Source organism: Phoenix dactylifera, unplaced genomic scaffold, assembly GCF_009389715.1.
Source record: "Phoenix dactylifera cultivar Barhee BC4 unplaced genomic scaffold, palm_55x_up_171113_PBpolish2nd_filt_p 000101F, whole genome shotgun sequence".
In the NCBI taxonomy this organism is placed as follows: Eukaryota; Viridiplantae; Streptophyta; class Magnoliopsida; order Arecales; family Arecaceae; genus Phoenix; species Phoenix dactylifera.
In genome coordinates, this window is record NW_024067683.1 from 685,423 (window position 1) to 797,990 (window position 112,568).

Sequence of the window (112,568 nt, forward strand, 5' to 3'; positions counted from 1 at the left end):
ATTACTTCTAATTTGCTAAAGAACAAAAGTTGTTCGTAAGCAATAGAGCTGTATTCTTAGAGAAGGAATTTTTTGGAGAAGGAAGTCGAAGCTCTAATGTTGAGCTTAGGAAAGTTCAATATGTAGAAGATCCGACATCATCTACTGAACCAGTTGAGTCGGATTTGATTAGATCAGATCCAGAACCCATCTTAGATGCACCATTAAGGCGATCAGGTAGAGTACCACGTCAGCCGGACAGATACTATGGTTTCTTGGTCCGGGATGGGGATCCGGTCGAGCTTGATGAAAACGACGAGCATCCGATCACATATATGGATGCAATGCAGAGGTATGACTCTGATAAATGGCTAGGAACCATGCAATCCAAAATGGAATCGATGAAGTTCAATGATGTATGGACATTAGTTGACCCACCTGAAGGGATTAAACCCATAGGGTGTAAGTAGATTTTCAAAAAGAAACGGAGAGCAGACGGTCAGGTTGAGACCTATAAAGCCCGTCTGGTTGCCAAAGGATATCATCAACGTTATGGTATTGACTATGACAAGACGTTTTCTTCCATGGCAATACTCAAGTCCATTCGGATTGTGCTTGTGATAGCAATACATTTAGATTATGAAATCTGGCAAATTGATGTAAAGACCACTTTCTAAATGGAGATTTAGAAGAGGAGGTGTATATGATGCAACCTGAAAGTTTTATATCTGCAGATGAGTCTAAGATGTGCAAGCTTCAAAAATCCATTTATGGATTAAAGCAAGCTTCATGGAGTTGGAACATACGATTTGATAAGGTGATCAAATCGTATGGCTTCATTAAGAATGAAGAGGAACCTTGCATTTATAAATGGGCAAATGGTTCAATTATTATATTTCTTGTTTTGTATGTAGATGACATTCTTCTAATTGGAAATGATATTCCTGCATTACAAGGAATAAAGGTTTAGCTATCATCTCAATTTGCCATAAAGAATTTGGGAGAAGCATCTGACATCCTAGGGATGAAGATCTATAGAGATAGATCTAGAAGATTGCTTGTATTATCCCAATCCACATACATTGATACTATACTGAAGAGGTTTAGTATGATTAATTTCAAGAAAGGCTATCTCACGATGGGTCATGAAATTAACCTCTCTAAGAGAGATTGTCCGACAACCCCTCAAGAAAGAGAGAGTATGGATAGAATTCCATATGTTTCGGCAGTGGGACCTATAATGTATGCCATGACATGTACTAGACCAGACGTGGCATACTTACTAGGAGTAGTGAGTAGATACCAGTCTGATCCAGGTAGCAACCACTGGAAGGTTGTAAAAACCATCCTTAAGTATTTGAGAAATACTAAGAACCAGTGGCTTGTCTATGATGATTCTAACCTGAAACTTAAGGATTATACTGATTCCAGTTTCCAGTCAGATCAAGATGATAGCAAGAGCGTGTCGGGTTATATCTTTACTCTTAAGGATGGTGCTATCTGCTGGAAGAGTTTCAAGCAGCACACAGTGGCAGATTCTACAGAAAATTGATACAAAAGAAAATCTGGCTAACTCATTTACCAAAGTCATCGGCATCAAACAGTTCAACGAATACAAGTCGAAGATGGGTATTAGATACTGTGCCGATTGGCATTAGGCTAAGTGGGAGTTGTTGGGATTTGTATCCTAAGTGTCAAGCGTCAGCATATTGATGATTCAATTTTATAAATGAATTGACAAATTAATAAAGTGTTATTTGGCATTATTCATCATTTCATTGTACATCTTCAAATGAACTCTTATATGATGAAGTTCTTAGGACTTATTTAATGATAAAGGAGGATTTATCTTCGAGTCCTTAAACTAGTTTGCGACCAAATGATATATTGTTACTAGGACGACAGCATTATCGAGATTAGGTCGTTGTGTGACATATACGTTGGTTGTCCTCTTAACCAAAGAGTGTGGAGATACTGGTATGCCACACAGATGAAGTGTAGTAGTACATTTCACTGAACGTGACCACGTCTGGAATGTTCTACTGTCAAGAGATGTTTCGAGTGGATATGGATATAAGTTTGGCCCTCTGACCTAAGACCGCAACCTGTGACCACCTGAATTTCTAATTCAGTGATAGAAGGTCACTGCATGCAGTCAAGTATTTGCGTAGTCAGTTATGAGTCGAGATGGAATTGACCCCTCTTGGAAATAGGAGATAATGTCTTGTGATTAATTTAGCAAAATCTTGGCCGGAGTAATCCCAGTGAGGAGTCACGGGATATCTAAAGTTAATCACATAATGGATGTACTAATTATAGGGTTGACAGTGAGCTCTAAGTCATCCTGGCATTATGAGTCAAAGGGATGAATTATACGGTAACCATAGTCCAAGGGTTCTTGAATATTGCTTTGCAATCATACGGCCTATCCGGACGTCGGGTACCATTGCTAGATGGTCATTTCGATTAGTACAAGAAGTTGTTCTTATGCTACCGGCTTAGATTCGAACCTATGGGCTTACATACATAGAAGTTTCTAGGTTGATCAAATGGCTGATTGATGATTAAGAATCATTCAGGGATAATTTGGTCAATTCGATTGACAAATTATCCTAAGCAAAAATTGCATTAAAATAATTATTGAATTATTGAAGAATTAATTAGAAATTAGATTGCTAATGAACTCAATTTGATTGAGTAATTGGGCTTAGGTTGAGCCAAATTAAATAGGATTCAATTTGAGCCGCATCAGGGTTTGACCTAATTGGATTGGGTTCAACCCAAGTAGATTGAGCTTGACCCAATTAATGGAACTTTACCCAATTGGATTGGGCTTGATCCAAATCAATTAGAAGACCTTATTTGATGAGGATTATGAGTCGAAATAATTAGAATTGGATAAGGAGAAGGATCCCTAAATTTTAGGAACACATCCTTATCTTCTTGGAGAAGAATGACACCTTAATTTGTCCCCAATATTTTCCATGCCTATCCTCTTTATTTTTGGCCAAAAATTGGCATGGTAAGAGAGGAGGTGTGGGGATATATTTTCTATAAAAATGGTGCCTCAAATCTTCCTAAAAAGATTTAGATGAATTTCCTAATTTGTAGGGATTGCATCATGGCGCATGAAATAGGATGGTCTGCGGCTGAACTTTGGATGCATCAATTCCTATCTTTTAGGGATCCAAAATGCACAAAATTTGGATATGTTTATCTCCTCTTAGCTGCCAAATCAACAGAATTTTTTGAAATTTTATCAGCCAAATTAATTAGCTAAATTTGGTGTGAGGCGTGGGAGGTTCTTTTGTCTATAAAAGACCCCCATGCCTAGGGTTCACCATATACAATATTTAGAGGTTTCAAAAAATTCTGAAAAAATTCTCTAAGGACCTCCGTTTCTTCTTCTCCTTCTTCTTCACGTCCATCCTCCATCTCCTTGAAGAACAATCAAAGGTTGAGTGTTTAGAAAAAGAAAGCTTCAGCCATTGCAACGTTCCTACGCGAGCTAGCACTCCCGCGGAAGACGATCTACCTAGGACTTCGCATGTACTTCTCATAGAAGCCATTCGTGTGCGTGGATGCAAAGTCAAAGATCAGATCCACAAGTTTCTTCCATCATAAAAGGTATTAATTCTATATTAATCTTTTATTTTGGAGTCAGGGTCTAGGTCTGATTCACCGAGGTTTTACCCTTCTTTGGGGCTCCTCATAGAGTTATCTCCAGAATCCATTCGATGGATATTCGGAGATTAATCGAAATAGAGTGTTTACCTTTCAGATTTGATAGTTAACCATGCATAAAGTTTTAGCATAATTGTTTAAACGATTCCAGTATAATCCTATGTGTTCTTACAATGCAGATTTCTAAATTTGATCTTGTAAGCATGCACGAATTAAATTGTTTGATTCGATTTTTCTGCTGCATTTTTGAAACTTAAAAAGAACTACGTATGGCTTGATCCTCCTTGTGAAGGGGTACGTAGGCAACCCGATCAGGTTCGGCCATGGTTTTTAAAAAAAATAAAAAAAAAAATCAACATGCTTAACACCGAAGAACCTAGGATTAACTTTCAGAAGCTCTAATATAGAACTTATGGAAGTTCAACATATAGAAGATCCAACACCATCCACTGAACCTATTGAGTCAAATTTGATTAGAGCAGATCCTGAACCCATCTTAGATGCATTATTAAGACGATCAGGTAGAGTACCACGTCAGTCTGACAGATACTACGGTTTCTTGGTCCGAGACAGGGATCCTATCGAATTGATGAAAACGATGAGGATCCGATCACCTATATGGATGCTATGCAGGGGCATGACTCTGATGCATGGCTTGGAGCCATGCAATTCGAAATGGAATCCATGAAGGTCAATGATGTATGGACATTAGTTAACCCACCCGAAGGGATTAAACCCATAGGGTGTAAGTGGATTTTTAAAAGAAAACGAGGCGCAGACAGAAAGATAGAGACCTATAAAGCCCGTCTGGTTGCCAAAGGATATCGTCAACGTTATGGTATTTACTATGACGAGACATTTTCTCCTGTGGCAATGCTCAAGTCTATTCGAATCATGTTTGCGATAACAGCACATTTAGATTATGAGATCTGGCAGATGGATGTTGAAACCACCTTTCTAAATAGAAATTTAGAAGAGGAAGTGTATATGATACAACCTGAAGGTTTTACATTTGCAGATGAGTCTAAAGTGTGCAAGTTTCAAAAATCCATTTATAGATTAAAGCAAGCTTCACGGAGTTGGAATATACATTTTGATAAGGTAATCAGAACATATTGCTTCATTAAGAATGAAGAAGATCGCTGCATTTATATATGGGTCAATGGTTCAGTAATTATATTTCTAGTTTTGTATGTGGATGACATTGTATTAATTGGGAATGATGTCCCTGCATTAAAAGAAATAAAGATCTGGTTACCATCTCAATTTGCCATGAAAGATTTGGGTGAAGCTTCTTACATCCTTGGGATGAAGATCTATAGAGATAGATCTAAAAGATTGCTTGGATAATCCCAATCTACGTACATTGATACTATACTGAAGAAGTTCAGCATGATTAATTCTAAAAAAAGCTATCCTCCGATGGACCATGGAATTAATCTCTCTAAGAAGGATTGTCCGACAACTCTTCAAGAAAAAGAGAGTATGGATAGAATTCCATATACTTCGGCAGTGGGATCTATAATGTACGCCATGACATGTACTAGACCAGACGTGGCATTCTCATTAGGAGTAGTGAGTAGATACCAGTCTGATCCAGGTAGCAACCACTGGAAGGTTGTAAAAACCATATTTAAGTATTTGAGAAATACTAAGGACCAGTGGCTTGTCTATGGTGATTCTAACTTGAAACTTGAAGGATATACTGATTTTAGTTTTCAGTCAGATCAAGATGATAGCAAGAGCATGTCGGGTTATACCTTTAATCTTAAGGGTGGTGCTATCTAATGGAAGAGTTCCCAGCAGCACACAGTGGCGGATTCTACATGCGAAACAGAATACATCGCAACACCTGATGCAGTCAAGAAAGCCGTATGGTTGCGCAAGTTCATCACCGAGCTTGGAGTGGCACCCTCCATTGAAGGTCCAGTTTCTATATTTTGTGTTAACACTGGAGCCATAGCTCAGGCAAAGGAACCTAAAGCACATCAGCAGACCAAGCATATTCTGCGACGCTATCACCTAATTCGAGAGATTAAAGAACGAGGTGACATTGATCTACAGAAAATTAATACAGAAGAAAATCTGGCTGACCCATTTACCAAAGTCCTCGGCATCAAAAAGTTCAACGAATACAAGTCGAAGATGGGTATTAGATACTGTACCGATTAGCTTTAGACTAAGTAGGAGTTGTTGGAAATTGTATCCTAAATGTCAAGCGTCAGCATGTTGATGATTGAATTTTGTAAATAAATGGACAAATTAATAAAGTATTATTTGGTATTATTCATCATTTTATTGTACATCTTCAAATGAACTCTTATATGATGAAATCTTTAGAACTTATTTTATGATAAAAGAGGATTTATCTTCAAGTCCTTAAATCTATTCGCGACCAAATGATATGTTGTTAATAGGACAACAGCATTGTCGAGATTAGGTCGTTGTGAGACATATACATTGGTTGTCCTCTTAACCAAGGAGTGTGGAGATACTGATATGTCACACAGGTGAAGTATAGGAGTACATTTCACTAAACGTGACCAATTTTGGAACCTCTACTGTCAAGAGATGTTCCGAGTGGATGTGGGTATAAGTATCCCTCAGACCTGAGATCATTACAGTGATTAGTAAGCAACTCACTGTACTTCGGTACCGAACTAGCAGAATTTTTACTTTTAGAACGGAAGGTTACTGGGTGCACTCAAGTACTTGCGAAATCGGTACGTGAGTCAAGATGAAATTGACCACTTCTGGAAACAGGAGATAATACTTTGTGTTCAATTTAGCAAAATCTTGGCCAGGATAATCTTTGTGATGAGTCACAGAATTTCTAAAATTGATCACATAGTGGATGTACTGATTAGAGAGTTGACAGAACTCTGATGTCATCTTAGCATTAGGAGTCAAAGGGATGAATTATACAGTAACCATAGTCCAGAGTTTTAGAATATTTGCTTCGTATATATTCGGCCTATCCGGACGTCGGGTACCATTGCTAGATGGTCACATCGATTAGTGCAGGAAGTCGTTCCTGTACTACCAGCGTAGGTTCGAACCTATGAGGTCACACGCATAGAAGTTTCCTGATTGATCAAGATAGCTGATGGATAATTGAGAATCATTCAGGGATAATTTAGTCAATTCGATTGGCAAATTATCCTATAAAATAATTAAAGTAATTTTTGGAGAATTAATTAGTAATTAGATTACTATTAAACTCAATTTGATTGAGTAAATGGACTAAGGATGAGCCAAATTGAATTGGATTCAATTTTGGGTTAAATCAGGATTTTGACCTGATTGGGGTCGACTCAAACTAAAGAGGGGGTCGACTCGAGATGGGGTCAACTCAAGCTTAGGCTGGGGTCGACTCTCTCAGAGAATCTAGAGGACGACCTCTTCTGTTTTTCCAGGTGGGGTCGACTCGAGTTTTTTTGGGGTCGACTCGCTGGGCTTATCAAGGGAAAAAGTTCTCTATTGTCTCAGCCAGGGTCGACCTGTAAAGCTATGGGGTCGACTCGGGTTGATTTTGGAGTCGACTCGAAGGGAAAGGAGTCGACTCGGGTCGACTTGGAGTCGACTCGAGCTCGGGAAGGTCGACTCCTTCTGAAAAACCGGGAAGTTGCGGACGAGCTGAATTCAAGGGATTCGATCCGGACTTGTTTTTTCAATGAAAACTGAAGGGATTTGGATCGTGGAACATGTGGGAGAATGGCTAGATGATTATCAATGGGATTTCGAATTAAATTTGAATGAAATCAAATCAACACCATCCATTTCAAATAATCTCACCCGCATGAACCATCTAGAATTTGAATTTTGAATTCAAACAAGATAGGATCTATCCTGTTACAACCATCCCCTTCATGCACCAACAAGATACCAGATTTTCATTTGAATTTCGAATTCAAATGATTAGATGGCGTGCCTTTAAAAAGGGATAAATTCCTTGTGTTGAAAACATGAAAAATTCAGATTTTCATTTGGCTGACTTCCATCTCCTCTAAGTCCATCTCGCCATAGCTATTAGGGATCCCTGATAAGAGCCTTTAGATCATATCTAAGTCCTCTTCAATCCCTACAAACCATTCTTCCAAGTTCTTCCAAGAAGGTGAATCAAAAGTTGATTGCCTCGGGAAGATCCAAGTTCAGCAAAGGACGATCCTGCGCAAACTAGCACTTCCGTGGGATTGGATAACTCCAGGAGCTTCGCGTGGATTATTCGTAGAGGCCAGACAAGTGTGTGGCTACGAATCTCGAGCATCGGATCCATTACTTTTAGATTTCATAAAGGTATGAATCTAGATCCAAAGTTGTATCACTTATAGGTTCCAATCCCCGAGGGTTAAACCTCTCTTAGGGCTCTTCACAGAGTAATCTTCATAGCCAATTCGATGGGCATTCGAAGAAGACTAGTTGGGTGTTAGATTAATTGAGTTTAGAACTTAATTAATAATCTCATTTCAGATCTGAAGTTAATTGTGCAATGATTTTAGCATAATCGTTTAAACAATCCCTTTATATTGATCATAAATACTTGTAGTAGTACTTTGAAATTTGATTTCTTATACATGGTAGAATTAAAATGTTTGATTCGATTTTTCCACTGCGAATTTAAAAATTAAAAGAACTACGTGTGGCTTGATCCTCCTTGTGAAGGGGTACGTAGGCAACCCGAACAGGTACAGCCATTAATTTTGAAAAAGTTTAAATTTCAACATCCTATCACTACTAGCATCATAGGATCACTCTTTCACCACTAACCTTGTTGGGGCCCTGACTCGCCTTAGATTGTACCCTCTCCCTCTCCAACTTTAAAGTCTTGTTCCCCACACTATTCTTTGTTGCATGCTCGAACAAGAAGCCACATTTTAAAAGTCTCCGGGTCTAAAGCTTATAAAGCCAATGTGCTAGAGTTGGTTTCGGAACCATCTCCACCGCGCACCCATCCTTTTTGAATGAAGATTCCCCTTGCCCCCCGTCAAATTATGAAATGAGATAGGGTTATCTTTCAATATCCGTTGGCACCAAGTTCCCGACGAGTTCAGTTGATGCGTGTTCTCGGTTAGGAGTGGAGACCGGACGCCATGCATACCTTTGACACAGATCAATAAGCGGACGCCTGGTCTTATTTTGATGAACATTTACCCTACCTCTGTGTCTGTCATATTTTGAATGAGAATGTATGTGGAAAACACTCTGAATGGCACATATTTAAGGAGATTTGATGACTTATTCCAGTATATCAAAATTAAATAAAAGTCAAAAAATGTATAACCATGACAAGTTAGATAGCAAAATTACACTACAAATAACATCTAAAGCCCCAGCACACTAGTTGATCATGATCTACCAAACAATTTTGCAGCATCTTGTAATTCTTATGCTATCAATGTCAGTATAAATGAATCACACATGCCTTTAAAATCTCTTCTTATAGATAATCAAATATGACTATGATAACAGTGAAAACTCCCACTTCAACAAAACCAACTAACCTCCAATTATGACTGCCATGGAAAGAATATAGATTGTTGAAATACAACCTAGGGTAGTGACTTTCTTTCAAGAGGAAAAGCGAACTTATAAAACTAAAAAGACATTTTTGACGCAACAAAATTATATGACTGCCTCTCAGATGCCTCTCATTTGCCGTCATACTAGTTCCTGATAGAATACATTTTGTACCGGTAACCCTCAGTTTGAAACAAAGACACTTGCATGAAAACTCTCTGACAGATCGGCTGATGACGGGAAATTCATCCCCAAGAAATAAAGCTTGAATACTTTAAAAGGGGAAAAGAACAGAAAGATGGAAAAGAACTAGCACTGTTAGGCATGACAACCTCAACCAGAGAAGCTGTCACAACCAACAACAGAATTGCCATGGGCACTACCATAAACAGATCATTCCCCACCTTGAATCTGGAATGTCGGTTTCTCCTATCATGGGAGAGGCAAAAATTGCAGGGACATGGAACAACCCTGACAATCAGACTGTGGGAAGACAAAGGCTCTGTAGGTTCTCCACAACAGAGCGAACCAATACACCGGACTCCGCAACCTACCTCAGTTTTAACCCTACTGAGGGATCGATTGACAACCAGAATGCCAAGAGAAATCCAAGCAGCATTATAGATTATTATCATTGAGTAGTTGTGCTCTCCAGCTTCTCTTTCTCGATCTCTACTCTTCTCTGTCCAGCATGTTGAGCTATGCCACTGGCAAGTGCCTGATAGTGGAAGTCCAAGGTCTGCATCAGGTTCTGAAATCTAGTTGGATTGGACCCTTGCATAGCTGAACATAATTGTTACATGTCAGATGTTTTTGTTCTGTAACATGTACAAAAGAAGTAAACTGATAGACACCAAAATAAGAACTGATTTGGAGTTGTAAAGGCAATGCTTACCATGGACAGTTTCCAGAAAGAAAATAAAGGGATCCACCTCATCAATAGGTGACTGCAGCTCTTCATCATCAGTAAAATCATCATCCAGATCATCATCATCATTCGACTGGAAAGCTCTTGCCTGATTTTGTCATGAATACAATACACAAAATTTAATGATGAAGAAAAAACTTGCATTGGAAAATATATCACCAAGAACATGTATCACATTCAAATGATAAGATCAGTTCAAAACTTACATAATACTCAAATGATGACTTAAGTTAACTGGCATGAAAATAAACCATAAGCATGTCTTTGTGGATTACTCATAAACGAGATTAACTTATATCAAAGCCATGTTCTCCGAAATGGAGTGATCTAGGAGGATCACCAGCTATTATAGAAAGTATTGAGCAAGATCTAGGAGCGAACCAAAACTTGCCCATAGAATGCCTAAGGTGCTTTTTCTTTTTTTCTTTTTTTTTTTTGAAATCAAATAGCTTTTCGAGCTCTATAATATGGCGCCACCCTCTAAAAAGTGTGGCGGTGCACCGAGCGATCAAGGCCAAATTCTATCATTTAGACTTTGCAACGAGCCAATCAAAGAAAAAATTTCGTTTTAGGGAAAAATTTTAACTGGACATCTCCAAATTTGAGAAGAATTAGTAAGAGAGAATGAAGTCGAGATCTACCTTCTTTTTTTTTTGGTAACCAAATCTACTTTCTTTAGGATTTTAACTTTTTTCATGATTATTTTTACTAGTCATGTCTATTTCAGGAAAGTTGTGTCCTATTTTAACTAGAAGAGGAATCCAATCTATATTGTGCAAGGGTGGACATCACTAGTATAAACAAAGATTATGCAACTCATAAAAGAAATGGAGACCCAAACCCTACTTTCATCAATTTTTCTACTTATCCTAAATTTTTCTAAAGAAATTTGAGTTGAGTGGATTCACGGAATAAGAAATTTGAGTTGGGCATCATCAATTATCTTTCCAAGCTATCTTCGGAACTCAAAGCAATGACAGAAAATCATATGCTGGTTTCGAACAAATGGAGCACATTGAAATCAGAGGTCCCAAAGTTCTGTTGGACTACGCCAAGACCACAGTCTATTTGATAAAAATATGTGCACATACAATAGGCATCCAAAATACTTCTAATCTTAACATAATTTTGACAGTAAATAACATAGTAAATTAGTAACCGTTGTTGTCTTTAGACAACTTCAGTGGTTATGCCATGGGAAGATCAAATTGTGTGGCAATCAACAGGTTACTATTAGAAGTATCTGCCAACGAAATTCCAATGGAAGTTTTAGCCACTAGATCTTTAAACCACATGGTAAAGAACAAAAATTGAATGCAATACACTAAACTGCCAGTCCCACCATGCCTATCTTAACACCATGGCCAAATAGGAGCCATCGCAACCTCCAACAGTAATTCATAAACATTACTCTTCATGTGCAAATGTCACACACACAAGATCCTTTTCCCATGGTGCTGGAAATGGACCTCACTGGCCTGAGGCCTTTTGAGCTGTTCTAACTTATAACCCAACTTCATTTGCAATATCTAATGCTTAATAACGTTCAGAAAAATTGTTTATAACATTTGAGCTTTAGGATAGCGAATCTACGACCAAAAGATTACTTTTCCTCAAATCTCTTTAGAATCTGATAGGGAAACTCTTCACGCATGGTCCGCCGAACCAATACCGGAACCCATATCGCTTTGCTACCGTACCGACATATGGTACGCTTAGGCATGCCGGTTCGGAACTAACGTGCCTTTTTTTGAGTTTTTCAAGATTAATTAATTAGTAAATCAATCTTTCTCAAATTTTTTAATGATTTTAAGTTTTATTTTATGTTTTTTTATTTTTTTTAATGTTTATGTGATTCTGGTTTAACCTAAACAATATATCTTGTTATTTTAAAGTGATACAAAATATAAAATGGTTGGTGAAATGTTGCATGCTATAAGAAGCAACAAAATATTTTAAAATCAACTAGTGAGGTAATAAAATATAAAATAAAACAATCAATTACATATATTTAAAGTAGAATATGCATACTGATATCTAAAATCTCGTTGAGTGGCATTGCCTCTCGTAGATATCCGAATTATTAGTATAATCAGAAGGCACATCAGCCCATCCTAACCAAACGGCGTCGTAGTCTTGTACATTCATCCATAAAGAATGTGCTATGAGTTATAAGCACTCTCGGATCTCTCGCTGAAGCATTGGCTCTGAGAGATGTCCTCTGGTTGATAAAATATCTGTGAAGGGATCCATCCAAATAAGCCAGCAGCAAAATTCGATCCATAAGATACTTCGAGCTGCGTAGGATAGTAGCCATCGAAAGATACCTTAGACGACCATATCTATATCTGTATCCACATAGGTCATAGGCTGCTTGTGGCTGCAAGTAATAGGATCCACCATACAACTCGGAACATGACGCGTCTATACACCCTACTCCATGTGCAAGATCATTGCACTGTGTCCTGAATGACCTCGAAGAGCCTATCTCCTATATGCAATCGTATTCTCACGAGCTCTACTAAATTATGCACCGTGATCCTTATCCTGTGTAGCATTCATAAACAACGACTCACCGATGAATCAAAAACCATCCTGCAGCTATCTCATAAACTAGTCTCATATCCTCTACTCCCTGTTTGGCCAGCATATCCGTGACTACCAGAACTGCCAGCTTTGTCTCTGAATCTGAGTGAACTGGCTCTTCCACACTCTCCAGAACTGCAGGTGTCTTTTATTTTTTTTGGTTTGTTGAGCAGTTACCTACTTACCCTTCGTGCCCCTCGTTGCATGTTTATCCTTCGTGCCTCTCTCTACCTACTTACTCTTCGTGCCTCTCTGCCTGGCTATGTTGAGAGGATGGATGTCGTCCTCCTATCTGAGTCTATCAAGTAACATAGTGGCCTCATCTAAATATCTTTTGATCATATCTCCGAGAAAATATCTCGGACAAGGAGTCATGTGATGACCGGCTCTCCAGTGACCCCGTGGTTGTAGCTGATTCGTTGGAAAGATGCATCATGTGATGACCGGCTCTCCAGTGACCCCATGGTTGTAGCTGATTCGTTGGAAAGATGCATGAATATTGCGATCTGCTCATTGCCCTGCATCAACCCTAACCTCGCATGCCACAAAAGTGGCCGATCGTGGAGGCAATCCTCGCTCATCAAGCTCCGGCTCCTACTGTTGGCCCACAAGCCATCCAATCATAGAATCATCCTCATCAATAAAAGTATTATAAATCGGATCTGTGTACTTTAGCTCCACTTCCTCCTGAATGCACTTCAGCCTCAACCTCAGATTATAGTGAACATATATACAAGATCGTTGAGGCACTTATATGTCAAACGATTCTTCTACTTGTTGTGGATGAAGGCGAAGGTAGATCAGTTGCGCTTAGTCACTCGACGAGACCATCTGGAAGAGGATCTGGATATCTAGCCGCTTAAGATTTTTTGCGGACAGACCAAAATGAATCCACCATTCAAATGCAAAAATATTAAAAAAAGTACATATAAGATAGTATAAATTAGTAACCATCTAACGCCAAGTAAATATCCTCCTGATGTGTAATATACTTAGATTAATACTTTTCTTATGATAGCAGCCGAGACTCCAAAGCTGTCAGTGCTCTCTCTAAATATTTAATTTGTAAAAAAAACTGTATTGTAATATGTTAATAATTAAAGATACTAGTTAACTTACACATATTACTTAAGTTAACTTGCCTCTTCTAAACATAGAACCGCGACTTCTATATCAGGCTCCATCTTATAAATCACATCACGTAGAGCGGCCAGAAGTTCATCTATATCCAACTACGGTGTACTGAAACCTTGGGTTTAGGTAGTATGCTGCAAATAAAGTTCGTTATTGTCTTAGTAAAATTGTATAAGTATAAGAGCAGTCTAATTTTCAATATTCTTGCTTACCTGCTAGTTGTAAGTTCCTACCTATCTGATAGTCCCACCACTGCTCAATGATGTCGATGTACTTGTGGACATACATCGGATCTGCCTTCTTGATCTGAATTTTTGCCCTCTTCATCATATGATACAAGAAGCCCATCTAGGGGCACCTCTCGTTGTCTAAGGCCCAAAGCACTTCATGCAATGGTCTGATACCATCACTATCTTCTCGACCCGCTGCCAGAATGTTTGTCTCGTCACCAAGTCCTCGATAGTGCTCCCTTCAGTGTCGGCGCTTGAAAATCTACCTTTTTACCACTTGGAACTGATAAACATCTGACGTAAGATTGCTTTTCTCTCAAGAAGACTACCAAGTGCAACATAGTTGGTAGCAAACCATAACTCCTGGTATCAAGATCTCTCCCCCTACATACCTCCTCATCAATAAAAAAACATATATGATTATAAATATATATGGTGATGGTTTGGGCTGCCTCCACTGTCTGCTGCACCCTATGAATCTTCATAATGTCCATTAATATGAGATCGATACAATATGCAGCATATTGGATCCAGAAAATGTGGCCACCGCTCCATCAAAATCTCCGACGGACTTATATTGTAGCCCATTATCAGGGGTGACCTGCCTGATATTCTTCTCTCTTATCTAATCAATCACCTCCATCAATCTAAGGATGTACATAGCATCATGCACCTGATCGAAAGCATCAACCGACTTTATTGAAGAAAGTCTTTGTATCACAATATGTCAAAAAGTTGATAATGCTCTATCTAGTAGAACCAATCCAACCATCACACATCACCGTCAGTTTATATATGAGTCACTTGCTCTTATATGAGGCAATCTACTTCTCTAGCTCCTCATTATTGTCAAGAAGCTCATCGTAGATGTTCTTCGGTCTTAGAGGATCTACGGCAGAACCGACATCCTGTATGAAGAAAATGGCAAATCTATAGTATGTATTGCTACCACATTCGCTGGGATGTGGCTGAAGTGGAATCCAAATCCAATAGCTCGCCACGTATCCTTCTTATCCTTCTTCAGCATTGTGTCAACCCTATAATGCTTTGAATCCCATGTGGATCTAAATCACAGATGGTAGGCTCCTGGCGGAATCTCTCTGGATGATTTTGCTACCAAAATCTCCAGCATATATGCAATATGGTCATCGCCTCTACTGATGGCCTCCTTAACATCAAACTCCTTGACTGATATTTTTCTAAACTCTAGATCTACCCTGCTGCTCAAAGAATCGAAGCCCAACATATAATATAAGGGCCCAAATCGAGCCCTATGCTTGGTCACCTCATCCCACTGCAACTGATCATCCAGGCTTGTCTGCATGGTAGCCTGAATCTATGCCTCCTCGTCATATCTTCTTACTTTCTGGAGTGATAGAAAGATGGCTCTACCTTCATCATTGTCAAACCTCCTATCAGCATTTCCAGCACATAAATACGCCAGGATAACCGTCAGCTAAGTGCTGCTTCAACCTAATTATTCCTGTTCTTTTGAACTGTGTTACACTAGTTGCACTTCCAATGGTGGCGGCCCGATAATATTTATCCATAATTCCAATCAATGTCACTCTCTGGCTCCTTTTTCTTTGATGGTTCCATTCCTACAGATTTATCTAGTACGTCAATTTATCAATTATTTAACAATAGCAAAATTTTGTTACGATGAAAAAAAATTTACCTCAAAAAATACATCTAATTTATCTAATACATAATACCAATTTTTTGTTTTTGATTTATTTATGTATTTTTAATAATTTTTAAATTAAATATATGTTGAAATATCATAAATTCAGAAAAATATGTTTCTTACTTCAAAAAATACTTCTAAAATTGTACTACGCACTACTAATTTTTTATAATTTTTGGTATTAATTATATATTTTTAATTATTTTTAAATTAAAAAATAATTTTTAAGCACAAATTTTTTTAAAAAATAATTTCATCTCAGATCCATGTAGAACCCAACAATAGATGTTAAATATATTTTTTTAGGCCCGTGAGCATACATCAAAGACTACTTATTTTTTAATTTTTTCAAATTTAGGCCTAAGCCACTATGTGCATTTTGTTGGAAAGTAGCTTGAATGCTCCTAAATACGCTTCTAATTTTACATTTTTTTATATATTTTTATTTTTTATCCAAAAATATATTTTAATTTTTAAAAAGTACATATAATCCAAAAATTAAAAATTTTTTATGCCATCGGGTAGATCATCCATAGATCTACAATATATCATAAAATCAAGACAAAATCAACAAATTTTGAACAATTTTTTGGGGCCCAAAAAAATTGAGGGAATGAGATAGAGGAGTGGCTTGGATCTTCCTTCAATCGTGCTGAATCAGTGTGATTTTCGCCGTGGAGGGAAGGGAGAGATGTTTAGAGAAGAAAATAAACATTGGGGGAAGATCTGACATCTTATAACAAAAAAATGAAAAGGGGAGGGGACCGATTCCGAACCAGCCAGAACCTGCCTGGTTTCAGTCCGGTTCCAGCCCTTTTTGGCTGGTTCAAGACCGGTTCCAGCCAGTTCAAGACCAACTCCGGCCGGCTCGAGACCAGTCCCAATTTTAATAGCTGAACCAACCGAGTCCCCCACTGGGTCGACTCGGTATGGTCTGAACCAGCCGGTTAGGTTCGACCAACCGACCATGTCTTCATGTCTTCTTAAATTTGCAATCTTAGTCTAATCTATAGAGAATGCTTCTTGACATTCAAAGAAATGAAGAAATGGGAAAGAAGCATAAACATCCCATATATCCACTAAATCTGACTTTGCAAGTAATCAAAACTTTGAAACAACCACTAAATTTAGATTAGTTTAACCAAAGTTGGAAATTAGCTTATAGTGGGTACAGGAGTAAGTTCGAGTGCTAGTGCAAGGAAGCAGATAATTTAGAAATACTTATAATGAATAAGCGCTAAAGAAGCGGTTGCACGTTCGAGATTTAATGAAGATTTCAAAGCAGTTGCATTAACTAGGTAGAAGATTCTTGCTACTAAGTTTCAGAGTTCCAAAAGAAAGTCCAAATGGTGGCATTAATACTGCTAGAAGTTGAGCTTCATTTTTCATACATCATCAAATCAAGCCAACGGTTTCATGTACCTAATTAAGAAATGTTAACAGCGAAGAAGAAAAAGATATAACATCAAAATCATGAAACTTTATGTCCAAGCTGACAAAGAGATACTAATACAGAAATTTCAGTTTGAAAATCATTTTAACTAAGATACGTCGTACCAACCTATATCGAGCGATACGGAGCATGCCGTACCTTACCAATCGGTACCGATACCCAGTATAGATGGCGTACCAACACTCGGTACGCCAAAAAAACTCCGTACAGTATCGTAGCAATACTATGCTAGTATGGCACCGGTACGGGGTCCAGTACCGAGAACCTTGATTTTAACTAAATATCATATTGCATTGATTTGAATTTCTTGCAGTACCTAGCCAGCGAGCCAGGCATTAAACATGACATACTTGATTCTGGTTCCTTCATTGTTGGACTGTACATGCTCAGTGCTTGTATGTATTTACTTCTTTACATTACTAAAAATATAGTGCCTTTCGTTCAAATATGTTATTTCCAAGTAGTAAATAAATCAAGGAAAGTGTCCACTTACACATGATTTACACATTCATCTGAGTAAACCATATATGAGACTGATTTATACCAAGTGTAAGGCACCGACCGTTAATCCTCAATTTAATGGACTTAGATTGCATAAGCAATAAGTCCCCAAGCCTATTAATATATTAATCATTTTGTGTTAATGTTTGGTAAATAGCCATCAATGAAACACTCTCAAGCTTACGTAAATCATACTTTGATCCATGAGAACAACCTAATATGGATGGGGTTAAAAAATATCGGTTAATTGGTTCACAGAGTGCTCTGCAAGCATCAGGTTTCTAAATAAATATTAGAATATAAGTTGGACAAAAGATGTTAAGAACCAAAAATTACAAGGTGAAGTTGCAAGTATGTGTCTATGTATATATATATGAATAGATATAATTAAGAGATTCAGCAACAAGAAATCCACTTAATTCTCATAATCCATTGAAAAAATATATGAGAAACAAAAAAAGTTTATTTTCAAGATGTTAAGAACTAAGATAAAATATCTGAGAGGAATCAAAACTTGAATATGATAAAAGCAATTTAACCTGGAATTTTTTGCTAATAAACCAGAAGTTTAAAACTAAAATTGAGACTAAAAAGTTAATGCTTGGTTTAAAGAGATTCTTCTTAGATAACATCAAAACAAAGCTCTGAAACTAACAAAAACCTCAATATTCTTTCTAGTGCGGGAAGACACCTGATGGTAGACTGACAGTATGACCATTCAGGAGGGCTCTTGAAAGAACTTGATGCTTATACTACTAACCTCTGCAGCTAGCTTTTGGAGCTTGAGGCTGTCTGCTTCATCTCCATCCTCAGCATCGACTCCCATTTCCTTGTCAGATTCATCTTCTTCCTCATCTTCCTCATCAGCTTCAAGGCCATCCATATCATCATTATCAACATTACTTTGCTTGTTACTCTCTTCCCATGGAAACCCAATAAAAGGAGTAATCAGAGATCATTTAGTTTCACAATGGCCAGAAGGAGCAAAAGAAGGGTAAGCAAAGCAAGATAAATGATGAAAATGGGAATACAAGCATAACATGGAGAGTTTAATATACAACACAATAACATGATAGACGAGTTCAAAGAATGATGCTAAATAGAAGCAATCAGTTAAATAGTTATTTAGAAATGAATCAACAGAGCAGGGCCTATATGCAACAAATGACCCAAATAAGGAAAAAAGTTTTGAGACATCACAGGTGGAGCTGGTACGATTAAAGAGTGTGGCCAAGTGAATACAGGACTATGCATAACAAGATGCTTCTCAGAAAACTAAAAGATCACAGCATTTTGAAACAATCAAAAGCAGAAACCATCTCAGCAACCAACCTGAGGGATTAAACAATTAAGAAAAAAGGCATTACAGAAACAATACAAAGCAATAGCACAAAAGGGAAATAAGATGTCACACCTGCAACTTGATTCTTGTAAGAGGCAAGCAGTTCAAGTGTTGCTTTGAATACACGTTCCAAAGCTTCCCCTGGTAATTGGTCCGCAGGGAGGCCAAGAAGCGAAGTCAATCCCAGGCAGCAAACTTTTTTATCATATTCTCTGCATTACAAGAGGACATTGATGCCACCAGGAAGGCAAAACTTTGCAAAAGTAATATAAGAAAAGAACATAGGAAAAGAAACACAACAATTTTACCTCTTAAAATTTGCAAGTAAACCGCTTTTTTTAACTTGTTGTAGCATCTGGAACCAGAGACTGAAGACTTCTGTTGCAACCCCAAGCTTATGTAAAGTCCCAAGTGTCAAGGAAGCATTGTAATAAAGAGCATCTGCAATCTGAAGAATGAACAAGTTTTTACAATAAAGCACACACAGAAAACTCAAAATAACCAACAACATCTAAATTGGGAATCCAAACTTAATGAATGTAAAGTAGTTGAACTTTCGAGTAGATCAAGGAGAGGAGCCCACAGAGTAGATTTTTACTATAGAGCTCCAATTTGCTGCAGAGTGATCAAAACTCTCCCTCACTCTCTCTCTCTAATGTTTTGGACTGGATCTCTCTCTCTCTCTCTCTCTCTCTCTCTCTCTCTGATGTTTTGGACTCCAGGTCAGCCCATGTCAGGTTGGGTGGGCCACCATACACCCAATCAAAAAGGGGCCCCTAGGCATGGCCTGGTCACCAAGTGGGTGTCCAAAAGGTTGGACATTTGCCCCCATGTCAGGACATCCGAGAAGGCCACACCTAGATGCCTACCTGAGCACCCATGACAACTATGTGTGTCGTCAAATTAGCTACTAAGCTCGTAAACATCAATAGAATTGGTTTCTTAGTTTACCCATAGCTACCAAAAATTGAGAGAGGAAAAGCTTGCATCTATGATTGGCTAGATTTAAGACACACAAAAGCTAAAATTTTATGTGCCCCATAAAACAAATATATATAAGGAACATATAAAAAGCATCCAAAAAGTTAGATGACTATATGCTATCAGCATGTCTGTAAGACTATAGAAACAAGTAGGTACTGAAAAACACCAGTTGTATCTCAGCTCTTACCACTTGTATTAACAGACACTTCAAGCGTGGCTTTTCTGTTCGATGCAATCGATCAATTGTAACCCTGAGATATGGCTCCACCCATTGATCCACTTGGCCTTTGCAATTTTGGAATACTACTTCAATAAGCTTCGGTGCAGGCTCAATGTCAGTGTCTTCCATGTTTCTGTCAGACATAATCTGCATAATGTATAACATATAGGTTTCTTAACTGACTTGCATAAAAAAACAGAATATTTGCTTCACCAATATTTGTCCTGATCAAGTATAAACAGCAATTAGGATCAATGTTGCTAGAATGTTAGTATCCATGTACTGGGTCCTCAGATCCAAATAAAAATGACCATAGACTATCTGGATATCGTCTTCAACTCAGTATCAATTAGGATCAAAAGATCCAGATATGCATTGTGGATCCACAATATGTTGGATCATAACGTCCAACTTGAGCATGTCATTTAAATACTACATACTGTGGAAGTCCATATTATATAGTGGACTATGTGGCTTCTAGCATCAATTATTTATCTCTAATAAGCCTAACCACATCAAGTCAGCAAGCTTTAAACAGCTTTTGACTCATATTCTTTAACAAAGAAAAAGAAGTTTTGGAGTTTATGAAGTTAAAATCAAATGTCAAAATTTTCATATATTTACAGCCATCTGCTAAAATACGATTTCCATTCTCCCCAAAATATCCTACCTGAAATATATTTGAATTGATAAGTTGTATATAAATATCTTCAATAACTAGACAAGATGATTGGATCATTAGACATGTTGAATATGGTTTACGATGGTGGAAATTAATACCCATACATGTGGCTTTTTATTCTTCATTCATCTACATAATCATTGACTCATGTTTCCGGTTTTCATATTTTATTATATTTTTAAAATTTGGAAGAAATTAGAAAATAAATCTCATTGGTCTGTGATTCAATCTACAAGGGATCCAATCTATCCATGATTTATAACTTGGTCCTGATCTCAACAACAGTCAGAATTCATTATTTCATATTGAACAACAAAATTCATAGGATTGGACTTCTAATATTTATGATTATGTGGGGAAGAACAGTAGAAATTCCAGGAAAACTGTAGTTTAAAAAAAAACAGAAAGAAACATGACTCACAGATGAAAGTATATTCCATAAGCTTTGCTGGTAGTCAGGATCTTTGCAGGCAAGAAAATGTGCAGTACCCCTGGATATGAAGTTGTCCAGCGGAACAAGAATATCTACATGAAAATAACGCTGTAAGATCTTCAGGTAAAATTAAAAATGGAAGAAAGAGATGCTGGAAAACTAACGTAAAAAATATTGCTATCTGATATTTTGAATACAACTCAAATTAACAAAGAATATAACAAATAAAGAAAGAAAACAGATAACTGCAGGTAAACTTTATACATATCTGGTTTTTATTAGATGGAACTGCATGAATCAAAAAAAAAAATTAAAGGCAAGCAGGTTCTCAAATTTTAGTAAGAAAAATTACAAAGAATAACCAAATAGTATTCATTAGAAATAGAAATAAACACAACAATCAAAATCACTAATGCATCATCTGGATATGCAGATATCTGTAAAAACAACTTAATGATGGAATGTACAGTCCATACAGCCTGATAACTAGTCAGCGACAAAAGATCATTTCCAACCTCCTGTTCCTTATCCTTCTATCTTTCCTTCTTCTCATCCTCCTGTGTCTCCTCCTCTAACAGTAAAGAAGCAGCCACTCTGAAGATTTGCCTTCTATGAGGATCCAAAGAGCATAAGGACTTCTAATTATTTATAAAATCAGACAAACAGTTATTCAGACCTCTGGTTCTGCCTGCAACTTATTTTTAAGCCTAACAGCAGGAATTTTCTATTTAGGGTGCCATACCGGCTTCCACATTGTGGAGTGATTGATTAAAACCCTATTAGATTTTGATGAGCTCAAAGCATTTGAGTATATTTCTTGTTTACTAATGAATTCAATTAAGTATTTTCAGTGAAAATCTTCTCTAAGTGTCTCTAGACTTGGTTCATAGTATTTTGGATAAGTTAAGAAGTCAGCTTGAACCAAAGTCTGAGACTCGAGGCGACTCCAGAGTATCACGAGTCGACTCCAAGCGTATCAAGTTCACTGGCACGGGCTCGAGTCGACTCCGGATCGGTACGAGTCGACTCCGACTGAGAACAGACAGACGAACAGAAAGCTTCAATTCAAAACCTGTCAGCGAGTCGACTTCCGAAGTGCGCGAGTCGACTCCAATGTTTACCGAGTCGACTCCGGAGAAGTATGAGTCGACTCCAAGGAGTCACAGGCAGAAAAGTCAGAGAGCAGTTTTCGGGTCTGAGATTCGAGTCGACTCCAGTGGAACGCGAGTCGACTCCGATGGTTGGCAAGTCGACTCCAAAGAAAGTGAGAGTCGACTCTCAGAGGAACACAAGGAAAAAGACAGAAAGCATTTTTCGGACTCTGAGATTCGAGTCGACTCCCGCAATACGCGAGTCGACTCCGAGACTCCGCGACCACAAAGAAGACAGAAGACCAAGTTACTGCCTCTGAGATTCGAGTCGACTCCCAGACAGCTAGAGTCGACTCCAAGGCAGCTTCACATCAAAAAGGCAGAAGACCAAGTTTCGGAAACTGAGAGCCGAGTCGACTCCGAGGAAGTTCGAGTCGACTCCAAGACTGGACGAGCCAAAAAGACAGAAGATAGGGAGTTCGGGCTCTGAGCGCCGAGTCGACTCCCAGGATTGACGAGTCGACTCGAGTGGACCAAATTCAAAAATAAATCCACGGACTCCATGGGATGAGCCGACTCCGAGAAAGCCAAGTCAGCTCCAGAAGTTGGCGAGTCGACTCTGGGTCAAGACGAGTCGACTCCCAGTCGCGAAGGCAACTTTAATTCAAATCTGGAACAGTTGCCGAGTCGACTCCGGAAAAGTATGAGTCGACTCCCGCTACAGACGAGTCGACTCCTAATCGCGCGAGTCGACTCCAACCCACCAACGGACACATTGTCAGGCTGTGCAGAGTGTGCAGAACGGGCAGAAAAAGGTGTCTAACGGCTAGTTTCCGTGGGGGTTGGTTTAAATAGCCACAGAAGACTGTAGCAAAGTAGAGAACAACCATTCCACTCCAAGTATTCAAGCATTCAATCTCTGCAACCTGTTCTTCAACGAAAAAAGAGGGAAGAGCTGCATTAACTGCATCCACCTACATCTTCCCAGCAATTAAAGAATCCTCCTCCTGCATTCAAGTCGACTACACATTCAAGAGGAGACCCGAAGTTTAAGAAGCCATTCCTCTTCTCCAACTTAAAAGCGTTTGAGGGCTTCTAAACTCTTTTCAGATTATATTGTTTTCCATCTGCTTTTGAGAAGCTTAGTTTTCTGTTTGTCTATTTTATTTACAACTTGTATCTGCTTGGTTCAATCGGGGGATTGAATCAAGGGTATTGAGGTTGGTTGGTGAGCCGAGTGTAAAACCAACGTGTGTAAGGGTTCGATTGTGATCCCGGAAAAACAATCGGGGTGGTTCTAGTCGGTGAGCCTGGGAAAACCGACCGAGTTCGTTGTGAGCTCGTAAAACAACAAGTTTGGTTGTGAGCTTGGAAAACAACCGGCTGTAATCCAAGGGGGTTATAGTAAATTCCCAAGTGAGACTTGGGGAGTGGACGTAGGAGCAAGGGTTAGCTCCGAACCACTATAAAACTTGGTGTTTGTGATTGATTGTCTCTCTTCTTCTTCCTCTCATATCACTCACAGCACATAGCAATTAATTAAACAACTTGCAATAGTTTTAATTAGTCATTCACAACGTTTTAAATAGCTAAATTATTTTAAAACCCAATTCACCCCCCCTCTTGGGTTGTCTATCTGGGCAACAAGTGGTATCAGAGCCTAAACTCTTCCACCCAAGAGTAAAAGATCGAAATGACAACTCCATTTGGATCTTCTCACATTGAGGGTCAGTCCACCCAAAGACCCCCATTCTTTAATGGATCCGACTACTCATATTGGAAGGCTAGGATGAGAATATTCATCCAAGCCCAAGACTATGAGATGTGGACCATTATAGTAAATGGCCCATACATCCCATCCATATATGTAGAAGGTGTCACGGTACCCAAACTAGAAAAGGATTGGGATGAACATGACATGAGAAAGGCACAACTAAATTCTAAAGCTATGAATGTGCTTTATTGTGCCTTAGACAGAAATGAATTCAATAGGGTCTCAACTTGCAATTCTGCAAAAGAGATTTGGGACAGACTTGAAGTGACCCATGAGGGCACGAATCAAGTCAAAGAATCCAAAATAAATATTTTGGTTCATAAATATGAACTATTTAAAATGGATTCTAATGAAACAATCACATGCATGTTCACTAGGTTTACTGATATTGTCAATGGCCTAAAAAGCCTTGGCAAGAACTATACTAACAGTGAGCTTGTCAGGAAAATCCTTCGGTGTCTACCAAGGTCATGGGAAGCTAAAGTGACGGCAATCCAAGAAGCCAAGGACTTGAACAAGTTACCACTTGAGGAGCTTCTTGGATCCCTAATGACGCACGAGCTAACCATGAAACAACACAACGAAGAAGAGTCCTCCCATAAGAAAAAGGTAATAGCTCTAAAATCTACTTCATCTAACAAGGACTTATCTTGCAGTAGCAGCAGTGAAGAAGAAGAACATGAGGAAGATGATGGTGAGGCACTTCTTGTGCGCAAATTCAGAAAATTCATCAACCACAAGAAGTCCTATCATCAAAGGAGAGGCCCCTCAAATTCCTACCGCAAGGACAAAGGTAAGGAAAGGGAAAATGAGGGGATTGGGTGTTACGAATGCAAGAAGTCGGGTCACATAAGAGCTGAGTGCCCTTTACTGAAGAAGAGGAGCAAGTACAAGAAGAAGAAGGCTCTTGTCACGACACTATCCGACTCGGACTCATCATCCTCTTCATCGGATGAGGAACAAGAGGAAAAGGCCAATTTCTGCTTCATGGCCAATGGAAATGAGGTAACGCTCGAATCGCCTTTAGATTTTACTTTTGATGAGCTTTATGATGCTTTTAATGAACTAATGATTGAATATAAGGCTATAAATGTTAAAAACAGAGAATTAAAAGTAACTAACCAAACTTATATCCGTAAGTATGATTCATTAGTTAAGGATAAGGATTTAATCACCAAAGAAAATATAGACCTTAAGACAAGCAACCAACTTTTAACTCAAAAGACTAATACCTTAACTAAGGATAATGAAAAACTAACTAAGGAACTTTCAGAACTTAAAAACCATAAACAAATCTTAAACAAGGATCTCACAAAAGAACTAAATGATCTAAAGGCAGAAAATCAAACACTAACCAAAGAACTTAACAAATACAAACCTTTGGTTGAAAAATTTACATGTAGTTCTGAAAAGTTAAATATGATACTCAATAGTCAACGAGCAGTATTTAATAAAGCGAGTTTAGGGTATAAACCAAGAAATAAACAAAAACTTCTTAGTAACTTTTTTATTAAAGCTGGGGAAAGTAAAACTAAGAAAATAACCTGCTTTTGTTGTGGAACTATAGGTCATAAAGCAAATATGTGTAATTTTAGGAAAGGTAAAACAAAAAGAAAAATTAAAAGGGTATGGGTTCCAAAAGGAACCAACATGACTAACCATGAAGGACCCAAGAAAACTTGGGTACCTAAAATTATATAATCTGCTTGTGTAGGAGTGTCTTGCAGCCAAGGTCAACAAAAACTGCTGGTATTTGGATAGTGGCTGCTCAAGGCACATGACGGGTGACAAGAATCAATTTTTCACCCTTGAAGCTAAGAAGGGAGGTGCTGTGACTTTTGGAGACAACAACCAAGGTCACATCATTGGTATTGGTAAAGTTCAAATCACCCCTTCTACTTTTATTGATAATGTTAGATATGTTGATGGTCTAAAGCATAACTTATTAAGCATTAGTCAACTATGTGATAAAGGGTATGATGTTATGTTTAAACCATCACTATGCATTATAACAAACCCTAATGACAATAGTTTAGTTTTTAAAGGAATTAGACGTGGAAATGTATATGTTGTAGACCTTGAAGATCTTGCAAAACATAACCAATGTTTAGTTGTTAATGAAACTAAAGATAATGATGCTAGTTGGTTATGGCACCGCAAGTTAGGTCATGCAAGCATGGACACAATAACTAAACTAGTTAAAAGAGATTCCGTGATAGGTTTGCCAAAATTAAAATTTGAAAAGAACAAAATATGTGAAGCATGTCAATTTGGCAAACAATCTAGGAACTCATTTAAATCCATAAAATGTGTCTCTACCTCTAGGCCTCTAGAATTATTACACATGGACCTATTCGGACCAACTAGAACAACAAGCCTAGGTGGAAATAAATATGGTCTAGTTATTGTAGATGATTATTCTAGGTACACATGGGTCATGTTCCTAGCACATAAGGATCAAGCATTTTCTGTTTTTAAGAAATTCCATAAAGAAGTAACCAATGCTAGAGATACCTCTGTAATAGCTATTAGAAGTGACCATGGTACCGAATTCGAAAATCTGTCATTTGATGAGTTTTGTAGTAAAAAGGGGATAACCCATAATTTTTCTACACCTAGGACACCACAACAAAATGGAGTTGTGGAGAGGAAAAATAGAACTCTAGAGGAAATGGCTAGAACTATGTTATGTGAAAGTAACCTCCCTAAGTACTTTTGGGGAGAAGCCATTAATACCTCTTGTCATATATTAAATAGAGTTCTATTGAGACCCATCATAAAGAAAACACCTTATGAACTTTGGAAAAACAGAAAACCAAAAGTCAATTACTTTCATGTTTTTGGATGTAGGTGTTTTGTTCATAATAATGGGAAAGATAATCTAGGTAAATTTGACTCTAAATCTGATGAGGGAATATTCTTAGGTTACTCTACAACTAGTAAAGCCTATAGAGTCTTTAATAAAAGAACGTTAGTTATAGAAGAATCTATACATGTTGTATTTGATGACTCTAGTGATTTTTCCTCTAGTAAGAAAGTTAATTTTGATGATGATGGTGAAATTCTTGAAGAAAAGATAGATGAAATGGCATTACAAGATGATAATCAAAAGTTGAGTGAAGGAGCATCATCAAGCCAAGAGGCTATTGTGGATCATGGGCTAACTAAAGCTTGGAGGTATGCTCACGGGCATCCTAAGGAACTAATTCTAGATGATCCATCTCAACCGGTTAGGACTAGAGCATCCCTTAGAAATTTAAATAACCATCTAGCTTTTGTCTCACACTTTGAGCCCAAACATAGAGAAGAAGCCGAAAATGATGTAAATTGGATAAATGCAATGCAAGAAGAATAAACCAATTTACTAGAAATAAGGTATGGAATCTAGTAGAGAGACTTTCTGAATATCCAATTATAGGTACTAAATGGATTTATAAAAATAAACTTGATGAAAATGGAATTGTTATAAGGAATAAGGCTAGACTAGTAGCAAAGGGTTATAATCAAGAAGAAGGTATAGATTTTGATGAAACCTTTGCTCCAGTAGCTAGACTTGAGGCCATTAGATTATTATTAGCGTATGCATGCTCTAAGGACTTCAAACTATTTCAAATGAATGTAAAAAGTGCATTTTTAAATGGGTATATTAATGAGGAGGTATATGTAGAACAACCTCCTGGTTTTGAAAATCATCAATACCCTAATCGTGTATATAAACTAAACAAAGCACTTTATGGTTTAAAACAAGCACCTAGAGCATGGTATGAGAGGCTTAGCAAATTCCTATTAGAACATAAATTCTCTTGGAGAAATGTAGATACAACACTGTTTCTGAAAAAGCAAAACAAAGATATGTTATTAGTACAGATTTATGTTGATGATATCATTTTCGGTGCTACTAACAATCGCCTCTGCGAAGAATTTGCTGATTTAATGCAGAGTGAATTTGAGATGAGCATGATGGAAGAGCTGAACTACTTCCTCGGGCTTCAAATCAAACAGTCTGAAGGAGGCATCTTCATCAATCAAGCCAAATATATCAAGGAGATGCTCAAGAAGTTTGATATGGAGGGAAACAAGTCAATCAGCACCCCCATGAGCTCATCATGCAAATTAGACCAAGATGAATCAGGTAAATCTGTAGATCAGAAACTGTATAGAGGTATGATAGGATCCTTATTGTATCTTACTGCAAGTAGACCTGATATTATGTTTAGCGTTTGCATTTGCTAGATATCAGGCTAATCCTAAAGAATCACATCTAGTTGCAGTTAAGAGAATTTTTAAATACTTAATAGGAACTAAGAATATAGGATTATGGTACTCTAAAGAATCTAGCCTAAACTTAATAGGATACACAGATTCAGACTTCGCTGGATGTAAGCTTGATAGAAAAAGTACCAGCGGGTCTTGTCAATTTCTAGGAGAAAACCTTATCTCATGGTTTAGCAAGAAACAAAACTCGGTTGCATTGTCTACTGCTGAAGCTGAATATGTTGCAGCCGGGAGTTGTTGTGCTCAAATCTTGTGGATTAAACAACAACTAGAAGATTATGGCATTAAACAAGATAAAATTCCAAGTGCCATTAATCTAACTAAAAATCCAATTCAGCATTCAAGAACTAAACACATTGAGATAAGACATCACTTCATAAGAGATCATGTATTGAATGGTGATGTGACACTCCAATTTGTTTGTACTGATGATCAATTAGCAGATATTTTTACAAAAACCCTAAGTGAAGAGAGGTTTAGTGTGCTTAGGAGGGGATTAGGAGTGATTGATCCATCCTAGTGGTAGTTTCCACTAGATTCATTTATTTTGATGATTAGATTGTGGTTAAAATAGAGTTTCTTTTCACTGATCATCAAATCAGATCATACTTTAGTGTTTTTCCCTCATTTGGCACGAATGTAGCATGATTTTTAGGTGCGTGCCAAAGTTAGAGACGACTCGAGTAAGTTTCAGAGTCGACTCACATATAGTCGGGAGTCGACTCGAGGTCTACAGACGCATAAGGAGAGTCGACTCGCGCATATTCTGGAGTCGACTCGAGGTCGAGTCGCGAGGAGTCGACTGGCAGTCGGGATCCGACTTTTTAACCCTAACTTTGTCGTTTCGAAAACACTTCTTTCTCAAGCCGCCACTGTTCACAAGCCCTAGAGCCGACTCCTAGGTCGTCCCCAAGGCTTTCTCCGTCGACCCTTCACCGTCCCCTAGGGTTTTCCTCCCTTTCTAGGTCGTCCCCGGTCGTCCCCAAGACTTTCCCGTCGGTTCTTCACCGTTCATTAGGTTTTCCTCCCATTTTAGGTCATTATGCCGCGTAAGACCGTAGTCCGGAAGAGGTCCCGACCCGAGGCCGGTCCCGAGCGGCGCTCCAAGGCTCGGCACGATCCCGCGAGGCCACAACCTCCGGCTCGTTCCCCGCCTAGGGCGGTTCCCGCGAGGCCATTAGCCGGGAAGGCCGTCACCACCGGGAGATATGTCGACTTCGACTATCTCTTCCGGGAAGGGTTCACTATAGGTGATAGACTCAGGGCCCAGGGCTTAGAGTACTTCCTCACCTTAGATCTCCCCACATATCCAGGGCTCATTAGAGAGTTCTACGGTACCGTCCATCGGGGAGATGGGGGTATCGAGGGCACAGTAGCCGGTGTCCATCTGTTCGTTACGGAGGATCTTATTGCCCACATCCTCCACCTTCCACTAGTAGGGGTGGCTCCCACACACCCTGAGGACAGGGTTGAGGCCCTTACGGCCATTCTAGGGCATCCACCCCAGTCACCCATAGACGAGGTATCCGCTAGCTCACTACCGATTGAGATGCGGATTCTCTTGAGTATATTGTCTAGGTCCATCTTCCCTAAGACCGGAAGATTTGACTTTGTATCTGAGAGAGACCTAGCTCTCATGTTCTATATGCTTCATGACACCCCAATCAACTTCCCCAAACTCATATATCGATACATGTGTGAGCCACTAGACAGACCTAGGCTCACTCTACCCTACGGCATGGTCTTCACATTATTATTTAGGGAGTACGAGATTCCTATCCCTGAGGGGGAACCCTTTCGCGTATTGCGATGGACTGATCGCACGCGTGCAGGGACCCTACACAGGATGGGGTTTCGGAAGAGAGAGGGGATTTGGGTTAGGAAGTCATCCATCACCACACAGACCACCAGACCTTCTCCCAGTCCTGAGCCCGATTCTGACTTTCCTGACGTACCAGACTTTCCACCCACTTCTGCTCCTACTACTTCCGCCGGACCCTCCTCCTCGGCTCCACCACCCATGGAGGTCCGCATTGATCCTGAGCAGCTCCGAGAGCTGCGGCAGGAGATAGTCCGAGATCTGAGGGATGAGTTGCTTCGGGAGCTCCGAGGTTCGATGCCTACTCCCTCTACTGCGCCCACATCTTCCGCGTTTGTTCCTTCCCTGACAGCCGTGACTGACATGACGGCTGAGGTGCGGCAAGAGATATACAACATGAGGACCTTGATGCAGGCCCAGTTCCATAGCATGGGTGAGGTCACGAGCACCACTCGACAGATGCGGGATGACATCGGCCGTGACATGTCCACCACTACCGCGGGGGCCGAGCGCTTGTCGAATGTGCTCATCGACAAGCTGGACGGACTGCAGAAGTCGGTGCTCGAGCTGGATACGACACAGAGCAGGGCCATCCAGGCCATCATTCGCCAGCTCGAGAACGTCACCAATGCGGTCCAATCACTCGTGGAGCGCATGCCTCGAGGAGACACATCCTCGAGAGGAGGAGCCACATCCTCGAGAGGAGGAGATACATCCTCGAGAGGAGGAGCTACATCCTCGAGGAGACCATAGCTACTTTTTGTGTTTTGTTTTGACATGTATTGTTTTGCTTTACTTATTGTATTCTGAAATGTACTTACATACAAATTAATACAATGAGTAGCCGCATTTTTCTTCAATACTGTGCCTTTTGATCTATGTTTGATTGTGTGTTCTGATTACCTCCTTTTTGATATGATGACAAAAAGGGGGAGAAATATGTATAAAATATGTAAAAGGGGAAGAAATATGCATAAAATATGTAAAAGGAATCAATGGAAATCAATAAAAAGATAAACTCTTAAAACACACAAATTTGTTCTAAGTGGATTCGGTACCTCGAGGCTCATTATCTCTCTTTTGGGGCTCCTAATGGAGTAATCTCCAGAATCTATTCAAGGGATATTCGGAGATTAGCTGAATCCTACTCAAGAACAAATTGACAGATTTTCCCTCTAAAAACCAAAATTTCAGTTCAAAAACTTCAAAGCATTAAAAGGAAATTCAAAGAATCAAAACAAAGTAGAATGCATATGTTGAGGGGGAGAATCTGAAATTTTAACAAAGCTAAATCATTAAAGATATATAAGCCAAACAATTGATTGCATAATATAAAGGCTTATATAATTCCAAATGAAAGGGGGAGCTTTAACTCCGAAATTTACTGTTTCACTCCTTTCAAGCTTGGATAAATTGAATTACCAGACATTTGAATTCATTTATGGATTTTATTTCATTGTTTATTGTGTAATTCACTTTACATATACTCAATGTTTTGTCATCATCAAAAAGGGGGAGATTGTGGAGTGATTGATTAAAACCCTATTTGATTTTGATGAGCTCAAAGCATTTGAGTATATTTCTTGTTTACTAATGAATTCAATTAAGTGTTTTCAGTGAAAATCTTCTCTAAGTGTCTCTAGACTTGGTTCATAGTATTTTGGATAAGTTAAGAAGTCAGCTTGAACCAAAGTCTGAGACTCGAGTCGACTCCAGAGTATTACGAGTCGACTCCAAGCGTATCAAGTTCACTGGCACGGGCTCGAGTCGACTCCGGATCGGTACGAGTCGACTCCGACTGAGAACAGACAGACGAACAGAAAGCTTCAATTCAAAACCTGTCAGCGAGTCGACTCCCGAAGTGCGCGAGTCGACTCCAATGTTTACCGAGTCGACTCCGGAGAAGTATGAGTCGACTCCAAGGAGTCACAGGCAGAAAAGTCAGAGAGCAGTTTTCGGGTCTGAGATTCGAGTCGACTCCAGTAGAACGCGAGTCGACTCCGATGGTTGGCAAGTCGACTCCAAAGAAAGTGAGAGTCGACTCTCAGAGGAACACAAGGAAAAAGACAGAAAGCATTTTTCGGACTCTGAGATTCGAGTCGACTCCCGCAATACGCGAGTCGACTCCGAGACTCCGCGACCACAAAGAAGACAGAAGACCAAGTTACTGCCTCTGAGATTCGAGTCGACTTCCAGACAGCTAGAGTCGACTCCAAGGCAGCTTCACATCAAAAAGGCAGAAGACCAAGTTTCGGAAACTGAGAGCCGAGTCGACTCCGAGGAAGTTCGAGTCGACTCCAAGACTGGACGAGCCAAAAAGACAGAAGATAGGGAGTTCGGGCTCTGAGCGCTGAGTCGACTCCCAGGATTGACGAGTCGACTCGAGTGGACCAAATTCAAAAATAAATCCACGGACTCCATGGGATGAGCCGACTCCGAGAAAGCCAAGTCAGCTCCAGAAGTTGGCGAGTCGACTCTGGGTCAAGACGAGTCGACTCCCAGTCGCGAAGGCAACTTTAATTCAAATCTGGAACAGTTGCCGAGTCGACTCCGGAAAAGTATGAGTCGACTCCCGCTACAGACGAGTCGACTCCTGATCGCGCGAGTCGACTCCAACCCACCAACGGACACATTGTCAGGCTGTGCAGAGTGTGCAGAACGGGCAGAAAAAGGTGTCTAACGGCTAGTTTCCGTGGGGGTTGGTTTAAATAGCCACAGAAGATTGTAGCAAAGTAGAGAACAACCATTCCACTCCAAGTATTCAAGCATTCAATCTCTGCAACCTGTTCTTCAACGAAAAAAGAGGGAAGAGCTGCATTAACTGCATCCACCTACATCTTTCCAGCAATTAAAGAATCCTCCTCCTGCATTCAAGTCGACTACACATTCAAGAGGAGACCCGAAGTTTAAGAAGCCATTCCTCTTCTCCAACTTAAAAGCGTTTGAGGGCTTCTAAACTCTTTTCAGATTATATTGTTTTCCATCTGCTTTTGAGAAGCTTAGTTTTCTGTTTGTCTATTTTATTTACAACTTGTATCTGCTTGGTTCAATCGGGGGATTGAATCAAGGGTATTGAGGTTGGTTGGTGAGCCGAGTGTAAAACCAACGTGTGTAAGGGTTCGATTGTGATCCCGGAAAAACAATCGGGGTGGTTCTAGTCGGTGAGCCTGGAAAAACCGACCGAGTTCGTTGTGAGCTCGTAAAACAACAAGTTTGGTTGTGAGCTTGGAAAACAACCGGCTGTAATCCAAGGGGGTTATAGTGAATTCCCAAGTGAGACTTGGGGAGTGGACGTAGGAGCAAGGGTTAGCTCCGAACCACTATAAAACTTGGTGTTTGTGATTGATTGTCTCTCTTCTTCTTCCTCTCATATCACTCACAGCACATAGCAATTAATTAAACAACTTGCAATAGTTTTAATTAGTCATTCACAACGTTTTAAATAGCTAAATTATTTTAAAACCCAATTCACCCCCCCTCTTGGGTTGTCTATCTGGGCAACACACATCTCCTTGGAAACTCATCCCTGCAGCCTTTCTTCTTATATTTTTAAGAGATCTGATTCCCGATACCTGCACCAGACCTGCTTCCAGTAACTACTTAGTTTTGAGTCTTCTGTTAAAAATCCTAGCCATTAATATTCCTTGTTCTAAGCCCAAAATCTCAAACCTAGATACTTCCTTCCCACTCCTAAGCCCTCAAAACCTCAAATATGTTTATTCCTTGCTTAATTCGCCGCATAATACCCAAGACAAATCCAACTTACTTATCTGGGCAGATAGCCTCATTTATCTAAAAAGTCCACAAGTTTCACTTCCCTATAATCACATCAGAGACTGGTTTCACTGAGGCTTTGTTGATACAAGTTGACATATCCTCCAGACACAACACTTGAAAAACAAGCTGCACCCAGGCATCCATTGCAGGAAACAGATACAACCTCCTCAATGGGAGAACAGAACCTACTATTTTTAGGTTGCGAAAAGTCTTAATTCTTTTTCACCATAAATAGAATAATCTTCCTTATTGTGCACAATATGCATTGCAGATTTTGGTCATTACATACATTACCTGTAATCTGTTGATCTATATCCAGGACCAAGTTCTAAGTTGATACATGTTCAATTTTTTTATAAATTCCGATTTGATAAACTTGTACTTTTTTAGCTGAAGACAAGCATACTGTATTCTAGGATTGGGGAATATGGCTGAACTTTTGTTAGTTTTTCAGTCTGCAAAAGCACAGTTCCATCAAGCTGAGAAAGACAACATATAACCCAACTCAAGATTCAGAAATAGTGAAGGGCATGTGTACCTATTGCAAGAAACTTCAGAGAAGCAACCTGGCAAAAGCACATCTTGCATTCATATCAATGCAATCACCTCATGTTTGAGAAGAGACAGGTCAAGTGCACCAGGTTTCAGCTAAAAGTTTGAAACAGTGACAGACCTACATGTGCTTCATAATGAACTAACTTCAATTACATCAGATTCTATATCGTGCACAGAAAAAAAATAAACATGCATTCTAATGGCATTCTAATAATTTTTTAATATCACATACATGAACCAAAATTATTTTTTATTAAAATTCACTAGTTATACATCCTAATAGATAGCATGCATCTTTTACTCAACTCATCCCAACCAGAATGAAAATATTCCAGTAGATCAAAAAAATCAATTAGAAAACATCATGAAATTTCTACTTAAGAAGTTATATTTTTCTATGCATTTGTAAACTACAAACCAAAAAATTGAAAGAAAAAAAAGCTTAAGAAAAATTCGGCATAACCAGCATAAAAGAAAATAATTAAGTATATTTTCATTGCAAAAAAGTTAACATGTTGTATGTTCAAAAATATGCAGAGCATATATGGAACATAAAATAAGATGCCAACAACAGCACACAGAAATTGTAATACAAAGCCTGACATACTAATCAAAGCCCTTTACTCCATTGAAGAGACAAACAACTTTGTCAAAATTGAGTATAGAATCTTGAGAAATATAATCAACGGACATAAGCACATAAGAATACAGACTTACTTTCAAAGTAATCAATAGCCCAATCATTAAGAGCTTCCATTATCAAAGGCCAAAGACTCCACATCTCCAATGAAATTGTTGGGGAGACAAATGTCATATAGGAGACAATTTCCAAAACTTCTTCAAAAACATCTGCCAATCGTAAAGAGAGTAACAAGAGAAACATAAGTTCAATTCAGAAAAATGCCGCGGACTTTCAGGAAGAGTTGTAACAAGATAACAAGAGACAATAGGTTCCTAAGGAAGACACAAGCTTTCCAAAAGAGCACCTATTGGAAAATCTTAAGTGAATCTTATATATCAGATAAAGTGACATTAACATATACAAAAAAACAAAAATATCAGAGATCATTACCAAATAATATCCTCAGACTTGATAAGATTGACAAAAAATTCACTACTTGCAACTAAACTAGATAATCAACCATTAAGAAAACAACAAAGGCTACTATTTACTATTTAACAAATATTACTAAAAAATATATGCACAACAAACAGGTAACATTTAAAATAAAAAGCTAAAAGAAGGGAGATTTATTACTCAAGCACATATAGACATATCTTCTATTATATAAATCAACACACGACTCCAAGCTCAAAGACCAATAATGCTGGTCATGAGCAATTATAGAAAAGGTGGAGGATTGGCGTCAAGTTAGCAGCCTATCATCAAAAGAATGAACAATCTAATCGAAATCAGTATGATTTAAAAGCCATAACACACACAAAATATATAGCTTAAGGCTGGTTAGCTATTCTTGTTAAAACTTAACCAGATTGCAGAAGCTGACTTCGGCAAGAAGTGCTGACACTTGGTGTGAGTCCCACCAACTAAATAAAGGATTACTAGACGCAATCACCAGAACCAGATTAAATTCGAATTACTCATCCGAGCTAGGTCCCAATGGCTTTGACTCGATTAACAGAAGCTCTACTTTCGGTCTCTCTCTTCCGGAATAGATGTACTAGAGTATGAGGCTCCTCAACCTTTTGTCACGAACTATAAATGCAGTCTCACTATGTGTTCAACAAAAAAGTTTCCATAGTTATTTATTAACTCAAGTACCTTAAACACATCTTATGTAATCTTCGATGTATCTATGGAATAACTTAAACAACTTACAAACTTATGGCTTCTCTATTACTTTGTTTCTTTAATAGCATATATCTCTCATCTTTCTCTTTTCAATTTTTCATTTTTGGATAAGCATCAAAACAAGGACTGCATACTTAAATATGCATATATATTATATGCATGTATATATGCATATTCATATCATGTTCCCATGCCTAGGAATTTGGAAACTACCATTTTTGACACATGAGAACACTCAGACACTTGGCACCCGTGTCACGTGAACAAGTAACAATGATGATGAAACAAATTGTTAGCAGCACCAGACAGGTTTGTCAATTTATGGTTCAGATTGTGATGAAAATTTTAAGCTGACTAATATACGTAGATTAGGTTTCACATTGTGACCCATATATGTAAAGTTAAATCCATTGCCAAGAAGACGGAAGAAGATTAATGAAAAAACAAATTTCCTTTTTGGTTCTAATCAAGGTTCGTGGTACCGACGTACCGGTGGGCACCGGTATCGGTACCGAACCGGCCAACAGCGAATCCGTGGACTTGAAAAAAAAAAACAACGCTCATGCGCGGATGCATTAAATGCCACTCTGGGGCATTAAATGCCCCACGCGAGCTACCCCGTATGGGTGCACTGCCCTGCGGTGCGAACCGCGCGCAGGTGCACTGCCCCTCGTGGGTGCGATTCCCTGTTGGGGAATCGGCCGCGGGCACGGTTCCCTACGCAGGGAATAGCGCGCAATTCCCCGCTCACACGAGGGCGCGCTGCCCGATGTGGGCAAAGTTCCCAATGCAGGGAACCGCGCATGGAACCCCGTGCGGGCGTGGTTCCTAGCTCGAAAGACCCCGCGCGGGCGCGGTTCCCAGCTCGGGGAACCGCTCTCGGAGAACTACGCGCAAGCACGATTCCCAGCTCGTGCCCGTGCGGGCGTGCGAGGACCCCTATTTAGGACCCGAGCCCGCCGCACCATCATCCCATTACATTCGGGCATGAGGAGGCCAATGGAGGACGCCTAGCATGGAGGAAAGCCCTCCATGACCTAGGAGGCTATGAAGAGAAGCGGCCCCAACGATGCCCGTACTTAGCCTCGGCACACCCACGCACACCCGCATCACCTTGGCCGAGCCTTGGCCAAGGCAAGAGCAACCAAGAGGAGCATCAAAGGCAAGACCATGGCCCCGCATACTTGACATGGGTGGAAGTTGCCATGGCAAGGTTGGCCTAGAGAGGGCACATCATCAGCAAGACCGTGGCCCCACATGTTTGACATCCATGCCAGGCACCCACGGCGAACGCACACCAAGACAGCACGCACCCACGGCCACTGCAGAGCCTGGCTTGGCCAGGCCAACCTCGCAAGCTACAGTGCTTTGGACGAGGTTCTGCGAGAAGAACCTCGCCAGCTACAGTGCCAGGCGCGCCCAGAAGAAGAGACAGGCCTGACGAGGTTCAGGCCAAAGAACTTCGCCAGCTACAGTGCGCCAGGCGAGGTTCGGCCTGCCCAACCTCGCCTGCTACAGTGCCGCACGCCAACCAGCCCGCCAGTATGCTCGCGCGCCCGCCCGCGCGCAGCGACCAGCCCGTGCACGCCCGCCGCGTGCGACCCAGCACACTCGAGCGAGGTTCGGCCCAACGAACCTCACCAAAGTCCTGCGTGCGTCCGACACGCGCCCGCCTGCGCACACAGCGCCCGCCCGCGCCCGTACGGCTTGCGTGGCGCCCGCCCGCGCCCGTACGGTGCCCGACTGCGCGCACGTCGCCCTGACTATGCGCGGCCCCGAAGCCGCACGCCCTATCCGCACACGGGGCCCAAGCCGCGTGCCCTATCCACCCGAGACACGCGCCCAGGCCGCACGCCCCGTCCGCCCGAGACACGCGCCCCGGCCGCCCGGGGCGCACGTCCTGCACTAGGTTGGCTGCAGCCGGCCTCTACATGGATTTGATGACTAAGGCAGCCATCCCTCTTCATGCTAAGGGTGGCCACGCTTTGGCCCTTTGGAGGCACACATGGGAAGCTATAAATAGGACCCAAAGGGGCATCTTTTGCATCCTATCTTATCCTATCTTGTATGTTGTATTTTCGGCCTTGAAGGCTTGGGAGGGACTTAGTCTCTATTGTATTCGATCTTGAGGTTGTCCAAGACTTGGGCTAGGAGAAACCCATCATAGTTTCCTCTAGATATTTTGCTTGTAGCTTCATTTTGGGAATAGAATCAATCCTTAAGCTTTCCTCTACATGTCTTCTTGTGAGTGATTGTTTCTCTTCAAGCCAAGGGTCGGGCCAAGCTGTAACCAGTAGACCCGCCCCTTGTCTTGATTCCCACGGCCATCCAAAGGAGTGCGTCCATCACTTCCAACAAGCTAAGAGTCAGGCCAAGCTGCAGCAGTAGGCTCGCCCCCTTGACTTGTATCTGTGACCATCCTAAGGAGTGCATAGCACCCGGCATTACCCGTCCGGCCCATCTCCCTACAATTCTAAGGCATCCGCAAGGAGCAAAGGAGCTAAGCTTGGTGTGGCGACTTGGGGCTGAGAGCCGCCCTCCAACAAAGCTGCGCTTGAGCTGGTGCGAACCAGCCCGGTTCGCACCAGTAAACAGCGAAAATTGGCCAATTTCAGCCCCTATAAAGCCAAAACCATTTTTCACAGCTGAACCGTGGTTAGGGCCAGTACCGGTACGATATGAACCGACCGGTTCGGACCTTGGTTCTAATCCATTTTTACAAAAGACTAACTAGATTAGATGATAGTTTTGCGACCATGAAAATAGATGTCTGCTTTTGATAGGTTCCAAGAACATCAGAAGAAAGCAGCATAATACCATTGCTGGATAAAAATTTAGACAAACATATGACAGAAAAATGTCTTAAGAGGTGAGGCCAAACTTCATGTCATTTTGGACAAAGGTATATGTCACAATGCAAGAATTTTCTGTTCAGATTGATAATAATGATACCACGCATATAAACAACTTATATTCATTGCATATATTTGATCAGTTTCATCTGTTATATGGATCCTAAAAGTAGAAGTTGTACCTTGACCATCTGTAGTCAACATTCTCCGCATTATAGGTAATAATATAGGCTCAATTTGGACAAAAAGATGGGGAAGCCTGCTCACAGACTCAAGAATTGTGCTTATGGCACGCAAACAACCAACAGCTGCCAGAGCACCTGAATCATCAGCCTCATCATCTGCTTCAGAGGTATCCATGCACCTCCAGAATGCAGCAGCCTAGGCAAAAATTTTCATCATATATATGATAAGGAACTGCATTGCAGCGCATGAATATATAGAGCGTTGTTAGACATGCAAGTAAATTACCAGATTCTGGCATAAGCCAATAGCATACGGAGCCATCTCTTCACCAAATTTGTCCACAACAGTCTCAAGAGTGAAGACAAGGTCCTCATTTTCAACTTCATTCATGAGTTTGAAAAACTCTGCAAGTGAAATTAAGAATCCATTAAATAATGTTCCTTCAGATGGAGATATTTATAGAATTATAAAAAAATACATACCATCGAGCAATTGAGGAAGAATTGGACGGATCTCATTTAGATCTGTATCAGAAACAGCACTCTCATAGAATTCAAGAGAATAAAAATAAAAAGGAAGTACAAAGAGTTGAATGAGGCCAAGAAAACATGCCTTTGCATGCTTCAACGAAAGAGCGCAATGCAAAGACTGAATCAACACGCACAGGAAGCTCTGGATCATGCAATCCTGAGACAACAGAGTGTAAAGCTCTGCGAAAATTGTTTTGGTCTTGAAAGTTGATATGAGCATACTGCCCTGCAACCCATGCTGCCTGATAGTCCATCATACAGATGAAGCAATTAATAAAAACAAGTAAATTTGTAAAGAAAAAAAATAATAATTCAGCCTTTAACATATAGACCTAAAAGTGGATTTAAAATGAAAAAGATAAAAACAATCAACAAAATTGACTCTCATAAATCCAGTTCTAGACATGGGATAAAAAAAAAGGTAATGATATCATCCAAGAATAAATGCAAACAAGATTTTGCTTCCAAAAGTCAACAAACACTTTGATTCATCCAATTTATTTAAATATTGGATGTTGAGAAACTTACAACGGTAACAACTTAACATATCTCAAGGCATGCACACACATTTATATAAGGAAAAGCAAATGAACCCCACAATTATCACACATACTTTAGTTTTTATTGATGAGAGCTAGAAATGCAGATGGGCAGGAATATGCACTTAGCAGGTAATGACAACTCACATGCATTTATTTTGTCAGTTCCTACTTAATGCATTCTAGTAACATAATTTACTAGACATCACTATGATCAATCTCTTACAGATTATTATTTCTACCCAGCCTATCAATACATGAACTGCATGGCTGATAGAGATCATCTCCAATTGGATTTAAAGGCAGTGGTGAATAGGCTTCATGATTCAGAAAAGAGGCATATATTGCTCTTAGAGGGGTAATACTGTGTTCTAGGAAGCCTGACTATCAGTATAATTAAGTCCAAGTCTCAAACATCATCCTAACATGAATGGATTTGAACAAATGGAGAAATATTTAGCCAGTAATACATAGCTTTGGAGAAGCCAATGCATTTGTTGGGAAAGATGAGCTTGAGCGCAGTGTGATTCACTGCAAAATACATATTTACTGAACTCAATTCATGCACTACTACTTACTGGCAGAATGCCTTCAAATGGGCTTACATGAATACTTTTGGCTTGCAGATGATTGGGAGATATTGTATGCTAGAAATGTACCAAAACTAAATGACTGCATTTGACATCTGCTCGCAAACCATTTCATTCAATGGGTGTGAGAGAAACTAAAGCACATTGCTACTTATCCATTCAAAAGTGAGAAATCACCTCACACATTGCCGGTGTGAAAAGTTACATGCACTATGTCATGCATTTAATGCTAGGTGCACTAGCCAGCACAAAAGCAGAGATGTGTGTTGATCCTCTCAGCACAGAGACCATACATGATAAGAAGAACCTATGATCAGCTAACTTGAGGATTAACAAAACCAAAAGGACAGAGAGCTACACAAGCCCAATGTTCCTCCTGCACCTTACCACTTTACCACAGGGCAGGTCAGGGTTCAAGATGTCTATCTGAGAGGAACATAGGAATCCTAATGGCTGACTCAGGCCAAGGGCAAGGAGACGAGTGGGAAGATGTAATCAAGATGATGACTGGTCCGTTAAGGATTCAAATGAACAGCAGGGGCACATTACGGGGCTCTGCAGATCATGTTATCAATCATGATAGGGTGCAAGGGCCAATCATGGGACCAAGGCCAACCATGGTATCAAAAATATGATGGCAGGGTGAACAAAGGAACTACTAAGAACATCAGAACCAGCAAGTACTGCTACTCAAATTAATAAGGCTGAGCAAAAAAGGTATCGAAGTAGTAGTACTAAAGAGAAAACAATTAATGCTTTGGATGCTTTGGCTTGTGGCTTGCCCAAATTATCTAGACACGACAACAATTAAAACACAATAGCTAAGGTTGTAGGAGTACTGGTGGTGACGGCGGTGTAAGCACAAGACATAGGCAGAATCGTAGGGGTCAGTAAGCCCATTTACCTATAAGGTCCAAGGTTCACCATACCGGTCGGTACCGTACTAGACGTACTGTACCAAACCGGTATCAAACCAGTACACAGTCTCGTACCATACTGACACTCGGTATACCTTGTTGTCTCCTACCATATCGCATACCGACATTATAATAATATAGTATCAGTACACGATCTGGTACCGAGAAGGTGAACTTTGATAAGATCAATTTGGTCACCATACCAAGGATTCCAATCTCAGAGTCAAAGGTAGATAGGAAATCACCCAACTCCTGTAAGGCCATACCAAAGGAGGGGTAGGGGCAAGGGAAAGGGGAAGCTATAGATAGCCACAAGGAGTACCAAAGCTCTGGATGGGGACATTGACAAGACATGGATGCTATCACAGAGGAAGTTGGCTCAATAAGATGGTCTAGTGCTGATGATCAATATTCATAGCAAGGTGGATCATCCGCATCCCTTATGTCATAGCAATAACTTTTCCATGACACCTTGACTTCTAGTCATCATAAGAGGGATCTCCTCCATCATCTCCAATGATCAGTCACAAGCAAGGCCTACACATACAGTCAAACAATTCCAGAGCATCTTGATGCAGTTGGTGTTTCAATATTAATGCCCATACAGATTGCTCAAGTTGCATATTATCATGCACAATATGTGGAGTACATAAGCACCATTAGCGGTACCACAAACAGATACACAACAAGAACATGGTAACTAATGAGGATGCGTACAAGCATGCAAGACAGTCAATGCAGTAGTTAGGTGAGGACAATGCAATAAAGAGTGTACCACTAGCATGATGACCTGCCAGGGCCAAGATGACTCATGCTCTGTGATGGCATGGCGCATGTTGGGGCATACCCTGCTGTCCGGTGATCGAGACAGGTATCAAAACCAACTTTAAAGCCTTACTTATATGAACAACAAACTTATTTTTTATATGACATTATTAATATCTAAACATAAAAGTTTTGCTCATTCAGTTTGTTTGATGAACAGACCCACCTGAAACAACCTCTTTCTATTGAGACCAGTTTCACAAAAAACTGTGAAAAATATCCCAAAATTATTTTACATCAGTTAGTACCTGAGCAAAAGTTGTTTTCCAAAAATTGAATGTGAATAGAATATATACCAAAATAACAATGAAAGATCTGCTCAACCTCATTGGTGGTTGAAGATGTCTCTAGTACTGCATGAGCACAAATATAAGTGTATACTTCAAACCAAGGTTCGTCGTATCAGTACCGGATCCCATACTGGTGCCACACTAGTATAGTGTGGTACAGTACGATACTGAGTGTCGGTACGCCACCGGTACCAGTACCAGTACTGAACCGGTACGGTATGCCGGTATCGTCCGGTACGGTACGGTACAGCATACCATGCTTCAAACCCATACCCAAGTGTTTCATTATCAAGATGAGAGAACGAATAAATAGGCATACAGATTAATTAACAAATTTATATAAATCTTTTAGGATATTATAGAATAGAAAAGATAATAATTGAGAGAAATTATCTTGCTTCTTACTCAATCAATAGAAAAGGCTTTTTCCTGGGTCCTTCCTATGCTTGTAAGTGGAGTCATAAGACAATTTATCTCACTCCACCTCTATAAATACAATTCGTTTAATAAATGCACCGTTCACTATGTAATCAATAACTAAGAACCTGCTGCAGTTGGAGCTTCAGTAGGGATAGGATAGAAAAGAGATTGGTAGAAAGGAATAGTTCGCCGGTAACGGCTAGTTGGCTCTATGGTGATTGCTTTGAAATCTAGTGATCAGCGAAAGCAAAGAGGAGCAAGGCAAGCAAGGCGGTGGGCGAAGCTGCCACTAGTGAGAGCCGGGGACCGCCAGCGCGGAAGGAGGAGATAGGTGATCGAGCAAAGTCTGGGGGCTGAGCGACACACCCGATCTCGAAGGTGGAGGTGGAGGAGCCGATCGAGGCGTCTTAGGAGTGGGAGGATCGGGCGGTGGTGATCCGCAGCCTTGGCCGCTGGGTGCCGGCGGAGTGGCTGGCCGAAGACGTTACTCTCCAAGGAAAAATGGAGTTTGAGGTAGAAGTGATGCCGCACGCCGACGACCACCTCGCTCTCCGGTTCAAAACGACCGCTGATCGGGACCTCGCCCTTGTCGGCGGCCCGTAGGTGGTGGTGGGCCATTTCATGCCTGATCTGGACGCCATGAAGATGGCAGTGGTTTGGATCCAGCTACCTAGGTTCCCGGTGGAATATTGGTCGAGCGAGGCGATCCTAGGATTGCAACGGTGGCGAGCCGGCCACTGACCGTCGACAGGATACGGAGCAACAGAAGGTGATGAGCTTCACCAGAGTCGAGGTGGCCATCAACGCCACCGCGCCGGCGTTCAGATCAAGGGGAAGGCGAAGGTGTTGTGACATCTCTTCGTCTACAAGAAGGTGTCTGACTTCTGTTATGGCTGCAGGCAGATCCAGCATACCGAGGCGGCTTGCAGATTTTCGATGCCAGTGATGGAGGGGGTGCCGGAGTGAACGTTGTCCCCAGCCCCCATGGTGGTGGAAATCGCCGGAGACCATGGGGAGCCGGACTCAAGCTATGGCGAGGAGATCCGACGGCCAATCTTCGGCCCATGGCTAGCGGCCACGAGGACTCAGCCGCCGTGAGAAGTGAAGGGGCCGCCGCAGCCAAGGAAGATGACCGAGTCAACACCCGAGTAGTCCTCCACTAAGCCGCAATCCCCGCCCAACCATCCGAGCTCCGCTAGCTCACCGCTAGACTTGGACAGTTGGCAAAAAAACAGCAAAAGTGGTACGGCGGCGCTCCCCCCGAAGGATTGGCTAGCTAGCGAGGAAGGCGACTCGGGATTGGGAGTGACTGAAGTCAGTCGTCGAGTCGGGTCAAGTTTCAACCCGTTGACTGACCTAGTTGACTTGGCGGATAATGCAGGTGGCATTGGGCCGGCCGGGGTGCAGGCCGACCCGGAAGTGCTGATGGTGGATGTGGGCCTGGGTCTGTCCAATAAAAGGCCCAGGAGGCCAGCGACCGGGTTGGCCAGGGCGAGGCCTGGGCGAGGCTGAGGTGGGTCGGCCCGGAAGTGCAGGTCGAGCCGCCCGTGCGGACGAGCTAGGCGCGCCCGTGGCGCCCGAACGAAAGGTTGGGCCCAACTGAGGCCCAGGAGTGTGGGAGCAGGGGACCGCCCCCAGTCCGCCTCTACCCCGGCATCCTCCCGCTCTGGCGACCCCTAGCTCCTCTCCGAGGATGGCTTCGGCTCTAGCGAGGCCTCCTAGGGCTGCTCCTGGCGTGCGACCCCGGGAGAGCATCCTGGATGAGTTGGACGCAAGGCTCTCGAGCTCCAGGCCGGGTGAGGAGGTGGTCGGGAAGGAGGCCGACGGCGGCAGGCCGGCAACTGGCCGGCCGCACTCTGGTGTTGCCGTCGTCTCCCTCAACCACCAATTGGCGGTGAGGAAGATCAGAACGGCGGTGTTGGGGGGAGATTCGGAAAGTGGTGATGAAGATAGGGTTGGTGATGGGCCAGCCCAGGTAGGAGTGTTAGGTGTTGGGGCCTCGTGCGGCAAGGAGTATGGATCAGGTTTACAGCATGATGCAAAATAAAGATCCTAGTCTGGAATTGCAGGGGAACGACTTCTCTGGAATTTCCTCTAGGGCTCTTATGGCGGTGGTCACGGGGTACATCTGTTGGCATGGAAGACAGTTTACCAGCCAACTCGTGAAGGAGAGCTAGGTGTCCAGTCTCTTTTTATGAGAGAGGCATCGATTGCTCGGCATGGGGCGAGACTTATACTTGAGCCACGGTACTTTTAGAGTCGGGTGATGACTGCCCGCTATGGACCAATGACGGTGGATAGGGTAGCTCAGAATGGTTCGAGGTGCTCCTTCCTTTGGCAGAAGATTTGCAGGTATGTGCCCATTGCCCTGGCTAACATGAGATGACCGACCATGGTCAACATTGAGGCTGCAGACGGACTTCGAATTTGCGATCTCAGTCTGGAGCGGGCGGGCTGGAATACCAGCCGAATCGGCTATCTGTTTGGAGAGCACCTCGCAAAGAGAGTCTGATCGATGCCACTTCCGAAGAGTGCTAGTCCGAATATGAGGGTTTGATGTATATCCTGCATCCCCAGAGTCAAAGTGAGAGACATCTATGGCCTCTTTCAAAGTGAGCAACACCTGAGGCAGGACTGCACCTGGATCTGAAGGCTAGGTCTTCACTCGAGGATTGCCCTGTCTCTGAAAGATGGTTTTCGGTCGGTTTCCGACGAGATCGGTGCTGAGCTGGCGGGGACTGAGCATCCAACCTCAATGCCCTAAATTTCAGATAAATGCAAGGTTCGTTGTATCAGTACCGGATCCTATACCGGTGCCATACTAGTATAGTGTCGGTACGGTACGATATGCGGTTTATTTGGCATACTGAGTATTGGTACGCCATCGATACCGATACTGAGCTGGTACAGTATGCTCGGTACCGTCCGGTTCGGTACGATACAGCATACCACGGATGGATGAGACCATGAACCACGCTCTATTTCAGTGCAGATGTGCTAGGAAGGTTTGGAGGCTTGTTAATATCCCATCGGATGCTCGGTGTCAGTCAGGCTCCTTCATTCAAGTGCTCAGACAGTGGGCCACCACCCCTCAAACCTGGTATATGGCCACTGTGACGACTTACACTGCTTACCATATCTAGCTACCTAAAAATGCCTAGATCTTTGGAGATAGCAGCTCTATACACCTAGGTTCGTTGTGGAGCAAGCTCGAGTACAGACAGCAGAGATCACCCATGCAGGTTCATCAGATGGGCCCTTGACAACTCGAGACATCTGGAGCTCTACATCTGCTCTCGTAGCACCACGGTGATCAGCTGGATCTTGGGGGCACTGGTGGCGCCGGTGAGTGCCACCCCTTGCTCTAGAATATTTGGGCTATGGTAGGTGGAGACATCGCTTTACAGGTCAAGCATGCGTATAAAGAGGCCAATGAAGCTGCGGATAGGGTGGCCTCATATGTGGCTGACCACTCTAGAGGGGCCCTATGAATCGATGAGAGAGAGTTACCTAGAGCACTCTGAGACTCATTATCTATTAACTTATTTTGGATGTATTCACACTAGAAGTGTATGAATCATCTATTATAGCAAAAAAAATAACTAAGAAAAACAAAATTCAAAAACAAAAATAGGGAGTACATTTATCAAGTCACAATTGTTCATCAAATGCTTCTCTTTTATAAGTCAAACACAAATCTACTCTAAAGAATCATAATTGATGGAATCACAAACCATCCATCATATGCTCCTTCCTCTTAAATAAGCCATGCACATCATTTCCATTGACATAAGTATCATATTAAGATGGTTCAACTTTTATATAGAATTTTAAAAGCTTTTCTTTCTTTCTTTTTCGAGGAAAGCTTTTCTTTCTTGTTAACTACTAACTTGTGATGAATTAGTTCATTATGTCACCCTTGAGTATCATTAATTTTAATTAGTGTAACCTGTTTGATGTGTATGCTATAGCGTGTAACACTAGTTATATTGGCAATGTTCTTGCAAATCTTAAATAGAGCTCGCGAGAATAAATTATGATATAGGATTGTTCATTTCCTGAGTTATAAATGATGAAGAAGGACACCATAAATGTAAAAGCTTCAAAAAACTAAAAGGATGGTGTTATATGCCTAACAAATTGTATTGCTATTAAAATAAGTACTCCTTGTCTGAACACCAAAACTAACTCAAGAAATCAAAACATAATATTTCACAAAAAAGTTAACATCTCAGTCCTCAGCCTTTGTAAAACCATCACATGATGGAATCAAACTCATTGTTGGGAAGAGTTTAACTCTTGATAGAACCTACCAAAAAGAGTTTGGTGAATATATAAAGTACTTGAAAATGTCCCTCTTTCAAGTTAAATGACATGTTTGCATCAAATTAGAGTATAATAACAAATAGATAAGCAGAACCAGATATTGATACTCCAAAAAGTAGCTAGATATGGTTACAAAAGACAATATGGAAGACTATTGCAAGTCTAATGCAAAATAAAACGTATTCATAATGTTCTAGAAGTTCTGATCCCCAAGGCTTCAATTGCTGACTTTTAAGAGATACCCAACAATAAGTAGCTAGCATGGTTCCAAACTGTGCCAAATCAGCCAGTTTGGGATGTGCCAAACTGGTTGGTTTAGAGCATACCGAACTGGACTGGTTGGTTACCAGCACAATTTGCACTATAAATTCGAGATAGGTATTAGTTTAGGGTTCTGAGCTTCAAGCATTCTTCCTTTCCTCTCGTGTTCACTCACGTCCTTAGCCACTCTCGCCCGTCTCAGCCTCGCCATCCTCACGACTATCAACCATCCCAGGTATGCTAACCACCTATGTTCCCTCTCTCTCTAACCCCTGCTCCTCTCCTTTTCTTTGCTCTGTTGCTGATCATTGTAACCCACCACCACCATCCTTGACAAAACCCTAGTCAAGCCGAAATCTCTCTTTCTCTCATTCTCCCTCCCTTCCTTGTCCCTCTTTCCTCCCCTCTCCTTAGGGTAAGGACAGGAGAGGAGCAACGGTTTGAGAGAGGGAGGGAGAGGGAAGGAGGGGAAGAGAGAGGGAGACAAATTGAGCATCAACTGCTCCCTTGCCAACACCCCATGCAACCAATTGTGGCTTTCGAAACCCCTCTCACATCTCCATGTCCACAGCCTCTGCTTGAGAAGACCACATGCATGGATGCAATGCCGAGCCCCATGCTCGCCACTAGTGCCTCCATGCATCAACACTAGCACCACCTCCTCCATTGGATACAACCTAAGTGAGTCTCCATGTTCTCTCTCCCTCTCCCTCCCTCTTCTTCTTCCTCTCTGGCCCTCTCCCTTTCTCTCCCCGTGGTTTCGATACACCATGGTTTGGTACAGTACTGTACGATACCGAGCGTAAGTCGGTACCAGTTCTTCCAACCTTGGTAGCTGAATTAAATTTCTTTTCACTTGCCTTAATAAAGTATGGAGGACCATTTATTGAGCTTTTAGTAGATCTCCATGAAGCTCCAACTAAATTCCCACAACGGCAATAAGATCAATAGGGCTTGCAACAAATTCCCTATGTGTCTTAGTCCCTTCACACAAAACTGAGCATTGAGCTTCCATTATCAAGATTTACAAGTCAAATAGTGAATATCATGCCAGCAAGAAATTGAATGTTTATCCGCCACAATCAATCAAATGGTGAAAATCAAAACTGGAACTTGAGTGGTCCTTGGTTCATATTACATGTGGATGAAAACAAAGTAATGTGATCACATTCTATAATATTAGCATAATTATACGGGTAAGGATTTAATTGTTTATGTTATTGCAAAAGCTCAGTAAAATCCGATTTCATATAACAGTCAGCTTCCTTTAGGCATTACTTGATGATAAGCATAATCCACTTCTAGAAGAACTACTTGTTCCAAAATGGAACACTGAAGTTTTGGCATTGTAATACATACATATATATACATACATACATACATACATACATATATATACATACATACATATGTATGTATGTATACATACATACATATGTATGTATATATACATAGATACATACATATATCTACATATGTACATACATATGTATGTATATATATATATACATACATATGTATGTACATATGTAGATATATGTATGTATATATGTATGTACATACATATGTATGTATGTATATATGTATGTACATACATATGTATGTATGTATATATGTATGTACATACATATGTATGTATGTATATATGTATGTATATATGTATGTACATACATATGTATGTATGTATATATGTATGTACATACATATAAAATATATATATATAATATTTATATATATATAACCTGGTCCACGTTTTCTCTAAAGATTAGGTCAGTTTGGGAATGAAACTAACCTGGAGTATGAGCCATATCTGGAAAGAAATCAATGAGTTTTAGAGTTGAGTATGAAGTTTATGAGTCAATTTTTCAGTTTGCCACTAAAACTAGATGTACAGGCAGTCAACCTATAAAATAAATGATTATTTTAAAAAATAAGAAATTTGAATATAGTTATTAAGCATTTCTATATTTTCCTTTTTATTGTCTGATCACTAATTCTTTTTTGCATTGAGCATGTGCTCCCTAAATGCATTTTATCCCAAAAACAGATATGCAGTAACTTCTTCTCCCACAAGTTCAACATTTTATAGGTTTCCTCCCATCTTCAGATCCTTAGCCAGATTGAAACCCCATCACCATCTCCAGCCTTCATTATAGATAAGACATAAACAAGAAACATAATTGACTATAACCAAATTTAAGATCTACTGCTGCTACTCAAGTGCCGCCTCTTTTGTGCTCATTTCTGACTCTGAGCTTCACTATTACCACTACCATATCTTGACAAATGATATTAATTAATTCTCATCATTCTCAGGGAGTATCAAATGTTCAATGCTCCATGAATGCATGTTCACTAAGCAGTTTATTTCTACTCAGAAAAATATTATCCAACAGCTAACATCAGATAGATTCAAATCTCTGGGCAAAGAGCCAGAGATTAAGAATTAAACTGTAATAGGAAAATTTAAATAGAAATTTCTTCACCTATTTAATTAAAGAAATAGAACCAATACAGGTGAAATTACTATGCATAGTTTACGAATATGCACTCTATTATTCTAAAGCTGATGGAAAAAAGCATATATGACTTCCAGAGGTGCTGTAATTTTCAGATTTTCCAAATAAGTATCCATATAAATGAGGCAGCAAAGCATCCACTTCATATTTGCAAATTCACAGAATTATGAAACCTGAGGCCCATAGGTGCACTACACCCAAGCAGGACAATCTGAAGTGCACATTGCATATTAAATTGCGGAATCATCCAAGCAAACAATGTTCACATAGTGGTTAATATTTACTTGTATAAAAAGGAAATGAAAGCAACATGCAGAAATGTCTGTTGTAACAAATGATTAAAATAAATATGATATTTAAAAATAATAATAAGTTTCAATTTTCAATGTAAAAAGTAATAAAGGATTTAAATACAGACAACCAAAAGGACAGCATGGAACAGGCCACAACATCAAGCATAAAGTTGCAAGTAAAAGGAAATAAATGAAACCTTTGCTCGAAGATGACCAACACGGCTTGTGAATTCAGGGAATACGTGTTGCACTAGCATGCGCTCTAGCTCAGACTTGTAAGGTTCTGTTTGCTTTAGTTTATCACATAATGCTCCAATAGCCAGAAGAGCACCATCTTTTTGGCGATATGGTTTAAACTCAACAGATGCCTCATCATACCTGTTTATAGGTAAATATCTTGAAAAGTAAATATCTTCCTCATGCGACAAAATCATAAAATTGCAACATCTAAGACCAAGGTTCACCATCTCGATACCAAACCCCGTACCAGTACCATCTTATTACATGGTACGATACGAAATAGCGAGGCCTAGCGAATGTCTGTATGGTATGAGACTGCATACCGGTTCAATACCAGTATGGTACAGTACGAACAGTATGGTACAGTACCAAGCGGTACGGCAAACCTCGTCCAAGACAATATCAACTTATTGAGGATATCATGTACCTCCTAAAAATCTCCACAATGAACTGAATGAACTTATGGAGGTTTCCTTTACCACGTTTTCTCACTAATTCACTAACAAAGTCCATGGCTGCAGTCCGAGGGCTGTATAGATCCTCAATAATATCTGTACAGAAACATGGAAAGCTTACTGAATACATATATTAACAAAATAAAGAAAAGGTCATAGAATATTGTCTTTATTATGATTTTATATTTCAGAATATGATTACACAAGTCTGAAGACTCACCATAGCCCTTCCTAACATATTCATGAGGATCTTCATTCCATAATTTTTGGTCATTGTCATTGAAACACATTAATGGAAAAATTATCTCAAAAAGAACAATGTCTAGTTGTGGCTGCAGTAATTGATACATGCTGTTTTTCGGAATACTGCAAGAAAGGGCAACAAAAAAATGTTCGCAATTAAACATAAATGGTTGTAAGTGTTGTCACAATTAAACTCTCAGAAAATATAGTTGTTTTGCTCCGGAGAATGGAGAGGATACCTCAAGATATAGCAAAGAGCATCAGAACAAAGCAACATAAAGACCTTATCACTATTTGATTTGCAGATAAGTACATAAGCATCAAAAAGAATGACTTGGAAACCAGGAAGCCATATCAAGTATTTTTACTTTCTAAGTAACATGGAAATTTAATATTAGCATAGCATCGACAAAACTTATTGATTCAGCAAGAGATAAACTTGTTCATTGTGCTGCTGAGATATCAAACCAGTCTGCCTCATAAAACATGTAAGGTGATGCAAGAGCCAACCAGACCATTCAGACACTAACGTCCATATGATAACTAAAGAAGACCAGACTAAATCACCAATAAAGTGATGTGACTTTACAGGTATCGTTATTCAACCTAGAGAAAAAGCAATGTACGAAAATAATTGTTTACAAACCACAACAAGCACATGATAATCAGGTTACATGTTTAACTCCAAAGACTCAACAATGAACATTTATGTGTAGCAGTTACCCTCTTTTTATTTAATTGATAAGAGCATAAAATTAACCACGTATATAATTGATGAAAACACTAGCCCTGTAGCAAGATTAAGATATCACACACCGGTGGCATGCCAGATTGGTATTAGCATGGTACATACCATGTCACTTGGCATGCTTGGCATGCACTAGCATGTAAGAATGCCAATTATTAACACACAGCTCTTATCATACCAACACCATGTGCTGATAAGGCACTAGCAGGGTACACATCATGCATGACAAGCCATGCCAACATGCACTTAAATCACTGTTAAAATCCTTGCCTTGAAGCATGTACCTTTAAAGATAGAATTGTATAGATTATTGAAAATTTCTTAAAATCTCAGCAATTACTGTTCTGTCTATTCGATTAAGGAATAGCCGCATCCTAATGAAAGAACACTTCCCCCTCCAATTTTTTGTTGAGAATTACTTTATTTTTTCACATTTTCAGATATTTCATATTTTTACAAAATTGCTGAAATTTTTTCCTTCTACCTAGATATCCCTCGTGGGCCACTCTGTCCCTGCTCGGGTATTTGTGTTTCTTATCACAACTAGGTCCTTATCCATGGCATCATACATCCAGTTAAGATTCGGTCCTTCAAAAATGTCATGTAGTAATTACAGTGTACAACCAACATCCTTCATAAATCTGCTATAGAGCTCACTCAGATTTTAATTGAATTTGAAAGATCTGGAAATATATGAGGGAGATAGAGAGAGAGAGAGAGAGGACCAATAAATAACTAGGATGGCACAGAAATAGTTTAGGATCAAGATGTATACCCATAGAAAGGAACATATGGTGAATAAAAATTATAAAGCCAAACCAAATAAAATCAAGCAGGTGTTCAGTGGTTACTGCTTCTTGCTAAGTTATACTAAGGAAAAAGTAAAATAACCACTAGAATCAGATGGCTGAATATATGTTTCTCTTGCTAAGTTTGTTATGGAGAAAGCAAAATACTAATGCAACTAGGGAGATCAAAGCATGACTAACCTGCTGCTGAGATATTGAAGGATAAGGTTGATAACCCTATCAGGCAAATATCCACCTGTGCGGATGGCATTGAGCAATTGCAGATGGCATTCCAAAATTTTTCCAGAATAATTTTTCTGGAACATTTGAGCAAAAGCTTTACTCTCTGGCTTCTGAAGCTTCAGATCCCCAAACCTGTAAGTAATGATGCACATGCCAATTTAGCACCCAATTGCAGAAAGCATAAATCCCATTTTTCATCACCAAAGAACTCACCGAGTGTATAAACGGTTTAAGATGTGAATTGTCCACTTCTTGACCTTCCACCATCCCCAAGATTTCTGAAGCTCGGGATCAGATGGTTGACCTTCCAAAGGAACGGGCCTTTCCAATATATTCAAGAATAAAATCATCCACGCATTGAACACACTGGGATCAAATAGTTGCTTTGGAATCTCCAGCTGAAAAAGACAGTTCAAAGTTCAAACCAACATAAAAGATAAGCTTACACATGTAAAGAAACTTTAAGGAAAAAAATGAGACTTTACATATCACAGGCACATACATATATTGACGACCAAAATATTTTGCATATAAGCTTGATCAAATCAGCTACTTCGATTGAAGGGTTAGCAATCTGAACAAGATTGTTGTATATACTCAGTAAGTAAGGAAATGTCTGCTCAACAATGAGATAAAGTGGTATTCGCTCTTCATCGGACTTGAACCTTAGAAACAAATAGAGGGCATAGAAAAAAAATTAGTGTAAAAGAAACATAAGCATGTCCAGAGGAAAGATGTTACAAAAAGAACATCAATAATGTGAATTTATGATGCAGCACCTTATGGAATTGTAAACAGAAAGGGGGGATTAAACAGAAAGTCTTTCTTTTTTTAAATAAATCACTACTGCAAACTGGAAATGTTAGATATGAGCAACAAATACACCGATCAAAACTGATCAAAATAAACAGCAATTATCCCAAATGTTTTGCTTGAATGTCAACTTTATTGTGCATTTAAAACATATTTTTGTATAGCACCTCAAAAGCACAATCATGTCAAAAGAAGTTAAAGAGTTTTTTTAAAAAAGAAATGCTATAGTTGACAGTTGCAATTGATTAATGAACCTCATAAATTCAATTATTTCCTTGACAAAAAAGAAAATCAAGTATCTAGCTGAAGCATCTGAGACAGATTAAAGGTCATGCACGATACGATGAATTACAGATGGACCAATAAAGAAGGGTTTTGGACACACGAGGGACCGTGAGTGAAGATAGAGGAAGCAACATGGGCATTGCACTTATAGATTTACCCAAAAAGCCATACTTACTCATATTTCCTGGAGAGAACCCTCAATACATATAAAGCTCCAACTACTTGTTGATCTTGCAACTGTAAGTTGCACGTAATCCAGTGAAGAAGACTAGGCCACTGTTCTGGGTAATCAGCATGGATTATTGTTTTAAGGCATTCACCAAGTTGAGCTCTGTATGATGTAGAGTAAGTATCAGAACAGGTATTGGAAACAAAAAATCATGAAAACACCTTTTACAATACTAACTGAACATGAGAATGGAGAAGGAATATGAGATTGAAAAAAAAAACAAAAAATTGTTTTAACTGTGAATTTAAATTTAGAAGATCATAAAGCTTTCAATGTTGAAATTTTGAAGCTTATGAGTAGTCTTAACAGTTAAAAGCAAGGAATGTCGTACCGGCCCGTACCGGCCGGTACGGGCCGGTACGTACCGGTCCGGTCCCTGACCGGTACCGGACACAGATGAAAACCGGTATTTCCGATTTTCTTCTGTGAACCGGCCGGTACGGAGACCGTACCGGTCGGTACCGGCCGGTACCGCTTGGTACCGGCCTCGTACCGGTGCGAACCGGCCGGTTCGCACCGGTACGGTGTTTTTTTTTGGGGGGGGGGGGGGAACCACAGCGCCTCGCTGTGGTTTTTTTTTTTTTTTGATGGGAAAGAAAGTGGTCCGGACCGGTACCGTACCGGTCCGGACCGGTACCGTACCGGTCCGGCCGGCCACCGGTACGCCGATTCGGACCGGTACGGCGGACCTTGGTTAAAAGACTCCTTGATGATTAAGTTAAAGCTGCACTTGCACTTTGTCACGCGTTATTCAACTTTATGTAACAAGAGAACTTTGACAACATGTTTCATGTTACTGGAGATGTTAATCAGATGAAAAATTTAATGAAGCAAAACACATCTCAGAAATAGGCATAAAACATACAATCTCCTCAAGTGTGCTTTAACAAATATTATAAAATAAAATAAAAAAGAAGAGCATCCAAGATGTGACGGATATTTGACAATCAGGTTGTAGTGAGCTGAGGATGATGATAATGCCAAATAAAGCAACCTATAATTAACTGGAAAGTTATGGCTGGTTATCAATAAAAATGATTGAGATAGAAACAAGGATACAAAAATATATAGAAAGACAATAATAGAAGGAAGAAAAAAATCAATATGTTTGCCATGAGTTAGATGAAAATGCCCACAAGAATAGTATTATATCACTCGTTCAGTACAATATACCAAAATCAGATATGCAAATGATGTACCTCAACAGTGGTGGAACTTGAACAATAAATCCAAGGATATTTTCACGGACCATGCACTTATCACTTTCAGATATCTTTTGGGGCTCGCCTACAAATGACAAACAGATTAACTTTTGCAAGTCGCCAAAACAATCAAGTAATCAAAGATTTAACGTTGTACTTTATGCACACCAAGTTCATGATGTGACCAGTTTTTAGCCACAAAGTTCTTGAAATGAATGCTGGCAACTTGGCGCACAGACATATCACAGGTACCATCTACTATGATCTGCAACAACCTCACCAAATGCTGTGGCCTATACTGAAACTGCAAAACAGAACACTTCCATGAGTCATGTATACAAAAAGACGAACATGTGAATGCAAGAAACAACAAAGACATTCATCCATGTTCAATCTTTTCTTGCGTGATGCACTTTCTGTCGATATTTTTAATTAAAAAAATGAAACAAAAGACATTAAAGATAAGATGCCAGTAGATACATGTATTATGCACATAAGTGGCAAAACAATAATTAAAAAAAATGAAGGAAGAATAGAAATCTAAAAGCAAGGCACAAATATAGGAGTAAGGAATCTGTCAAATACTGACTACCCTAGTTCTTAAATGTATCTCCTTACTAATTTAAATGTATTTTGAGAAGTTCAGAAGGAGATATGAACTGACTACAGCAGGAGTTTATAATTCCTATATGTGGTATAAAATTTTTATGATCTCAAGTTGAGATGGAGCACGTGCAAAATGATACATGATAAGCGACAACAAAACGGGAACCAAAATGATTGCTAAAAAGGCAAATAGTGAACATTGAGGTGTCCTATGATCAACAAGCAGCAAATCAATAACAATGTGTAAATGATTTATGAGAGTCTCCAAAAACTGCAAGGTGATAATGTCAAAATAAGCACTGTAGGTTTATTATTTTAATGGATTTCTTCACATAGCTCCATGTGCAGATGGACCTTGTAGGGCTATATATTTTCAAAGAAGAATCACATTTTTTTAAAAATTCCAATAGGAAATCCATGTCTAAAGCATGCATCTTAATTACTCTCACTGTAGAAATGAGAGATAGCGCAAAGTAGACTCACAATATTAACGTGCTGAGATACAAAGCAACATAAATAGTTGAAAGCAAAGTATGCCATATTGTACCGAATCAGGCAATGTAGGTGTACTATACCATACCGGTTCAGTACCCGAATGCGAGACAGAGGGCGTAACGACACCCAGTACGCCGAACGGGCCATACACCGGGCGTACTGACGCAATAACAGAGTGGCACTAATATAGGACCCGATACCGAGATGGCATACCTTGGTTGAAAGGAATGTTGTGATGGCCAAAGTTTCTTCAAATGTAAGATAGCATAATCACTAAAAGATCCTAGGGAAAAGCATATACATCATAACTTAGATTTAAGATAGCACAATCCCTAAAGATCCTTGGGAAGAGCATATACAGCATAACTTTGCTTTCTTCTCCTTTTTGCAAGTGACATGCACTTTGTGTCAATATAGTTGATCCAAGAAAAATAAAAGTAGAAATTTAAATAGAAAAGATACTCATGTATATGCATGCATGCATAGGGCAAGGGGATAAAAATCACAAAGAAGACAAAATTCAGCAAACATGTAATTTGATTTCTGATTTCCCACATTTTCATAAGGTCGTTGTGGCTATATATCATTATTAAATTATATGGCCATATATCATTATTAAATTATGTAAATAAGGAAAAAAATAAAAGCTAGTATATGCTTCCAAGTTTGAGGCACAAGTTTAATGGACCTTGTCCAAAAAATTTGCGATATGGTGAAGCAAAACCATGAGATGGGAGGAAGAAACTTTTGAGATCAAAAATTAACTGTGCAGATTCCTTGGGATCTTTAAGTTTGAAATCATATCTTAATTACTCTTACTGCAGAAACGAGGGATAATGCAAAGTACACTCGCAATATTAACATGCTGAGATACAAAGCAACATGAATAGTTGAAAGCAAGATATGCCACCGTACCGAATCGGACAGTACGAAATGTACTATACTGTACCAGTTTAGTATCTATATACGGTACGAAGGGCATACCGATACTCGGTACGCCGAACTGGCCACGTACCGAGTATACTGACATAATAACAAGATGGCACCGGAATGAGGCCCAGTATCAAGACGGCGTACCTTGGTTGCAAGGAATGTTGCGATGGCCAAAGTTTCTTCGGATGTAAGATAGCATAATCACTAAAGATCCTAGGGAAGAGCATATATAGCACAACTCATATTTATGATAGCACAATCCCTAAAGATCCTTAGGAAGAGCATATACAGCATAACTTTGCTTTTTTCTCCTTTTACAAGCGGCATACACTGTGTGTCTGTGAGGACCCATGCAGACGTGTTTAGTCCCACATCGGTTATTTGCTGTGTATATCTTGGGTACTTATACAGGATCAAGAAACCCAAATAATACCTTTCGGCTAGCCATTTTGAGTAAGGTCCTGGGTTATTATACATGATATCAGAGCGGATCCAGCCCATAACCTATGTGGACTAGGAAACACTGCAGCACAGATCCATTGGGATTGCCCACGGGCCAACCATGATATTTATTATTAGATTTGAATAGATTTGAACCCTTAGCCTGACAAGGATGTCAGGGCTTGAACAGAGAAAGTATGTGAGGACCTATGCAGGCGTATGTTTAGTCCCACATCAGTTATTCGCTGAGTAAATCTTGGGTACTTATACAGGATCAAGAAACCCAAATAATACCTTCTGGCTAGCCATTTTGGATGAGGTCATGGGCTGTTACGGTGTCAAGACAGTTGATCCAAGAAAAATAAAAGTAGAGGTTGAAATAGAAAAGATACCCATGCATAGTACGCATACATAAGGCAAAGGGATAAAAATCACGGACAAGACAAAATTCAGCAAACAGATAATTTGATTTCTGATTTCCCAGGTTTTTATAAGGTCTCTATGGCCATATGTCATTATTAAATTATATAAATAAGGAAAAATAAATAAAAGCTAGTATATGCTTTCAAGTCTGATGCAAAGGTTTAATGGACCATATCACATAAAATTTGTGACATGGTAAAGCAAAACCATGTGATGGGAGGAAGAAACTTTTGAGGTCAAACATTAACTGTGCAAATTCCATGGAATCTATAAGTTTGAAATCATGAACGCTAACTTAAAAGCTCATTAAAGCTTCAAAAAATGTGAGGGGGCATGCCACTATATGCTTCAAATTACAAGTTTAATAATCTGGCAGTGAACTGGACTACTCACAGCATTTACCACAATTGCAATGAAGAATAGCATAGTGAGAAAAGTGAATGTAATGTGATATAGCACGATCCCAAAATCACATAGTAAAGCACATACATCAGTGTTTTACGTATTCCTTGTTTGCAAAAGGAATACTGTCAACAATACAAATAAAATCAAGTGAAAATACTAATAATTGGATTACAAAAAAAAATTCAGTAGATACATATATAGATGAACGAAGGGGAGAAGGAAGAAGAGATCTCAAGCAAGGCGAAAAATTGAATAACACACAAAATCAGTCACTTAATTTCCACTTTCTCCTGTTTTCAGGCTTTTGACATAGGTCCACATGTATGCATCTCCTTGGAAGATTATAGTACACCAACAGTATGCTGTCCATAACTGTATCACCACTTTGAGCACACTCTATCACAGAAAACTGAACATGGATTGAAGTAAATCACATTTTTACCATTCTAAGAAAAGCAGAAACATGGATTTGAAGAGTCAATGGTAGTTAGGAAGTCAGAATTTCCAACACTATCTAAGATCTACATATTCGAAATCGAAGAAACAGGATTTGAATGCTTATCACATAATCCAAGCAGTTTAATGGGAAAAATTGCAAGCTTATCTCTCTAGTAGGCAATGAACTAGATTCAGATAAAAGCAAACATTATTATACTTATTCAGAATAATCAGTGTCAAATTAAGAAACCAATGAAATCGAAGGACATATCAAACATATCAAACATGGGGCCAAAACCCCCAGCATCTACCACCGATGAACCGTATCAAGGATTCAAATACTAAAATAAGGAGTCCATTAGATAGAACTCGTGATCGAAGAATTCACCTGATTGAGGCTCTCCTCGGCCGCCTTCCTCTCGTCCGGGTTGGGGCTGAGCGCAGCCCGGAGAACAACGGCAAGGCTTGGCAGATCCATGACCACGGGAACCCGAGGGGCAGCGGATTCCCCGACGATCGGACGGACGAGGAGAAGGAAACGGTAGATCCGAGCTAGGGTTTGGCTGGGTCAGTAGGGTTTCTTGGGGGGAGTAGGAGTAGCAGGGACGGGAGAGGAGACCAGAGTCCTGGGCTCTCTCTTTGCTTCTTAGAAGAGGAAGAGAGAGGGCAAACGGTATTTAACCCTAGGGTTAGGTCAGGCGTTGATGCCCCATACCTCCGGTCCGCTCCGTCCTGTTAGAATTGGGCCGGCCGAGATATGCTACATGGCGCAGCTAAAGAAGGAAAGAGATGTTCGAGGCGATGTGGCAGTCTTTGACAGGTTAAAACTCGTTAAATCTACATTTGTTTACAAATCAGATGCTGACACGTATTCGGTCAAAGGAATTGGGCTTCGAAGTTTTCTGGGCCTGGCCGGGGCAAAGCCGAGCGGGTGGAGTAATTTGGAGGCCGCTGGCCGCCGCACGTGCGCGTTCGGCGGGATCCTTGTGTCTGGATTCCGACTGGCCTGCGGCTTTTGATGCGGCAGGCACGGGTTTGAGTGCAGCCGACGTGGACAAATCTTGACCGTTTGATTGGTCGATCAACAGGATCAGGTGCGTTCTCATCAGAAAGAAAACAGGATCAGGTGTGTCTCCTTATGATTTATTGCATTCATGAATGTGGAATAAAGGAAGTGCGAAAGTTAGAGTACATGATCCATGCAGGAATCTTGGACGCCACCAGGCAACGTCACGGACTCTCATGCCAGATTTCTGGGTTTGCATGCATCTCCAACTTAGTACAGCTATGTCTCATTTAAGGATTCTCCGGCCAGAAGGTTTAAAAACTATATATTATGATGTAACTAAAGTTTAATTAGTTTAATGGCATGATAGTCCAATCAAAGGCACGGGATGTCTTATTATTCATTTAGAATAGCTCTTCGGGAATATTTTTTTTATATTTGCTTGGTTAAAATTCATATATCCTTACTGTGTACATCATATAAAAGTCTTACCTTCTTTTTTAAAAAAAATTTCCAATAACCAAAAATATATTTATATCGACTTTATTCTCAAAATACATTTATATTATTTTACTTTATTTTATTTGTTCAAAACATAACTCTAGATTTCATCCACACCTTGCGACTTCCCACACCTTGCGACTTCCCTATATCTTGCTAGATTTCCAATACTAACTTCTAAGAATCTCTTGGGTCCATGCTACGCATGGTTGCACAACAACCATCTTTATCATCAAAGCAAATGCCCAATTTTACAGAAATTACTTTATTTCTTTGAGATAAAACACTAACAAATTTAATAGACATACAATTACTTGATCCAGCACTATAGCTTTTCAACTAAGCGTGATGACCAAATATGTGAATTAATGGTTCCTCTCGTACTAGGTTGAATTGCTATCGCGGCACGGCCATCAGTAGAATAAAACTAGTATGTCTCACGACGGTCTAAACCCAGCTCAGCCATGTCTGTTACCGGCAGTTATCCACTCTTCATACCACCGCGCTGGGGCGCGGGGCCCAATGTCTACTTTCGGCTCCCCAGGAGCCCAACGTGGTCCCAGGGGAGGGGAGCGGAGCGTCGCTTGGCATGATGCCCAGGCAGAGGTGGATTTCAACCATCATACGCTCTATGGCATAATATCTAATATTGTAATTCTCATTAAATTTGGTAAATGATAGCTATTGTCAACTGGTGATCAACTTGATGTAATAACTATTGTTTCTAACCATTATGTATGGATAAAAGTAATAACCAAAAAAATATGTTGCACTATAAAGGCATAATACACCACATGTCCCTTAGCCTAATTTTATTTTATTTATATTATATGTATAAATTGATTTCCACATGTATGATTATCCTTAATAGAGTTTTCTAGAAACATGGAATTAAATTAGATATTTAGGGACTTAAAAAAACAATGACGATGAAGGCTCTAACTTTAACTAACAACTCTTTGTGAAAGTAGACTTTGAGTACTTTAAAAGAGTACAAATTTAACATATTTTAGACTTACAAAAGACAGAGATATGATTGTTGAAGTTAGATATATTTTCCAATCCTACTATAATAAGATTGTTGGAATTATATTAAAATTTCATAATTTTTGGGTCCAAGATGAATATGATTGGAGAGAAGCTATAAATTTCTAATAACTCATCAAAAGTTTATAGTAAAAGAGAGAGAAAGGTGAGCGATCATTTAAAAGAGAGAGAGAGAGAAAAGAAGCAGCATTTTGAAGATTTTGTAGGAAAACAACCGGTGGATAGAATTTTCATGAGAGAATTTGAGATTTTTGTAGGAAAATATTTTGAGTAAATTACAAAACCAATCTAAGATTAGGAGTATATTACACTTACACCCAATAATATGAAAAACTTATACTTATCCTCCTAAAATTTATTTTTATCCAATACTTTAATCCATAACTTAACAGAATGTTAGTCAAGCTGTTAACTTTTAATGAGACCCATATGCTACGTCAGAAAAAAATTTTAAAAATGACCAAAATAATCTTACAAAAACCTCCTTGAGGTTTATGTTTATTACGCTTACATCCAATATTTTGTAAAAACCTATACTTACACCCATTTAAATTGGCAACATTAGTAAAACCATTTATCTGTTGTAAAAAGTCAAAATTACCTCTATAAGAAAATAAGGCTCCTCTTTCACTTTTTCGACTTTTGAAAGTTTTCGAAGTATTACATCTTCAAGAATCTTCTTCTCTTTGAGATTAAGCGGGATTCTATCATACTTCACCATCCCACCACGAGCGTCCCTTTTTGACGAGCGTCCTTTTCCGATGAGTGTCCCTTTCTGATGAGTGACCAACAGCAAGCTTTTTTCCAATTGACATCCGACAACGAGCATTCTTTCCGACCAACCTCCATCCTTCTTGATCAGGTTTTGTTTTCGCTTCTCCACCCACCACATCATATAGATTGGAGATGCTAGTATATTATTTGCTGATTTTAAGTTCTACTTGTCCAATACTGTAGATATAATTCCTTAAATTGTCGCTATGAATAAGAATTCGTATATCTATATATAGAGCTATAATAGCTCTAGCAGTTTATCATCAAAAGGATCCAAATTAGTACGTGCATGAGAACTCTTCTTTTTGGAGGATGTATTAGTTGCTGTTCTATAGCCTAGCGTGGACCACGGATAGGCCGGCTCAAGCGCCAAAACTATTGATGTTAGTTTCCTATAGCGGAAAATTTTAAAGGCATTCACTTGTTTAAGAGATCTAGATTGCTTTTTCTTTGGCACATGGCTCGTTTCCGATAATTCATCAAGATCAAGCTCAGACCTATGGCGTCTCATGGCTATTTTCCTATTTGGATGGATGTTATATCACTTAAGGTTACTTTGGTCATTTTTTAAATTTTTTCTGATATGGCCTTTAGTCCTGTTTAAGTTAATAGTTTTACTAACATTCTGTTAAGTTATGAGTTAAAGTATTGGATAAAAATAAATCTTAGGGGGATAAGCATAGATTTTTTAAACTATTGGATGTAAGTATAATTTATCCCTAATCTTAGGAGCTTTTTGTAATTTACTAACCATGTAGAAAAGATTTTGAATTTTCATGTGAGGTAAACAGATTCACTAACGCTGATAATTTAATCGAAGATAAGTGTAAGTTTTATAAACTAGGAGGTATAAGTGTAATAAACGTAAATCTCAAAGAGATTTTTGTAATTTACTCAAAGAATTTTTAACGAGGTTTGGCTTTTAAGGAGGATATATCATTTTTTAGATTTATTGATGTTAATATTATGGATGTTCAAGGAAACAAGTTATAAGGCTTTTATCTAGAATTTGATATTGTTTGAATTCTTGCAATTCATATATCTTATGATTTGGAACATATATTTGATTGCGTGTGTGCAGAGGGCTAAGCATGAATTTCAAAAATTTTATACGGAAAGAACAGGTTAAACATTTTAATCCAAAACATGCTTGATATTTTAGATATTTTGACTCTGGTACCAATCGAAGACAGTCTTCAACTGCACATTATATGTGGCGCAGGCTAGTCCCAATACATAGGGTGACACCCGCGTGTGCCTATCAAAGCACTCATCATATGAGCCCCCGGGTGGAGAGTCACGCTTCGTCACACGATCACGCGTGAGAGTTTTCGAAAATCGGATAGTCTCCACTAAAGCTTTGCTTTGACACCAAATATCACAAAGCCCTCAGATCCCGAGGATTGTGTGATTCAAATAAATATGCATAAATCACAACTTCTTGTGATTTAAAGATTGAGATCATATCTCAACCATAAAAGAGATCAGATCTCTTACCTTTAGAAGGAGGTTCCTTTAAGAATGCTTCGCAGCCGCACAAGCGTCCGGCCTCGATGACTCGTCCACGCGAAGCTCCGGAATGATCAGCTTTCCGGAGAGTGCTAGCTCGCAGGGAGGCAGAAGGTTGGCTGAAAGAAGGAAGAAGATGGATCTTCATAGCTCAAGAACTCCTTCTTGGGCTTTCACCTTCAGAGCTTCTCTCTCCTCTCACTCTCTTTCTGTGGTGCTCTTGATGTAGAGAAAAAGGAAGAGGAGTGGCCTATTTATAGGCCACGAATAGGGTGAGGTGTCCCTATGAGGTGTCCTGCTAGGACACATGTCACACATGCAAGCAAAAAAGGTATCCTGCTCCGCCACGTGTCACACATGCAAAGGGGTGAGGTGGCCTAGAGGGTGATATCATGGATGACCTCATGAGGCAGATGAGGTCATGGATGACATCAAGAGGAGTGTGAGGTGTCCAGGCCCGCCACATGTCACACATACAAGCAAAAGAGGTATCATGTTCCGCCACGTGTCATGCATGCAAAGGGGTGAGGTGGCCTGGAGGGTGATGTCATGGATGACCTCATGAGGCAGATGAGGTCATGGATGACATCAGGAGGAGTGTGAGGTGTCCAGGCCCGCCACATGTCACACATGCAAGCAAAAAAGGTGTCCTGCTCCGCCACGTGTTATGCATGCAAAGGGATGAGGTGGCCTGGAGGGCGATCGGGATGTGGGTCCCACATACAGTATGTGGGTCCCACCTAGGCAGGACGTGGGTCCCACATATAGTATGTGGGTCCCACATAAGTAGGACGTGGGTCCCACATACAGTATGTGGGTCCCACATAGGCAGGACGTGGGTCCCACATAGAGAAGGAAGTCCTAGTAATACTAGGATCATAATTGATTTTAATCCAATTTGACTCAAGCCAAATCTGATTTGGTTGGGGGTAAATTAGACATTTTTACCAAATCAATTTTGGTGTCAATTACGGTTTTACCAATTTCAAATCATATTTGAAATTGGTCAAGCCCAATCTCTATTACTCAATCAAATTGAGTCTAATCAGAGATCCAATCACCAATTAATCACTACAAAAGAAAGAATATCTCCCGACGCTTTGTTTGGTCTTTACCGACACTTTTAAGCGTCGGTATATTTCCTCCCCACGCCCCCCAAAGCGTGGGTAAGACGTCGGGTAGGTGGGCGTGGGCTCGGTTTAGGCCGACGCGTCAAGAAAGCGTCGCCGATCTATGCCGATGCTTTTAAGCGTCGTTCATCATCCAGGTAACCGATGCTTAAAAGTGTCGGCGAACTTGGACCGACGTTGATTACTGTCGGACTAGGCCGACGCTATAAAGCATCGTGAAAGGGCGTGCCAGTTTTCGTGCCACTTGCTTTTTTCGATGCTTAAAAGCATCGGCAAAAGAATTTTTTTTAATTTTTTTAGTAAAAGTAATTTTAATACTCTGTATACATTAAATTCTAATAAAACAAAGACACTAAATCACATATATAACAAAATACACGTCACAAACAAGAACTTTGATTACATTCATATTGTCATATTTGATTACATTGTACTTCAAAAACATTCTAAAAACCTACATGTCAAATTTCTAAGTACACAATCTACGATATGTATCAAGGGTCGACGACATCATCATCTCTACGAGTAGATGAGGTATCATCAACCTACAAGAAAAAAAATATTTTAGAAACTAAAAATACGAAAGTCATCACGCTCATACAAGGATATATTATAATTACATAAAATATTCAAATAGATTTAGTTATGTACCGGAGGAGCAAATCGTTGCAAAAAGGATGAAATATGGTCAAGCTGATCTTACAAAGATTATATCTTCAACTCTTGGCTTTGCTTCAACTCCGCCATATCAGTCATATGACTCTGCCTCATCTCCTCTATCCTTATCTCATATGACTGCTTTATTTATGCCATCTCTGTCTTCAAACTACAAACCTTTGCAGTGCTAGTACCTTGTCTGGCATCTTGGGTATATCGGCTCACTGCAGATAGCTAAGTGGGGGTAACTCCGACACCGTAACCCCTCACGCGACCATAATGTTTTAGGCCCATCAATTCGGCATAGACCTGAGCCTCGACGCGACTAGCCGCATCGGATGATGATGACTCCCCGACGCACTCTGAAATAAGATTTGTAGCTCTTTCCTATATCTCTGTCAAAAAAAAATAGTCACATTAATATTTTAAAAGTAAAATTAATAAAAAAATTGTGATCAAATAAAAAATGAATACATACAAATATATCTCTCGACTCGTCTCGGACAAAGCTGCCATCTCGGTGAGTGTGGGTCATCTTATAAAACTCTACCTCACTAGGCTTCCTTCCATGCTCTACTATCTACACATACGAAAAGTATATTGGCAAACTATATATCATGATACGTGCTATATGTTAGTAGAGTTTTAAATAGTTTCAAAAGAATTTACGAATTCATTTCTACGTCTCGCATAACTCTTCGAGCCTGAAGTATGAGGAACTGCTTGAGATGCTCGTGCAGCTCTACCAATATTAGAATATGCCTGCCAAAATAAAGGCATACAGTATAATATAATTCAATGTATATATTTGCAATCTATATTAATAATAAAGATAATATAAGATATTAAAACAATATACGTGACTTGTCCTTTTTCAGAAAACCAGTAGTGAACAAGCTCCCTCCACTGTTGAGGGTATACATCAGGAGGAGTCACACGAGCAACCTCCTCCTCTATCATACCCTCGCGCTTGAAGTCCATCTTCAATTTTGCTTTATATTCTTTTCATTTGCGGTTGAGGGACTTTAACACCCAATCATGACTCTCTGGAGGGAGTGCAAACTTACCCTATAATAAGATACAGAATGTTATAATAATATTAAACATCAAAAGTAAAATTATGGTAGTAAGCAAATTAACATACAGAAGGCGTCAAATTAAAAAAAACAAATTCAATTCATTACCTGTATGAGTCTAAGAAGCTCAACCTTATACGAAGGAAGCATGTCATTCCACTTCGTATAATTGAGCGGACACAGCTGACCCTTGCGTGCAACTGATCCTAAAAAGCTTGATAGAAGACTTCCAGCTCTATTGATGGGCTGCCCCAATTCGTTGCATCGGATGATGGTCTTCTCACCCGGAGGAAGCTTCCACACATCCTTTGCTTGAGTGGGTCCCCGTCTCATCCTCACTGTCCCTTGTCCATCTATTCAAATTAAATAAAATGTCTTAAAAAGTTGAAGACAAATATGAACATAAAAATGTGATATTTAAATCGAATTACCCTGGATCCGGAGCTCATCCTCCGGACAATCAGTAGGAGGCTCGCGCTGAGATCCTGATTCATGCTGCTGGTGCTCACATGGATGCTGGGACTGTAGGGACTGCTCAGAAGTAGATCCTACCTGAGAATGCTGGAACTCCACATCTCTAAATCGTCTCCCTCGGGGCATATTGTTACCTAGTATGCACAAAAAAGAATCAATATTTGGTTAAATGATTAATTTATACTAAATAAAGGGCTAATAAAAGAGAATATAATAACTCATTCAACGTATGCTTCATAAATTTTACTTACCATTATGAAACACATTCTCATTCAACATCCATCATAATCAAACTCGTTGGCGCATTTACTTCATCAGTTGGCACAACATTATAAGGCATACACTGAGTATAAGTATCATCGTCCTCCTCTTCCAACTTTTTTCCCATATCATACAAGTCCCTAGGTTTCGTCTTAATAACAAGAAACCAATTTTTATCTTCTGAGTCTTGCACAAAAAATACTTGTCGAGCTTAAGATGAAAAAACAAATGGATCATCTTTCAATAACACACCAGTATGTATCAACCTTGAAAAATTTACAAGTGTAAATCTATTTATGTCTTGCCTCAAACCTCTAGGTGAGTTTATATCCACCCAATCACATCGAAATAATACCACCTTAAAATTTCCATAATAATCCAGCTCATAAATATCTGTTAGAGCACCATAATAATTTTTTCCGCCTCAACCATAACTCCACTATTTTGGATTTTTCTAAATTTCTCACGCTCTTTAGTATGAAATTTAAAACCATTTATAATAAACCCATCATATCTGTTGACAATATTATTCGTACCTCGAGCAATGACTATTAACTCCTCAGAACAATTCCTCTCCATCATCACCGGTACCTAAACAAAATTATGGAAGTAATGATTAATTTCTCTCTAGAAAAATTTAAAAAAAAGCTTAATATATTAGACATCGAACCTGTTTGAAAAGCCATTCTGGAAATAACTCAACCAACCATCGTTGCTCAATCTTTGGTGTAGGACGAATGTTATGGTTGAGACTTCGCTGAGCTATTAAAAATTTTCTGCACGATCAGAAAATCTTTAATTAAGCACCAATATTACATTCTTCTGACATGATATTAAATTTAGATTTTAATTAACCGTACTAACCTGCGAGACTCGGATATTATATCACTATGAAGTAAGACATAGCGATGTGCCTGTGCCAACAATTTCTGGTCAAGAACAACACTTTCAACTTTTTCCAAAACTCTTCCACCAGATGAGAACTTGTAAACATCTGCATTCTCTATGATATCACAATTCCTTTGAGATCGATTGAAAACCGTTTCAACACCTTCAAGATATCTCGAACAAAATGTCAAACACTCCTCAGCAATATATCCTTCAGCAATCGAGCCCTCGGGATAGGCTCGATTGCGTAAATAATCTTTTAAGCGCCCAAGAAACCTTCAACAATAAATTTTTAAAATAAATATCAAAATCAAACTGATTATAAAATATGGACATTAGAGTTTAGAAAAATCACCTTTCAATAGGATACATCCATCGGTAGTGAACCGGTCCACCAAGTTTAGCTTCCGCCGCTAAGTGAATGAGTAGATGAACCATAATAGTAAAAAATCCAGGAGGAAAAATCTTTTCCATATGGCATAGTGTAAGTGCAACATTAGACTCCAATTGATCAAGCTCCTTAGGATCAAGAACTTTGGAACATAATGCCTTAAAGAATGATGATAATTGAGAAACAATTGCGAAAATTTGTTTCAGTGTTGACGATCTTAAAGCCAATGGAAAGATATCTTGCATCAAAATGTGACAATCGTGACTTTTAAGATTTGAAAGTTTTCGCTTTTTGAGATTTACGCATCATGAAATATTCGATGAGCACCCATCAGGAACCTTCATATTTTTTAGAACTGTTAGAAAAAGATCTTTCTCTTGAGTAAACATTGTATAACATGCAGGAGGTGTATAAAATTTATCATTGGCAAGCTCTATCGGATGAAGCTCTTGTCTTATGCCCATATCTTTTAAATCAAGACGCGCTTTCAAGTTATCTTTGGTCTTTCCATCAAGATTTAACAATGTTCCAATCAGGTTATCACAAACGTTCTTCTCTATATGCATCACATCAAGGTTATGTCGAAGAAGATTATACTCCCAATAAGGTAAATCAAAGAAAATGCTCTTTTTTTTCATAGTTGTTTCTGTGTAGATGCTGCCATTGAGTCATCATCATTTTCCGGACCATATACGTTGTCTTCATTCTCAAAAAATTTATCAACATCCTCAGCAACCTCTGCTATTAATCCTTCATTCATTGTGCTGCCAACATGCTCCCTTCCCCTCTTCTTTGAACATTTGGAGACCTTATCCGGTATATAATTGGTGCCATGCATTTGTCTAAAGACTTCAGTTTCAGTTGGTGGAATAGGGGCAGATCGCAACTCTATGGTACCATCAAACAAGTCTTTCTGAAATCGAAATGGATGGTTTGCTTCTAACCACCGACGATGGCCCATATAACAGAACTTTCCTCCATGTGTTAATCAATATGAATGGGTTGAATCTCCACAAGAAGGACATGCAATACGCCCCTTAGTGCTCCAACCAGATAAATTAACATATGCAGAAAAATCATTGATAGTCCAAATAAGAGCTGCACGCAATTTGAAATTTTGGCCAGCAAAAGCATCAAATGCATCAATACCCTCCCATATTTGTTTCAATTCCTCTATTAGAGGCTGTAGAAAAATATCAATATCATTACCTAGGCCCTTGTCACCTGGAATAACCATTGACAGAATTACTAAAGACTGTTTCATACACATCCATGGCGGCAAATTATATGGAATCAAAACAACCGACCAAGTGCTGTATGTTGAGCTCATCATTCGGAATGGATTAAACCCATCAGTAGCTAAACCAAGCCTAACACTTCGAACATCAGAAGCAAATTCGGGATGCCTATCATCAAATGCTTTCCATGCGGGACTATCCGCTGGGTGTCGTAACATTCCATCCTTTGTACGGCCTTCGTCATGCCATCTCATCGAGGAAGCCGTCTTCAGTGATGCAAACATCTTTTTCAATCTTGGTATAAGAGGAAAATACCTTAAAATTTTAGCCGGTTTTTTCTTAATCGGTGAAGCATCCACTTCAGTCACCGAATCATTTTCGTCTTCTTTATGTTTTTCCCATCGTGAAGTTCTACATATTCGGCACGACTCTTGGTTGATATTTTCACCGCGATATAAAATGCAGTCATTCGGACAACTGTATATCTTCTCGTATCCAAGGTCCAACTCTTTTATTAGTTTTTTGGCTTCATATGAAGATGTTGGCAAAGTAACACCTTCCGCAAATGCATCCTTTAATAATTGAAGAAGCATAGTAAAAGACTTGCTGGACCACCCATTCAAATATTTCAAATGTAATAAATGCAGAATAAAAGAAATCTTCGTAAAATTCTTACAACCTGGATACAGTTCTTGTCACAATCTTTCACCAAGTTATCATAACGAGCTGTGTCATCAGAATGTATAGATTCATCAACATGCATGGATTGATCATTAACTGTACGCTCATCTTCTCCTACAGTTCTAATACTATGTCCAAGAGCATCTCTAAATAAGCCCCTTATATCATCTTCTTCTACAGAATTTTGTTCCGTGTCACTGGTTCCAAAATTGAAGGTGTGTTCTAGATAGGAGGGTTGGTTATATGAAGGTATGAACTCTCCATGAAGAATCCATTCAGTATAACCCTTTAGAAAACCATTCCACACCAAATGTTCTTCAATAATTTTTGGATTAAGAGCAGAACCGTTTGCAAATTTTTGACATGGACAATAAATCTTCCCGTTCATATTAGATTTCTCAAAAGCAAACTTAATGAAATTCTGAACTCCATCCAAATATTCGGCACTGGATCTCAACTTATTTATCCAACTTTTGTCCATTCTATTAGAATACCGATTGAACTGCAGTTTATAAAAAAAAATTAAACAAAATTAGGACATCTCAACAAAGAAGCTAAAGTCCAGAATAGTGAATGATACCAATCCATCAGTCAAGTGGCTGATACCAATCATCTACACAAACAGATTAAAGAATCAACCCATACTTTACCACATCTTCTAGGTGTACTCTGTCAGCAAGTTTCAACAGAATACAAGAATTCATTCCTTTATACAATGGAAAAGTGAACATATTCATGTCTCTCAAATAGTAAAACAGACAGGAAAGAAACAGGGGTTACTTTATTTTATATATATATATAATAAATACATATTCGGCACTGTATAAGTTATATATACAGCATGTCTTAAGCAAATATAATCATGTTAGACATCTATTGATAATCTTGTATATGTTTTCTGTTAGTGAGATCATTTGTCAGTACAATGCACGTGCTATACCAAGGTCTTATCAGTATGGGCATAACAGGCTAAATTTTCAATAGTTAACTAATCATTAACAACCAAAGGGACAATTTTCAGTAACCTACAGTCACGATAACTTCAAAATTATCTCAAACTTTATAGTGAGAGATTGATATCCATATGCAATTTCCTATATTCCTATAAAAAACAACATCAGTCACTATTGCATGCTTTCTTCTCCATCATGTTAAAACTTCCATCCCAAATTTGTCAGTGGTCCCTTGCTCTTTCCAGACCTTCAACGCATAGGTAAGTGGTTCTTTTTTAACTCGAAATCCGTAAATGGAACTGATTAAAGAGAGGGACACAATCTTTGCATAATAGGATATCTCAAAGTGCAAGAACTGGTTCATAAATTTCAATTATGCACTTATATATTAATTTTAACATGATTAAAGAATGGCACATCTTTCAAAGAATTATGGATGGTACATCTTTTAACTAAGTTGTGTGTATATCAACATATTTGAGAGGGCGAAATCTTTCTGTAGCTTCTTTACTAATTCTAGATAAACAGAACACCCTTAGTCTACTCTATGTATGTACCTAGGACCAGAATATAACCAAAAGTTCTATTATTAACATAAACTGAGAAGAAGTGGGGAAGGGAGCAACAATTAGCTTTACGCCCTTCAGGTTTGACAAGGCACAAGGGACAGAAGGGAGGCTAAAAGCATGGCTCAAAAAAGAACCTTGTCAATTGAGTGTTTATTCTTCTTAGTCTAGCAACTATAATTTGTGTACCCTCTGGTGAATATAATCATCTAGAAGGGGGAATTTCTGATAGGGATTGTATCACAAAGTTGCAATATTTGTAGCTGTGCCGGACATTGATATGTAGGTTTTCATTTTTTTTCCAAAACAGAAAGTTTGGAAACTTTTCAACTGATTAAGATTTCACCCATAAATTTCTTTTTACCTTGTTGTAATTCATGATTTTTTTTTCTGAATTTACATGTTAGAACATAGAATATTGGATAGCATCCTTTTTTTAATCATAAAAGAAACAACGACAAGAAAATTTAAATAAAAAATGCCTCGAAGCTTTGAAAATACAGATAATTAAGTATCATAGTTGTGCTATTGGCTGTAAGCTTCGCTGCTGTCATAAAGCTACATCCTTATCTGGTTAGCACAAGATCGAGCATAGCAAACTATGATACTACGTATGGAAGTGCTGTATGTTAATGATCAATCTGATGCTACGTATTTCCTATGTTTCAAAGAAAGCTCTATCACCCCGAAACACACACAAATAACAGCAGACTTACTTACCCCAAACCACGACTTCCATGCGTCAATGTCTCAAACAAGAAACACGGTTATCCTTTTTACACATAAATACATCACAAAGCATAATACCACGAAAATCCAATCAAAATTCCATATCAAAATCAATTCGCCAATTCATAAATAAGAAAACACCCAAGATGAGTGAAAACAGCCGAACCTAAAGAGTAAAACTTTCTTCATAAGAATAAAGATGCCATCAAGATTAAACAATCTTTGCACAATCTTCATAAGAGTAAAGCACCCTGGTGTATCTCTCGTTAATGTAATTAATCAAGAAATAATGTCCCTTCCCTAGTTCTATCTTTAATCAAGAACAGTATCTCGTTGCTTCAGGCCGGTCGGTCGACGCCGGTCTCCGAACAGGAGGGATACCGCTCGATCGAGGCTTGAGGGCTGCTCGGACGGCGCTGGAGAGGAGGGAGGAGGAGGAGATCCTCGGGCGGAGGCCAAGCAAGAGAATCAGTAAAATTTGGAAGAAACACCAACGAACACACGAACAAGAGGAGGCGGAGAAGGAGAGAACAAGCGAGAAGGAGGGAGCGGAGGGAGGAGGAGAAAAATACCTCGGGCGGAGGGGTTGGGGTCGGTCGGTCGGCGCCGGAGAGGAAGGAGGAGGAAAAAAAGTTGGAGTCGGACGGCCGGCACCGGAGAGGAGCAAGATGGGGGCTAAGGCAGCACCGAAGACGAAGAAGATGGGGGCTAAGGCAGCGCCGGAGACGAGGAAGATGGGGGCTAAGGCAGCGCCGGAGAGATGGGGTGCTCGGGAGTAGCTAGGGCAAGTATGCGGGCTTGGGATCGGCCGCTGGATTTTAAGCGGGCTTTGGCGACGCTTATAAGCATCGTATTAGCATTTCAATTAACCACGCTTATACGCGTCGTCTTAGGACAAAAGAACAACGCGTTAAAGCATCGTTTGGTCTTAGGTCCACGACGACGCTTTTAAGCATCGTTCATTGCTTCAAATTACCGACGCTTCTAGAAAGCGTCGGAAAAATTGGGCGTGGGAGCAAAATTTGTCGACGCTTTTTGCTAGCGTCGGCAGCTAAGCATCGGCTTTTTCCTCTTTTACTGTAGTGAACTTTTCCAACCAACAATTGCTTAGGACAATCAGTCAATCACATTGACTATTTTACATCTAGACGATTCTCAATCGTCAATCAGCTATTTGATCAATCCAAAAACTTTTAAGCGTGTGACCTCATAGGTTCGAACCTAAGCCGGTAGTACAAGAACACTTTCTGCACTAATCGAAGTAACCATCTAGCAATGGAACTCGACGATCGGATAGGCCGAATAGATGCAAAGCAACATTCTAGAACCTATGGACTATGGTTACCGCATAATTCATCCTCTTGACCAAAAAATGCCGAGGGTGGGTTCAGAGTCTGTCTACCCTGAAACGATCCATCCGAAAATATGTTTCAATTCAATAAGTCAAGTGATAGTGATTTGACTTTCCCTAGCCAGGGTACTACTTAATTGAAAACACAAGGCATTCACCCTTATTTCTAAGGAAGGTCAATTCCATCTTGATCTGCAACTGACTACCACAAGTACTTGACGGGACCCAGAAACCTTCCGTCGCTGGATTAGAAATCCAGGTAGTCCGGCACCAAAGTACAGTGAGTTGCTTGCAAGCCACCGGTTGCAATCTCAGGTCTAAAGGATACATATACCCATATCCACTCGGAACAACTCTTGACAAGAGAGAGTCCGTCAATTGGTTAGGTTCAGTGAACGTACACTACCATTCACCTGTATACCATACTAGTATCTCTATACTCTTTGATTTGGAAGACAACCAACAAATATGATACACAATGACCTATGCCCGATAATACTATCGTCCTGTTAATAGTATATCATACGGTCATGAACATTTAAGGACCTGTGTGACAAAATCATATTTTATTACACAAAGCAGTCCTAAGGACTTCATCACATTGGAGTTTGTGAAGATGTTCTGGTGATGAATAAATACCATGCTATTTATAATTGATTCAAATACATTTACAATCAACAATTGATTGGATTTAGGACATAATTTCCAACAACTTCTACTTGACCTAAAGCCAATCAGTACGGTATCATATACCCATCTTTAAGTAATGATGGTCAAACTCCTTTACACTAAGAGCCTTAGTGAAGGGGTCGGCTAAGTTATCCTTCCCGTCAATCTTTTGAAGATCAACGTCACCTCGTTCTACTATCTCATGAACAAGATGATACCAGCGCAGAATGTGCTTGGTGCGCTGGTGTGCCTTTAGTTCCTTAGCTTGAGCGATGGCCCCAGTGCTATCATAGTATAGTAGGACTGGTCCATCAGCGGAGGGTGCAACTCCTAGCTCAACAATGAACTTCCGTAGCCACACAGCTTCCTTCGCCTCGCACACTGAGTCCGCTATAGTAGTCTGCTTGGAACTCTTCCAACAGCCAGCCCCACCATACAGGGTAAAAACAAATCCAGACACACTCTTACTATCATCACGATCTGATTGGAAACTGGAATCAGTATATCCCACAAGTTTCAAGTCAGAATCTCCATAGACCAGCCACTTATCCTTAGTATTTCTCAAATACTTAAGGATAGATTTTACAATGGTCTAGTGGCTCTCTCCTGGGTCAGACTGGTACCTACTCACTACTCCTAGCGAGTGTGCCATGTTCGGTCGTGTACATATCATGGTGTACATGATGGACCCCACAGCCGGAGCATAGGGAATCCGATGCATACGGTCTCTCTCTAGCGGAGTTGTCGGACAATCTCTTTTAGAGAGGGAAATTCCAGAAGCTATCAGAAGATAACCCTTCTTGGAATTCGTCATGCTGAACCTTTTCATCACGGTTCCAATGTACATGGATTGGGATAGACCGAGCAACCTCCTAGATCTATCTCTATAGATCTTCATCCCAAGAATGTTGGATGTTTCTCCCAAATCCTTCATGGAGAATTATGATGAAAGCCATATTTTTACTCCCTATAGTGCAGCGATGTCATTCCCTATTAGGAGAATATCATCCACATACAGTACAAGAAATAAAACTACCGTACCATTAGCCCATTTGTATATGCAAGGTTCCTCTTCGTTCTTAATGAAGCCATAAGTTTTGATAACCCTGTCAAAACGAATGTTCCAACTCCGAGATGCCTGCTTTAGTCCATATATGGACTTTTGCAGCCTACATACCTTAGACTCATTTGCAGAAATAAAACCTTCAGGCTGTATCATATACACATGTTCCTCTAAATCTCCATTTAGAAAAGCGGTTTTAACATCCATCTGTCATATCTCAAAGTCCAGATGGGCCGCAATTGCAAGCATGATCCGAATGGATTTTAACATTGCCACAGGCGAAAACGTTTCATCAAAGTCAATACCATAATGCTGACGAAATCCATGGGCAACCAAACGGGCTTTATAGGTTTCCACCTTTCCGTCTGCGCCTCTTTTCCATTTGAAAATCCACTTACACCCTATAGGTTTAAATCCTTTGGGTGGGTCAACCAATGTCAATACATCATTGTCCTTCATGGACTCCATTTCAAATTCCATGGCTCCAAGCCATTTATCAGAGTTAGAGCTTTGCATAGCATCCATATAGGTGATGGGATCCTCATCGTTCTCATCGAGACCAATGGGATCATCATCCCGGACAAAAAAATCGTAGTATCTATCCGGTCGATGCGGTACTCTACCAGATCGTCTAACGGGTGCAACTTTAATGGGTTCTGAGTTTGATCCAATCATATCAGACTCTAACGGTTCAGTTCTAGTTGTCTAATCCTCTACCTGTTGAACTTCATCAAGCTCAACCTTAGAGCTGATCGTTCCTTCACCAAGGAATTTCTTCTCTAAGAAAACAGCTCTATTGCTGACGAACAACCTTTGTTCATTAGCCTGGTAGAAATAATACCCTTTGGTTTCTTTTGGATAGTCGACAAAAAGACATTCGTCCGACCTAGCTTCCACTTTGTCTGCTTTCAAACGACGGACGTAGGCTGGAGACCCCCAAACTTTAAGATGAGAGAGTACAAGCTTTTGACCGGTCCATATCTTGTTGCCCAGATAGACAACCCAAGAGGGGGGGTGAATTGGGTTTTAAAATAATTTTACAATTAAAACTTTTGTAGATGACTAATTAATACTTTTGCAAGGTGATTAATTAGTTGCTATGTGCTGTGAGTGAAATGAGAATGAGAGAAAGAGAGACAAGCAATCACAAACACGATGTTTATAGTAGTTTGGAGCTAACCCTTGCTCCTACGTCCACTCCCCAAGTCTCACTTGGGAATTCACTATAACCCCTTGGATTACAGCCGGTTGTTTTCCAAGCTCACAACCAAACTTGTTGTTTTACGAGCTCACAACGAACTCGGTCGGTTTTTCCAGGCTCACCGACTAGAACCAACCCCGATTGTTTTTTCGGGATCACAATCGAACCCTTACACGTTGGTTTTACACTCGGCTCACCAACCAACCTCTACACCCTTGATTCAATCTCTCGATTGAATCAAGCAAAGACAATATGGAAAGAATAAGAAACAAACAGAAAAACTGAGCTTCTTAAAAAGCAGATTTGCTACAATATAAACTAGAGAGAAGTTAAGAGCCCTCAAACACTTTTGCGTTGGAGTAGAATAAGACTTCTTGAACTTTGAGCCTCCTCTGGAACGTCTGATCGACTTGAATGCAGGAGGAGACTTCTTTCAATGCTGGGAAGAGGTTGTTGGATTGAGTTAATGGCGCTCTTCCTTCTATTTCGTTGAAAGCAAGTTTGCAGAGAATAAATGCTTGATCTCTTTGAATGGAATGGTAGTTCTCTACCTTGCTACAGTCCTCTGTGGCTATTTAAGCCATCCCCCACGGAAACTAGCCGTTAGACACCTATTTCTGCCCGTTCTGCACACTCTGCACAACCTGACAATGTGTCCGTTGGGGTCGGAGTCGACTCGCGCGATCAGGAGTCGACTCGACTGTAGCGGGAGTCGACTCATGCTTTTCTGGAGTCGACTCGGCAACTGTTCCGGATTTGAATTAAAGTAGCTTCTTCGACTGGGAGTCGACTCGTCTTGACTCGGAGTCGACTCGCCAACTTCTGGAGCTGACTTGGCATTTTCGGAGTCGGCTCCTCCCATGAAATCCGTAGATCAACTTTTCAATTTAGTCCGCTCGAGTCGACTCGACAGTCCTAGGAGTCGACTCGGCGCTCAGAGCCCGAACTCCCGATCTTCTGTCTTTTGGCTCGTCCAGTCTTGGAGTCGACTCGAACTTCCCCGGAGTCGACTCGGCTCTCAGTTTTCGAAACTTAGTCTTCTGCCTTTTTGGTGTACCGCTGCCTTGGAGTCGACTCAAGCTGTCTGGAAGTCGACTCGGCTCTTAGAGACAACAAATTGATCTTCTGTCTTTTTGGGTCGCGCTGTCTTGGAGTTGACTCGCGTATTGCGGGAGTCGACTCGAATCTCAGAGTCCGAAAACGGTTCTCTGACTTTTGCCTTGTGTTCCACTTAGAGTCGACTCTCACTTTCTTTGGAGTCGACCTGCCAACCATCGGAGTCGACTCGCGTTCCACAGGAGTCGACTCGAATCTCAGGGTCGAAAAAACGCTCTCTGACTTTTCTGTCTGTAGCTTCTTGGAGTCGACTCATATTACTCCGGAGTCGACTCGGTAAGCATCGGAGTCGACTCGCGCACTTCAGGAGTCGACTCGCTGACAGGTTTTGAGTTGATGCTTTCTGTTCGTCTGTCTGTTCTCAGTCGGAGTCGACTCGTACTGGTCTGGAGTCGACTCGAGCCCGTGCCAGTGATTCTGATACGCTTGGAGTCGACTCGTAATATCCTGGAGTCGACTCAAGTCTCAGACTTTGGTTCAAACTGACTTCATACCTTATCCAAAATATCTTGAACCAAGTCTAGAAACACTTAGACACGATTTTCACTGAAACACTTAATTGAATTTATTAGTAAACATAAGATATACTCAAACGCTTTGAGCTCATCAAAATCAAATAGGGGTTTTAATCAATCACTCCACAATCTCCCCCTTTTTGATGATGACAAAACTTTGAGTATATGTAGAGTGAATTGCTTAATAAACAAGGAAATAAAATCCATAAATGAATTCAAATGTCTGGTTATTTGATTTATCCAATCTTGAAAGGTGTGAAACAATAAATTTTGGAGTTAAAGCTCCTCCTTTCATTTGGAATTATATAAGCCTTCATATCATGCAATCAATTGTTTGGCTTATATATATTTAATGATTTAGCTTTCTTAAAAATTCAGATTCTCCCCCTCAACATACGCATTCTACTTTGTTTTGATTCTCTGAATTTTCTTTTAATGCATTGAAGTTTTTGAACTGAAATTTTTGGTTTTTAGAGGAAAAATCTGTCAATTTGTTCTTGAGTAGGATTCGGCTAATCTCCGAATATCCCTTGAATAGATTCTGAAGATTACTCCATTAGGAGCCCCAACAGAGAGATAATGAGCCTCGAGGTACCAAATCCACTAAGAACAAATTATGTTTTAATTTTCATTTTGATTCCTTTTATGTTGATTCCATTTACATATCTATTAAATATTTCTCCCCCTTTTTGTCATCGTATCAAAAAGGAGGTAATCAGAACACACAATCAATCATAGATCAAATGGCACAGAATTGCAGAAAATATGGCTACTCATTGTATTGATTTGTATGTAAATACATTTGAGAATATAATAAGTAAAGAAAAACAATACATATCCAAATACAAAACGATATCTAGGGCTTCCTCGAAGAGGATGTGGCTCCCCGAGGCATGCGCTCAGCGAGTGCTTGGACCGCATTGGTGACGTGCTCTAGCTGTCGGATGATGGCCGAGGTGGCCCTGCTATGCATCGTGTCGAGCTCGGTCACCGACTTCTGAAGTGCGTCCAGCTTGTCGATGAGCACATTCGACAAGCGCTCGGCCCCCTGAGTAGTGGTGCTCATGTCCTTCCGGATGTCATCGCGCATCTTCCGAGTGATACCCGTAACCTCACTCATGCTGGAGAACTGAGCCTGGATCAAGCTCCGGACATTGTAGATCTCTTTCCGTACATGGGCCGTCATGTCAGTCACGGCAATCAAGGAAGGGACCAACTTAGAAGATGTGGGTGCAGGAGTGGGAGCAGGCACTGAACCTCGGAGCTCCCGAAGTAGATCATCCCGCAGGTCTCTGACAATCTCCTGCCGCAACTCCAGGAGCTGCTCAGGAGCGATCCGGACCTCCATGGGTGGTGGAGCTGAGGAGGAGGGTCCGGCTGAGGTGGAGGGTACTGGAGTGGAAGGCTGAGTGGGATAATCAGAGTCTGGGTCAGGACTAGGAGAGTGTCTGGTGGTACGTGTGGAGGTAGAAGACTTCCTAACCCATGTCCCCTCGACCTTCCGAAACCCCATCCTGTGTAGGGTCCCCGGACGCATGCGATCTGTCCATCGCAATGCGCGAGAGGGTTCCCCCTCAGGAATAGGGATCTCGGCCTCCCTAAAGATAAGGGTGAACAACATGCCATAGGGGAGGGTGAGCCTAGGTCTATCTAGTGGCTCACATAGGTATCTATATATCATCTTGGAAAAGTTTATGGGGGTATCCTGGAGAAAGTAGTACATGAGGGCTAGGTCCCTCTCAGACACAAAGTCGAACCGTCCGGTCTTTGGGAACAAAGACCGAGAAATGATGCTCAAGAGGAGCCGCATCTCAACTGAAAGTGAGCTGGCGGATACCTCATCTAAAGGGGACTGGGGTGGATGCCCTAGAATGGCCGTAAGGGCCTCAGTCCTATCTTCGGGGTGTATGGGAGCCACCCCTAACTGTGGAAGGTGGAGGATTTGGGCTATGAAATCCTCGGAAATAAACAGTGGGACACCGGCTACGGTTCCCTCTGTTCCCCCATCCCCCCTATGGACAGTACCATAGAACTCTCTAATCAGGCCAGGATATGTGGGGAGGTCTAGGGAACAAAAATACTCTAAACCCTGGGCCCTAAGTCTATCTCCTATAGTGAAGCCCTCCTGGGAGAGATAGTCGAAATCGACGTATCTCCCGGTGGAGACCGCCTTCCCGGCACACGGCCTCGAGGGAACGGCCCTCGGCGGGGAACGAGCCGGAAGTTGCGGCCTCGCGGGATCGTGCCGAGCCTTGGATCGCCTCTCGGGACCGGCCTCGGGTTGGCGCCTCTTCCGGACAACGGCTTTACGAGGCATTTTGACCTAGGGGAGAGGAATGAACCTAAAGACACGAGGAAAATGGACGGGAAAAGGCTTGGGAACGGCCGGAGACGACCTAGGAGTCGGCTCTAGGGCTTGTGAACAGTGGCGGCGGTGAATAGAAATGTTTTGAAAATGATGGAGCTAGGGTTAAAAAGTCGGATCCCGACTGCGAGTCGACTCCTCTGAGTCGCAGTCGACTCGACCTCGAGTCGACTCCAAAGTATGCGCGAGTCGACTCTCCTTATGCGCCTATTGACCTTGAGTCGACTCCCGACTGTATGCGAGTCGACTCACCCTCTGCGGCCATTGATCTCGAGTCGACTCCCGTAAATGTCCGAGTCGACTCCCCCTTATGAGCCGACTCTGAAACTTACTCGAATCGTCTCGAACTTTGGCACGCACCTAAAAATCATGCTATGTTCGTGCCGAATGAGCGAAAATCACTAAATTATGATCTAATTTGATGATCATTGAAAAGAAACTCTATTTTAACCACAATCTAATCATCAAAATCAATGAATCTAGTGGAAACTACCACTAGGATGGATCAATCACTCCTAATCCCCTCCTAAGCACACTAAATCTCTCTTCACTTAAGGGTTTTGTAAAAATGTCAGCTAATTGATCATCAGTACAAACAAATTGAAGTGTCACATCACCATTCAGTACATGATGTCTTATGAAGTGATGTCTTATCTCAATATGTTTAGTTCTTGAATGCTGAATTGGATTTTTAGTTAGATTAATGGCACTTGTATTATCACAATTAATGGGAATTTTGTCTTGTTTAATGCCATAATCTTCTAATTGTTGTTTGATCCACAAGATTTGAGCACAACAACTCCCGGCTGCAACATATTCAGCTTCAGCAGTAGATAAAGCAACCGAGTTTTGTTTCTTGCTAAACCATGAGATTAGGTTTTCTCCTAGAAATTGACAAGACTCGCTGGTACTTTTTCTATCAAGTTTACATCCAGCAAAGTCTGAATCTGTGTATCCTATTAATTTTAGGCTAGATTCTTTAGAATACCATAAACCTATATTCTTGGTTCCTATTAGGTATTTAAAGATTCTTTTGACTGCAATTAGATGAGATTCTTTAGGATTAGACTGATATCTTGCACACATGCAAACACTAAACATGATATCAGGTCTACTTGCAGTTAAATACAACAAAGATCCTATCATACCTCTATATAGCTTCTGATCTACAGATTTACCTGATTCATCTTGGTCTAATTTGCATGATGAGCTCATGGGGGTGCTGATTGATTTGTTTTCCTCCATATCAAACTTCTTGAGCATCTCCTTGATGTATTTGGCTTGACTGATGAAGATGCCTTCTTCAGATTGTTTGATTTGAAGTCCAAGGAAGTAATTCAGCTCTCCCATCATGCTCATTTCAAATTCACTCTGCATCAAATCAGCAAATTCTTCGCAGAGGCGATTGTTAGTAGCACCGAAAATAATATCATCAACATAAATCTGTACTAATAACATATCTTTGTTTTGCCTTTTCAGAAACAGTGTTGTATCTACATTACCCCTAGAGAACTCATGTTCTAATAGGAATTTGCTAAGTCTCTCATACCATGCTCTAGGTGCTTGTTTCAAACCATAAAGTGCTTTATTCAATTTATAAACATGATTAGGGTATTGATGATTTTCAAAACCAGGAGGTTGTTCTACATATACCTCCTCATTAATATACCCATTTAAAAATGCACTTTTTACATCCATTTGAAATAATTTAAAGTCCTTAGAGCATGCAAAAGCTAGTAAAAGTCTAATTGCTTCAAGTCTAGCTACCGGAGCAAAGGTTTCATCAAAATCTATACCTTCTTCTTGATTATAACCCTTTGCTACTAGTCTAGCCTTATTCCTTATTACAATACCATTTTCATCAAGTTTATTTTTATAAATCCATTTGCTACCTATAATTGAATATTCAGTAGGTCTTTCAACTAGATTCCATACTTTGTTTCTAGTAAATTGGTTTAATTCTTCTTGCATTGCATTTATCCAATTTACATCTTTTTCAGCTTCTTCTATGTGTTTGGGCTCAAAATGTGAAACGAAAGCTAGATGATTGTTTAAGTTCCTAAGGGATGCTCTAGTCCTAATAGGTTGAGATGGATCATCTAGAATTAATTCCTTAGGATGCCCGTGAGCATACCTCCAAGCTTTAGTTAGCCCATGATCCACAATAGCCTCTTGGCTTGATGATGCACCTTCAATTAATTTTTGATTATCATCTTGTAATGTCATCTCATCTATCTTTTCTTCAAGAATTTCAGCATCATCATCAAAATTAACTCTCTTGCTAGAAGAGATGTCACTAGAATCATCAAATACAACATGTATAGATTCTTCTATAACTAAGGTTCTTTTATTAAAGACTCTATAGGCTTTGCTAGTTGTAGAGTACCCCAAGAATATAGCCTCATCAGATTTTGAGTCAAATTTTTCTAGATTATCTTTCCCATTATTATGAACAAAACACCTACATCCAAAGACATGAAAATAGTTTACCTTTGGTTTTCTATTTTTCTAAAGTTCATAAGGTGTTTTCTTTATAATAGGTCTCAATAAAACTCTATTTAGTATATGACAGGAAGTATTAATGGCTTCTCCCCATAAGTACTTAGGGAGGTTACTTTCACATAACATAGTTCTAGCCATTTCCTCTAGAGTTCTATTTTTCCTCTCCACAACTCCATTTTGTTGTGGTGTCCTAGGTACAGAAAAGTTGTGTGTTATCCTCTTTTTACTACAAAATTCTTCAAATAAATAATTTTCAAATTCGGTACCATGGTCACTTCTAATAGCTATTACTGAAGTATCCCTAGCATTGGTTACTTCTTTATGAAATTTCTTGAAAACTGAAAAAGCTTGATCCTTATGAGTTAAGAACATGACCCAAGTGTATCTAGAATAATCATCTACAATAACTAGACCATATTTATTTCCACCTAGGCTTGTGGTTCTAGTTGGTCCGAATAGGTCCATGTGTAGTAGTTCTAGAGGTCTGGAAGTTGAGACACAATTTATAGATTTAAAGGAGTTTCTTGATTGTTTGCCAAATTGACATGCTTCACAAATTTTATTCTTTTCAAACTTTAATTTTGGCAAACCTATCACAGAATCTCTTTTAACTAGTTTGGATATTGTGTCCATGCTTGCATGACCTAACTTACGGTGCCATAACCAACTAGCATCATTGTCCTTAGTTTCATTAACAACTAAGCATGGGTTGTGTTTGGCAAGATCCTCAAGGTCTACAACATACACATTCCCACGTCTTATTCCTTTAAAAACTAAACTATTGTCATTTGGGTTTGTTACGATGCATAGTGATGGTTTAAACATAACATCATAGCCTCTATCACATAATTGACTAATGCTTAATAAATTATGCTTAAGACCATCAACATATCGAACATTATCAATAAAAGTAGAAGGGATAATTTGTACTTTACCTATACCAATGATGTGACCTTGGTTGTTGTCTCCAAAAGTCACAGCACCTCCCTTCTTAGCTTCAAGGGTGAAGAATTGATCGTTGTCACTCGTCATGTGTCTTGAGCAGCCACTGTCCAAATGCCAGCAATTTTTGTTGACCTTGGCTGCAAGACACTCCTACACAAGCAGATCATATAATCTTAGGTACCCAAGTTTTCTTGGGTCCTTCATGGTTAGTCATATTGGTTCCTTTTGGAACCCATACCCTTTTAATTTTTCTTTTAGTTTTCCCTTTCCTATAGTCACATATGTTTGCTTTATGTCCTACAGTTCCACAACAAAAGCAGGTTACTTTCTTAGTTTTGCTTTCTCCAGCTTTAACAAAGAAGTTACTAAGAAGTTTTTGCTTATTTTTAAGTTTATATCCTAAACCCGCTCTATTAAATATGGCTCGTTGACTATTAAGTATCATATTCAGTTTTTCTGAACTATATGTAAATTTTTCAACCAAAGGTTTGTACTTTTCAAGTTCTTTAGTTAGAGTTTGTTTTTCGGTTTTTAGAATGTTTAAATCTTTTATGACATTCTCGTTTAAGATTTGTTTATTGTTTTTAAGTTCTGAAATTTTCTTAGTTAGTTTTTCAATATCTTTACTCAAGGTATTAGTCTTTTGAGTTAAGAGTTGATTGCTTGTCTTAAGTTCTAAATTTTCTTTGGTGATAGAGTCCTTATCCTTAACTAATTTATCGTATTTATGTAAGTAAGATTGATTAGCTAGCTTTAGCTCTTTGTTCTTAAGGTTTATAGCCTTATATTCTATCATTAATTCATTAAATGCATCATACAATTCATCAAATGTAAAATCTAGATGCGTTTCGGACGTTACCTCATTTTCATTGGCCATGAAGCAGAAATTGGCCTTTTCTTCTTGTTCTTCATCCGATGATGAAGATGATGCGTCGGAGTCTGATAAGGTGGTGACAAGGGCTTTCTTCTTCTTGTACTTGCTGCTCTTCTTTAGTAAGGGACACTCAGCTCTGATGTGTCCCGGCTTTTTGCACTCATAGCAACCAATCTCCTCATTTTCCCTTTCCTTACCTTTATCCTTGCGATAGGAATTTGAGGGGCTTCTCCTTTGATGATAGGACTTCTTGTGGTTGATGAATTTTCTGAATTTGCGCACAAGAAGAGCCTCATCATCATCTCCCTCATGATCCTCTTCTTCACTGCTGCTACTGCAAGATAAGTCCTTGTTAGATGATGTAGATTTAAGAGCTATTACCTTTTTCTTATGGGAGGACTCTTCTTCGCTGTGCTGCTTCATTGTTAGCTCGTGAGTCATTAGGGATCCAAGGAGCTCTTCAAGTGGAAGTTTGTTCAAGTCCTTAGCTTCTTGGATTGCCGTCACCTTGGCTTCCCATGACCTTGGTAGACAGCGAAGAATTTTTCTGACAAGATCACTGTTAGTATAGTTTTTGCCAAGGCTTTTTAGGCCATTGACAATGTCAGTAAATCTAGTGAACATGCTAGTGATTGTCTCATTAGAATCCATCTTAAATAGTTCATACTTATGAACTAATATATTTATTTTGGATTCTTTAACTTGATTCGTGCCCTCATGGGTCACTTCAAGTCTGTCCCAAATCTCTTTTGCAGAATTGCAAGTAGAGACTCTATTGAATTCATTCCTATCTAATGCACAGTAAAGCACATTCATTGCTTTAGAATTGAGTTGTGCCTTTCTCATGTCATGTTCATCCCAATCCTTTTCTAGTTTGGGTACAGTGACCCCCTCTACATAGATGGATGGGATGTATGGTCCATTTGATACAATGGTCCACATCTCATAGTCTTGGGCTTGGATGAATATTCTCATCCTAGCCTTCCAATATGAGTAATCGGATCCATTAAAGAATGGGGGTCTTTGGGTGGACTGACCCTTAATGTGGGAAGATCCAAATGGGGTTGTCATTTCGATCTTTTACTCTTAGGGTAGAAGAGTTTAGGCTCTGATACCACTTGTTGCCCAGATAGACAACCCAAGAGGGGGGGTGAATTGGGTTTTAAAATAATTTTACAATTAAAACTTTTGTAGATGACTAATTAATACTTTTGCAAGGTGATTAATTAGTTGCTATGTGCTGTGAGTGAAATGAGAATGAGAGAAAGAGAGACAAGCAATCACAAACACGATGTTTATAGTGGTTCGGAGCTAACCCTTGCTCCTACGTCCACTCCCCAAGTCTCACTTGGGAATTCACTATAACCCCTTGGATTACAGCCGGTTGTTTTCCAAGCTCACAACCAAACTTGTTGTTTTACGAGCTCACAACGAACTCGGTCGGTTTTCCCAGGCTCACCGACTAGAACCAACCCCGATTGTTTTTTCCGGGATCACAATCGAACCCTTACACGTTGGTTTTACACTCGGCTCACCAACCAACCTCTACACCCTTGATTCAATCCCCCGATTGAATCAAGCAAAGACAATATGGAAAGAATAAGAAACAAACAGAAAAACTGAGCTTCTTAAAAAGCAGATTTGCTACAATATAAACTAGAGAGAAGTTAAGAGCCCTCAAACACTTTTGCGTTGGAGTAGAATAAGGCTTCTTGAACTTTGAGTCTCCTCTGGAACGTCTGATCGACTTGAATGCAGGAGGAGACTTCTTTCAATGCTGGGAAGAGGTTGTTGGATTGAGTTAATGGCGCTCTTCCTTCTATTTAGTTGAAAGCAAGTTTGCAGAGAATAAATGCTTGATCTCTTTGAATGGAATGGTAGTTCTCTACCTTGCTACAGTCCTCTGTGGCTATTTAAGTCATCCCCCACGGAAACTAGCCGTTAGACACCTATTTCTGCCCGTTCTGCACACTCTGCACAACCTGACAATGTGTCCGTTGGGGTCGGAGTCGACTCGCGCGATCAGGAGTCGACTCGGCTGTAGCGGGAGTCGACTCATGCTTTTCTGGAGTCGACTCGGCAACTGTTCCGGATTTGAATTAAAGTAGCTTCTTCGACTGGGAGTCGACTCGTCTTGACTCGGAGTCGACTCGCCAACTTCTGGAGCTGACTTGGCATTTTCGGAGTCGGCTCCTCCCATGAAATCCGTAGATCAACTTTTCAATTTGGTCCGCTCGAGTCGACTCGACAGTCCTGGGAGTCGACTCGGCGCTCAGAGCCCGAACTCCCGATCTTCTGTCTTTTGGCTCGTCCAATCTTGGAGTCGACTCGAACTTCCCCGGAGTCGACTCGGCTCTCAGTTTCCGAAACTTAGTCTTCTGCCTTTTTGGTGTACCGCTGCCTTGGAGTCGACTCGAGCTGTCTGGGAGTCGACTCGGCTCTCAGAGACAACAAATTGATCTTCTGTCTTTTTGGGTCGCGCTGTCTTGGAGTCGACTCGCGTATTGCGGGAGTCGACTCGAATCTCAGAGTTCGAAAATGGTTCTCTGACTTTTGCCTTGTGTTCCACTGAGAGTCGACTCTCACTTTCTTTGGAGTCGACCTGCCAACCATCGGAGTCGACTCGTGTTCCACAGGAGTCGACTCGAATCTCAGGGTCGAAAAAACGCTCTCTGACTTTTCTGTCTGTAGCTTCTTGGAGTCGACTCATATTACTCCGGAGTCGACTCGGTAAGCATCGGAGTCGACTCGCGCACTTCAAGAGTCGACTCGCTGACAGGTTTTGAGTTGATGCTTTCTGTTCGTCTGTCTGTTCTCAGTCGGAGTCGACTCGTACTGGTCTGGAGTCGACTCGAGCCCGTGCCAGTGATTCTGATACGCTTGGAGTCGACTCGTAATATCCTGGAGTCGACTCAAGTCTCAGACTTTGGTTCAAACTGACTTCATACCTTATCCAAAATATCTTGAACCAAGTCTAGAAACACTTAGACACGATTTTCACTGAAACACTTAATTGAATTCATTAGTAAACATAAGATATACTCAAACGCTTTGAGCTCATCAAAATCAAATAGGGGTTTTAATCAATCACTCCACATATCTCATAAAGAGTTTTAATCACAGATTTACTGGAAACTCTATTAAGAATATAACAAGCGATCTTAAGTGCATAACCCCAAAATGATAAGGGCAAAACTGTAAACCCCATCATGGATCGGACCATGTCTAACAGAGTCTGATTTCTCCTTTCAGACACACCATTATGCTGCGGTATTCCGGAAGGGGTCCACTGAGAGAGAATCCCATTCTCCTCCAGATATGTCAAGAAATCACTGGAGAGGTATTCACCACCTCGATCAGATCGAAGTATCTTAATACATTATCCAGTTTGTTTCTCTACTTCATTACAGTATAATTTGAACATTTCAAATGATTCATACTTGTGTTTCATAAGAAACACATACCCATACTAAGATAGGTCGTCTGTAAATGTAATGAAATAGCTGTATCCACCTCTTGCACTACTACTCGTAGGTCCATATACATCTGAATGTACAAGACCTAATACAGCACCGGCTCGTATATCTTTTCCAGTAAAAGGTGACTTGGTCATCTTTCCAAGAAGACAAGACTCACAGGTAGGTAATGATTCACAATCATTAATATTTAAAATATCCAGTGAGGCCAACCTGTTGATCCTGTTCTTGTTAATATGACCTAGCCTACAATGCCAAAGGTAGATATCAGAGACATTATCAGATCTAGGGCATTTACTTGTAGTGTACATTACACTAACAGGTTGTGACAATACGATCGTCCATTGATTACTGTAACACTATTCATAATGATATCACAATAATCCTTCTTTATACAAATTTCATAACCGTTTAAGGCCAGATGACCAACGGAAATGACATTCATTAAGAAACTAGGACAATAATGACATTCACCAAGGGCAATTATGTGAGAATTTGAAATAATTTGAATATTACCTAATGCTAGAACTGGAACAATTCTTCCATCTCCAACATTTAGGAATTTCTCATTGTTACCGAAATTCTCAATGACTTGCAGTCCTTTCAACATATTACAGATATTAAAAGGACTTCCGGTATCCAATACCCAAGTCATAATATCACATACGGAGAAATTTTAAGGTGTTATCAAAGATCTGATTCTTAATCAAAGGTTTAGTCGGCTCATCACTATCCAATAGTGATAGGGGAAACTTATAAAAGGATATTTCTGCATAAAGGACAAAACCAAGGCCTTATTAGTAAATGAATCAATTAATCTAAAGACATGGATTTTAGTCTAAAAATCCTTCCATTATTTTATACGAATCAGGAGCCTCTATCTCTAATCCGAAGAATTTACTCTTAATTCTTTAGTGGGCACTAGAATCCAATAGGCTACACCTGGGCCCGGCTTTGGTCGGTATCAACCCAAATACACCTAAAGGTAGGTTCATAACAAATTGTTTCAACTAAACAACTTCTAGTGATCATTTTGCCCCAGAAAGCACTTCAGCAGGCGTATATCGACACTACTGAAAGTCGCGGTTAAGTCCAACCATTAACCTGTAGCAATCAATGCAAACTATCTAATAGATGGTCAAGCCCGACTTTGGCCAGTTTCCAACCGGACCACCCATTTCAATAGTTGCAACTGACTCATCATTGTTGTATGACAATTCCAATGGCCGATACGCACCAGTGCGCGCACGCGCCTCCAATGTATATAGACGCATTGGACTCATTATCACACAACTAATGGGAGGCTATAACGTGGTCATCTCCATTAACCTTATCATTTTATGGACCTAATAATTTAGAGGAATTTTATAATAAAAAGCTGACTCAATCCAAATCCTCCCACTGACTTCATAAGTCAAGTATCATAGGAAATAGATTCAAGTCGGTGCACCTAATCAGTCCAACTGATTTTCTTACAGGCATGGGTCAATTAGAGTCAATCAGAGATCTGATCAAAAGAGATTCACCAAGATGGCCAGGTAAGTGAGATCAGCAGAAGAGTATGCCATTAACTTGACTAGACCGAAACCCAGCAAGTAGCTTCCAATTAAAAACCTACTGATTACAGTTGCCTTTGGCACTAACTGGTTTATCAATTTCAATTCGATCAATATCATAACTCAAGCTCAACCACGAAGCCTAAATTAACATCCATTTGGTCTAATCAAAGACATGGACTTGATCAACTACAACTATTGCAAAGATCAAGAGTAATCTTGACCCGATCTAAGAAACAACTTTAATTAGATTAGATCAACTACTCTACCAAGTTTGATTTCAACCATTGAGTCCAAATCAATTGAATTTGATTTAGCTAACCCATTACCCCATGAATTATGCAATATCTTAGACGTTCAAATCACATTTAAAGTCTAGGATCTATATCATTACTCAATTCATAATTAAGTATACTGCATTATTTATGTCTTATCTTTGTTTTGCATGCTCCATAACTTTAAATTCTTAAAACACTTTTAAGATTCAAGTTAATCATGCAAACAAACATGTTCATTCATCATATGAATAACATAATGAAATAATATAATCAGTTTACATCATATGTAAAAGATCACATCTTGCATATATATTTGATATCACAAAGAACCTGGACGGGCTCTGATACCACTGATGGTGTGCGTGCAGAGAGCTAAGCATGAATTTCAAAAATTTTATGCGGAAAGAATGGGTTAAATATTTTAACCCAAAACATGCTTGATATTTTAGATATTTTGACTTTGGTACCAGTCGAAGACAGTCTTCAACTACACATCATATGTGGCGCGGGCTCAGTCCCAATACATAGGGTGACACCCGTGCGTGCCTATTAAAGCACTCATCATATGAGCCCCTGGGTGGAGAGCCACGCTTCGTTACACGATCACGCGTGAGAGTTTCTGGGAATCGGATAGTCTCCACTAATCCTTTGCTTTGACACCAAATATCACAAAGCCCTCAGATCCCGAGGATTGTGTAATTCAAATAAATATGCATAAATCACAACTTCTTGTGATTTGAAGATTGAGATCATATCTCAACCATAAAAGAGATCAGATCTCTTACCTTTAGAAGGAGGTTCCTTCAAGGATGCTTCGCAGCCGCACAAGCGTCCAGCCTTGATGACTCGTCCACGCGAAGCTCCGAAATGATCAGCTTTCCGGAAAGTGCTAGCTCGCAGGGAGGCACAAGGTTGGCTGAAAGGGGGAAGAAGATGGACCTTCATAGCTCAAGAACTCCTTCTTGGGCTTTCACCTTCAGAGCTTCTCTCTCCTCTCACTCTCTTTCTCTGGTGCTCTTGATGTAGAGAAGAAGTGTCAAGATCAAGCGCTACCATTACACCAAAATCCGCAGGTGTTAGTGAAGGCGCAACTTTTTTTCCTTAAACTAGCGCAGGGGCCCATAGCGCCACGAGTCGACTCCGATCAAGCCTCACCCGACTCCGGACTTCGACAGAGCCTCGCCAGTGGGTTTAGAGACCCCCCAGTGGGTTTAGAGACCCCCCAGTGGTATATCCCGCCCTACTCCTCCAGCGCATCCACGTTGGCAGGCGGCAAGACTGACTCGGCCCTTCAGGCCTCCGCCAACGTTGACTCGGCCCCTCAGGCCTCCGCCAACAATCCCCCCCCCAACGTGATGCCTGGGTTTCGAACTCGAGACCTATGGCTCTGATACCAATTGTCAGTTACAGCGTTATCATTATACCAAAACCCGCAGGTGTTAGTGAAGGCACAACCTTTTTTTCTTAAACTAGCGCTGGGGCCCATAGCACCACGAATCGACTCCGACCAAGCCTCGTTCGACTTCGGATTCCGACAGGGCCTCGCCAGTGGGTTCAGAGATCCCCCAGTGGTATAACCCACCCTACTCCTCCAGCGCATCCAGGTTGGCAAGCGGTAGGACTGACTCGGCCCTTCAGGCCTCCGCCAACGTTGACTCGGCCCCTCAGGCCTCCGCCAACAAGAAGGAAGAGGGGTGGCCTATTTATAGGCCAAGAAGAGGGTGAGGTGTCCCTATGAGGTGTCCGATGAGGTGTCCTGCTAGGACACATGTCACACATGCAAGCAAAAGAGCTGTCCTGCTCCGCCACGTGTCACGCATGCAAAGAGATGAGGTGGCCTGGAGGGTGATGTCATGGATGACCTCATGAGGCAGATGAGGTCATGGATGACATCAGGAGGAGTGTGAGGTGTCCAGGCCCACCACATGTCACACATGCAAGCAAAAGAGGTGTCCTGCTCCGCCATGTGTCACGCATGCAAAGGGGTGAGGTGGCCTGGAGGGCGATGTTATGGATGACCTCATGAGGCAGATGAGGTCATGGATGACATCAGGAGGAGTGTGAGGTGTCCAGGCCCGCCACATGTCACACATGCAAGCAAAAGAGGTGTTCTGCTCCGCCACGTGTCCCGCATGCAAAGGGGCAAGGTGGCCTGGAGGGCAATCGGGATGTGGGTACCACATACAGTATGTGGGTCCCACCTAAGCAGGACGTGGGTCCCACATACAGTATGTGGGTCCCACCTAGGCAGGACGTGGGTCCCACATACAGTTGTAGGTCCCACAGGCAGGACGTGGGTCACACATAGAGAAGAAAGTCCTAGTCATACTAGGATCATAATTGATTTTAATCCAATTTGACTTAAGCCAAATCTGATTTGGTTGGGGGCAAATTAGACATTTTCACCAAACTAATTTTGGGGTCAATTACGGTTTTACCAATTTCAAATCATATTTGAAATTGGTCAAGCCCAATCTCTATTACTCAATCAAATTGAGTCTAATGAGTGATCCAATCACCAATTAACTTTTTCAAGAACAATTACTTAGGGCAATTAGTCAATCACATTGACTATTTTACCTCTAAACGATTCTTAATCGTCAATCAGCCATTTGATCAATCCAGAAACTTCTAAGTGTGTGACCTCACAGGTTCGAACCTAAGCCGGTAGTAAAAAAATACTTTCTGCACTAATCGAAGTAACCATCTAGCAATGGGACTCGACGACCGGATAGGCCGAATAGATGCAAAGCAACATTCTAGAACCTATGGACTATGGTTACCGCATAATTCATCCTCTTGACCAAAAAATGCCGAAGGTGGGTTCAGAGTCTGTCTACCCTGAAACGATCCATCCGGAAATATGTTTCAATTCAATAAGTCAAGTGATAGTGATTTTACTTTTTCTAGCTAGGGTACTACTTAATTGAAAATACAAGGCATTCACCCTTATTTCTAAGGAAGGTCAATTCCATCTTGATCTGCAACTGACTACCACAAGTACTTGACTGGATCCAGAAGCCTTCCGTCGCTGGATTAGAAATCCAGGTAGTCCGGCACCAAAGTACAGTGAGTTGCTTGCAAGCCACTGGTTGCAATCTCAGGTCTAAAGGATACATATACCCATATCCACTCGGAACAACTCTTGACAAGAGAGAGTCCGTCAATTGGTCACGTTCAGTGAACGTACACTACCATTCACCTGTATACCATACTAGTATCTTTATACTCTTTGGTTTGGAAGATAACCAACAAATATGATACACAATGACCTACGCCCGATAATACTATCGTCCTGTCATACGGTCATGAACATTTAAGGACCTATGTGACAAAATCATATTTCATTACACAAAGCAGTCCTAAGGACTTCATCACATCGGAGTTTGTGAAGATGTTCTGGTGATGAATAAATACCATGCTATTTATAATTGATTCAAATGCATTTACAATCAATAATTGATTGGATTTAGGACACAGTTCCCAACAATATTAAACTTTATATTATTGAAAATTTTAGGAATTTTCAAAATTCAAGAAAGAGATCTAACCTAGATCTCCAAGTTTAGAACCAAAAATTCTGAAATAAAGTTTAATTCTACCAGCCTAGTTCCATATTGCATTAATTAAGATTTTTGCGCGAGTTTTGTTAATTTATTTTAACAATGCCATCAAAATATATTTTTATTTATTTTATTTATTATGGAGGATTTCTGAATTTCTATTGATGCTATTGAAGTTAGTTAAGTCAAGGACAAGTTGCACGTCTTTAGTGTTTTTGATTTTCACAACTGTTGCCATTGAGATCTGAGCCAATTCAAACAACGAAGTAGGACGGTGGGTGGTGATGCTTGATATCTTGGTGACTTGAATGAGGCAGACCAACAAACACCTAATGTAGATTAGCAAAAGCTTGTTAAATAGTGTCGGGCTCAACCTGCAATAAGAAGAAAATCTAATTCCTAGAGAACCTCCACCTATGAACACTCTGCTACTTAAATCAGATAAAGATCCCAAAAAAACAGGAGAGATTCAAGAGAGAGAAAGAGAGAGAATGTGAGAGAAAGAGAGTGAGGAAATAGATTGGGCATCTTCTCCTCTCCCTCCTTGGCCTATGCCTTGGGCTTCCAAAGTGGTCATATTTATAGATAGAGTCCAGTGGAGTCTTTGAAATTAGTTATAAGTATACCAAATTACCAGCTTTCCATTATGTCAGTTGCAAGATACCAATCTTCTATTAAGTTAAGCTAGAATATACCAACTTCTTGTTATATCCGTTAGGAGATACTGATCTTCTTTTATATCAGTTAAGATTATTGGAGTGTAACAACTTTCAATTGAGTACGTTGAACCGTTGACTATCTCCAAAGAGGTGGACCATGTGGCAATTTTACAATTCGGGTTGATTAGAGATCGTCTGGTGGGCACAGGGCAACTTCTTATAGGTCGGTTCTAGCTGTGACATAATAGTTCCTCTCTACTTCCAAGACCGAGCTACCATTTTCTACTCAAATGAAGTAGTCATTCGGATTGAGTTGCTAAAATAGGTCATGAGATTTAGTTAGGCTAGAAGCAAGCCGCCAAGCTAATAACTTGAGCAGGTAAATTGTTAAGCCTTTGAATTGAGTCGTCGAGCCAATTAGTTTATAAATTGAGCTAGCTTGATAAGTTTAGCTAGCCTTTAATTCTGCAACATCACTAGAACTTTCTAGAAAGCTCTAGCTATTTCATTTATTATTTTTAGCGTCCAATGAGCTTCCGGAGGCATCATCATGATTGGCATGAGATTTAAAATTCAAATTTAATGTTTGGCAACAGTGATCTATGGGATTGCTCAAGGTTGTATGGGATATTGACACATGGCATGACATCTACCAAACCTTTGAATGATCGGATTAATTTGATCCCTCCATGATCATACATAAGTCGATATACCTACTAGCGGAGTCATATTTGCTTTCTTACCTTTTAAGAGGTTTTCAAGCCTAGGTGATGGTTTCCACCGGTGAGGAAGGAGAACGAGGTGCTTTCTAAATGTTTTAACGCCAGAGGCAATATCTACCGAGAGGCTAAGAGTATCCTAGTAGGTCTTTCATTCCTTCCCTCTATTGGCTCTTATTTTGATCTTTCAGCCTAAGGCTTCTTTAGGGTTCTTAGCTTTTTCCTTCCCTTCATATATCATCTTTTTCTTCTCCTTTTCCTTTTGCTTTAGTTAGGATAGCATCCTTTCTCCTTCTTCTTTTTTTCCTTCTACTTTTGGATTCGACTCAAGATGGGTTCCTCAAAAGAAGAGCAGTTATCTAACCATGGAGCCGCTTGGCCTTCCCTTAATTGAACTTATAGTGCTCCGAATAGTCCTTCTAAACCTTCTTTCACCCCAAGCCTTGAAAAGAGTGTTTTCTATGAGGACCATAGAAGAATCAAGATGGAATTTTTATTCCTTCTGGTTTCACCTTTGAGTTGCTCGGACCTTCTGATTGGGCGAAGTCTAGTAGGGTCGATAGATTGTGCCTATATGAGCAAACTCCTTGGGCAAGCTTTAGGCGTCCCATTCCAATCTTTTTGCCATATTTATGGCGACCTTCCAATTAGTCTCCACGCAGCTCGTGCTGAATGCATGGTAGATGATCATCGGTTTTCTTTTGTTTTCCTTCATCTTCATGGTTTTCAACCATCCTTGAAGCTTTTCTGAGCATTCTTTCAATTGAAGGGGCATCCTCGGAACAATCCTTCCAAGATCTCCAATGCGATGTACCACAAATTAGGTCACTTCATACTTTCGGCCTACTACCTATATTGGTATGAGCCTTCGACTTGTTCATCCATATTGTGATCGAATCCTATCCATTCAGTCTATATTTTCTTAGTGCAATTCACCACAATCGAACTATACCCTATCTGGCAAGGGTCTCATGATTCTTGCTTGTCTGAATTCCTCAAATTCGATCCATGTAGCACTTGCTATCGACTGCTATCTGCATTACTAAGATGAGCTGTAAAGAAGCATCATTCCACCGTCAGTAATCTACTCGTATTTTTTTCATTGCCTCCGAGCCTTATACTTCTACCACGTCTTCCTTTATTGAAAATTTTTATGCACCGAAATGGCTAGTACACTGCTTAAAAAAACTTCTGCCTCCATAGGGACCCATCTTTATCTTCCGTATTAATAGTGATTTTGATTTATCTTTTAGTAAGGCACGTTTCTTCTCTATAAATAGGCCCTATATCCTTTTCTTTGGTGCTAATCCTTTTTCTTCGTTCGACTATCCTCATGCCTCCTCCTAATCTCTCTTCATCTATTATGGTAAGTGAGACTGAGATTGGTTGGAACAATTCATTTGTTTTGATCAACTGATTTTTGACCAGTTTACGGAATTGAAATACCATCACTAAAGTGGGGAATCATGACAAACAGTTTTCATTGCCAAATTGGAATATCGTTACCACTAGTTTACTATTTGGTTGAGGGCTTCCAAATTAGTAGGTCGACATTTTCTCGACTAGCCTTTGGCTAACCTGCACCCTCATCTTTTTTGGGTTGGTTCAAGCGAATTCTTTTGCATTTCCGCTCCTATCAATTATGTTCGCACCTAAGCCCTAGACCCACTGCACTCATTCTACCTCCACTGCAATATACGATGAAATGCAATAGGTAGAATATTAGATCATGTCAAAGCTTCAGCAGGCCAACAAGAGTGAGTGATTTATTAGCTTTAGCTAGGAGCGAAGTGACCACCATGCAGGTATTAGTCCAATCATCCTTGTATTCATACTTATGCAATTATGCCAAAAGTAATAAAAATATATGACTTTTTAACTTTGTGTTTTCTCACATGCCTCTCACAATATTGAAAGTGAATCCAGGAGGGGTCAATTCCATCTCGACTCACAACTGACTATGCAAGTACTTGACTGCACCCAGTGACCTTCCGTCACTGAATTAGAAATTCAGGTAGTCCGGTACCAAAGTACAATGAGTTGCTTACTAGTCACAGGTTGCGGTCTCAGGTCAGAGGGCCAAACTTATACCCATATCCACTCGGAACATCTCTTGACAGTAGAGCATTTCGGAATTGGTCACGTTCAGTGAAATGTATTCCTACACTTCACTTATGTGGCATACCAGTTTCTCCACACTCCTTGGTTAAGAGGACAACCAACGTATATTTCACACAACGACTTCATCTCGATAATGCTGTCGTCCTTGTAACAACATATCATTTGGTCGCGAACTAGTTTAAGGATTCGAAGATAAATCCTCCTTTATCATTAATAAGTCCTAAGGACTTCATCATATAAGAGTTCATTTGAAGATGTAAAATGATGAATAATGCCAAAAAAAAGACTTTATTGATTTGTCAATTCATTTACAAAATTCAATCGTCAACATGTTGACGATTGACATTTAGGATACAATTTCTAACAACTCCCACTTAGCCTAAAGCCAATCGGCACAGTATCTAATACCCATCTTCGACTTATGTTCGTTGAACTCTTTGATGCCGAGGACTTTGGTAAATGGATCAGCCAGATTTTCTTTTGTGTCGATCTTCTGAAGATCAATATCACCTCGTTCGACAATCTCTCGAACCAAATGGTAGCGACGTAGAATATGCTTGGTCCGCTGATGTGCTTTGGGTTCTCTTGCTTGAGCTATGGCTCCAGGATTGTCACAAAATATAGACACTGGACCATCAATGGAGAGTGTCACTCCAAGCTCGATGATGAACTTTCGCAACCACACAGCTTCCTTGGCGGCATCAGATGCTGCGATATATTCTGCTTCACATGTAGAATCTGCTACTGTATGCTGCTTGGAACTCTTCTAGCAGATGGCCCCACCCTTAAGAGTAAAGATATATCCCGACACGCTCTTGCTATCATCTTGATCTGACTGAAAACTTGAGTCGGTATATCCCTCAAGTTTTAAGTCAGAATCACCATAGACCAGCCACTGATCTTTAGTATTTCTCAAATACTTAAGGATGGTTTTTACAACCTTCCAGTGGTTGCTACCTGGATCAGACTGGTATCTGCTCACTACTCCTAGTGAGTATGCCACGTCTGGTCTAGTACATATTATGGCATATATTATAGATCCCACTGCCGAAGCATATGAAATTCTATCCATACTCTCTCTTTCTTGAGGGGTTGTTGGACAATCCCTCTTAGAGAGGTTAATCCATGGCCCATCAGAAGATAGCCTTTCTAGGAATTAATCATACTGAACCTCTTCAGTATAGCATCAATGTATGTGGATTGAGATAATCCAAGCAATCTTCTAGATCTATCTCTATAGATCTTCATCCCTAGGATGTAAGATGCTTCTCCCAAATCCTTTATGGCAAATTGAGATGATAGCCAAACCTTTATTCCTTGTAATGCAGGAATATCATTCCCGATTAAAAGAATGTCATCCACATATAAAATAAGAAATATAATAACTGAACCATTTGCCCATTTATAAATGCAAGGTTCCTCTTCATTCTTAATGAAGCCATACGATTTGATCACCTTATCAAATCGTATGTTCCAACTCCGTGAAGCTTGCTTTAATCCATAAATGGATTTTTGAAGCTTGCACACCTTAGACTCATTTGCAGATATAAAACCTTCAGGTTGCATCATATACACCTCCTCTTCTAAATCTCCATTTAGAAAAGCGGTCTTTACATCCATTTGCCAGATTTCATAATCTAAGTATGCTGCTATCGCAAGCATAATCCGAATGGATTTGAGCATTGCCATAGGAGAAAACGTCTCGTTATAGTCAATACCATAATGCTGACGATATCCTTTGGCAACTAGACGGGCTTTATAGGTCTCTACCTTTCCGTCTGCGCTCCGTTTCTTTTTGAAAATCCACTTACACCCTATGGGTTTAATCCCTTCGGGTGGGTCAACTAATGTCTATACATCATTGACCTTCATGGATTCCATTTCGGATTGCATGGCTCCAAGCCATGCATCAGAGTCATACCTCTGCATCGCATCCATGTAGGTGATTGGATCCTCATCGTTTTCATCAAGTTCGATAGGATCCCCGTCCCGGACCAAGAAATCGTAGTATTTGTCTGGCTGACGTGGTACTCTACCTGATCGCCTTAATAGTGCATCTAAGATTGGGTTCTGGATCTGATCTAATCAAATCCGACTCAATTGGTTCAGTGGATGGTGTCGGGTCTTCTACATGTTGAACTTTCCTAAGCTCAATATTAGAGCTTTTAGTTCCTTCACTAAGAAATTCTTTCTCTAAGAAAATAGCTCTATTGCTTACGAACAACTTTTGTTCTTCAGCAAAGTAGAAGTAATATCCTTTAGTTTCTTTAGGATAACCAACAAAGAAATATCTGTTAGACTTGGGTTCAAGTTTGTCTGTTTTCAAACGTTTGACATATGCCGGACACCTCCAAATCCTAAGGTGAGAGAGCATTGGCTTACATCCAGTCCACATCTCATGTGGTGTTTTATTTACAGATTTACTTAGAACCTTATTTAGAATGTAGCAGGCTAACTCAAGTGCATATCCCCAAAAGGATATGGGCAGACTCGCAAACCCCATCATGGATCGAACCATGTCTAACAGAGTTCGATTTCTCCTTTCTGATACACCGTTATACTGTGGTGTACCAGGAGGAGTCCATTGGAAGAGAATTCCATTCTCTCCTAGTTATGTCAAAAACTTACTGGAGAGGTATTCACCTCCTCGATCTGATCGAAGAGTTTTAATACTCTTTCCAGTTTGTTTTTCTACTTCATTACGATATAATTTGAACATTTCAAATGATTCAGATTTGTCTCATTAAATAGACATAACCATACCTAGAAAGATCGTCTGTAAACGTAATGAAATATGAATACCCACCTTAAGCATCTGTGCTCATTGGCCCAGATACATCAGAATGTACAAGGGTCAATAAATCACTGGCTCATTCACCTTTTCCGGTAAAGGTAATTTGGTCATTTTACCAAGAAGATATGATTCACAGGTTGTCAATGATTCAGAATCATTAACATTGAGGATTCCCTCTTTACTTAACATGTTCATCCTGTTCTTGTAAATATGACCAAGCCTATGATGCCAAAGGTAGACATCCATGACATTATCTATTCTAGGATGCTTACTTGGCGTGTACATTACATTAACAGGTTGTGATAACAAGTAGATGCCATTGCTCAATCGTCCATTCATTACAGTAACACCATTCATAATGATATCACAAGAACATTTTTTTATTGAAATTTCATAACCGTTCATGGCCAAAATGCCTACGGAATTACATTCAATAAGAGCGTAGGACAATAGTGACAATCACTCAAGACAACTACATGAGAATTGAAAACAAGTTTGAGATTTTCTAAAGCTAGAACTGGAACAGATCTTGCATCTCCAACATTTAGGAATCTCTCGCTGTTTTCAAATCTCTCATTGACCTAAAGTCCTTGCAACGAATTGCATATATTAAACGAACTTCCAGTATCTAATATCCAGGTTGAATTATCACATATAGAAAAATTACAAGGTGTTATCATATAAATACCTTGATCAGCAACTGATTGCCCTTTTCTCTTGCTTGCCCTGTTCGGGTCAAGTGAGGTAAGGTACTGAGGACAATTCCTCTTCCAATGCCCCTGTTTCTTACGATAGAAGCATTCTGCCTGACTTTAGTAATCCATAATCTTTTTGGTCTGACTATGCTGAGTTTTCATCTTTCTATACCAATTATTGAAGTTGGGACCAGTCAACTTGCCATTATCCAATAATGAGCGAAGTGACAAACTTGTGGCCATTTCTACATAAAAGAAAATTTGGCTATTAGTATATGAATTGACTAAACACAGTAGACTTGGACTTTAGTCTAAAGATACTCCCACTATTTTATACAAATTAGTAGCCTCTATCTCCAATTTGAAAAATTACTCCTAATTCTTTAGTAGACACTAGAACCCAATAGATTGCATATAGGCCCGAGTGTGGCTCGGCTAAACTATATGCACCTATTGGTAGGTTCTAAACCAGTTACTTCATCAAGCAACTTCTAGTGATAATTTTGCCCTAGGTTCTTCGGCAGGCGTGTGGCGCCTCCACCGAATATCTTAGTCAGGTCCAACCATTAAATGATAGGGTTAAGTCTAATCAACTAATAGACGATCAAGCCCGAGTGTGGCTCGGCTCACCTGACCGCCTATTGAAGGTACATTTAACTTATCATATATTGAATGATAATTCCAATGCTTGATAAGTACCAGGCGTGTCGCGCCTCCAATAATTATCAAAACATTGGACCCATTATCATCCAACTTAATGGGAGGCTATGGCCTAGTTATCCCCATAACCATTTCATTTTAAGGACCTAATAATTTTAGATAATTTCTTAATTAGGATAGATAAGAAGATCCGGTTAGTCTAATTTCTCCCACTGACTTTACCAAATCAGATTAGACTCAAACCGGTTAAGGAGGCACCTAAATCAGTCAAACTGATTTTCCTTATAGGCATGGGCTAACTCGAATCATTAAGTGATCCAATCAAAATGTGATTGACCATGTCGGCCAGGTAAGTGAGATCGGTGGAAGGGATATGCCATTAACTCGACAAAGACGAATCAGTGCGAGTAGCTCCCAATTAAAAACCACTGATCAAAACTGCCAAACTTACCTTAGACACCGACTGGTTAATCAATTTCGATTTGATTACTCAAATGACTCGGGCTACACCTCTGAGCCTAAATCAAGTTCCATCTTGGTCTAATCAAAGACATGGACTTGATCCATCTACAACTATTGTAAATTGACTTAGAATTTTCTTGACCTAATCTAGTTACTACTTAATTAGATTTGATCAATTAATTCTATTTGTCCATGTATGATTCTAACCTTAGGTCTAACCCAATCCTAGGAACTTGATTCAAGCTAACCCATATGCCCAAAGAATTATGCAATGTCAATTAATTGGGTTATAATTCTATTTCATAACACTTAATTCTCAATTAAGTTTAGACTTATGAAAGTTTTGATCATTGCATATTTCTTTTTCATTACATATTAATTACAATCTTTCAGTTCTTAAAACATATTTTCATATCTGAGTTTTTGTAATTAATCACATGTTATCAGATTTAATTCATGTTTAAGTCATTATGTTTTATGTTCATGCATCACATACACATAACAACATGAATTAATACAAACAACATACATCTTATGTATTTATTTTTTTACTTTTATTTTCAGATCTGATTTGTTTATTAAAATTAGAGATTATATGAATCATAAATTTTATTTAGATCTAATCTAAACAATATTATGATTTTAGATTTATTTATGTTACAAATCTTAACATAAACATGCATAATATGCATTCAAAATTTCAGATCTAATTAATCATGCATAATCAGCAATTAAATCAATCATAAAACATACTTTAGATCTAATCTAAGCATGCTCATGATTTCAGATTTAATTGCAAAAATTAAAACATAAAAGTTTAAACATGAACCTGGCTCTGATACCACTGAAAGTGAATCCTAGATTCTTCGGTGTTAAGCATCCTGATTTTTTTTTAAAAAAAATCATGGCTGAACCTGATCGGGTTGCCTACGTACCCCTTCATAAGGGGGATCAAGCCATACGTAGTTATTTTTAAGTTTCAAAAATGCAGCGGAAAAACTGAATCAAATAATTTAATTCATGCATGCTTACAAGATCAAATCTAGAAATCAGCACCTTAAGAACACATATAATTATGCCGGAATCGTTTAAACAATTATGCTAAAACTTTCATGCATGATTAACTATCAGATCTGAAAGTTAAATATTCTATTCTGATTAATCTCCGAATATCAATCGAATGGATTCTGGAGATATCTCCGTGAGGAGCCCCAAAGGAGGGTAAAACCTCGGAAATCGGACCTAGACCCTGACACCAAATAAAAGATTAATGTAGGATTAATACCTTTTATGATGGATGAAACTTGTGGATCTGATCCTCGACTTCGCAGCCACGCACACGAATGGCCTCTACGAGAAGTACATGCGAAGTTCCTGGAGAGATCCAATCCTACGGAAGTGCTAGCTTGCGCAGAATTTCTTGAGGCTGAAATTTGATCTTTCCAACGCTATCAACTTTTGAACCGCCTTCTTGAAAGAACTTGGAGGAAAAGTTTGGAGGGATTGAAAAGGACTTAGATCTGATCTAAAGACTCTTATCAGGGACCCCTAACACTAATGATGCGATGGACTTAGAGGAGGAAGAAGTCGGCTAGATTGAATGCAGAATTTTTCCATGCATGAACTAGGGTTCCTCTCTTTTCTTTTTTCTTTTTCTTCTTCTTTTTCTCTCTTTTTTCCTTGAATTCGACAACCAGCTGATGGAGGTCCTTTTAATGTTGCTATCCTCTCTAACTTCATGCCAACCATCCCATATTTGTGGAGGATTTTGTGGGTTTTTGAATTTTGAATTCAAAATTCAAGTTCATGTGCCATTACATGATGAAGCTTGATCTAATATAAACTATTCATCATGTTGCCACTTCCCTCTTTCAATTTTGAAATTTCCATGCCCCCAATCAGATTAGAGGGTCACGTGGTTATTTTGTGATGATTAAATTCGAAATTCAACCTTAATTAGAAGTGAGATAAAGATAAGGATGACATATGCCATGAAGAGAAAGAATTTGATCTTATCCAATTCTTTTCATAAATTTATCTCTCCATTTCGACCCATCTAATAACGAAAGAGGTCTCTGATGTTTCCAAGTGTCCCATGGCACCATTAAATAAATTAAATTAATTTTTAATCATATTAAAAATCAATTTATGGCGCCATGTATGGATATGTGACAAGTGAATTTCAAGATCCGAATAGTTTTAGATCAAAACCATTTAATTTAATTAAATCCTAACAATTAGAATGATCCAATTACCATGGGTTGAACCTAATCCAATTAGGTCAATCCCTAATTAAGCATAAATTTAATCTAATTTAATTTGGTCAACCTAAGTCCTCTTGATTCAGACCTAATCCAATCAGGTCAAAAATCCTGATTGAGCCTAGAATTGAATCTAATTCAATATGGCTCATCCTTAGTCTAATTACTTAATCCAATTGAGTTCATTAGCAATCTAATTACTAATTAATCCTTCGATAATTATTTTAATTATTTTATAAGATAATTTGCTAATCGAATTGACCAAATTATCTCTGAATGATTCTTAATCATTCATCAGCCTTCTTGATCAATCAGGAATCTTCTATGCGTGTGACCTCATAGGTTCAAACCTAAGTCGGTAGTATAGGAACGACTTTCTACACTAATCGATGTGACCATCTAGCAATGGTACCCGACGTCCGGATAGGCCGAATATATGCGAAGCAAATATTCTGGAATCCTAAACTATGGTTACTGTATAATTCAATCCCTTTGACTCCTAACGCCAGGATGACTTAGAGCTCACTGTCAACCCTATAATTAGTACATCCATTTTGTGATTAACTTTAGATATCCCGTGACTTCTCACTGGGATTACCCAGGCCAAGATTTGCTAAATTAATCACAAGATATTATCTCCTGTTTCCAGGAGGGGTCAATTCCATCTCGACTCACAACTGACTACGCAAGTACTTGACTGCACCTAGTGACCTTCCATCACTGAATTAGAAATCCAGGTAGTCCGGTACCAAAGTACAATGAGTTACTTGCTAGTCACAGGTTGCGATCTCAGGTTAGAGGGCCAAACTTATACCCATATCCACTCGGAACATCTCTTGATAGTAAAGCGTTTTGGAATTGGTCACGTTCAGTAAAATGTACTCCTATACTTCATCTCTGTGGCATACCAGTATCTCCACACTCCTTGGTTAAGAGGACAACCAACGTATATATCACACAACGACCTAATCTCGATAATGCTGTCGTCCTTGTAACAACATATCATTTGGTCGCGAACTAGTTTAAGGATTCGAAGATAAATCCTCCTTTATCATTAATAAGTCCTAAGGACTTCAACATATAAGAGTTCATTTGAAGATGTAAAATGATGAATAATGCCAAAAAAAAAGACTTTATTGATTTGTCAATTCATTTACAAAATTCAATCATCAACATGCTGACGATTTACATTTAGGATACAATTTCCAACAAATATAAGATAATATTTCTTTAGATACTTTCATTAATAGTGTAAGTGAATCCTAGGTTCTTCGGTATTAAGCATGCTGAAATTTATTTTTTTTTAAAAAAAAACCATGGCTGAACCTGATCGGGTTGCCTACGTACCCCTTCATAAGGGGATCAAGCCATACGTAGTTCTTTTTAAGTTTTAAAAAATGCAGCGAAAAACCGAATCAAATAATTTAATTCATGCATGCTTACAAGATGAAATCTAGAAATCAGCACCTTAAGAACACATAGAATTTTACCGAAATCGTTTAAACAATTATGCTAAAATATTCATGCATGATTAACTATCAGATCTGAAAGGTAAACACTCTATTCTGATTAATCTCCGAATATCCATCGAATGGATTCTGGAGATAACTCCGTGAGGAGCCCCAAAGGAGGGTAAAACCTCGGAAAATCAGACTTAGACCCTGACTCCAAAATAAAATATTAATGTGGGATTAATACCTTTTATGATAGAAGAAACTTGTGGATCTGATCCTTGACTTCGCAGCCATGCACACGAATGGCCTCTATGAGAAGTACACGCGAAGCCCTAGGTAGATCGTCTTCCGCGGGAGTGCTAGCTCGTGCAGGAATGTTGCAATGGCTGAAGCTTTCTCCTTCTAAACACTCAATCTTTAATTGTTCTTCAAGGAGATGGAGGATAGACGTGAGGAAGAAGGAGAAGAAGGGATGGAGACCCTCAGAGAATTTTTTCAGAATTTTTTGAAACCTCTAAATATGGTATATCTTGAACCCAAGGCATGGGGGTCTTTTATAGCCAAAGGACCACCTCATGCCTCACACCTAATTTAGCCAACTAATTTGGCTGATAAAATTCCCAAAAAATTCTGGTGGTTTGGCAGCTAAGAGGAGATAAATATATCCAAATTTTGTGCATTTTGGATCCTTAAAAGATAGGAATTCATGCGTCCAAAGTTCAGCCGCAGACCACCCTATTTCATGCACCATGCAATCCCTACAAATTGGGAAATTCAAAGGTGCCATTTTTATAGAAAATATAGCCCCATGCCTCCTCTCTTCTCATGCCAATTTTTGGCCAAAAATAAGGAGAATAGGCATGGAAAATATTGGGGATAAATCAAGATGTCATTCTTCTCCAAGAAGATAAGGATGTGTTCCTAAAATTTAGGGATTCTTCTCTTTATCCAATTATGATTATTTGGACTCATAATCCTCATCAAATAAGGTCTTCTAATTGATTTGGATCAAGCCCAATCCAATTGGGTCAAGTTCCATCAATTGGGTCAAGCTCAATCTACTTAGGTTGAACCCAATCCAATTAGGTCAAACCTTGATGCAGCCCAAATTGAATCATATTTAATTTGGCTCAACCTAAGCCCAATTACTCAATCAAATTGAGTTTATTAGTAATCTAATTTCTAATTAATCCTCCAATAATTCAATAATTATTTTAATGTAACTTTTGCTTTGGATAATTTGTCAATCGAATTGACCAAATTACCCCTGAATGATTCTTAATCATCAATCAGCCATTTGATCAACCTAGAAACTTCTATGCATGTGACCTCATAGGTTCGAACCTAAGCCGGTAGTATAGGAACGTCTTTCTATACTAATCGATGTGGCCATCTAGCAATAGTACTCGACGTCCGGATAGGCCGAATATATGCGAAGCAAATATTCTGCAATCCTGTACTATGGTTACTGTATAATTTAATCCCTTTGACTCCTAATGCCAGGATGACTTAGAACTCACTGTCAACCCTACAATTAGTACATCCATTATGTGATTAACTTTAGATATTTCGTAACTCCTCACTGGGATTACCCTGGCCAAGGTTTTGCTAAATTAATCACAAGACATTATCTCCTATTTTCAGGAGGGGTCAATTCCATCTCGACTCATAACTGACTACGCAAGTACTTGACTGCACCCAGTGACCTTCCGTCACTGAATTAGAAATTCAGGTAGTCCGGTACCAAAGTACAGTGAGTTGCTTGCTAGTCACAGGTTGCGATCTCAGGTCAGAGGGCCAAACTTATACCCATATTCACTCGGAATATTTTTTGATAGTCGAGCATTCCGGAATTGGTCACGTTCAGTGAAATGTACTCCTACACTTCACCTGTATGGCATACCAGTATCTCCACACTCCTTTGTTAAGAGGACAACCAACGTATATGTCACACAACGACCTAATCTCGATAATATTGTCGTCCTAGTAACAACATATCATTTGGTCGTGAACCAGTTTAAGGACTCAAAGATAAATCCTCCTTTATCATAACATAAGTCCTAAGGACTTCATCATATAAGAGTTCATTTGAAGATAAAATGATGAATAATGCCAAATAATACTTTTATTAATTTGTCAATTCATTTACAAAATTCAATCATCAATATGCTGACGATTGACATTTAGGATACAATTTCCAACAAATAGCTTAGGCATCAGTATTCTTCAGTGTTCAACCTATCCCTTGGCAGATTAGGCTAGCCAAAATTTTTGACAATCACTATCAATTAGCCAACCTAGCCAGATCGAGTCCCTTGAAGTAGAGTTGACAGACATCCACTGAGAAGTACAACTCCTAGAGAAAGAACAAGAGTAGCTTTTGAGCTAGTGTCCAAAGCTCTCCAAGATGAGTGAGAGATACTGAAAAGAAGTATAAGAGGCATGTATAACAGAATTATGATAACAGGGTATTATTGTTTATGTTGACCTCTTGGCTAAAACTCTAGTAGAATTCCTTTTTTACTAGACAATATATAATACAATTTTTTCATTCTACTTTTAGAACAAATTTATCACTTCTCTGATTTTCTAGTGACTTTTTTGTATAGCATCAAAATCTATGTTACCCATAATCCACATGACGATAGTTGATCATTCAAATGATTAAACTCCATATCTTATAGGATCTCCATGTACAACTAAGATGATAATGCCCCTGGGATAAAACTTCAATGCACATGATATACGAACAAGACTAGTTTCTTCTTTTGATGTGGTTGCCCCTTAGTCTTCTTAACCATAAGGCAATCAAGTTGCCACCCATCTACAAAGGGACGATTGATGTCCTTGACCGAAGTGTTCAAATCGGTCTGACACCTTTTGTATATGCTTTTGTTGTCTTGGGTATCCAGAACATCATTCTGTATATGCTACCGAGGTACCTTAACCTTCAAGGACTTTCGCTACCATTACACCACCGTTTAAAGGATATGGATTTGGATAGGATATAGGTGTGGCTTGGGTTACGATGGTAGACATCTAAGTTATGCTAACAATACTCCTGAGGTAGAAAGCTACTAGTAAGCTAAGACAAGATAAAATGCATTCATTTGGATGATGAAGATTCCTTTACACACATATTTATACTAAAATATTACAACTATCCACTTTGATTGTTGCTACCCATGTCTGAGCTCTACTTCTAGCAGTTCTGGTAACTAACATTAGTTGTCTTCCCATTATGCACATTTATCAACATAATTGCTCTACACTAATTATCAAACTGATAATCATATCTTTTCAATCTTGACCTATTCAAACATCTTATATTAGCCGTCCCTCTTTACTTCCGCTTATAATATAGTATTCTGCACTTTGAAAATATCTTGAAGACCAATTTGGTCATTTCAGCCTACTCCTGCCGGTCATTTGAGTTCATATGCCTTGTATTGAGAGTGATCCGTCAGCCTACTCATCAACATCATGGCCGAATTCTACCTCTTTGATCTGCACCATTGTAAGTAATATATATCCTGGCCGGATCCTATCTAGCCCAACGAAAGTTATATGATTTCTATATATCTTTACTTCGCCTAACGTTGTCCACTAGACACTCTCCAACTAAGTTGTTAAAATAGGGTATAAACAATTTTGAGTCCCATCTGACATATAGTGCCATTAATATGCCATCATAAACAATAATTTTGTCCTTACTAGAATAGTTTATTTATTAAAAAAATACTCTCTCTTTTCTTCTTCTCAACCCTTCTCACTTCCACCACCTCCTCTTCTAACACCTCGTCTTCCTCTTCTCTAAATTCAGCTACAATCCTTATCCCTCCTCTCAATCTCTTCTCTCTAATTAACCTGGTCCTACGTGAGATCCATCAACTCTTACCATCTCCTTCTCTTCCAACATATCCTCTTCCTCTCTAAACCCCATTGGCATCCTCATCCCTCCTATCTATGTAACCAAATCTCGACTCCCACTAACTCCCACCACCTCCTCCTCCTCCATCTAACATGATCCCGGGCCCTACCCACTTCCACCTCGTCCTCCTCTTCCAACACCTTCTCCTCATCTCTAAATTCCATTGCCGTCCTCATCCCTCCTATTCTCTATCTAACTTGGTCCTAAGCCCCACTCCCATTATCTCCTTCTCTTTCAACAACTCCACCTCCTCTTCACATCCCTCCTCTCCATCTAACATAGTCTTGAGCCCTGTCCACTCCCATGATCTCCTTCTTTTCCAATACCTCCTCCTCCACTCTAAACTTTGTCACTGTCCTCATCCCGCCTCATTCATCCTCTCCATCTAAACCGCTCTTAACAAAAGTATTTTAGTCTTAAAAATCTCACATGACTATCGTATGATGGAATCTCGTAAGGTCAAGATAAATGAAGATGGATGACAAGATCAAATTGAATTTCTTACCTAAGTTCAAAGATCATTTTGAAACTTTTTAAGCTCGAGTAGTACTCACTAAAACTGGCTCTAAGTTAAGAGGGGGTCTAAGTAATTTTTTCTAAAAAATAGCACATTGATTGCCAGTCCTCAATTCACGGTACTATAATTTTTAGTCCTCGTTGACTAAGATTTTAAAACACTTGCCTCAAGTTTCTAAGTTTCTTTAATTTCCGGTCCTAGCAGTTGCATATACTTATTCTCCAATACTTACATAGTTATAAATAACTATGTACACACATGTATAAATATACCCAAGGGTAATCTAATTGTATGTAGAGAGAATATATCTACGCGCAAGAGCTAGTATAAGTATGTATAATATATGTGTAAGTGTTTGCAAATTCTATAAATATTTATGTAGGAGATTTAAAGGTAAATGACGATGGTTAAGAAACTTGGTGGTAAATTCCGGTCAAAGAAGGACCATTTATTAAGTTCCGAGAAATAGAAACAGCGACATCCCAACATCTTTGACCGCCAGAGCTAGCCTTCCTTTGATCTAAAGCAATGGACCGTTGACGGAGACATCAACCATTGCGTCGTCATTTAACGGCGGATCCATGCTCCCGTTTCCCGGTCGCCGCTGTTCTCTTCTGCGTCCCCGCGTGCTTACCTCGCCGCGTACGAATCAGGAGGCGTAGAAAGCGGAAGTACGAAACACCAAGGCGTGGTTTTTGATATGCTGACACGTATGGAATTTATGCCGCGTTCCAGAGGGAAGGACAAGGCGCCACCGAAGCTTCCCAATTCCACTCACCCAGTCCGCATAAAGAGAATTTTAATATTCTAGGAGGTGTGATTGCCGCATAAAACTTTATATACAGGCTATCACGGATGATAGATGAGTAGTGATTTTCGTACATGCGGACGGCAGATCTGGATTCGCATAAATGAATACGCCTAAACCGGTGGCAACGGAA

The 112,568-nt window shown here is 39.8% G+C and overlaps 1 protein-coding gene across 1 annotated transcript; it reads right to left on the reverse strand.

Annotated features, from left to right (window-relative positions):
• Positions 1-9,082: 9,082 nt before the first annotated feature.
• On the reverse strand, positions 9,083-60,718 carry LOC103697654 (importin beta-like SAD2). Its single transcript, XM_039116547.1, has 22 exons — positions 60,388-60,718; positions 56,427-56,562; positions 56,256-56,343; positions 55,003-55,158; positions 54,232-54,394; positions 53,943-54,127; positions 53,688-53,861; positions 51,928-52,073; positions 51,680-51,803; positions 51,210-51,390; positions 40,115-40,274; positions 39,985-40,026; positions 39,788-39,906; positions 39,499-39,697; positions 35,369-35,500; positions 21,349-21,452; positions 20,213-20,392; positions 19,350-19,489; positions 19,114-19,253; positions 18,460-18,617; positions 10,076-10,196; positions 9,083-9,963 (listed from the first exon to the last, which is right to left on the reverse strand). Exons 1-22 carry the CDS (start codon positions 60,475-60,477, stop codon positions 9,812-9,814), a joined length of 3,090 nt encoding a protein of 1,029 aa, XP_038972475.1. The 5' UTR covers positions 60,478-60,718; the 3' UTR covers positions 9,083-9,811.
• Positions 60,719-112,568: the final 51,850 nt, after the last annotated feature.

Bases quoted from the DNA above. Each gene is read 5' to 3' on its own strand.
- LOC103697654 (XM_039116547.1), bottom strand. From the start codon at position 60,477: ATGGATCTGCCAAGCCTTGCCGTTGTTCTCCGGGCTGCGCTCAGCCCC. The intron at 54,128-54,231 runs GTATGTGCCTGT...TGTCTTTTTCAG, and splicing joins TATTTTGGTCGTCAATATAT to CTGGAGATTCCAAAGCAACT. The intron at 39,698-39,787 runs GTAATTTACTTG...ATTTTTGCCTAG, and splicing joins TTGGCTTATGCCAGAATCTG to GCTGCTGCATTCTGGAGGTG.